The 144179-nt window shown below is 42.4% G+C and overlaps 6 protein-coding genes across 7 annotated transcripts in view; 4 read left to right on the forward strand and 2 right to left on the reverse strand.

Annotated features, from left to right (window-relative positions):
* Positions 1–17217: 17217 nt before the first annotated feature.
* Positions 17218–33130, reverse strand: LOC134611940 (coiled-coil domain-containing protein 137-like). The gene is made up of 6 exons (XM_063456288.1): positions 32986–33130; positions 32221–32351; positions 22174–22411; positions 21003–21085; positions 20044–20123; positions 17218–18762 (listed from the first exon to the last, which is right to left on the reverse strand). Exons 1-6 carry the CDS (start codon positions 33075–33077, stop codon positions 18583–18585), a joined length of 804 nt encoding a protein of 267 aa, XP_063312358.1. The 5' UTR covers positions 33078–33130; the 3' UTR covers positions 17218–18582.
* Positions 33131–33282: 152 nt separating this feature from the next.
* Positions 33283–34924, forward strand: LOC134610465 (oxidoreductase-like domain-containing protein 1). The gene is made up of 2 exons (XM_063453431.1): positions 33283–33389; positions 34532–34924. The coding sequence occupies exons 1-2, from the start codon at positions 33387–33389 to the stop codon at positions 34910–34912; spliced, it is 384 nt and encodes a 127-aa protein (XP_063309501.1). The 5' UTR covers positions 33283–33386; the 3' UTR covers positions 34913–34924.
* Positions 34925–40500: 5576 nt separating this feature from the next.
* On the forward strand, positions 40501–58168 carry LOC134611941 (retinal rod rhodopsin-sensitive cGMP 3',5'-cyclic phosphodiesterase subunit gamma). 2 transcript variants are annotated; one of them, XM_063456289.1, is made up of 4 exons: positions 40501–40609; positions 54351–54589; positions 55437–55477; positions 56707–58168. In XM_063456289.1, the coding sequence occupies exons 2-4, from the start codon at positions 54444–54446 to the stop codon at positions 56781–56783; spliced, it is 264 nt and encodes an 87-aa protein (XP_063312359.1). In that variant the 5' UTR covers positions 40501–40609; positions 54351–54443; the 3' UTR covers positions 56784–58168. The 2 variants fall into 2 exon arrangements, with proteins under 2 accessions (XP_063312359.1, XP_063312360.1); XM_063456290.1 differs by having other exon boundaries at positions 40507–40609; positions 54372–54589.
* Positions 58169–59226: 1058 nt separating this feature from the next.
* Positions 59227–63646, reverse strand: LOC134612325 (tetraspanin-10-like). Its single transcript, XM_063456664.1, has 3 exons — positions 63529–63646; positions 60137–60738; positions 59227–59539 (listed from the first exon to the last, which is right to left on the reverse strand). Exons 1-3 carry the CDS (start codon positions 63622–63624, stop codon positions 59227–59229), a joined length of 1011 nt encoding a protein of 336 aa, XP_063312734.1. The 5' UTR covers positions 63625–63646.
* A 12975-nt stretch (positions 63647–76621) lies between these two features.
* LOC134611942 (nuclear protein localization protein 4 homolog) lies at positions 76622–98575 on the forward strand. Its single transcript, XM_063456292.1, has 17 exons — positions 76622–76728; positions 78470–78550; positions 82395–82507; positions 84029–84208; positions 86760–86808; positions 86928–87022; positions 87729–87852; positions 88060–88239; positions 88595–88681; positions 90356–90427; positions 90511–90637; positions 91856–92016; positions 92933–93004; positions 93581–93676; positions 94058–94168; positions 97143–97251; positions 97782–98575. The coding sequence occupies exons 1-17, from the start codon at positions 76714–76716 to the stop codon at positions 97937–97939; spliced, it is 1830 nt and encodes a 609-aa protein (XP_063312362.1). The 5' UTR covers positions 76622–76713; the 3' UTR covers positions 97940–98575.
* Positions 98576–130115: 31540 nt separating this feature from the next.
* Positions 130116–144179, forward strand: part of LOC134612326 (Fanconi anemia core complex-associated protein 100-like) — a 14710-nt gene continuing 646 nt past the window's right edge. The window contains exons 1-9 of the mRNA XM_063456665.1: positions 130116–130175; positions 131687–131880; positions 133144–133262; positions 134035–134939; positions 135929–136082; positions 139312–140048; positions 142579–142703; positions 143306–143416; positions 143500–143586. Coding sequence (XP_063312735.1) covers positions 131728–131880; positions 133144–133262; positions 134035–134939; positions 135929–136082; positions 139312–140048; positions 142579–142703; positions 143306–143416; positions 143500–143586 — 2391 coding nt within the window. The 5' untranslated portion in view covers positions 130116–130175; positions 131687–131727. The remainder of the gene's footprint in view (positions 130176–131686; positions 131881–133143; positions 133263–134034; positions 134940–135928; positions 136083–139311; positions 140049–142578; positions 142704–143305; positions 143417–143499; positions 143587–144179) is intronic.

The following is a 144179-nucleotide window of genomic DNA, read 5'->3' on the forward strand; positions in this document are numbered from 1 at the left end:
ACACTACACCCCAAACATCACACTACACCCCTCACACACACACACACTACACCCCAAATATCACACTACACCCCTCACACACACACACACACACACACACACACTACACCCCAAACATCACACTACATCCCTCACACACACTGCACCCATCACATGCACACACTACACCACAAACATCACACTACACTAAGGTGACCACATTTTGAAAATGCCATTCAGGGACACTTAATAATCCTTACCTATTCACACTGGACACAGCAGTGTAGCATGGGTTTCAGCATCCATCCATACACTACACCCCAAACACCACACTACAGCTCAAACATCACACTACACCCCAAACATCACAGAGCACCCCTCACATGCACACACTACACCTCATACATCACAGTCCACTCCAAACACCACACAGCGCCCCTTACATGCACACACACTACACCCCAAACATGACACTTCACCCCACACACCACACTGCACCCATCACTTGCACACACTACACCCCAAAAACATCACATCACACACACTACACCCCAAACACCACAGAGCACCCCAAACACAAAAACACACACACTGCACCCCAAACACCACACAGCACCCCTCTCACACACACACAGCACCCCTCACACACAAACAGCACCACAACAGCACCCCAAACACACAATGCACTCCAAACACACACTGCACCCTTCACACACACACTGCACCCCTCAAACACACACCGTGCACCCTTCACACACACCGTGCACCCTTCACACACATAGTGCACCCCCGACACACACACTCCTCACACATACACTGCACCCTTCATATACACACTGCATCCTTCACACACACACAGTGCACACGCACTTCTCAGTGGGCCGCTGTAATTCAAAAATGCCCGGGTCGGATATTTTTCCCCGGTCCGGCCCTGGTGGGAGCTCTAGGTAAGCACTCCCTTACTCTTCCTTCGTCAGGCTCTGTACAATGGAAAATCCACCACTATTTATCTACTTTACATATTGCTTATGATTAGACCTCGTATCTCGCTCATTGTGCAAAGAAATAAATCCAAATTGTATTTTTCTGTTTTGTTTTAACAAGAAAACACCAGTAGTTCAGCCATTGTCATAGCAATAAATTATCCCCAACCAGCTATTAATCTCTACAGGAGGGTCTGCTATAAATCACACTGAGCTTTCATTCGCTAAACAGTGATTTGTGCTGAACTGGCATCGTTCTCAAATATTAGGGAAAAAAATGGAAATCTAAAACGTAATCACCGAAACGTGTAAGGTATTTTTGTTCAAACTTGGCGGTTGTAGTACAGATATCTTCCAGAGGTCCTGAATTGACCCCAAATCATTGCTTTCAACCTTAAAGCATTAGAGATTTGATTGTGGATAAGCTTCTCAAATTATTTAATATTTTTGGATAAACTTTTAAAATGATCTTAATGCTTTGAAAAGTATTTTAAGATTTTAAGATTTTGATGTATTTTGATACATTGATATATTTTTTGAATCTCTTTGATGCCCAGCACCTGCCATCTCGGCCGAGTTTCCGTGAGACGTGACAGGCGTTTCTCATCACCTCTGGCATACAATAACCAGCTCGCCTTAGTTTACACAACCTCATTCTGAAATTTTCCAAATCCAAACATCACCCTTCACTGGTAATCTGCATTCCACATGACAGCCTGTCCGAGTAGCTCGAGTGCATTGATTAACCCCTCACCCAGTGTGCACACACTCCTTGAGAAGGGTTGGAAAGTCCCAATAATCAAAACATGGCACTAGATTTAGGAGGGAGTTGGGGGGGTGTGAGAAAATGCACATTTTAGACTGAAATAAAATGGACTTGAAAAAAATATATATAGCTTCTTCCCAAACCCAAGTTGAATGACATTTTTTGCATTACGTGGAGAGAGAAAGTGAGGATGCAGTCATAAAGAGACAGACAGAGATACAATCAAAGTGTCAGACGGTGCGGTGGATATCGGGCTTTTTATAGAATGCTTTCACCATAAGTACAATGTTTAAAACTCGGCCTGCAAACACAGAATTCTATACACTGCCCATTCGTGAAGGCCATGGAGCCCCCTGAGTTGCACAGGGTAGATGTCACATAAAGCCTATTTGGTATTTGCAGGTTTCAGGGGTAGAACAGCAGAAGGGCACTTCTGGCTATATATTGGTTCCTCGTGATCTGCTAATTCTCTGCTCCCAGTTTTCCATGCTACCATCACCACTGTGGACACCACCAACAAGTTGTGTGCAGTCAGTAGGGCCACAGGTGATTGAGTTACTAATAATTCAGGACTTAACGTGGGGCAGACGTCTCATATATGCTACTGGAAAGTATTCCTTCGTAGCAGCGGTCCAGAATTCTGGGAATAACCAGTTCTGACCCACAATACGCACAATGTTTGATAACACAGTAATTTTATTTATTTAAGGTGTTGAGTGAAAAACTTACCAAAAGCTCCAATTTCAAAGACCACAAGTTAGATATTAGATATGTGCAAAAATGTATTTTGAGTGATTCGTCCGAATAAAATGCCCGGTAATCGTCGAACGATACAATTGCGAAATTTGATTTGTTCATCAATTAACCAAATCACACAAATCAAAATAATTTTTTTTTTTAAAGGATTTAAAGGATTTTAATTCGGACGAATCAGTTTATTTATGAACAAGCCACATTTTGGAATTGATTCGTTCGGCCATCACCATCACTTATTCACAAATCACTTAAATTACTTTTGTACGTCTATCGCTTTTCTCTTCACCAGGGGAACCCATCTTCAAACCCACAGCGCTACTTCGACAAAGTCCCAAAATTCTAAGAAATCAATTTCACGAGTTGCTAAGGGCCACCTTTGCTTGACTCGTTAGCTAGTTTTTGGATATGACAATGTCACTGCCCCTGTTAATTACAGAGTGGAAACTTGTCACTCAGCAATGGGATACACTAAGTCTGACTGAATGCATTGCTTTGTTGCACACTCGTCATAGTAACAAGACACTAAATATTTGTTCTTTTTCTAAACTCTGTTTACCATTGAACAGAGAATTGCACATTGTGTTTTTATGACATACTAAGATTTGTGTTTATCATTTTTAAAGGTGCAGTGACCCTGACGGACCATTTTCTCAAAGTAAAGTCTGATGTTTGGAAGATGTCGCTGTCATTCCTCAGATAAACATCTCAGAGGGCGTAACCCACAAAGTGTTGTAAACAATATATTTACACCTGGCGTCTGTACTGCTGCTCTCCTGGCTACTCACAGGTATCCGGGGGTTACATTTAAACACAATACCGGATCTGGACATATTCTTCAATTCATCAAACACAGCGTGACTATGTTAGCCTAAATTTCGCAATTACGCAGAAAAAAAATTAAACTTCACAGTTTAGTGAATAAAACCCCCCCAGAGTTTAAATTGTCTGGAATTTCACACTTTATGACAAAATATCCGGAAACACAGCTGACATGAGAACACAGCTCGGCTTCTGTGTCTAAAATGTAAAATCCACTTTGATTTCTGACAATGTGCGTTTTTGTGAATTGCCCTGATTGTCTTTGGAGAAATCCTAACATTCTAATATAATAACAGCGTTCCTTTTGACAGACTTACACCAGGATCTACATATCACTTAAAGTGATAAAATGGATGTTAAAACATCTTCCTCTCGGGTATGAGTTAGAGCTGGCAGTGAATGGGTTAAAGCACCTGATAAAATACCCAGATTATTGGCTATTGGGTCGTAGGACAATTGGACATCCTGTGGCAGTTCATTAAGACCGACCATGCCAACAGCTGCTTTACCATCACACGGCTTGTCACCCCTAAAACGTGTCACCTTAAAACATCAGCAGGTCAGCAATGTTTCTGCAGATTCCGCAGGCATGGCTAGTGGCGGGCTTTGGGGGCTGAAGCCCCAGATGTGGGACACTTAAGCCCTGGATTTCTACAAGTTATGGATGGTTAAAAAAGAAGTCAGTGTTTTTTTTTTTCATTTTTGTTTTACTCAGAGCAGCAGCCTGATATAAAAAGTAAGACCACTAGTATAGTGCTCTGCAAGGCTACCTACGTAGAGGGGCTGGTGTCCCCCAGTTAACCGTTGAGAGGGGATCTTGGGAAACAGAACTTTACTGCACGCCCCTTGTTTCCAGCTGTGCTTTCTTTGAGATCCCGGAGAGCACAAGCAGTGCAATGTTCATGGGGATATATCGTGACACGTCCCCCCTCGCTCTGTTATTGTAGGCAGGGGTAGGCAACCTTCGGCACTTCAGATGTTGTGGTCTACGTCTCCCATAATGCTCTTACCGCCATAATGCTGGTAAAGCGCCAGGGGAGATGCAGTCCACGATATCTGGAGTGCCGAAGGTTGCCCACCCCAGGTGTATTATCGAGTTTTGCTTTTGGCTCACGCCCCAGATGTTTCTGGAACATAGCAACGCTCCGGACAGCTTCATTTATTAACTGGAAATGATGAATAAACCAGGCAAACAGTGTAATTTATCACTTTCCAAATCCCGCATTGTGCACTTTACATGAGGCCTTTAGAGTTTAACAATACATTTAGAATTTAAGTTAATATTGCAAATTTTAGACTAAAATAGCCAAACTGTGATTGTAGCCGAGTTAGAGATTGATTTTTTTCAGATCAGTGAAGAAGTTTGAATTTGCCTTTGACGAGTTTAGTTCAGTTCCTTCTCAGGAGATAAAACAAGAATGCATGTTGTCATTCAGGTTACCTGGAGCTTTGTACGAAAAATATGTTTAAAAAAACAGCTTAAGAATGAGAGAGATTTATTTTGTATTTTAAGATAAACATCAATGTCCTACCCCGAAACTACAACTGAAACTGTAACCACTGAAAATACTCCCCGACTTTTTCCCCTCTACATTCCCACGTGAAACTGAAAAAAAAACGTACATATCACGAGAAATTATAGGAACCCCAGAAATATACTTAGCTTGATTACAATGGATAGAGAATTCAATCATTAGCAGCACTAATGAACCCAGCAGGAACCCAGCAGTGCTTGGCAGTGAACCCTGCAGGGGATTTGTAGCACTGTGCCAGGAACAAGGCAGGGCATTGGCGGTAATAAACCAGGAACCCAGCAGTGCTCGGCAGTGAACGCTGCAGGGGATTGGTAGCACTGCGCCACGAACAAGGCAGGGCATTGGCGGTAATAAACCAGGAACCCAGCAGTGCTCGGCAGTGAACGCTGCAGGGGATTGGTAGCACTGCGCCAGGAACAAGGCAGGGCATTGGCGGTAATAAACCAGGAACCCAACAGTGCTCGGAAGTGAATACTGCAGGGGATTGGTAGCACTGCGCCAGGAACAAGGCAGGGCATTGTCAGTAATAAACCATGAACCCAGCAGTGCTCGGCAGTGAACCCTGCAGGGGATTTGTAGCACTGCGCCAGGAACAAGGCAGGGCATTGGCGGTAATAAACCAGGAACTCAGCAGTGCTCGGCAGTAACCCTGCAGGGGATTGGTAGCACTACACCAGGAACAAGGCTGGGCATTGGGGGTAGTAAACCAGGAACCCAGCAGTGCTCGGCAGTGAACCCTGCAGGGGATTGGCAGCACTGCGTCAGGAACAAGGCAGGGCATTGGCGGTAATAAACCAGGAACCCAGCAGTGCTCGGCAGTGAACCCTGCAGGGGATTTGTAGCACTGCGCCAGGAACAAGGCAGGGCATTGGCGGTAATAAACCAGGAACCCAGCAGTGCTCGGCAGTGAACCCTGCAGGGGATTGGTAGCACTGCGCCACGAACAAGGCAGGGCATTGGCGGTAATAAACCAGGAACCCAGCAGGGCTCGTCAGTGAACCCTGCAGGGGATTTGGAGCACTGCGCCAGGAACAAGGCAGGGCATTGGCGGTAATAAACCAGGAACTCGGCAGTGCTCGGCAGTAACCCTGCAGGGGATTGGTAGCACTGCACCAGGAACAAGGCTGGGCATTGGGGGTAATAAACCAGGAACCCAGCAGTGCTCGGCAGTGAACCCTGCAGGGGATTGGCAGCACTGCGTCAGGAACAAGGCAGGGCATTGGCGGTAATAAACCAGGAACCCAGCAGTGCTCGGCAGTGAACCCTGCAGGGGATTTGTAGCACTGCGCCAGGAACAAGGCAGGGCATTGGCGGTAATAAACCAGGAACCCAGCAGTGCTCGGCAGTGAACCCTGCAGGGGATTGGTAGCACTGCGCCACGAACAAGGCAGGGCATTGGCGGTAATAAACCAGGAACCCAGCAGTGCTCGGCAGTGAACGCTGCAGGGGATTGGGAGCACTGCGCCACGAACAAGGCAGGGCATTGGCGGTAATAAACCAGGAACCCAGCAGTGCTCGGCAGTGAACGCTGCAGGGGATTGGGAGCACTGCGCCACGAACAAGGCAGGGCATTGGCGGTAATAAACCAGGAACCCAGCAGTGCTCGGCAGTGAACGCTGCAGGGGATTTGTAGCACTGCGCCAGGAACAAGGCAGGGCATTCGCGGTAATAAACCAGGAACCCAGCAGTGCTCGGCAGTGAACCCTGCAGGGGTTTGTAGCACTGTGCCAGGAACAAGGCAGGGCATTGGCGGTAATAAACCAGGAACCCAGCAGTGCTCGGCAGTGAACGCTGCAGGGGGTTTGTAGCACTGCGCCAGAAACAAGGCAGGGCATTGGCGGTAATAAACCAGGAACCCAGCAGTGCTCGGCAGTGAACCCTGCAGGGGATTGGTAGCACTGCGCCAGGAACAAGGCAGGGCATTCGCGGTAATAAACCAGGAACCCAGAAGTGCTCGGCAGTGAACCCTGCAGGAGATTGGTAGCACTGCACCAGGAACAAGGCAGGGCATTCGCGGTAATAAACCAGGAACCCAGCAGTGCTTGGCAGTGAACCCTGCAGGAGATTGGTAGCACTGCGCCAGGAACAAGGCACGGCATTGGCGGTAATAAACCAGGAACCCAGCATTGCTTGTAAGTGAACCCTGCAGGGGATTTGTAGCACTGCGCCAGGAACAAGGCAGGGCATTGGCGGTAATAAACCAGGAACCCAGCAGTGCTCGGCAGTGAACCCTGCAGGGGATTGGTAGCACTGCGCCAGGAACAAGGCAGGGCATTGGCGGTAATAAACCAGAAACCCAGCATTGCTTGTAAGTGAACCCTGCAGGGGATTTGTAGCACTGCGCCAGGAACAAGGCAGGGCATTGGCGGTAATAAACCAGGAACCCAGCAGTGCTCGGCAGTGAACCCTGCAGGAGATTGGTAGCACTGCGCCAGGAACAAGGCAGGGCATTGGCGGTAATAAACCAGGAACCCAGCATTGCTTGTAAGTGAACCCTGCAGGGGATTTGTAGCACTGCGCCAGGAACAAGGCAGGGCATTGGCTGTAATAAACCAGGAACCCAGCATTGCTTGGAAGTGAATCCTGCAGGGGATTTGTAGCACTGCGCCAGGAACAAGGCAGGGCATTGGCGGTAATAAACCAGGAACCCAGCATTGCTTGGAAGTGAACCCTGCAGGGGATTTGTAGCACTGCACCAGGAACAAGGCAGGGCATTGACGGTAATAAACCAGGAACCCAGCAGTGCTTGGCAGTGAACCCTGCAGGGGATTGGTAGCACTGCATCAGGAACAAGGCAGGGCATTGGCGGTAATAAACCAGGAACCCAGCAGTGCTCGGCAGTGAACGCTGCAGGGGATTGGTAGCACTGCGCCAGGAACAAGGCAGGGCATTGGCGGTAATAAACCAGGAACCCAGCAGTGCTCGGCAGTGAACGCTGCAGGGGATTGGTAGCACTGCGCCAGGAACAAGGCAGGGCATTGGCGGTAATAAACCAGGAACCCAACAGTGCTCGGAAGTGAATACTGCAGGGGATTGGTAGCACTGCGCCAGGAACAAGGCAGGGCATTGTCAGTAATAAACCATGAACCCAGCAGTGCTCGGCAGTGAACCCTGCAGGGGATTTGTAGCACTGCGCCAGGAACAAGGCAGGGCATTGGCAGTAATAAACCAGGAACTCAGCAGTGCTCGGCAGTAACCCTGCAGGGGATTGGTAGCACTACACCAGGAACAAGGCTGGGCATTGGGGGTAGTAAACCAGGAACCCAGCAGTGCTCGGCAGTGAACCCTGCAGGGGATTGGCAGCACTGCGTCAGGAACAAGGCAGGGCATTGGCGGTAATAAACCAGGAACCCAGCAGTGCTCGGCAGTGAACCCTGCAGGGGATTTGTAGCACTGCGCCAGGAACAAGGCAGGGCATTGGCGGTAATAAACCAGGAACCCAGCAGTGCTCGGCAGTGAACCCTGCAGGGGATTGGTAGCACTGCGCCACGAACAAGGCAGGGCATTGGCGGTAATAAACCAGGAACCCAGCAGTGCTCGTCAGTGAACCCTGCAGGGGATTTGGAGCACTGCGCCAGGAACAAGGCAGGTCATTGGCGGTAATAAACCAGGAACTCGGCAGTGCTCGGCAGTAACCCTGCAGGGGATTGGTAGCACTGCACCAGGAACAAGGCTGGGCATTGGGGGTAATAAACCAGGAACCCAGCAGTGCTCGGCAGTGAACCCTGCAGGGGATTGGCAGCACTGCGTCAGGAACAAGGCAGGGCATTGGCGGTAATAAACCAGGAACCCAGCAGTGCTCGGCAGTGAACCCTGCAGGGGATTTGTAGCACTGCGCCAGGAACAAGGCAGGGCATTGGCGGTAATAAACCAGGAACCCAGCAGTGCTCGGCAGTGAACCCTGCAGGGGATTGGTAGCACTGCGCCACGAACAAGGCAGGGCATTGGCGGTAATAAACCAGGAACCCAGCAGTGCTCGGCAGTGAACGCTGCAGGGGATTGGGAGCACTGCGCCACGAACAAGGCAGGGCATTGGCGGTAATAAACCAGGAACCCAGCAGTGCTCGGCAGTGAACGCTGCAGGGGATTGGGAGCACTGCGCCACGAACAAGGCAGGGCATTGGCGGTAATAAACCAGGAACCCAGCAGTGCTCGGCAGTGAACGCTGCAGGGGATTTGTAGCACTGCGCCAGGAACAAGGCAGGGCATTCGCGGTAATAAACCAGGAACCCAGCAGTGCTCGGCAGTGAACCCTGCAGGGGTTTGTAGCACTGTGCCAGGAACAAGGCAGGGCATTGGCGGTAATAAACCAGGAACCCAGCAGTGCTCGGCAGTGAACGCTGCAGGGGGTTTGTAGCACTGCGCCAGAAACAAGGCAGGGCATTGGCGGTAATAAACCAGGAACCCAGCAGTGCTCGGCAGTGAACCCTGCAGGGGATTGGTAGCACTGCGCCAGGAACAAGGCAGGGCATTCGCGGTAATAAACCAGGAACCCAGAAGTGCTCGGCAGTGAACCCTGCAGGAGATTGGTAGCACTGCACCAGGAACAAGGCAGGGCATTCGCGGTAATAAACCAGGAACCCAGCAGTGCTTGGCAGTGAACCCTGCAGGAGATTGGTAGCACTGCGCCAGGAACAAGGCAGGGCATTGGCGGTAATAAACCAGAAACCCAGCATTGCTTGTAAGTGAACCCTGCAGGGGATTTGTAGCACTGCGCCAGGAACAAGGCAGGGCATTGGCGGTAATAAACCAGGAACCCAGCAGTGCTCGGCAGTGAACCCTGCAGGGGATTGGTAGCACTGCGCCAGGAACAAGGCAGGGCATTGGCGGTAATAAACCAGGAACCCAGCATTGCTTGTAAGTGAACCCTGCAGGGGATTTGTAGCACTGCGCCAGGAACAAGGCAGGGCATTGGCGGTAATAAACCAGGAACCCAGCAGTGCTCGGCAGTGAACCCTGCAGGAGATTGGTAGCACTGCGCCAGGAACAAGGCAGGGCATTGGCGGTAATAAACCAGGAACCCAGCATTGCTTGTAAGTGAACCCTGCAGGGGATTTGTAGCACTGCGCCAGGAACAAGGCAGGGCATTGGCTGTAATAAACCAGGAACTCAGCATTGCTTGGAAGTGAATCCTGCAGGGGATTTGTAGCACTGCGCCAGGAACAAGGCAGGGCATTGGCGGTAATAAACCAGGAACCCAGCATTGCTTGGAAGTGAACCCTGCAGGGGATTTGTAGCACTGCACCAGGAACAAGGCAGGGCATTGATGGTAATAAACCAGGAACCCAGCAGTGCTTGGCAGTGAACCCTGCAGGGGATTGGTAGCACTGCATCAGGAACAAGGCAGGGCATTGGCGGTAAAAAACCAGGAACCCAGCAGTGCTCGGCAGTGAACGCTGCAGGGGATTGGTAGCACTGCGCCAGGAACAAGGCAGGGCATTGGCGGTAATAAACCAGGAACCCAGCATTGCTTGTAAGTGAACCCTGCAGGGGATTTGTAGCACTGCGCCAGGAACAAGGCAGGGCATTGGCGGTAATAAACCAGGAACCCAGCAGTGCTCGGCAGTGAACCCTGCAGGGGATTTGTAGCACTGCGCCAGGAACAAGGCAGGGCATTCGCGGTAATAAACCAGGAACCCAGCAGTGCTTGGCAGTGAACCCTGCAGGGGATTGGTAGCACTGCGCCAGGAACAAGGCAGGGCATTGGGGGTAATAAACCAGGAACCCAGCAGTGCTCGGCAGTGAACGCTGCAGGGGATTGGGAGCACTGCGCCACGAACAAGGCAGGGCATTGGCGGTAATAAACCAGGAACCCAGCAGTGCTCGGCAGTGAACCCTGCAGGGGATTGGTAGCACTGCGCCAGGAACAAGGCAGGGCATTGGCGGTAATAAACCAGGAACCCAGCAGTGCTTGGCAGTGAACCCTGCAGGAGATTGGTAGCACTGCGCCAGGAACAAGGCAGGGCATTGGCGGTAATAAACCAGGAACCCAGCAGTGCTCGGCAGTGAACCCTGCAGGGGATTTGGAGCACTGTGCCAGGAACAAGGCAGGGCATTGGCGGTAATAAACCAGGAACCCAGCAGTGCTCGGCAGTGAACCCTGCAGGGGATTGGTAGCACTGCGCCAGGAACAAGACAAGGCATTGGCGGTAATAAACCAGGAACCCAGCAGTGCTTGGCAGTGAACCCTGCAGGGGATTGGCAGCACTGCATCAGGAACAAGGCAGGGCATTGGCGGTAATAAACCAGGAACCCAGCAGTAAACACAAAAAGGGGCTCAGTCATCCTGAGAATCCCACGCTGCGTTCACATCATCAGACGCCTCAGGATAGCCAATTGGTGACGGCATGAGATTAAAATAAAGATGTACCAACCCTCAGCCAATCTGCATTTAATTTCGGTGCATGCGCATTCGTTAAAAATCAGGAAGATCATGTATGATGAATCACATTAACGTCGCAATAATTACATCGCAATGGCTGACAAAAATAATGATACAGAATGGACAATCGATAGAAGAAGGAGCTAGGCGTGTGTGACGGGCCATGACAAGTGGAATTTGTTATCACATAAAGCAGCCTTTCTCAGACCTGGCCGCCAGGGATTGTGCGTAACTAGGAGAGCGTGTGCTCTGCTGACGCACTGCCTTGTCTCTGTGTAATAATGGAATCAGATTAGAAATCGAGCAGCGCTACGCCACGCCTCGGAAACAGGGCATTTTATTGCATGCTTTACAGAGGATACAACATTGTAAAAATGATAAAACACAGAAAATATAAGAGTTGAATCACTCTTCTAAGGCACGAACTTTGAGATCTGTTTTCACAGAAAATTCCAGTTATCTGTAAGCGGGTTTATTACCGGTATTTTCGTTTACCATATCACATGTATTCCACTTTTCTATTTACCTCCTAAAACAAAATATTCTCATTTAAAGAAAAATGCCCAATTTATAAAGAGGTTACTGCCCTCTGCTGGACTGTTCATGTCACAACAGACAGAAAAGAATACAAAATAAAATATGTGTAAAAGATATATATGTATCTATTTATATTTATTTATTTATTTATGGACCTCCACGATCTCTTACGCCCTTGCCATTTTTTTTTTTAAAGACTCCTTTTTATGCTTTATTCTTCTCTGATGAAGTAATACATTTTGACTACTTTTATTCAAATCAAGTGCTTCTAATGGAGGCGTTCCACCCATCTATTACTTTTTATAAATTAAGAAACACTGAATGCACGCCGGCCACTAGAGGCGGGTTTTCAGACAAATGTAGCCTTTGCCATTATTCAGAAAAAGACTAGTTTTACATTGTCCAAGAAATGTGACGGCGTCTGTGCACCAGAAACACCCCATTAAAATGCCATAGGTTTGGTGCTGAGTGCTCCTTTAACCCCTTAAGGACCAAACTTCTGGAATAAAAGGGAATCATGACATGTCACACATCTCATGTGTCCTTAAGGGGTTAAAGAGAATGGTCTCTTGAAAATAAATCTTGTTTAATGTTTTCGTGTAACGCTCGCTGACCGCTTCCACATTACTATGTTCTCATGCTCCTGACGCTACTACACAAACGACCTCAGAGGCCCAACCACTTGGGAGAATTTATTCATATTTACAAAGCATGCAGACAATGTAACTATTTGCCCAAATGTTAAATTGGGCGCTAGTTTTGTGTTCAGATAAAAAAACTCAGTATTGAGAGGTTATATGATCCAACAGCCGCGTTTTACTGGTGTGGTGTGCAGAAGGCCCCTCCTTGACCATCATTCGGATCATTAAGCACCATTGATGGTCATTTTCTAATGTGATTGTAAAGTAGGTAATACTATGTCATGCAGGTAATACTATGTCATAAAGCAGACGTAATTTCAAACAGTATCCAGAAACATGAGCGTCAATGTATATTTCTTTTGAATAACGAGACATAAGAACGAGTGTGCGGCCATAAATCAAAAGGCACTGTATGACTCTTTGGAGTCAGCATGGTCAGCACCCCGAACGCTCCTTGATCAATCCATGCACACGTTACATCTTCTGTGTAACAGACAATAGAAAAACCTTGTACACTATATTAATAAGATATATTAGTTATTGTTAGATATTTGTATTTCTTTCATAGATGTTAAAAAAATATTTCCCGTGATAATATTTCTGGATATAAATTTAGACAATTCCATTTATTTATTCGGGTTGGATGCTTGATGACCAAAGTAAATGGAGATTTGGAGGTTAAAGTTACAGCATATTAACCAAAACCACTACAGCATAATTTAGTGGTTCTGGTGTCTGCAGACCTTTTAACCTCTTAAGGACACAGTTTCAGAAGCTTGGCTTACCCTTAAGGACACAAGCAATGTTTGCCTGTTTGCGTTCAACTGCAATTTGCATCTCTCTCATTTATTGCACCAACACACATTATATACAGTTTTTTAGACAACAAAAGGGGCGTTAATTTGATGTGACAAAAAATAAAATAAAAGCAAAATAATAGGGGGGAGGGGTGCATTTTTTTTTCACAGTTTTGGCAATAATAATGTGTGCATAATATGTCCAGCTTAGAAAAAGTAATTCAAAATCAATTCATTTATGTGTCTTGGTTTACAGAGTACATCATATGTGTAGGATTTAAGTTTATTTTGAAAGCTAAAGGTCACAAAATACCAGGACTAAAATAAAATTTCAATGTGAAACAATTTTAGAATTTGGTATGTTTGTCTTGTAGGTTTAGCAGCCATCACAGAAAACAAAATTGTCACATAAAAGTATATATTTATATAAAGTAGACATCCCAGGCTATTTACCTAAGGTTAGTTTGATACTTTTTAACGTAGCCATTTCCTCAGCAATCTCTGCTAAATGTTGTAGTAAAATTGTTTTTTTAATTTTTGTATAGGCACATATAACAAGGTTTTTGTAATGTGTACTTCGTAAAGCTCGTGTGTACTATTCCTGTACAAAATCGCATAGAGGACACGCTGATGTCCATAGGAAAGCATTGAGTGATGCTTTCCTATGGACAGTTTGAATACACGCGCAGCTCTTGCCGCACATGCACATTCTGAGCTAACGTCGGCAGGGGGAGGAGATGTCACGCGCTGGAGAAAGGTAAGTGGCTTAAGGGGTTTTAACCCCTTCATCCCAGCGGGAGGGGGACCTAATAACACTATAGTGCCAGGAAAATGAGTTTGTTTTTCTGACACTATAGTGCTCCTTTAAAGAAGACATCCCAGGGCATTTCAAAAGGCATATTTTGAAGCTTAGCGTGGGATCATTTTTCCGCTAGCTTGTACCAAGTGTAGTGGTAAGTGTTTTTTCTGCCTTTTTGACACACAAAGTGAGTTTGCACAGTATATTTTGCAAACCTTATGTGTCCTACGACTGCATTATACTACATATGTTGTCCGAGTACAGCAATACCCCCGTATGTACCCCACAAAGGCATACCATTTCTTAAAGAAGACATGCAAGTGTATTTCAAAAGGCATATTTTGAACCTCAAAGTGGAAGAAGAAAAAGGTAATAGCACAAAAAAAACAGTAATATCTTTTACCTTTTTTGTTAAATGTTCACATATTCCCTATTCCCAGAAATGATATTTAACTGTGGACCCTGTATACAGTGAATAGAAAATACAACATAGTGTATACTGTTGTAACAAACATACAGTGTTAGGAGGAAAAAAAAGGGCACGCTCACAATTTCCAGAGCAAATAAGTTAGGCTAAGGACTATAGAGGCATTTCATCCACTATTGGGATAAACAGAATCTGGTTGCTCCTCCTAGATGTTCTCCGATATCAAATCTTTATCAGGAACTCAGGAGCCAGATGAGGTTAGTGAACCCCTTAAGGACACATGATGGAAATATTCCGTCATGATTCCCTTTTATTCCAGACGTTAAAACAGGAATTTATTCAGGTACATAAAATAACAAAATAAAACATAATATAGTAGCTGGCACAACCTTCTTTGGTCTTCCTCAGGCGCATTATGTCTTACCTCTAGCCAGCACACCTATATGTCCCCCCTACAGGTATGGAAGTAACCCGCCACCACTAAAATGGTGGTACTTCCGGTTGCGGCATAATTCATAACCATGTCCTTATAATTGATGCTTTCGGGTTTTCAAATGGCGGTGTGTTAACTTGTCCAGAGTGGGGCACATTATGTTTGACGATATAATCGTCATTGCTTGTGCCCAATTCTCCATTTTGGATGAGGGCAGACAGTCCAACTATATATAGGATGGAAGATCAAAAAACGCGTGCGTGTTACAGATTAAACCCGTAAAGCAACATTTCTATTACATAGAACAAGATATAAAAATACTCCTATATTAAAATAATTTTTAAAGTAAAACATTAAAATACATCTAAAAATACATATAGAGAATTATATTTAAAATATACATAAATCACAAAAATGGATATTCAAAATAAATATTAAGTTGTCTTGGTGCTAAAGTACGCATTTCAAAAATCCACTTTGTTTCCTGCAGGCTTAATTTTTTTATCAACATTTCCTCCTCTCCAGTGCATCGTGATTTTTTTCAATAGCGAAGAATTCTAGTTTTTTGGGGTTAGAATTAGGTTTTCCTAAAAAATGTTTCGACACACTATGGTTGGCAAAGCCCTTCTTGATGTTTCTTATTCTTATATTTAGGGCTCTAGTGGTTTTGCCTTTACACTGAAGTCCACACTCACATAATAAATAAATCACTCCTTTTGCGTGACAAGTAATGGGAGATTTTATATTAAAAGATTTTCCAGTCACATTTGATAAAAAACACTTTACATTTTTATTACTCCAGTTAGTATTCTTGCATGCGTTGCAAATACCACAACGATAAAACCCTTTCTGTATTTCAGCCCAAGTTGTTAAAAAATTCTTTGGTTTGTTTTTTTCAATAAAACTTTTCGTTAAGATCTGCTTAAAATTTCTAGCTCCCCTGAAAATAAATTTATGTTTCGGTCCTATAGGTTTTAAAATATCATAATCTTGCATGAAAATATGCCAATTTTTGTTTACTCTACCTTTCAAAGAATTAACGTTACTCGCAAAGTTAAAAATGAGAGGAATTTCATTATTCTCTTTAGATATAAGTTGGAGTCTGTCTGATTTCAAGACTTGATTAATTTCTTGTTGTAATTCTCCTCAAAATAACCCTTTTGTTTAAATTGTTCTTTCAAAACGTTTGCTTGAGTAATAAAATCTGACTGGTCAGAACAATTTCTACGGATTCTTTAAAACTTGCCTTTGGGTATATTCTTCAGCCAAGGTTGATAATGACAGCTTTCAGTTTCGCTATAGCTGTTTACGTCTACTTGTTTAAAATATGTGCGTGTATTTACCAAGTTATTATAAATATATATTTCTAAATCCAAAAAGTTAATATTTGTTCTGCTAATATCTCTAGTCAATTTTATTCCCCATGTACTAGAATTTAAAAAGCCAAAACTATGTTCAAATTGTTGCATTGAACCCCCTCCAAATTAAAAAGATATCGTCTATATATATATCTTTTATAGAGGACCAAGTACGCGCCGTATACATGACCATTGTAAATAAAATGCTTTTCCCAATATGCCATGAATAGGTTTACATAACTTGGCGCGAACTTGGTCCCCATAGTAGTACCTCTGACTTGAAGATAAGTCTCCCTCAAACCAAAAATAATTGTTATTTAAAATCATCTTGATCCCCTCCAAGATCAAATCAACCTGTGGATCTAAACACTGCTTCACATCCCTTATGATCTATTATCATATATAAACTTGTAACATTACAGGTTATCAAAGAATACTCTCCCTCCCATTTAAAACCTTGTGATATATTTAGGAAGCTCATAGTCTCCAGTAAAAAAGATGGACACGTCTTTACTAATGGTTGGAGATGTAAGTCAATATATTGAGACGGCAGACAAAATGGAGTTTCTCGGACACTATGAAATCATTTTTTCACTAGCTTGTACCAGGTATATTTGGACGTTGATGGGGCAAATTTGAGAGACAGCCATTTAAATTGTTTTTTTGTTTGTTTTTTTAACTTTTAATTTTTATGCTGTGTTCATACCCCACTTTGGAGGTTTATTTATTTTTTTTTTTTTTAGTATGTTGATTATTCCAACTACCCCACAAAGGCATACCATTTCTTAAAGAAGACACTCAAGGGTATTTAAAAAGGCATATTTTGAACCTTAGCGTGAAATCATTTTTCCACTAGCTTGTACCAAGTGTAGTGGTAATAAGCATTTTCTACCTTTTTGACAAACAAAGTGAGTTTGCACAGTATATTTTGCAAACCTTATGTGTACTACGACTGTATACTACTTCATATGTTGCTTAACTATGTCGCCTGAGTACAGTAATACCTCCGTATGTACCTTTACCAGGTATATGACAACATTGAAAGTGCACATTTGAGACACAGCCATTTAAGTTCACATTTTTACGCTGGGTCAATGCCCCACTTTGTATTTTTTGTATTTTTTTTTTTAGCAGGTTGTGTTTTCCAATTACTTCACAAAGGCATTTCATTTCCTAAAGAAGACACCACAGGGTGTTTCAAAAAGCATATTTTAAACCTTTGCGTGGGATCATTTTATCGCTAGCCTGTACAAAAGTTCCCTTTTTTGAATTTTTTTTTTACTTTTTAAAACCCCTAACTAGCCTAACAGTAAATCCCCCACACTACAGGAACATTAACAATCTGGGGTCATTTTAGTATTGGACAGTAATTTTCCATCCTGCATCCTTAAGGGGAGGATTGCAATAACGGTAAAAAAAAAGCCAATGTCCTTAAAGAGTTAATGTAATGTTTCTGAGAAAAGGCAGTGTTTCCATTGGTGCCCAGTAGCTCCTTTAGTTGCAGTTACTCAGAGGGCCACTAGAGGTGCTTCCTAGTCCAGTTATGCACAATATGCAACACAGGCATTCAGCGTCTCCTCACTCAGCATTGAGGTGCAGAAAGTACCCCATAGAGATAGATTGATTCAATGCATGTCTATGAGGAGATGCGGATTGTCAGCGCGTTTTGCCACTCATGCGTGAAAGCATTGGATTGGCTGAGATCATCAAGATTAATGATCTCAGCCATGGAGGTGGAGCCATCTGTGAAAACATGGTGTGGGGTGGGAGAAAAATGTAGGAAAATCACCTTCTTACTGCACAGAGAGAGAGACGATCACCTAAACAGCCACTTAAGGACTATACTATTGTCTTCCTTTAACAGCTGTAAATCCAGGTCTGATTTTTAAAACTGCTGAAAGGTGATTGCACTGATTTTAATGCACAATTTATCGTTCGTATAACCTCACCATCCTCCCCCACAGTCTGAAAGCCTCCAGATTCACCTCCTGCATTTATGTCAAACTTTGTTACAGAACTTACTTTGAGTCCAGTAAACCTTACCTAGCCAGGAATAATATGAAAAGGTTTTAAATAGATTGTTCTTTTAATTCTAAATACCACTTTCTCTCCATTCCGTCAGTATCACTAAAGAAGAAAACAAATATTTTGTGTTGGCTGCATTTTTTTCTCTGAGATAAACGTGGCAAGGGGATCTACAGTCTCTTCCACGCGCTCATTCAGGGAGACACAAACCAAAGCACAAAGTCCCATCTCTGTGCAGGAAGTCAGTTAACGTCACGTTTTGAAATGTCCTTTTCGATTATTCCATAAAAACGAGAAACGCTGCTGGTATAATCAGTAGGTTCTTGTTGCAGTCGTACGGCAGATTTAAAGGCCCTTTGCTGGGTTTTTCTGCAGTTTTTTCTTTTTCATTTGTCTGTAAGCGTCTATGACCCTCTCACGTTCTTCCTGTATCATTCTTTTCCGCGCCATGGACACAGGTGGTGGCTTGACTGATGGACCCTCTTTGGCAAACAGTTTTTTCAGGAGCAGTGACTTTGTCCCAGGCTAACAGGCAAAAAGAAACCAAGAAATGATGCGTTAATTTAGGTCTACAATCAGAAAACGCATCCCATGTTTCCTCCCAGTATCGATGTGCATGGCGCCGTTCATAAAATGTGAATAAAGCAATGTATTAACAGATAGTGGACACGACTTTTCAATAAAGACAGTGAGTCCCTCCACTTTCTGAACCATTGCATTTTATCTTTATTTTTTATGTTATTTGTACTCATTTCTCACTTTTTGTTCACTGGCTGCGTGTTCTCAATTTGGATTATTTTGCTCTTTTTAAATATAGATTTTTTTTTCCCCGGTACTGTTGCAGTGAACACAGTGCTTCGAAACTCTCCCAAACCTCTAATACAGATCCCACTGTTGCATAAATCATAAAGCATTAAATTAAGAATACTTACTTACAATACTTAATAAGACACAACATCCAGCTACCTCTATAGTTCGAGGGTTAAAAATTAATAAATAAAGCAAGATACTCTGCAGAGGAACACAAAGCATGTGCCCAGGTTTGGTGGATTAAGCCCTTTAACCCCTTAAGGACCAAACTTCTGGAATAAAAGGGAATCATGACATGTCACATGTCCTGTGTCCTTAAGGGGTTAAAAAAAGAACTGTCACATCATCAATTTTAGCATCTCCTAACAATGAACAAAACGTTAGCAATTGGCTGTTCAATTCTTTAAATTATCTTTTATTTTCATGTTTTTCTAGGCAAAGTATGTAAATGAGTAAACTTTGCGTTGCTGTATACACGGTGCATGCGTTCACACACAGCACTGCCGGAGAAACAGTCAAGCTTGCATGCGAACAGCATTTTTCTGTGAGATACTTGTATGCTCCCGAGGAATCATGGGATGGCAAAGTATCTGCAATGTGGAGATTAAAGTGACCATTCTGTTTTAATAGTACAATAGTACAATTCAAGCACCATAACCCCTACAGCGAGACATGGCTGTGCGCAGGTTAGAAGTCAAGCTGTTCTAAAACAAGCTGAGTGTTCGTTTAAAGGATAATGTTAATCAAATTTTCACTTTTTAAAGTTTATTACATTATATGAAATGTAATGAGTTTTTTTTTTTTTTTTTATTTAGAAAAGGTCACGTGTGTATGTGGCTTAGCAGCCGAGTTAGTTTGAGCAGAAAAACTGAGAAGCGGAAATTTAAGCGCAGGAGCAGTAATGTGAAATATACTTTACGCTCTCCAAGCTCTCAATGAGTTAAAGTGTGTGCACCCAGAGCGTGCTCACCCGGCCAAACGCAATGGATTATTTACCTTGGAATTTGTAATGCTCTTTCTTGGTTTCGCAGTGAGTGTTGGGGGCTCCATGACCACTTCGCCAAACATTACTGGATCTATCAAAAATAGAAATAAATTAATACTAAACCCATTGCACTGCTGGCCATCTGACAGCACCGGGTAAGAAGCTTTGTCGGTAAAATGTAGCCAAAATAAAAGGTGTGAATGATGTGAATCTATAATTGTTATTAACACGTATTACCCATTATAGATTAAAAAAAAAGAAACCTAATAAGTGCATATTTACAATATGTCATGCATTGATACAACATACACAATATATATTATTTAAAATGAACTATATACACACAAACACACACGTATAAATAAGTTTGTATTATTTTTAAGAGAACGTTAGCTTCTCACAAAATTGTGTAAATAGATCGAATAGGAACTGGGAGAACGCATATTCAGTTACCATGGTAATTAGCTGATCCAATGGCCCTTCAAATTAATAAATGATCGGTATAGGCTGCAGTGGTTATTGAATCCCCTGGAACCGACCCGCAGTAAGTTGTTAAATACTTATTAAAAGGTCTAACATTAGCAGACACTCTGTCAGGACTGAGGTCATTAAAGCGGAAGAAGTATCTTTAGAATAAGATATATTAGAAGAGCTGGCTGAAGCATGGGATGGTATCATAACCATTAGAGTGCACTATAGTGATTATGGTGCTTACACTATCCCTTTAAACAGGCTCCAGGTCAGCGCGCAGATAATAGGCACAAACTGGCTAAATGTCTATAAAAATGTGTTATTGGGAGAATCTAGAGCCCAACTCCTTCTCCAGACAACGAGTCCTGATCCGCAAGGCAAGCAGCCACTACCCAAACCAGGCGGTATGGGTACATGGACGGAAAGCAACAGACGGAGGAGGATTTAAGGTAAGTACAGAGTTAGACAGTCCGGTACGATTATATAAAAATGTCCTCACCTTTAAACATGTCCATCTCTAATCGGTTTACTTCGTTTTCTTCTTTTTTCTTTGAAGCCTTGTTTTCTTTCCTCATGTGGAAGCTGTTTATACATAAATAAAAATATAGACAGAGAATTAACTGTGTGGGCACTTATTGTATGTAAAAATCATATTAAAAATGATCTCAGATGTGTATCAATGGAGCAAATCTAACAGACAACTGATTGATAACAGCAATAAAACAATATAACAACGGCTGAAGGTTGGGTTAGGTGCAATTTTATTTTTTATGCTATTTATTAATTTCTTGCCAACTCTGAATGTAAAGGAGCTCTCTCATTTAAGGTTTTCATAAAGATAGGACTTTTTTTGACGTTTGATTAAAAACTCCAATTCAATCAAAGTATATACATCCAAATTAAGTAGGGTGACGTTTCCACCACCATTTCCCAGCCGCGAGGCATCTCACGCCATGAGCAATATATGCCAATACCACATTATGCATGCGCACTTTCCCTAACCAAGTGGACATGTTACCTTGTAGGGTCTTTTAAAAATATACAGAGATCCGAAAAAAAGATAGTGACACTTTAAACAGATACAAAATGTCATGCATTGAGACAACATACATAATGTTTATATATATATTTGTATTACATATTGAGCTCATTTGCATACACCAACCCAGAATCCCTTGCAGAGCACTCTTAAAGGGAGATTTCTGTAGTAAAAGCAAGTCTTATGGCTTGCCTGGTGTGAGTGTGTTTAGCAATGTAATATATATTATTTAAAATAAACTGTATATACATATATAAAGAAGTTTGTATTATTTTTAACTAGAGGGGATACTATTGCCCTTTGCACCAAGGTTCAAGAATGTTATATGCACGTCTCGAGTTTGACCACAAGGTTTAAACTAGTAATAGTTACTTTATTATCCAACCAAGATTACTTGGAGAGAAAGGCTACTCATAAAGAATAGAATTAAAAAAATAATAATTTAAAAAAATTAATTAAAAAAAATAATTGTATTTTGTTTAGTAATAAGATTTTTACCAATATTTGGCAAGTAGAATCTCTTATTCCATAACCCCTTTCCCTCAATGCTCTAGAACCAGTTTAAATAGCTTGCTGCAGTAATGTTTGGATATTCTGTATCAATGTAAAAGGTACTCCTCAATGTACATACGCCTTTTTTTTCTGTGATTTCTCTTGTGGTTCACTCGGCGACTCTTGCTGAGCGGTTTCTTCTTTGGGCACCTCGAGCTCAGGTATCACATCAGGCTGGTTTTTGCTCAAGAATATGACGTGTTGGACCTCTCTCTCCATGCGATCCAGATATGCACCCACACATTCACGCTTCCTCCTCTTAAATTTGGGGATCGGGATTTTTGTCTGGATCTCGTCATTCAGCGGCAAGAGCCTTTCTGAAGACAGAAAATAAGAACAACACTTTATAAAACCCTGTGGGATCACCCTCTGACCAATTTCTTATAAACGGTTATTGGACTTTAAATATAACTAAAGATAGTCACTACAGTGTTACAAGTTAATGTTTGTGTTTGTGTTGGTGAAAACAGCAGCAGATGTAAAAATTAAAGACAATTTGAATAAAAAAAAAAAATTCAAGACAGGGCGGAGCCTAACCTTCCATGGAGTAAGACGTGTGCTCTCCTAGCTCTCTTACCCCGGGCATACAATCCGCATCCATCAGCCTCCACAAAGGTGCATCTCACCCCCAAAACTTAACGCAGACCTACAGCAACCCCATCACCACACATTCAGATGGGGGGAACGAAAAAAAGAAAAGAATCCACACCGTCAGTGGCCACGATGTTCCGCGCCAAAGAAGACAAGCAGCCATCTTGGGCCCAGAGCCAGGCAGACACAGGCTCGGACTCTGAAGAGAGTGACAGGGATTCTACAGACACATCACCACTTACTAAAGATGATCTCCGAAGAATGCTCAGAGAAACATCGGCCGACATCAAGGCCTACACAACGGCAGCACTCGAAAAACAAATATCAGGCCTCAAAGAAGACAGAGGCGCTGACCTCTCGCACAGGCACCACTGAACGCCTCATAAAAGAAACCCAAATACAAACAACCACCCACGGCAGAGAACTGGAGAATCTGTCGGACAGGGTACGTTTTCTGGAGGATGGCCTAGAGGACTTAAATAATAGATCCCGCAGGCAAAACATACGCATACGGGGCCTACCGGAAACCGTCTTACCGGACGCCATACTGCCAACCATTACAGCAGTATTCCACTCCCTCCTGCCTGACACCCCAGAACACGACATATACATAGAAAGAGCACACCGAGCGCTGAGGCCGCCGACATTCAACCCCAATATCCCCAGGGATATCATCGTGAAACTCCTTCACTTCCCAATTAAAGAAAAGCCAGAAACCGCCCGCCTCTATATCAAGGGCAACAGCTTCATTTCTATCAAGATCTGGCGCCTACGACACTGAGGAAACGCCGAGAACTAAAACCCCTCACCACCGCGCTAATTGAATCCGGGTGGCGCTATATGTGGGGGCACCCTTTCAAGCTGACAGCTAAAAAGGGAGACCAAACCTTCACCCTCCATCAAGTCACCGACATGCAGGATTTTGCAGCGCATCTGGGAATCCCCTTGCGGTATCCACCGGCCGACTCCAACCGTGCCACTCCAGGTGACAACAGCCGTAAAGAAGGACCCCGCTCCAACACAAGCCGCATGCAGACCAAGAGGAAAACACCATCGGTCCCCCAGGAGCAAACCCAGACAGACACTTGAACGGTACCATGAACAGCTGCCAGAACCACATCGGCGGACCCACAAAGAGCGGAAAGTTCCACTCCGTGAACGTGGTCCAAGGACACTGTTCCTCCGGTAGTATGCACTACGAACTGTTACACCCTAGTTAAGATTAACGTTTCTGTTTGATATGCAAGTTTATTACAATGTTATATTTATTTGCCATGCCATGACACCCCAGAGCACTATAACTGCCCCTCATTAGGCCTAGACCTCGCAGGCCTCAGTCCCAAGCCTATAATAATGTCGCACGAGTGCGAGGGACAACATACATACCCCACACACCCCGGACCCCAACCGGGTCGGGGAGCTACATAATTGCCTCCCAAACACACAAAACGACCACACCGGGGCACGACAGGCCACAAGGCAAAGTAGAAGGCTTTCTTGGCCTCCCCAAGACCCATCACCCTAGCTCAATATCTGCCCAACCCACTTAAGTGTATCTAGAGACGCGACACACCAGCGCGCAGTCTCTCTCCCCTCACCACATCACCAGCGAGATGCTGCCCTTTTTATGCCCCACTTGTGGATGTCCCCACTCCTCATCCTCCGACCCTACTCGGCAGGGGGGGGGTGGGGGGAGAGATGGGGAGAGGGAAGGGTTGGGAAACGCCACAAAGACCCAGAGGTCTCACAGTGCCTCGTTCTCAGACCAGGCCGGACCGAATGAGCTAAAGAGCACCCAGGGGGGAAGGCAAGGTTCGATACCCGGAACCCACACTGAAAGGCAGACACGCAGGGGGCATATTTAATATGTACAACTTCGAAACTGGGCCAAAAGTAAGGCAGAACAACAACTAAGGCCTTACCGGTGACACCCTTACAGAAGGAAAGGGCGTAGCACCCACAGATTTAACCGGGGGGGAAAGCAAGAAAAAACTAGCGGTAACATTTTAGTAACAAACCCCAGGGGAGGAACACTATTTCACAAAAAGAGGTTTGATTAATGCAGAATGTGTCCCACCCCAAGGTACTACTTATATGCTTATTTCTATTTTTTACCAGAACCGCACACCTTACCCCTCTTCTTTGTATTATATCGTTAGGGGTGTTTTGAACCGTCATTTACTTTGAAGTGCAGTTGTGTGACAAACTATAGCGCCTCACTGATATCCAACCTATACTTAGTCACCAATGTTACATAGCGCCTCTCTGCATGTGTATATGTATTTATCAGAATGTATCCCATTGCCTGACAGAAGAGGCTCCCTAACCTCACTAGAAACACCCCCGCACGACGACATCACGACAACGACCCCCCCTATGCCCCACAACCATACGACTTACCTTAGAGCAATATAAGGCGAAGAGGGAAGGGCGACAACCACCACCCCCCAGGGCTATGTGAGCCAATCACAACCTGACACTCTAAAATTAACTCCCTCGAGAGACCCTGAGCACACGAGACCGCCCCATCAAGCTTACAAGCCTCACAGAGAGCAGACACCCCCTGAGGTATACATGCAGCTCCTGCAGCCCAAAAGGTACCATAACCTATTAAAAGGCCCACCAGACCCCAGACACAACTCCCCTGACACTACACCTTACCCAATCAAGTACACGACCAGAGACAAACAACTAACACCGACTGCAGTGCCTTCGCACGCGCCTTTGTCTTTCAGCAAAAACTATCCTCGATACCTGGAACATGACGGACAGACAGAACGCCTAACCTGGACAGACACAAGCGACTGCCCACCAACGAGAAACCATACACCAACCTTGAACCCACCGATTTCAATACGCGAACAAGTTAGCAGAAAAACACACTTACCACAGGCACAACAATGACACATGACCGACACCGACACCTGCATCACCCACCAAAGAAATCACGACAAGCACATACGACCTAGGAACCACTCACACACATAACCAAGACAAGAACCACGCAGACCATGGCGATTAACAACGCCCTCATGACCTCACATCACGAAACTGGCTCTCATACATCACCACCCTCCAACACAATAACATGAAAACAGACCCTCTAACACACTCTCACTCGCACGACGCGAGTCAAACCAACCAGCACAACTGAAACTCTTACTCAAACCACCCTACCCGAGATGCACCCTCGGAACTAGAACAGAAAACCCGGGGACAGAGAGGGAGAGGCGAAGCACCGACCCACCTCCACCCTCAAAACCCCAACCAAACGTATAACTCCTAGCTCACCTGACCACAAAGCATAAACAAGAACACCAAAACCTCACATTGCTTACAAACTATAAACATCCAAATAAGCAAACCCAGCCGCCCAAAAGACTAAATAAGCACTTTTTACTTTTTATTTTATTATTTTTTCACTTTTTATGGGACTTATTTCACTGTATTTTTAGGTCATTTTTGGCGCAGCCTTTTTCCTCCTTTTACCTGTACATCCAAATAAGCAAACCCAGCCGCCCAAAAGACGCCTGGCAACCAACCAGTAAGACCAGGACCCAACCCACTCCCCTATACCAAGATCCACCTGGGACATCCCACAAACCCCCCCTGCACCGCCACCCGTCACCCGACCCATTACCCCGAATCCCCACCCCTCCCCGCTAACCAACAACCCCGCTCTCCCCCCCTAACACGCACTACATAAACGAAACACCACACACAAGACACAACACAGCCACACCCAGCATGCCGGCCACTCTGACCTGCCTATCGATAAATTGTAAAGGACTAAACAATCCGACCAAACGACACCAACTAATGAGATGGGCAAACAGATCTAAGGCGGACGTACTCCTCCTTCAAGAGACACACTACACTGAAGCTAAGCAATTCCCTCTCCTGAGCCGACACTACAGAATCAACCATTTCGCCAGCTCCTCTCACGGCAAGCACAACGGAGTAGCCATCATTATCCGAAAATCGTGCCCACTCGTCATCCAGCGCACAATAGCAGACCCACAAGGCCGATACCTCACAGTCACGGGCAAAATAGGCACACACTCATACGCCTTCACTTCCTTGTATGCCCCAAACACACCCTCCAGCACTTTCTGGCACACGCTACAAGCACACCTAGCTCTGTTTCCCTCCCACCACTCCATACTTGGCGGAGATTTCAATGCATCCCCTTCACCCTCAGTCGACAGACTCCGGACTCGCACGCACACTCAACATGGACCGCCGACGGCCAAAACAGACAAACTGCTCTCCTCATTCATCTCGCGCACCCACCTCCTAGACGCATGGAGATCTCAACACCCAACATCTTTAGATTACACCTTCTTCTCGCACCCACACCACTCATACTCCCGCATCGACCTTTTTCTCATCTCCCCAGCACTGGCACCAATGGTTCACTCCACATCCATAGGCCCCATCACGTGGTCCGACCACGCAGAAATAACACTCACAATTAACCTACCTTGCACAGTCCGACCATGGTCTTGGAGACTGAACCCCCACTTGCTTCATAACCCACAAATCAGACAAGAAGTAGACAGGGCCCTCACAGAATACTTCCAACTGAACAAATCCGCGGACACCTCAGAAGGGACCCTATGGGCTGCCCACAAGGCAGTGATCAGGGGAGTCCTAATAAACCAAGCAACAATACATAAAAAACAAAAGGTAGCACACCTAGAAAAAACACTCACAACTCTCCGAACCCTTGAAGCAAAGCACAAAGCAGACCCAACACAAGAGCTAACCGAACAGATTAAAAAATGCCAAACTGACATAACATATATGGCAAAAGACTCAACAAAAGCCTTACTATGGACAAAGCAACTCTTTTATGACAAAGCCAACAAAGCCGATACATTACTCGCACGAAAACTCAAACAAAGAACCGAAAACAAACAGATACACAAAATACGCACCCCTGATGGAGCAACCACAGAAGCCCCAGAAGAAATTGCTAGCGTCTTCCTAAAATACTATGAGGCTTTGTACGATCACACACCAGGAGCACGCCATAACCCAACACCTATTAAAACACTAACAGAAACATATCTCAACCAAGTAGCGTTACCCTCCCTCAATGGAGAAGCAGCACAAACACTGGCCAACCCCATAACAACAATAGAACTCGCAGGGGCGATAAAAGCCCTGAAACCCAACAAAAGCCCAGGCCCGGACGGGTTCACAGGGCTCTATTACAAAACATACGCCCCCACCCTGATCCCACACCTTTGCAACCTATACAACACCATCTTACAAGGCGACCCACTACCAAAAGACATGCTACAAGCCAACGTATGCCTCCTTCCAAAACCCAACAAATCACACTTAGAACCAGGACACTACCGACCGATCTCCCTCCTCAACGTAGACTTAAAACTGTTCACCAAAATCCTTGCCGACCGCCTAAACCCCCTCATACCCAAATTGATACACCCAGACCAAGTAGGCTTTATACCGACGCGACAGGCCAGCGACAACACAAGACGGACATACGACCTCATATGGACGGCACAAACCAGACACACACCGACCCTTTTCCTATCTCTAGACGCAGAAAAGGCCTTTGACAGACTATTATGGCCCTTCTTATTCGCCACTCTAACCAAATTTGGATTCCCCCCAACATTCATTACCGCCCTACAGGTACTATACGCCACCCCACAAGCCCACCTCCTATTACCCCTAACAAATCCCCCCTCCTTCACGATACACAATGGCACACGCCAGGGATGCCCGCTGTCCCCTCTCCTCTTTGCGCTCTCCTTGGAGCCGCTCCTGCAAACACTCAGAACAAACGAAAACATACAAGGCCTAAAAATCCGCGGAGAAGAATACAAAACTGCAGCATATGCAGATGATCTACTCATCACAATAACAGAACCAATAACTTCCCTCCCACCACTCCTTCAAGCCCTGGAAACCTACGCCAACATATCCGGATATAAACTGAACATCGACAAGACTGAAGTCCTAGCCATACACATAGACGCCCCCACAAAAACGGCTATACACCAAATCTACCCCTTTGACCTCGCACCCACACATATCAAGTACTTAGGTATAGCCATCCCAGCAGACCTCTCTCGCAGCTATGACCTAAACTACACACCCACGATCCAAAAAATCAAACAAGATGTAGAGAAATGGCAAAACATGCCAATATCATGGCTGGGAAGACTGACATCGGTTAAGATGAATGTCTTACCCAGGCTCTTATACTTATTCCAAACTCTACCAATCCCAATTAAAAACACTGACATCAAGCAACTACAATCTACAATCGACAAATTCATATGGGCCAACAGACGCACCAGGATCAAAAGACAAACCCTATACGTTCCCAACAAAGCAGGGGGTTTAGGCCTCCCACACCTCACCCACTACTACCAGGCAGCTCAGCTAACACAAGCACAAAACTGGCACGCCCCTTGCGGAACCAAAAGATGGGTAGACCTAGAGCACGATATCTTTGGCAGGGACTTCCCATCATTATACATATGGCTCCCCAGAACAGCAAGACCTCCCCTACCCCGAACATCCCCCGCAATCATCAACACTATCAACATCTGGGACAAAGTAACCCAAAAAAGTGGCTTGACAACACAACCCTCACCCCTGACACCAATTCTCCGCAACACACACTTCCCACCCGGCATGACACCAAAAGACTTCGCCCGATTCGAAGAAAACGACCTCACACGACTACACCACTTCTATAGAAACCAACAACCAATACCATTCGCGGACCTCCCACAAACTACACCATACCGCACCTTCGACATGTTCCGCCACCTACAGCTTAGGAGCTTCCTCGAAACTCCGACAATAAAACAGGCCGGCACAAAAACTCTTACGCCCTTCGAAAAACAATGCATACAAACCCCTACACACAAAGGACAGATCTCAAAGCTATACACCCATTTAATTCAAAACGTTAAACACGGAGCACTTACATATGTGTCGGCTTGGGAGAGGGACATAGGTCCAGCCGAGGATCCAACAGACTGGACCGACATATGGGAAGCCACGGCATCCATATCCATATGTGTGAACCACAAGGAACAAGCATACAAGACACTACTGAGATGGTACGTCACCCCACTAAAACTCAAACAGATGGGCAGGTCGGACAATGACCTATGCTGGAAAGGCTGTGGACACAGAGGCACTTACATACACATGTGGTGGGAATGCACACACACAACACAACTATGGAACCAAATAGAAACCATGGTATCACAGATCCTCCACACTAACATACCACACGACCCATGGATATGGCTACTATCCAAACCCATGGCCAATACACCAAGATCCCAAAACAAATTGATTGCCAAAATTGCACTAGCAACCAGGAGAGCCATCGCTGAGAAATGGGGAAGCCCAGACACACCCACGCTAGACACAGTAAAAAGGAAAATTAAGGACACAATCAAAATGGACGAATTGTCCGCACTGGTTCACGACACGACCACACATTTCAATAAAATTTGGGACCCATGGTTCTATGAATACCCACCAACAGCCTAGACCACCAGTGAGCACCCACACGGGATCACATCCCAAGTACGCGTCAACCACACATATCCCACACCCATAACCCCCTCAGCCCCCCTCCCCCCGAGTCAGTAGACCGCTAGAACACCCCTACACAAACCACACTCTCCTACCAACCAAGCTACGATACACGCCGGCACCAATGGCGAACAAAAACAAAGAACACACATGACCAAACAATAGCAATACGCAGCAAACACACACTCACACTAACGATTAACAAAGCAATACAGCACCCACAACGCACACCACACCGCACCACAAATGACGCCAAAACGACCCACAAACCACACCCATACCGATGACATATAACGGACAATAACTCGCTTAGAACGGAAGAGCACAAGAAACAGAGACAGACACTACAAGCTGACAATTCAGGATATCTCCCACCCCGACCCCTCTCATCCCAGAGGAGCCCGAAACCCAGCGGGACGACTTGACCACTGAAGTACGCAAACACAAAGGGTACAACAGAAAGATCACGAAAGCACAATGTGCAAAAAAGGTACCCCACAACTGCACACCTATGATAGGACAGGGCATCCTACCCCCAACCCTTTAATCTTCTGTACCCTACCCAAACCACTAGACCAGGATGTATCACGCAAGAATAGAATAATGATATGTATCACAACGCTGAGATCCATAATCACAAGAATATTGCAACTGTCGAAATATTCGAAATACTGAAATAACTTTATGTGCAAGCAATATATGTTCCTTTTTCATGTTTACCAAATGTTTACCCCCCGCTTATTTTCTGTACCCCTTACCCCTAAACAAAACAAAAAATCTTTCAAAATAAAGAATTTATAAAAAAAAAAAAAAAAAAAAATTCAAGGGTAAATATCACAAATTTAACGGGGTTTTCTTCCTCCTGAGCTAATCTACCCCTGGTTTACCGTTGCCATGTTAATTTGGACAGAATTGTGGAAGTCAGATTCCTGATTATCTGGGTGGCAGAAGAGGAAATAGACTTTTGGTGTCAGAGAAGCATTAAAACAATTTGACAAAAACTGAACAGATAGGGGCCTATAGGAGCTCACTTATCTAGTCGTCTCATCCAGTGAGTAATGTAAAAGTTGATATAATTAAAGAGGAAATAAAACACTTTATTCATAGGAAGAAGACAGGAAGGATCGTTAGCACACAGGGGGCTCAAAATAATTTGACTATTTACTGTGCGATAGTGCCAAGGTACTCTGTTAGCATAACATTTACAGCAGGCTGCAGTGCTTGTGGTGTTTAGAGTACCTTTTAACACTCTGACACACAGTGACTTCATAGACTGCCCCATTGTAATGAAAGACAACTTTATAGAGTTACGTTTTGGCTCATTCAATGGAGAGAAATTATTAAGAAGCTTTTAATTCTCTACACTTGGACCAGAGTTTATAACATGTTGAATGTATAAGTCCCTCTTTAATATATTCTTATGTTAGAGGTTTCATAAACAAATTAAAAAAAACTCACCTTTTAAGAAGTTAAGGCATTATTCTAAGAACCAAAAAAATTTAAGCTTAATTAAGTAGTTTTGTTGTATAGATATTGTCCCTCCAGTCTTATTGCTCAATTCTCTAAAATTTAGAAGTTAAATCGCTTTATTTATGCCACACTTTCCCTGGCTTTGACTCACACAGCCTCCACAAAAGGTTTCATTGTTACTGCACTTTACAGATTACTTTAGATGTACTTATCACCTTCTCGGTTAGTTAATTAAACTTTAACCACACACGGGAGGCTGCTGCAGGCTCTAGCAGACAATTAACAGAGCATTAATGTTATTGGGCTACAATTCTGATCAAATGTGGCTAATAATCTTAAATGTGCAGATCCCGTGTCGATGCTCAACAATGACCGATTTAGTGAATAAACTCCATTGTGTAGTTTGTGGGAAATTAAATCACCCCTCTATGTAGTCTGCTAAATTAGCAATGCAGAAAAATCCTACCTTTTCTTTTCTTTTTCTTTGGTTTTTTTTTGCCCATTAACAATTTGCTCTTCATAATTTCACGCAGCTTGAAAGGGATTTCCTGGAGATCAAGGTCTCTGGGTGCTGAATTTGTCTTTTTCTTCATATTGCTAAATGTAACAGTGATATAGAGAGTGTTAGTGTCAAATCACACCAGAGGTCATCAGAAAGAAGTAAGGAATTGGGCAATTTTTGTACATGGAATACAAGACGAACATTTTAAGGAGCAACGTTTAATTTTATTTCAGAATTTTGATGCCAAGATGAGGTGCTAATTAAAAAAATAAAAACTACAAATTGTAAGACACTATATTTTTTTGTTTCCCAGGATTTATCCAGATTTTAGAGGGCAGGGAAGACTTACATTAAACACTGAATGTTGAAGAATCAAGGCCAATTTAATATTTTTGGATAAGCTTTTTAAATGTTTTAATACATTTGGATAAAACTTTTAAAGGAACACCCCCATGCACCATAACAACTTCATCAAAATGAAGTTGTTATGATGCCAGGAGGCCCCTGGCACTGGCTCACCTTAAGGGGTTAAACCGTTCATGTGTCTAAGCCCCAAAGTCCTTGCTCCAGCATTGAATCTCCCATGCCCTTCTGGGTTTTTTTTTGTGCTGGAGACTCACTGACAGGACATGATTTGTGGACTCAGGTCTGGAGACCCCCCCCCCCCCCCTGCATTCTATATAACGCCTGTCACAGGGCAGCACTCTGCCTGTAATACCCGGTACCGACCTGTGCGGCTGGCCCGGTCCCGGTAGCGACCTCTGGGGCCGGCCCGGCCGTTCCGGTTTATCCGCCGTTCTGTTGACTCGGTGTTTCCCCATGGCCCAGATTCAGCAGCAAGGCCCCACGTGCCGCACGTCACACCTTACTTCCGGCCGCACAATATGACGTTTCCCCCAGCGGCGCCGCTCATTCGCTAGGCAAGCTGTGACCACGCCCACCTACGCCTTGTTATTGGTCAGTGCGACCGCCTGCCGTCGCCATCTTGGATGTGGGCAAAAGGCAAAACACAGCCATGGACTCCCTTACCTCCTTCATTTCCGCCATGGAGGACAAGCAGAGGGCTCAGAGGCAACAGGGGCAGCTTCACTGAGGGAGACTCTCTGACCCTGGGAGGACTCAGCGTTGCCATGGTAACTGGATAACTATACATTGATTGTCAGTTGATCCCAATTCACTGCTGGGTGGGCTTTATATGGTGTCAGACCTGCCCAGTCCTGGTCATACCTGCCAAGTGTCCTGGTGTAGGAGAGACAGTCCCTATATAGAGCCCCACATCCTTCTCACTGTAATGGCTCTCATTTCTCAGGTTGGGTTCCATGAGCAGCTAGCAGTGATCTCCTATCCTGCTCCAGGCTGGGTGGATGTTGGCGTGTCAGCGAGTTGCCATCATAGTCTCAGGCAAAAGCCGGACACAGGCACAAAGGATAAAGCAGATAAGGCATAGTCTATTGGATCATGTGGACAAAAATAACATACCGAATAAAGAGGCCATTCAGCCAAAATGTTGTATGTTGTTTTTGCACGTATGACTTAAATTATTTCTTAATTACTTTACATCTTGAAGCCTATGTACTGCATCTCCTAATTATTTTCTTTGCCGATTGCGTGCTCCAGTATTTTAACTTATTCTGCTACTATTTTGTGTCCCGTGTGTAGCCTTAGGCAGGCAGAGCAAAACACTATGCCGATTATTTGGTGAAATCATAACTTACTGATTTTATGTTGTTGAATAAGTCAGGATAATGTAAAAATGTATTAAAAGAACACACCAACCATAACCACTACCGCGTGCTGTAGTGTCTCTGGTGCCAGAAGTGCCTTGGCGCCTAACCATTGTAAGGAGGCAGACCATTTTAGGACAGTTTGACCTCTTGCCAGGTATCCGCCAGGGGGCTTTTTTTTCCAGGCGGTGCAGGGCTTAGCTCATTGGCTGAGAGCAATCATCTCGCTCTCTCAGTCAGTGCGCTAACTCTGCATTGTAGGGCTTAGCTTAGGAGAGCTGACGGACGTTTCTAAGCAGAAGCATCCGCTCTGACTGAGCTGCCGCTCCCTCAGGACCAAAAGTCTAAAATGGTTTGATTTCTAACAATGCGGTGTGCCAAGGCACACCCTGGAAACATTACTAATAGTGAGCTGTAGTGGTTATGGTGCTTGGAGTTTTTGTTTAATTGTGATAAAACTAAATTGATGATTTATTAGATCTCCTGCAAGCACAAGAGTAAATGGCAAGACATGCGCCATCTACATTCACACCTCTGGTTTTCTGTTGTAGCTGCTCTGTTCCGTTGGAAAGGGACTTCGTTCTACTCTCTGTCCGCAGTCTCTCTTCTACATTATAGGAAGGAGAATTTCTCTGAGCAAATCATTGGGAGACTCTAAAACAGAAATAAATGGAGACAAGACAGATAATTCTTCTATCCATGAGAGTGACTCAGGATCCCAGGAACCCACCGTGCCACCCCCACCCACGCATTGCTGTATGAGTGGGTGCCATAACTGTGTATGGATTTCCTACGCAGAGGAGCTCCTGGAACTATACAAAGATGGAGGAGAGCGGGTCCTTCGTGCCCTTGAGGAGAAAATTCAGGATGAGAATCTTAAAATGTTCATAAAAATGGAAATCAAGTTTCGAATTAAAAGGGACGGGCATTGAAATCACATTAGCCTCTATTAATATTAATTTTTCGGACTACGGGGAGCGACTTTTATTCTTATATTATTATTATTATATCAAGTGCCAGTTTCCAAGCAATTATGTTTATGTTACGGCTATAATAATCTCAAAAAAATATCTAAATTTTATTATGTACAAAAAAGTACCAGAATGTAAACATATAAGAAAAAATGAATATAAACAAAGTAACAGAAGTATAGGTACCCTTGATAAAGGCAGCCAGTTTGTGCCGAAACGTTGGGGGATTTGGTGACTCGTGTTTCTGTCTGAGGTTTGTAAGGATTTTTGTGGTAATTTATTACTATTGTTTTATTGTATCTGCCTTTACTTCTGTTACTTTGTTTATATTCATTTTTTCTAATATGTTTACATTCTGGTACTTTTTTTGTACATAATAAAATTTTAATATTTTTTTGAGATTGTTATGGTGTGCATTCTATATTCTATATACATTTGAATATTTAAAGCACTTGAGGGAGTGCTTATATGGTTTGCACCTGGCTGTTCTTATGCTGTTTTGTCTCTCCCTGTGCTGTTGATTTGAGAATGTGTTACGGCTATAAAACAAGCTGTAGCAAGTTTAGCTAGAATTACCTCTTTCTGTCAGCAGCCAATCAGAGTCTGTGATTTAACGAGCAGCTCCCAGAATCCCTCACTGCATGGAATGATTCCTTAAAGGACAACTGTTATCAAATCTGCACTGTTACATTTTACACAATGTACTGATTTTATTTATTAATAATCTATATTGAGTTTTTGAGTGAATTCCTGTTTTTCCTCTGGCTGCAGAGCCATTTTGGGGTTCCGATTCTGCTGTGTTACGACTTACTGTTTGTTAATGTAACTTGCTGCATGTTGACTCAGAACAATGAGATCTTCCTCTTCACCTTGCGTGCAGGCAGTCCTGGCTGTGATTCTGTGTTTTATAACAGACCTTTAAATTTTTTATCAGAGTTGTTTGTTTCCAGTCTGCTCCCTTCTATCCCAGAGAGATTGAAACAATCTGCGCATGCAGTACCCACTCCGACAGCTTTGATGTAAACTGAGCACAAGTGCTATGGGCTCTGAGGCTGCTCCTGTCTCTTTTATCCATTTATTCCTTGTACTCGCTGTTTGAGCTGCACACGGAGGGAGTGGCACTATGAGCAGCAAGAAAATAAATTATTATTACTTATAAAGCGCCAACAAATTCCGCAGCGCAGTACAATGGGTGGACTAACAAACAAATGATCAGAAGTGACAGAGAAACACAGCACTTAGATTGTAAGCTTGTTTGGACAGGTCCCTCTTCAGCTACTGTTCCTGTGTGTCACTGTTCGAATGAAGTGTTTGTCTTGTTTACCTGTTGTGCAACTCTACAGAATATGTTGGCACTATATACATAATAGTAATTGTAAAAGTGCTTTGGTTGGACACATATATACATACCGTACATACCTTTTAAGGACTTACCTCATACGCGGTCACAGGTAGACGGTGAACAGTGGCTGTATAAATACATTTTTCTAGAAGACAGCAATGCTCCCGCACAAACACATATTAACATTCACAAAATGGAAGGGACACTCCTGGCACATCACAATGTTTAGACTTACTGGGGGTCTGCCAGGCACCGCTCCCTATCTCCACTACAGCTCAGGGTGAATCAGAAGCTCTGTTGCCCGGCGGTGATTACCTCAGTGTGCAAACCCTGCACTGCAAGTCTTAGCTCAGGAGAGCTAACGGAAGTTAGTTGGCGGCAGCGTCTGGCGGACCCGGGGAATATCATTCTAAACCTGACTCCTAACAATGGGGGCTATCCGTGCGTTTCTGGTTATAGTAAAATGATGCTGTATTCCCCTTGTAACCCTTGTACTTGTTCCTTATTGCATATATATTTATATACACACACACATACATGTGTATTAAAATGCTCCGGCAATCCTTAATTTGTCATCATTTGTTTGGTTTACCTGAAAATATGTCTCTGTTTTATAATAAAATAATATTCTTAAGGATTCTAAAGGACTGCCACCTAGTGGTAGAGAAAAAATACAGCAATTAACAGGCAATTCATAACCCACAATATGTGTAATATTCTCGGAAAAGGTATCATTTACATTGAAAAGCCTGTAGGGACATGCTATAGACACCAGAACCACTACATTAAGCTGTATACTTTACATTAAGCTGCATGCAGTACATTAAGCTGTATACCGTACATTAAGCTGTATATTGTACATTACGCTGTATACTATACAATAAGCTGTATACCGTACATTAAGCTGTATATTATACATTATGCTGTATACCATACATTAAGCTGTATACTATACAATAAGCTGTATACCATACATTAAGCTGTATATTATACATTACGCTGTATACTGTACATTAAGCTGAATACTGTACATTAAGCTGTATATTATATTATACATTAAGCTGTATACCATACAATAAGCTGTATACTGTACATTAAGCTGAATACTGTACATTAAGCTGTATATTATACATTACGCTGTATACTGTACATAAAGCTGAATACTGTACATTAAGCTGTATACCTTACATTAAAGGGACTCTCCAGGGAGGAGATTTTACTCACCTCGTTCCAGCGCCGGGAGCCTCGTGAAGCCGCGCCCCCTATTTCGTCAAAATGACGAAATAGGCGGGCGTGAACAGGGAGCAATCAGACGCTTCCATTTGGAAGCGTCATTGCTCCCTTGTGCGCATGCGCGGCTTCGCCGCACATGCGCACATACTTCAGAGGGCGGCATTCATGCCGCCCTCTGAAGTGCTGAGCGTACTACCGTGCATGCGCGCGGTGTGCGCGGCCGCGAGCTGAGCTGAGTGACAGCGGGGCTCCTCCGCTGACAGGCTGGCGAGAGAAGGCGCGCACACAGTGCCTTCTCTCTCCTGAACACGTCAGACGTATTTTAATACGTGCGTGATAGGAAGTCCCTCTACTGTACATTAAGCTGAATACTGTACATTAAGCTGTATACCGTACATTAAAGGGACTCTCCAGGGAGGAGATTTTACTCACCTCGTTCCAGCGCCGGGAGCCTCGTGAAGCCGCGCCCCCTATTTCGTCAAAATGACGAAATAGGCGGGCGTGAGCAGGGAGCAATCAGACGCTTCCATTTGGAAGCGTCATTGCAACCTTGTGCGCATGCGCGGCTTCGCCGCACATGCGCACATACTTCAGAGGGCGGCATTCATGCCGCCCTCTGAAGTGCTGAGCGCACTACCGCGCGGTGTGTGCGGCCGCGAGCTGAGCTGAGTGACAGCGGGGCTCCTCCGCTGACAGGCTGGCGAGAGAAGGCGCGCACACAGTGCCTTCTCTCTCCTGAACACGCCAGACGTATTTTAATACGTCTGACGTGTACAGGGCCTTTTTAGGGCCCTGCGTGATAGGAAGTCCCTCTAGTGGGCGTCTGAGTGACGGCCACTGGAGGTATTCCTATCAATCAATGTAAACACTGTATTTTCTCTGAAAATACAGTGTTTACATTAGATTGCCTGCAGGGAGCTATAGATAATACCTGAACAACTACATTAAGCTGTAGTTGTTCAGGTGACTATAGTGTCCCTTTAAGCTGTATACCATACATTAAGCTGTATATTATACATTATGCTGTATACTATACATTAAGCTGAATACTGTACATTAAGCTGTATATTATATTATACATTAAGCTGTATATTATACATTATGCTGTATACTGTACATTAAGCTTAATACCGTACATTAAGCTGTGTATTATATTATACATTAAGCTGAATACTGTACATTAAGCTGTAAACTGTACATTGCACTGTATACCGTACATTAAGCTGCATATATATGATTTCATTATAAGTACACATATACACACACACACACACACACACACACACTTATAATATATATATATATAAATTGGGGGGGGAAAAACAACATTTATAAAAAACAAATCAAAACGCTAGCTTTGGCCAGCGTTTGTGACTAAGTGGCGGCTACATAAGACTGGACATACCCCGTTTGGAATACCCTGGGTTGTCAACATTTAAAAATTGTATGCCATGATGGGGTTATTTCACATTCCTGGGCTACCAAATGGTCTCAAAAATCTACACAGAGCCAGCAAACCAATCTGGCAAACTGAGTTGGGCAAACCCTATATTTAACCATGTAACTTTCAAAAACACCATAAAACCTGTACATGGGGGGTATTGTTATACTCGGTAGACTTCGCTAAACACAAATATGAGTGTTTAAAACAGTATAACCTATCACGACGATGAAATCACCAGTAAAAGTGCAGTTTTTGTTTTTAAAAAAAAATGCAAAAAACTAAATAAAACACTAACTTTGGACAGCGTTTGTGGCTACGTGGCTACTACAAAAAACTGGACATACCCCATTTTGAATACCGTGGGTTGTCTACTTTTACAAATAGTATGCCATGATGGGGTTAATTTTCATTCCTGGGCTGCTATACGGTCTCAAAGTCAACATTGGCCCAGCAAACCAATCTGGCAAATTTCAATCTGCAAACATGTAAAAGGGGAAATCCCTACATTTGACCCCTGTAAGTTTGTACCTGTACATTGGGGGCACTGTTGTACTTTGGAGATGTTGCTGAACACATATCGGGGTGTTCTTTGGCAGGAACCCTTAAAGTTCTCCGTACATGTATTCTTAAATTGCTATGTGGGTCAAAAAATCACCAATTATTATTTTATTTGGCATAGATTGGTGGTAAAATGGTTGATTGAAAAGAGTCAAAATACCCCAAGTTTAATACCTTAAGTTGTCTTCTTTCGAAATATGTATACATGTGAAGGGTTATTCAGGGATTCCTGACAGATATTAGTGTACTTGTAATTATTGCCCTATAACTTTCCAAAAAAAACATGTTAACATTGGGTATTTCTAAACTCAGGACAACATTTTCAAACTATTTAGCATTAGTGTGTTTTGGCGGTTGTATTGCACTTTGTTTTGTTTCTGTTTTCTATTTCATTTTTTGAGGGATGGGTACTTGTGATGTTGCAGACAGGTGGCCTTATTCATTAGTTAATTAGTTATGTAAGTGTGTACAAATCAATGGATTCGCTCACTGCAAAGTTAGACATCATTAGAGCTACGGCCAAAACATTCTATTCATTTGTGACTATCCAGAAACTCTGGCCCAATAAAATGCAGCCTTTTAATTGCATCTTGTACAGAGTTGCATGATGATTCTTCATTACTGGAATTGTTCAGTTTCAATCTAAAAAGCGACTTGTCTGGAAATCAAAATCCGCGTGGTCAAATTCGGGCTAAGACAGCCAGTAAGCTATTCTGACAAATATGTTTCACTTTTTAATTCAGCCTTAAGTGAATCGGCACCCAATATGACAAACAAGTTATTGTTTGATTTTTTTTCAGGCTTTTTATTTCCAAGCACTAACCGTTCACAAAATGTTTTGTTGCATTATGGAGTTAAGGATCTCCTGCTACACCGGCTGCGCAGTATCTCTGTCCCCAGATGGGCTATCAGATTACCGTTTCAGATAGATGATGCTAATCCTATTAAGCTTGAGTCCAATAAATCCTCAGCCTCACAGTTCGAGAGTGTCATTATTGTCCCAGAGGAGAGCGTGCATGAAGAGGACGACAGCAGCTCGGCAGACGTTATTGGGGCTGGACATGTAAAATCCCTGGATAAGGTAAGTGATACCAAGGAGACGGGAAATCAATGTATGGATCCCAAGATATACTTGGGGTATACACTCCAGATTTTGTAGACTGCATCTCCCATGATGCTTTGCCAGTATTATGGGAATTGTAGTTCAGAACATCTGGAGTGCAGAAGGTTGCCAACCCCGATACTGGCCCAAACACTGGCATAGATTAATTGCATGTCCTAGGCCCAAACACTGGCATAGATTAATTGCATGTCCTAGGCCCAAACACTGGCATAGATTAATTGCATGTCCTAGGCCCAAACACTGGCATAGATTAATTGCATGTCCTAGGCCCAAACACTGGCATAGATTAATTGCATGTCCTAGGCCCAAACACTGGCATAGATTAATTGCATGTCCTAGGCCCAAACACTGGCATAGATTAATTGCATGTCCTAGGCCCAAACACTGGCATAGATTATCTACATACCAACACAATCAATAATAGTAACTCATGATCTCTTCTCGCAGAGAGATGGGGGGTTTACAATTGTGTACATAGATTCATACTGCGATTAATTGTGTGCTGATTGGTTTAGGGCAGAATCGGTTTGGCCTCAACTTACAAAGTAGTTTAACAAAAGTCAAACCGGGTTATTCACCAGGTAAAATACTGTGTAATAGATGGACCCGGGGAATTCAAATATTGGGACAAAAAACCTGAGCTGGAAAAAAAGAATTAAAAAATCTGTCGCAGTTATTTTTCCATTTTTGTTCTAATTTTGGTTAATTTCCTCGTCAATTCTCTGCGATTCTGGCTGAGTGAATAAAACTTTCAATGTTTGCTAAAGGAGAAACATATCATGTGACGGCCAAGCCGTGGTGACCCTGTAGTGACATCATTTACTTGTGTACACGGGACGTCTTGCGCACAGGTTCTCCTACAGGACAGAAAGATCTAGATATTCCCAAAACAATGCATTTAGGGATTGGTGTCACCAATAAGCCTCTTTAGATGGCAATCCCTTGCTTGCTTCAGCAAAACCTTTTCTTTAATCCCATCAGAAGCCATCCAGCCACAAGCACAATCAGAGTGATATCCATCTGAGGCTTAGAACAGACATAATACAAGGGAGACATAAAGCGGTAATGTACTAAGAGAAATCTACATAACGCATCACAGCAATTTATTAAACATCTCTCTCCTTACTGACCTTGGAAGGAAGGCTTGATTGGTTGATACTGCCGGGAAATGAACATGCAGTATCAACAGGTATTAGCATTTGCTAAGGGAACAGGGATACAGCACCCAGATCACTTCAACGAGAAGACGTGGTCTGGGTGCCAATACTGACCCTTAAAGTTAACTCCACTGAGCTAATCTACCAGGAAGTAGCAGGACATGTTGTCTGATTGACAGCCAAGGGGGTGTGACAATGTTACTTTATTAGTGAGTCCATTTCTATTGAACTCTGCATTTTTTTTATTTCACACATAAAGCATTTCAGCAAGCTAAAGTGTTTTTGGGGTCTGGAGTGACTGTTTAATGATGGAGAGGGTTAACTGCTCAGGTTGTGATACCATGCGCGTTTTTGGTTTTATATTTATTTATTAAACTTTTCATCTGCCTACGTTTCGCAGATCCATTTGCAGTTCTTCGTAATACACTGTTTAATCAATGAGTCACTAAGTATTATTAAAACCCAACATGGAGCACATGGAGATTTGCAAATGCAAGATAAAAAGCCCTGGGTCATAAAAATAACAAGCACAAGAGCCAATTATTTAAAGTGACAGAGAGAACAGAGTATTTAGTGTATAGGACTAATTAATAGTAAACCGCAAAACCTATACAGGATACAGCCCATGAGCCTAGTCAGTGTATTATTACAGTTCAGTGTAGTGGTTATGGTGCTATGTGGTGTTGTCCCCTGGTTTTCTGTATAACTAGTTTGGAGAGGTTTCCCAACCTCCTCTGCAGTTACAGCTAAAGCAAAAAATGATGTGTAGGCCAAGAGCACCGGGGATGAGCTAGATGGATGCAGGTTAGCCCAGGACTCTCAGCCTACATGGCCTCCGAGGTGAGTGGGAGATATTCGATTTTATCCAGAAAAGTGGGAATTTAGAGATGGATTCCGGATACGCAGGAGTTTAGGGATAGAGTCTATGGCGGTGGGGTTATGGATAGAGTCCGGAAAAGTAGGAGTTTAGAGAAAGAGCCAGGGAATTTGGGAGTTTAGGGACAGAGTCCTTAAAGGTAAGGTAAGGGAACGTGATGGAGATTTTTAAGGAGGTAGAATGGGATAAATTTTTCATTTGGAAACGGTGCAGGAATGGGGTATCGTTATGGTATGGTGAAGAAATTACTTAAGGGAGTGGATGAAGTAGTGCTACTACAAAGTGGAGGGATGATTGGTGAGAAAAGAAGGCAGGAATGGACAGCAATACAGGAAGCTGTTAGAATGGGATCTGGGAAGAGAGAATAAAAGAATGAATGAAAGAAAGTGTAATGAGAGGTGACATGTCATGGGTTTTGGACCTCGATGATCTAACAGGATGGGATATGGACCTCAGTGATCTGAGTGAATGGGATATGGACCTTGGTGATCTGAGAAGATGGGATATGGACCTTAGTGATCTGAGAGGATGGGATTTTTACCTTGATGATCGGAGAGGATGGGATTTGGACCATAGTGATGTGAGAGGATGGAATATGGACCTCGGTGATCTGAGAGAATGGGATATGGACCTCAGTGATCTGAGAGGATGAGATTTGGACCTCAGTGATCTGAGAGGATGAGATTTGGACCTCAGTAATCTGAGTGGATGGGGGTTGGACCTCAGTGATCTGAGAGGATGGGATATGGACCTCAATGATCTGAAAGGATGAGATTTGGACCTCGGTGATCTGAGAGAATGGGATTTGGACCTGAATGAGGTGAGTTGGTAGGGAGTGATGTGAAGTTATGGGAAAGATGATGATGTGAGAAGATGTGGACATGGAACTGAGCTAAGATGGAGGTGTCTCTCTCTATGCTGACTGCCAGGTGTAATGGGTGGAGCTTATAGCAATGATTGACAGGGAGCTAAGATGGAGGCGGCTCTTTCTATACTGACTGCCAGGTGTAATGGGCGGAGCTTATAACAATGACTGACAGGGAGCTAAGATGGAGGTGGCTCTCTCTATACTGACTGCCAGGTGTAAAGGGCGGAGCTTATAACATTGACAGGGAGCTAAGATGGAGGCGGCTCTCTCTATACTGACTGCCAGGTGTAAAGGGCGGAGCTTATAACAATGATTGACATGGAGCTAATATGGAGGCGGTTCTCTATACTGACTGCCAGGTGTAAAGGGAGGAGCTTATAACAATGATTGACAGGGAGCTAAGATGGAGGTGGCTCTCTCGATACTGACTGCCAGGTGTAAAGGGCGGAGCTTATAACAGTGACTGACAGGGAGCTAAGATGGAGGTGGCTCTCTATACTGACTGCCAGTTGTAATGGGCGGAGCTTATAACAATGATTGACAGGGAGCTAAGATGGAGGTGGCTCTCTTTACTGACTGCCAGGTGTAATGGGCGGAGCTTATAACAATGACTGACAGGGAGCTAAGATGGAGGTGGCTCTCTCTATACTGACTGCCAGGTGTAAAAGGCGGAGCTTATAACAATGACTGACAGGGAGCTAAGATGGAGGTGGCTCTCTCTATACTGACTGCCAGGTGTAATGGGCGGAGCTTATAACAATGACTGTCAGGGAGCTAAGATGGAGGTGGCTCTCTCTATACTGACTGCCAGGTGTAAAGGGCGGAGCTTATAACAATGATTGACAGGGAGCTAAGATGGAGGTGGCTCTCTCTATACTGACTGCCAGGTGTAAAGGGCGGAGCTTATAACAATGACTGACAGGGAGCTAAGATGGAGGTAGCTCTTCTATACTGACTACCAGGTGTAAAGGGCGGAGCTTATAACAATGATTGACAGGGAGCTAAGATGGAGGTGGCTCTCTCTATACTGACTGCCAGGTGTAAAGGGCGGAGCTTATAACAATGATTGACAGGGAGCTAAGATGGAGGTGGCTCTCTCTATACTGACTGCCAGGTGTAAAGGGCGGAGCTTATAACAATGATTGACAGGGAGCTAAGATGGAGGTGGCTCTCTCTATACTGACTGCCAGGTGTAAAGGGCAGAGCTTATAACAATGATTGACAGGGAGCTAAGATGGAGGTGGCTCTCTCTATACTGACTGCCAGGTGTAAAGGGCAGAGCTTAAAACAATGATTGATGGAGGCGCCCAGTTACAGGATAAAAATGTGTGAATTTCTACATTTAACTTTACTTTTCACGCCTCAACAATAGCTATTTGTTAAATATTGGGATAGATCAATATAATACTAAAAGCCGCGTGAAGGGACAGCTCCCTTTGTATGGGTTAGCGAATTACTAGTTAAAAACCCAAGTGTTCAGCAGAGGAAGTAGATGCAGCGATCTCTGCTTTGAAGAGTAACAAGGCACCGGGACCGGACGGCTTCGATGGCTCCTATTATAAAACTTTTAGGGAAGAACTGGTACCGTATATGGAAGCTTGGTTTAACGAATTGTTAGAGGGAGGTACCCCTGATAGGGACATGTCGCTGGCTGATATTGTTTTATTGCCGAAACCGGGACGGGATCTGTCGTTCCCAGAAAACTTCCGCCCGATCTCTCTTATAAACCACGATTCCAAAATACTAGCGAAAATTCTGTCCGCCAGGATAAACCCAATGCTACCTCGATTGGTTCATCCGGACCAAGTGGGGTTTATACCAAATAGACAACTTTATGAGAATACTAGACGTAATGTAGACCTCATTTGGAGACAAACCATACGGAAAATACCGACGATGCTACTTTTAGGGAAGAACTGGTACCGTATATGGAAGCTTGGTTTAACGAATTGTTAGAGGGAGGTACCCCTGATAGGGACATGTCGCTGGCTGATATTGTTTTATTGCCGAAAAGGCGTTCGACAGGATAAAATGGCCTTATTTATTTGCAATACTAGAGCATTTTGGCTTCCCAGCTCAGTTTACGACGGCGGTACGGGCCATGTACACTAACGTCAGGGCGCGAATTCGCATCTCGGGTGCAAGGATTTAACCATTCAATCTGAGTAACGGTACTAGACAGGGCTGCCCGCTGTCTCCCTTGCTGTTCGCCTTATCATTAGAACCACTCCTTCAGGCAATAAGGAGTAGACGTCGGTGGGCACAGATATGTGGTATCGGCGTTCGCAGACGACGTATTGTTGACTCTGACTGAGCCAAGGGAATCTATAGTGGCGCTGACAGCTTTATTGCAGGACTTTGGTGACTTGACTGGATACAAGGTTAACATGGACAAGTCCAGCGTATTGCCTTTAGGTATGCCGGAGCGGGACGTCACTTACATTGGGGCGACATATAACCTACGCATAGCAAATGATCACATAAAATATCTAGGCATACAATTGACGGCGGATCCTACTCAATTATTTCAACAGAATTATACCCCGCTGATAAGGACATTGATGACGGATATGGAGCAATGGACGGATAAGGCAATCTCTTGGATAGGGAGGATTCACTCTGTGAAAATGAATGTGCTCCCTAGAATCTTGTTTTTATTTCAGGCACTCCCGATTAGAGTAACCAGATCTGACTTGGGTCTACTTCAACAAACAATAGGCAAATTTATATGGCAGAACAAGAAACATAGGGTCTCTCGCAATATTCTCTACCGAGCTAGGGACAGGGGAGGCCTCGGCCTTCCACACCTTCATTTTTATTATGAGGCAGCCCAACTAGCCCAGGTGGCATTGTGGCACTCTCCACCGGAGGAAAGGAGATGGGTGGACCTGGAAGCGTCCCTTACGGGGATGGATATGCCTCAGTTCCTTATGTGGACCCCTAGGGAGCACAGGCCAAACATCGAAGTGTCCTGCCCAGCGATTCTCAATTCATTGAGGATATGGGATATAGCCGCCCCTAAGTACGGCCTGGCGTCTTCCCCCTCCCCGATGACCCCCCTGTTGAGGAACAAGGCATTCCTCCCAGGAATGATGGCCCGAGATTTTAGAGGTATAGAACGGGCTGGGATACAGAGATTGCACCAACTGTATGAGGGGGGGGGGGCGTTTGTTGCGTTCGAGGATTTATGAAACAAGACACCTTTGCGTCCCTTTGACTTTTTTAGATACCTCCAGATTAGAGCTTATGCCCAAGACACTCGGGTTAAACAAGTCGCAAAAACACGGATGACGTTTTACGAAAGAATGTGTGCGAAGGAACAATTCCCGAACAGACTGATTTCGCTTCTTTACTCGCAGTTGTGCAATAACACTTTAGAATGGGGGGGGACTTACATATATAGACCAGTGTGAGGTAGACTTGGGAGAGAAGCTGGAGGGGATAGAGTGCAGGAGATATGTGAGGCAACCGCGCAGTCCTCTATGTGTGTCTCGCTGCAAGAACAATCATATAAGACGCTATTTCGCTGGTATATTACACCGGTAAAGTTGAGCCGTACAGGGAGTGCAGAATTATTAGGCAAGTTGTATTTTTGACATTCAAAAACATAACAAAAACAAATCAGTGACCAATATAGCCACCTTTCTTTGCAAGGACACTCAAAAGCCTGCCATCCATGGATTCTGTCAGTGTTTTGATCTGTTCACCATCAACATTGCGTGCAGCAGCAACCACAGCCTCCCAGACACTGTTCAGAGAGGTGTACTGTTTTCCCTCCTTGTAAATCTCACATTTGATGATGGACCACAGGTTCTCAATGGGGTTCAGATCAGGTGAACAAGGAGGCCATGTCATTAGATTTTCTTCTTTTATACCCTTTCTTGCCAGCCACGCTGTGGAGTACTTGGATGCGTGTGATGGAGCATTGTCCTGCATGAAAATAATGTTTTTCTTGAAGGATGCAGACTTCTTCCTGTACCACTGCTTGAAGAAGGTGTCTTCCAGAAACTGGCAGTAGGACTGGGAGTTGAGCTTGACTCCATCCTCAACCCGAAAAGGCCCCACAAGCTCATCTTTGATGATACCAGCCCAAACCAGTACTCCACCTCCACCTTGCTGGCGTCTGAGTCGGACTGGAGCTCTCTGCCCTTTACCAATCCATCCATCTGGCCCATCAAGACTCACTCTCATTTCATCAGTCCATAAAACCTTAGAAAAATCAGTCTTGAGATATTTCATGGCCCAGTCTTGACGTTTCAGCTTGTGTGTCTTGTTCAGTGGTGGTCGTCTTTCAGCCTTTCTTACCTTGGCCATGTCTCTGAGTATTGCACACCTTGTGCTTTTGGGCACTCCAGTGATGTTGCAGCTCTGAAATATGGCCAAACTGGTGGCAAGTGGCATCTTGGCAGCTGCACGCTTGACTTTTCTCAGTTCATGGGCAGTTAGTTTGCGCCTTGGTTTCTCCACACGCTTCTTGCGACCCTGTTGACTATTTTGAATGAAACGCTTGATTGTTCGATGATCACGCTTCAGAAGCTTTGCAATTTTAAGAGTGCTGCATCCCTCTGCAAGATATCTCACTATTTTTTACTTTTCTGAGCCTGTCAAGTCCTTCTTTTGACCCATTTTGCCAAAGGAAAGGAAGTTGCCTAATAATTATGCACACCTGATATAGGGTGTTGATGTCATTAGACCACACCCCTTCTCATTACAGAGATGCACATCACCTAATATGCTTAATTGGTAGTAGGCTTTCGAGCCTATACAGCTTGGAGTAAGACAACATGCATAAAGAGGATGATGTGGTCAAAATACTAATTTGCCTAATAATTCTGCACTCCCTGTATGAATCAAACCACTACAGACCTATGCTGGCGGGGGTGCGGTCTCAAGGGCACTTATGCTCACATGTGGTGGGAATGCCCAATAGCACAAGTCTTCTGGCGGCGAATTGCGCAACTATTGCGAGATATATTCGAGAGAGAGGTTAAGCTAGACCCTTGGGAGTTCTTGCTATCTAGATCTATGGATAACTGGACAAAAGTGGAACAGATTTTATTACATAAGGTGACCCTAGCTGCTAGGAGAGCTTTAGCACAGGTGTGGCTGCGGAGCGAGGCTCCGGAACTTGCTGTGGTAATCCAGAAGATCAAGGATACTTGTCTCATGGATGACCTCACATCCCGGGTTAGAGGCACGACGACAAAATTCGAAAAAGTTTGGGGCCCGTGGATAGCCAGCGCAGCGAGTGCTTGATGCACACACAAAAGAGCCCCCCCAGGATAGGATTTAATCAATAGGATATGGGATGCTATGAATCCCCCCGCACCCCCCCCCCCACCCCTTCCCTACTTCACTCACTTACTGAACCCCTACTCACCCTTTCCTCTCTTCTTTAACTATCTTTCTTTCTATCGTAAGAAAAGCGCGCAACTGTAGCAACAAAGCCATACTATATGTCACTAAATTGCATTTCGAAGGGATATGGACCTATGCTCCCACGAATGAATGAATACTGATTTATAAGCGTTTAAGATACAGATTTATTAATTCCACACATTAATACACGAAAATGATAAGGCGTGTCCTATCGCCCAAAGTATTGCCTGTATGGTATTCTGTTGCTTCTTTATGTTATATTTGATTTTCTTTCTCTGTCATAAGTTAAAATACCAGGGTGAACGGGAATCAGCTCTGTACTGTTTGTTATACACGTTGCAGGACGCATTGATACAGTGATAGTTCATCAGCTGTGGCAATCTAATGCTTTTAAGGGTTTGCTGTTGAAGTATGATACACAATGTAACGACACCTTACAATGTATTGATGTGCTCTGTTTTTTTTGATGTCCTGTTCTACCTTGGCATAAATAAAGAATTTAAAAAAAATAAAAAATAAAACCCAAGTGACTCTAAATTTATAGCCTGCTCATTGTAAAGAGAAAACCAATTTCTTGGCTATTTTAACCATTCGCAGGGGACACACTCCTGATTTGCAGAAACGGCTGGGAGTGTTGAGGGTAGTGGTGATTTAGCAATAACATTAACTGCATGACCTATTCATAGCTAGTTCTAGAATTGGAATATATAATTTATTCCAAACAGTATTTTATTTACAGCAGCAAATTAACAGAACCACCCCATGCAGAAGCAGAAGGTAATTATTATTATGAATCAGGATGCTTAGGTAAACATTGACTTGTGTTACAATCTCCCCCTAGTATACACAGATTGGTTTTTGGAGCGAGGTACTTTCTCCTGTTAAGGAGAGAAATTGGGTCGTTTCCAGTGGTTTCACTCTCAGGCCAGTCACATGCTACCCGTTGCCTCTCGCGTCCTTGGACTAAGCGGATCAGGTCTGAGCCCAGTTAATGCCCGGGTCAGCAGGAATTAGCACCTCTCAGAAAAACAATTCACATGGAAATAAAACATGGAGCGAAGCAGAGTGATAGAAATCGTGTCATCACGTTGTTTATATTCCATTTTTAATGTGTGAAGATATGCAAATGTAACATCTGATATTAATTTGTAATATCTGCAATATTGTATCATTACGGGGATTATTCACTTACCAGCTAGTCACTGTGCAGAGGACACGACGTTGTAACGTATACGATAATAGTAATGGGGTTCGTCTAAATTGCAGATTACAAGTTCATTAACGTTTCTCTTATGGCTTTTTGTGGCTGTCTGTTATTCTACAAAATCTAAAATTTCCAGAAACTGTGAATTAACTTCAAACTGAGTTCGAAATACCTTGAATTTCCGTTACTGCACACTTGACAGGGTTATTCATGGAAAGCGAGAATGGATAGGAATTCACAGTGAATTTCACATTTAAAGGGACACTATAGTCACCAGAACAACTACAGATTATTGAATTTGTTCTGGTGAGTAGAATCATTACCGTCAGGCTTTTTGCTGTAAACACTGTCTTTTCAGAGAAAATGCAGTGTTTACATTACAGCCAGGCCCGGACTGGCCATCGGGCAAACCGGGCAAATGCCCGGTGGGCCGCGATGGCCATGGGCCGAGGCCGGCAGGAAAGATCAAGAGATCTCTCCTGCCGGCCCATGCAGGGCAGCACCGGCCCCAAGATGGAGTCCTGTCTCCCATCATGGGCCGGAGGGGAGAACGCCGAGCAGCTTCCTCCTCTTCCTCTCGCGAGCTCCGAGATTATCAGAGCGTTGCCATGGTAACCCGTGGCAACGCTCTGAAAAAACAGCGCTCGCGAGAGGGAGAGAAACATGGTCTGTACCCTGCGGGGTACAGACTGAATTACCTGCCGCTGGACCACCTGGGATCGGTGCGTTGCGAGGCCCCAAACCCCCTCACTGGACCACCAGGTATGTGAATGCTTCCTCTCTCCCCTGCCAAGTTAAAAGGGAGGGAGTAAATGGTATTATTTTTTTTTTTTAATAAATTAATAATGTGAAGAAGTTGAGTGTTGGGCCAAGCCAATTGAAGGTCTCCCCAATGATGTACAAATTTTGGTGAACAAAATCGTATATGGCCATATCATCCACTATATACACCCCCCTCACATACACATACACACACTACACACACACACACACACACACTGCACCCCCTGCACTAACACACAAACTGCACTAACACACTACACACACTGCACAAACACACTGCACCCCCTGCACTAACACACAAACACACTACACAAACTGCACTTACACACTGCACTAACACACTACACACACTGCACAAACACACTGCACCCCCTGCACTAACAAACACACTGCACCCCCTGCACTAACACACAAACACACTACACAAACTGCACTAACACACTGCACTAACACACTACACACACTGCACAAACACACTGCACCCCCTGCACTAACAAACACACTGCACCCCCTGCACTAACACACAAACACTACACAAACTGCACTAACACACTGCACTAACACACTACACACACTGCACAAACACACTGCACCCCCTGCACTAACAAACACACTGCAGCCACCTGCACTAACACACAAACACACTACACAAACTGCACTAACACACTGCACTAACACACTACACACACTGCACAAACACACTGCACCCCCTGCACTAACAAACACACTGCACCCCCTGCACAAACACACTGCAGCCCCTTGCACTAACACACAAACACATTACACAAACTGCACTAACACACTGAACTAACACACTACACACACTGCACAAACACACTGCACCCCCTGCACTAACAAACACACTGCACCCCCTACACTAACACACAAACATACTGCTCCCCTACACGAACACACTACACACACCGCACCCCCTGCACTAACACACAAACATACTGCCCCCTGCACTAACACACAAACATACTGCACCCCCTGCACTAGCACACACACTACACACACTGTACCCCCTGCACTCACACAAACATACTGCTCAACTGCACTAACACACAGCACCCCCTGCACTTACACACAGACACACTAAACACACTCTATCCCCCTATATACACACTACAGCCCCTGCATTAACACACGGCACACACTCTATAGCCCTATATCCACACTACACCTCCTGCACTAACACACAAACACACTACACAAACTGCACTAACACACTGCACTAACACACTACACACACTGCACAAACACACTGCACCCCCTGTACTAACAAACACACTGCACCCCCTGCACAAACACACTGCAGCCCCTTGCACTAACACACAAACACATTACACAAACTGCACTAACACACTGAACTAACACACTACACACACTGCACAAACACACTGCACCCCCTGCACTAACAAACACACTGCACCCCCTACACTAACACACAAACATACTGCTCCCCTACACGAACACACTACACACACCGCACCCCCTGCACTAACACACAAACATACTGCCCCCTGCACTAACACACAAACATACTGCACCCCCTGCACTAGCACACACACTACACACACTGTACCCCCTGCACTCACACAAACATACTGCTCAACTGCACTAACACACAGCACCCCCTGCACTTACACACAGACACACTAAACACACTCTATCCCCCTATATACACACTACAGCCCCTGCATTAACACACGGCACACACTCTATAGCCCTATATCCACACTACACCTCCTGCACTTACACACAAACACACTTCACACACTCTCTATACCCCTTATATACACACTATACCCCCGGCACTCACATACACATTCTATACCCCCTAAACATACATTACACTCCCTGCACTTTTATGCGTTATGACCCTTTAAACACACATTACACCTCCTGCATGCAAACACAGTAATTTATATCCCCTATAAATACATATTCCGCACCCCCTGTACACACTACACCACCTATGCATACATCACTGCACCTACACACATGTGCTGTACAGCTCCTATATGCATACACACACTAGAGCCCCTAGATACACTCACAAACACACAGTACAGCTCTTTACATGCACACACTACATCCACTAGGCCAGCACACTCCACAGGCCCTATATAAATACACATACTTTACAACCCAGAAACACAGACTGCAGTCCCTAGCCACATGCAGTACGCCACAAACAGACCCATTTACACACAATACAACACAAAAAGTCTGTTCTACACACATGCAACCTCCAAACATATACAACACCACAGGGAACATCCCCACACATGCACAACACTTTAACAGCCCTGTTCCTGTTTTGATCTCTGGTATCCCACTATTGAGGACACCAGAGACAAATCGCAAGCAAACACAGCGCATGCTTGCGCCCCAAAAGAAACAACATGGCATTAACTTCCATCTCAAAACACTGGATGCTCTGGAGAAGCGTGACATTAACATACTCATTTGGTGGTGGTGACATGACATGCCCCCTTTCTGACCCCGCCCCTAATAGTGGGCTGCTCTGCCTTTAATTGCCCGGGCTGAATTTTTGTCCCAGTCCGGCCCTGATTACAGCCTAGTGATAACTTCACTGGCCACTCCTTAGATGGCTGTTAGAGATCCTTCCTGGGTCATGGCTGCCTAAAATGCATCCAAACATTCAGTATCTCCTCCCTCTGCATGCATTCATTGATTAGATTCATCTCTATGAGGAGATGCTGATTGGCCAGGGCTGTGTTTGAATCATGCTGGCTCTGCCCATGATCTGCCTCCTTGTCAGTCTCAGCCAATCCTATGGAGAATAATTGTGATTGGATCAGGCTACCACTTCTAATGATGTCAGCAAACTGCTTTTTTTTCTGAGACAAACAGCATGCAGAGTTACAGCTTCAGGCTTGAATACAGTAAGATTTTGCTATATTTATGGAGGCATGAGGGGCCCAGGGGGGCTAGATGGTGGTTTTAACACTATAGAGTCAGGAATACATGTTTGTGTTCCTGACTCTGTAGTGGTCCTTTAAGGCTAAACTAGAACTAGAAACCTTTTTCCAACTCAGATCTGCTTCCAGTTTGCATACTTTGACCTTAAATTGTAAATCTACTTTGAATACCTGGTAATTACTGTACTATTACTGTAAAATAGCCACTTAGGAAGTGTGTTTTTTTTTTTTTATGTACCATAATTCTATGCTTAGGGAGTAAAACCAGCTGTGTTTCTGCCTTAGACAAAAGATAAATGTGAATTGAAATAGCTCACTTAGAACAAAATATCAGAGAGAATATTTCTCCTACTACCCCCAATACAATGTTTATATTCTTGTTGTTATACAAATATGTAAAACTTTAATAAAAATTATTTGAAAAGAATATTTCTCCTCACCTGAATGCCTGCCGACAATCGGTTCTCTCCTTTATTTTGACAGGTGTCTTTTTAACTTCCCCAGTTGGGTGGCTCCATCAGGCTCCACACCCAGTGACTGCCAGACACCGAGGATTAAACAGAGGTCACCTACACCATGAACCTCGAACCCGCCAAAGCGGATATCAAATCAGCCACCCGAGTAACAGGGGGCCCTGCCACCCCCAGGAAAGGACCCCCAAAATTCAAACAACGGCAAACTAGGCAGTTCAAAAGCAAACCTCCAAAGAAAGGTGTACAAGGGTAAGTAATGAGCTATGCTTGTTGTATGCCAATGGTTCTCAGACCAGCCAGAAGGAACCACCAGTACTCTGATTACCCATTTCTATCCTTTACACTTTGCCCATTACTTCTGGCAGGGAGAACAGAGCTACAATCGTTGGCCTTATGGCACACATATTAGGCTGTAATCAGTGCCTAATCAGAGCTCAAATCAGTGTCAGAGGGTGCCAGGATATCATACATTAATCACTGCTCATAGAGTGTTAAGGAGTCACAGTGACCCCATACACAGCACACACAGGTTAGATGTGGAATATCGGTCCATATTAACACGGTGCATACATACAGAAAGGTGAAATGGCAATAGAGTAGTCAGAATCAAGTCAGGGTTACAGAATACATTATTTCGATATGTTTAGATGAGTCGAACTACGTTATTTAATCCTAAAATTTGACAATCTTGAAATTTGAAAATGATGGTTGGAGCCGCACTCAATCCCAGCAGCCACACGGTGCTCCGCAGCAGGACCAGCAATCCCACAACGACAAGGCAACCAAGAAATTCCCCAGGCACGCAAAGTGTTAAAGCCACAGGCAGTTTTAAAGAAACAAAAAAAGAACAGCAACGTTTTGACCTCCTAAGAGGTCTTTTTCAAGCTAACAGCTTGAAAAATACCTCTCTTAGCTTGAAAAAGACCTTTTAGGAGGTCGAAACGTTGCTGGTCTTTTTTTGTTTCATTAAAACTGCCTGCGGCTTTAACACTTTGAGTGCCTGGGGAATTTCTTGGTTGCAATATCTTGAAATTCCTGAATTGGAACGTTAGTGAAAAATTTCATCAGTATCTAACACGTCTCTCTTCATCCTCAGGTTTGGAGATGATATACCCGGCATGGAGGGTCTAGGAACAGGTAATTCCAGCCTCCCGTTTGTCAGCTCACCAATAACTTACTGTTTACAGAGGAGGATGGATGGGGTGGGGGGAAATCAGTGTATTGTACTCTAGATATACATTAAAGGATCGTACCCACCATATTCCACGGTAATGGATGATGGCAGGAGTACCCTGGGCACAGGTCCCCGGTAATGCTGGTTTGCCCCGTTACTTGGGACCTGCCGGTTTCAGAAGCACCCTGCCACTGTTGTGACATGCATCCAGCTTCTACAGAAGCCACAGTCGTCATCGTTGATTGACTGAGAGCGTCAGCTGACCACTCTCAGCCAATGACTCACATTCTGTGTAAAGAACATTGCACAGATTTGACATTAGTCAACCCGAAACTCCATTTCCAGGCTGGCTTACGGCAGATAGGTTAAACGCAGAATGTGCTGTATTTCATCACAAAACGCTGCACATACAGACTCCAGGCACCATAACCACTTCAAATCATTGAAGGCACTGTGATTTGAAGTGGTGATGGTGCCTGTAATACTTTGTCAGAACATCAGCAGAATCATTTAAGAGATTATGGTTTACTCCATATAAACATCATAAGTACACAAAGAGCCGCTGAAATCTAAAAATCATGCTGGCACGAGAGAGAAAGACTTACAAAAGATGGATTTGCAACCCTCACGCCATGGATAAATGGCGTGTACTTTTTTATAATAAGTCATTTAATGCAGAGCTGCACCTCCACACAGTGAGAGCATGCATGGTGCCTCGGTCAGACGTTTTGTAAGACCTACAGTGCCAGACTGGATTTTGGAAACAATAGAGAGGATCCTATAAGGGTCATTCTATTATCATAGCATTGTAAGAACTTCACTACCCAACACTCCTTCACCCATAGAGCACCGCTAATCGTCTTATTGAACAAAGTATTATGTCTCCGGTGAGAGAACTATGATGTGCGCACCCGATGATCATCAGGTGTAAAAACAATGATACATTTTCTATAAATCAATCGATCACTCAAAGGCTCTGTCAAAGTATTGTTTGCTTCTACAGAGTAGAAAGGGGACAATCACTTTAATAACTGGCTATTGTAATGTTATTGAGCCCTATAGTCACATGAATGATATACCATGTTATGAATGATATACAGGGTTACAGTGATTAGCAGAGTGAGGTGTCAGACCGGCAATATTAGAATATCAAATGACTGCATTGTAACAGCTGTGATTTTTCTCTCTGCAGACATCACCGTTATCTGCCCCTGGGAAGCCTTCAACCACTTGGAGCTGCACGAGCTGGCCCAGTATGGCATTATCTAGAGAATCCCCGGTTCTGTCCTTACCCACGCCTGTTTCTTGGTTCTATAAATACAAGGAGATGTAGTGTGTGTAAGGCTCCGCGCAAGTCAAAAGCAACCAACTCTGTTGTTCTTCTTCTGAAGTCCATGGGGGTCCCCTGCTCTGGTCCAGACAGATCAACTACACACATCTCAGCTGTCTCACCAACATACACACTCCTGTGACGCAGGCCTGCGGGCCCCTCTAGCTAATAGATGATTAAAGGAACCCTTAAGTGTCAATAACACAAACTTGTATTCCTGACACTATAGTGTTACATTAACTATGTAGGTTCCGGCCCCGCATAGAAAAGGTCCATTTACTCACCCTTTCTCTCACAGTGTACCGGTCTCGCTGCGACTGGCTCCGCCTTCATGGCTGAGATCATAATCCAGTAGTGGTTCTGCTGACCATAGTGTCCCACTGTCCCTTTATTGTTTAAATCCCTTGCTCTGGTCCAGACAGATTGAATGCACTCCATCCCTAGGGGCACCCGCTCAACTTTTGGAGTCATGCGACCATACTGTTTACTATACTTACAATCTTTTTACTCACTTTTAGTGACCTGCTCGTTACACTTTCCGCAATTGTCTAGGGAAGTTCTAAAACCATCATCTTCCTATACATCGTCTCCCCAACTGTCCTTCTCTCCTCCTACGAGGGTCATTAGAAGTGTCAACAAATGATTCAACCTGGGATTAGCTTAAAATGTGCGTTTCGTTAGAGTTAGTGAATAAACAAGTAGCTGGGCAATGAGGTTTTAAACAATCTATACTTTATATCCCCTATTCACTACTTGCCCATTGCTGTATAAGTTCTCTGCTCCCCGTTCCCACCCAAATTTTAATCCTTGTACATATTCCCATGTGTCCGTGCGCCTCCTCCCCCTCCCAGATTATAAATCACCTGTAATCTGCATCTAATCCTTGCTGCACGACTGTTTTATAAGATATAATATCACGTGTTGGTTAAATCCTGCAGATAAGAAACACTGCTGATAAATAAAAACACTGTGGTACAAACCGTCTACAATCCTTTCCGTTTTACATTTGCTCCGTATGATGTGAATTGAGCAAGGCTGGGTATTAAGAAAGTGATATTTCACGGGAAGGGCAGTACAAATAGTGTTACATTGTATAACGCAGGCTTCCCCAAACTCCGGCCCTTCAGATGTTGCCGAGCTACAACTCCCATCATTCTCAGCCTTTCATTCATAGAATCATGGGAGTTGTAGTTCAGCAACATCTGGAGGGCCGGCGTTTGGGGAAGCCTGGTATAACGGAATAGAAACGGCTGTATGTTCTTGGCCCAGTCACGTCAGCTGCAGGGGATAGGATGATGTACCGAAGGATAAGTCTCAGGCCCTGCTTATTGGGCCTCAGTGTCCACAGTGGGGGAATCATAAAAAAAAAAAAAAAAAAACTTAAGTCATAGATTATCTTAAAAAATAAAACAGTAAAATAAAACAGTAAAAGAGAGAGACACACACACACACACACAAAAAAAATAATAAAAGAAATTTAAAAAGTGATAATTTAAAAAGGGTTTCACCCTATGAAATATCTGAAACCACAGACATGAGCTGCGTCATTCTTATAGACGTGCGTCCAGCGTATTGCGCGGAGTAAGTACATTCACAGACAGACACCGTGTATTCCTGACATGCCGTATCGGTGTGACGCACTTAAAAGGAGACGCAATTTAAACATGCTAGTTTTAAAATGAACATAAAAGATGTTCAATAATAATAATACCGTAATAATAATAATAGGAATTACAGTCCAGAGCATTGTGAATATAGGAAGTATAATTATATATTTTATTTTTTATTATTAATTTTGCCTATTAGTCGTGGGTAAGCTACCTTTATACATTCCTCAGATCTACATTAAAAGGGCACATATACCCAATGCAGTTAATACTTCGATACCCAATATAACCACATCTGATACAATTCCATAGCGGTTATATCACAGGTTAAATGTTCTGCAAAAACATAGGACAGGTTTTCACTCTGATTTTCTGCATGAAATATTTATTATCCGATTTCTATCCAAAGATTTTGTTGTTATCACCCCCCCTCCACCTGAAACACAACTACAAGAAACTGACCCTAGACGTATATTTACAGATATCAAATTTGTATTTATACAGCGTCAAGGAATCCTATTGCTACCTATATAGTCTTTTAGGTGAGATTTTATGCTTTTCATAATGGGGTATTCGCTCTATTTCACTTTAATTGCAGATTATACAATATACTCACTTAAAGGATATTCTGGGGTAAGAAAATGGTTTCAGGAAGTTTTAGAACAGTAATACTGCCACGTCTTGTAAAACGTTTCCCTCTTAATTTTGTGAAACTACTGGGTTCCCATCTCCCGTTTATTTCTGGTCAGTGAGAGTCCACTCGTGGTATTTTGGTCTACCAAGCCATTGTGTTCCTTCCAAACTTTATTTCTCTCAGAATTCTCTGGGCACAGGAAACATTTATAAGCTCGATGGCCGTCACCAATAAGAATCCTGAAGCAATGTCCCAAAACCTGCGGCTCAGCCAGAGAGAAAGTTGGGGTACACAGCCTCCCAGATAGACGGTGCTCCCAGCCAAGGTCTCTCCCATCTCCTGTACCTTGAATCCACATTGGGAGTTGGGAACGGTGCCATTTTCTAGAGGGTCAATGCAGCAGGAATATGGAACTCCGCAGGAAAGAACGCCAGCGGAACTGCAGTTAAAATATCTGTAGGGTGAATCGTAAGAGAGGTTAATGAGCAGAGCGAGCCACAAACATTGGGAATTAATTAATTATCTCTTAGAAACATGTCCAGATCCAACAACACCGTATTAATCTATATATTTAATCTTTAGGATTGATATTACCAGTTAAAAACCTGTGCAGGAGGGTTTCATGTAATATATGCAGAGCAGCCTTCAGTCAGGGGAAGGTCTCATTAAAACACTCACGGTGTAGAAAAACTGTGTGAATGTTACTGGGGGTGTAGTGTAAATAGGGGTTTCATTGTGTGTCATCAGGGAGTCAACAAGGAATTATTTTCCTATTTTGGGGGACCAATTGGAAATGCCTAAGGGGGAATGGGCCCTCCATTACAGATGGCTCCATCATAGTGCCCCATTGCAGTGGACGGTCCTTGGTTATTTCCTCCAATAACATGCTCTGCAGATGGCACATTATGTTGGAATTGGGCAAGCAAGTTTAAAAAAAAAAAAAAAATACTTAATACATTGTATATTTTTCATACGAGAGTGATGGTACCGGAGAATTGTGCTGTCTACAGTGCCATAAAACAGAACATAAATGGAAAGGATTGGTACTCACAAGTTGACCCCCCAGTCTTGGTAAGATTGAACCCCACAGCACTCCATGCCAAGCTGGATCTCATCCATAATAAACCTCAGGTCAGAATCGTCCTGGTACCTAGTCAAAGCCACCATCATGGATTCCTTCACAGAATCCTGGATCTGCTCTCTGAAGGAGAGGAAAGCGATGGCCAAAACGCTCTGGATGACTACAAGAACGCACATTCCGGCAGAGAATAGTTTCAGGAGGCAAATGTTTTCTCTTAGGAATCCCACACACCCCGACACAGACAGGACACAAATCACCAGACCCACCAGTATAAAGAAAAGCATGGGGTCTGTGCCCAGAGAGCCAATTTTCTCGCTAATCAACGACTGCTTGTCTATGAGTCCCCAAAAACCAATTCCTAAAATGGAGAATCCCACTACCGAGAACACAAAATTGGTGATGAACATGAGATACTTAATAAACACTAATAACGTAGGAAGATGGGTCATGGGTCGGGGCCAGTTCTTGGTTGACATGGACTTCGTAACCACAAGTCCTGGATAGCTGTAAGCACTATGTCGCTCCTCCTCTGAATCCTCTCCATCAGGAACCTTTTGGGAATCAGCATTATCCTGAGGAAGATATACAAAAAACTAAATAAAATTATATGATTTTCTCGTCTAAAAAGTACACTTCAACCTTCCCAGCTAACTTTACCAACATGAGTCACTAATCTCCAAAAAGTTAATTGATTGTTGTAATTATTGAAACAATGAGTTTTATCGATCAAAATGCCAAAATTTTAGTGAACTAAAAGTGAAATTGCATAATTCCTCTGAAAAAAAAAAAAAAAAACCAGACAGATTTTGAAAGATTTCTTGGATATTTTACTTAATTCTTTCACGTATTTCACTTTCGAATATTTTGTCATTTGGGTTATATCTAATAACAGCTTGCTAAAGCTGCAAATCTGTTGTCTGCAGCCTTTGCAAGCCCTCCCCATCTAGCCCCGCCCAGACTTTCTGAGGCTGTCCAATCACAGACTTCACAATGCAGCTCAATGAGGAAAGTCTTTGCAAGACAGGTGCTTTAGGTGTTTGGAGTCTCCTTTAACACAGTAGGTGTCGGTATATCCTGCAGCTTTGTACAAGCACTGTGTAGCTGATGGATTGTGGGTAAATTTGATTGAAAGCAGAAACAGAACTTTGCGTTAAGCTCAGCCCATTGTCATGTTGGGGAAAAGTAGTCCCTACGTTTATTTCTGTATTTAAAGAAAACTAGAGCACTCAGGGAAATAAATAAAAAGGAATGAAGACACAGGAAGCTACGCATGAAATAAACTTTATTTTTGGTTAAAGAGCCATGAGGATAGTTTAGGGGTGACATAGCGTTTCACGGACACCTGCCATACCTTGAAACGCATAGGCGGCAGTTTATGAACATTTAATCAGCTACTTACAGCATTTCTTTTACAAAGCCCTCGGTTATCAAGTGATTTTCATTTGCACCATAACCACTACAGTTCATCGTCTTACTTTTGCTGAAAAAAAGCCTGCGGATGTGTGCCCTCGGTTTACATCTACATTTTTAGAGCAATCTAAAAAAAAAAAACACGGTGGTGCTACCAGCACCTATACCCCATCCATGTCTGCAGCTCAGTTAATTAGGAAATATCAAAGCCAAAAGGTAGTTATAGATCTTAAAGGGACACTATAGTCACCTGAACAACTTTAGCTTAATGAAGCAGTTTTGGAGTATAGAACATGCCCCTGCAGCCTCACTGCTCAATCCTCTGCCATTTAGGAGTTAAATCCCTTTGTTTATGAACCCTAGTCACACCTCCCTGCATGTGACTTGCACAGCCTTCCATAAACACTTCCTGTAAAGAGAGCCCTATTTAGGCTTTCTTTATTGCAAGTTCTGTTTAATTAAGATTTTCTTATCCCCTGCTATGTTAATAGCTTGCTAGACCCTGCAAGAGCCTCCTGTATGTGATTAAAGTTCAATTTAGAGATTGAGATACAATTATTTAAGGTAAATTACATCTGTTTGAAAGTGAAACCAGTTTTTTTTTTCATGCATGTCAATCATAGCCAGGGGAGGTGTGGCTAGGGCTGCATAAACAGAAACAAAGTGATTTAACTCCTAAATGACAGTGAAATTGCAGGGAAATGATCTATACACTAAAACTGCTTTATTTAGCTAAATTAATTTAGTTGACTATAGTGTTCCTTTAAGCGCAGGGGGTGGTTTAGCGGTCGTTAGGTAGATAATGTTTATGTAAGATGTCCCCCAGGATTCCTCATTTTACAGAATCCCATTGAGAAGGGGGCTCTCGACTCGGCATTTTGTAGACTTCTGCACAAATCTATTTCAGGTGCACCGAACGAATAAAGTTTCTATTAATCTACTCCCAAACGAATCGATCTGTCCAGCATGAACCTGTGTAATCTTATAGGATTCCACAAGTAAATCCCGGACGGATCAATTGGTTTGGATATAAACAGGAGTTTGAGTCGTACGCAGCTAAAAACGGATGGTATACAAGTCTAGCATTTAGCTTGGCTGACATAACTTGTGTGACTGAAAACAGTTATTAAAGCATTCATGCCAGACCATTGCCATTAGTGTACTAAAGCAGAGAGCATGGCATGATTTTAAATTATATCCAAAAGCAACCCCTTAGGCGTTAACAGAGCAGGAATTGGAAATGTCTGATGCAAAACGGAGATCTAAAAATATAGCGGTCTGTTGGAAAAAAATATAATTTAATTTTCAAAAGCAACACAATATAAATAACGATCAGATATGATAAACGCGACACTTCGCATGGGATCGCCTTTCAACGTGCTGAAATACGATAAGGAAAATCCGTTAATATTAAAGTAACAGTTTCACTTATTGAAGGGCGGCACAGAATCAGTGCTACCCTACACGCTATAATAATATCTCCAATTAAAGGGACAATATGCAATCATATCAAGTCATTCAGTTATTTAGAATTTTAAACTAGGGCTGTGATCACAATTTAAATACCTAGACCCTCTTGTAGGAGATAAATAAAATGCGCAATATTATAGTCACCTAGTTACGGCAATCAGAGCCGCCATGTTGTCCTGGACACATATCTTCTCTTTATACTGACCCTGAATATCGATGATCTGCATTTTGCAGAATTCATATGCTGCAGGACAAAGAAAACTTTGTCAAGAAGGGATCCCAGTAGAACTAACCTGATTAGTTAATTGATTTCCCTCCTGCAGCATTTGAATGTTGCACACTCAAGGGCCGCACTTTTCATGCTATGCCCATCCACACAAAGAAGTGATATAGGAAATCCTGGTGGATCTGGCAATATTGAAATGAATACACTCGATGCTCTGCCCTTTCTGGGAAGAGAAGTTAATTACAGAAACTGTCACCTTGGGTATTAACCTGGAGCTTTCATTAAGTTCCTCTGGGTTTTTCTTGGTTAAACGCAGCCAAGTCTGGAATTGCCAAAAGCGTCTTCCACCCATCGTACGGAGCTGTGAGAGAGACTGGTATGATTTTCCAAGGGAACCAACGTTTACCTTTATCTGAAGCAGATCATCAGACCAGTCAGCCTCTTATCATGTGAGGGGCTGGTGTGTCTCTGCTGCAGTTCCACTCATTGAGAGTCCTTCTTCGTTAACCCCTTCAATCTGAGGTCAGCCAGACATTCTATGAAATTCTAAACTGTGCACAAAGTATCAAATTTACACCAAACCCCATTTTAGAAATACAACATTTATACACATTGTGTCATGCACAGAGAGTTAAATGGGGATGAATGCCACCCAACATTTCACATGGACAGAGAGAGACACTTTAATTTTAGGGGTGTGAGTGGGGGTGCGAACAGGGGTGGGGCTGTTCAGAGAAATTTGATGTGACTTACCAATAACTATATTATTAACATGTAATTCAGAAGAAGAACAATGACACACTGATTTCTAAACTCATTTATTGTAGTTTAAAGACACATTACTGGGAGTATTATTGCTGTGGAGCTCTGTTATACACTCAGACACATTACTGAGAGTATTATTACTGTGGAGCTCTGTTATACACTATGACACATTACTGAGAGCATTATTACTGTGGGGCTCTGTTATACACTCAGACACATTACTGAGAGTATTATTGCTGTGGAGCTCTGTTATACACTCAGACACATTACTGGGAGTAATATTGCTGTGGGGCTCTGTTATACACTCAGACACATTACTGGGAGTATTATTGCTGTGGAGCTCTGTTACACACTCAGACACATTACAGGGAGTATTATTGCTGTGGAACTCTGTTATACACTCAGACACATTACAGGGAGTATTATTGCTGTGGAGCTCTGTTATACACTCAGACACATTACTGGGAGTATTATTGCTGTGGGGCTCTGTTATACACTCAGACACATTACTGGGAGTATTATTGCTGTGGAGCTCTGTTATACACTCAGACACATTACTGGGAGTATTATTGCTGTGGAGCTCTGTTATACACTCAGACACATTACTGGGAGTGTTATTACTGTGGAGCTCTGTTATACACTCAGACACATTACTGGTAGTATTATTGCTGTGGAGCTCTGTTATACACCCAGACACATTACTGGGAGCATTATTGCTGTGGAGCTCTGTTATACACTCAGACACATTACTGGGAGTATTATTGCCGTGGAGCTCTGTGATACACTCAGACACATTACTGGGAGTTTTATTGCCGTGGAGCTCTGTGATACACTCAGACACATTACTGGGAGTATTATTGCTGTGGAGCTCTGTTATACACTCAGACACATTACAGGGAGTATTATTACTGTGGAGCTCTGTTATACACTCAGACACATTACTGGGAGTATTATTGCCGTGGAGCTCTGTGATACACTCAGACACATTACTGGGAGTATTATTGCTGTGGAGCTCTGTTATACACTCAGACACATTACTGGGAGTATTATTGCTGTGGAGCTCTGTTATACGCTCAGACACATTACTGGGAGTATTATTGCTGTGGAGCTCTGTTATACACTCAGACACATTACTGGGAGTATTATTACTGTGGAGCTCTGTTATACACTCAGACACATTACTGGGAGTATTATTGCCGTGGAGCTCTGTGATACACTCAGACACATTACTGGGAGTATTATTGCTGTGGAGCTCTGTTATACACTCAGACACATTACTGGGAGTATTATTGCTGTGGAGCTCTGTTATACGCTCAGACACATTACTGGGAGTATTATTGCTGTGGAGCTCTGTTATACACTCAGACACATTACTGGGAGTATTATTACTGTGGAGCTCTGTTATACACTCAGACACATTACTGGGAGTATTATTGCTGTGGAGCTCTGTTATACACTCAGACACATTACAGGGAGTATTATTACTGTGGAGCTCTGTTATACACTCAGACACATTACTGGGAGTATTATTGCCGTGGAGCTCTGTGATACACTCAGACACATTACTGGGAGTATTATTGCTGTGGAGCTCTGTTATACACTCAGACACATTACTGGGAGTATTATTGCTGTGGAGCTCTGTTATACGCTCAGACACATTACTGGGAGTATTATTGCTGTGGAGCTCTGTTATACACTCAGACACATTACTGGGAGTATTATTACTGTGGAGCTCTGTTATACACTCAGACACATTACTGGGAGTATTATTGCCGTGGAGCTCTGTTATACACTCAGACACATTACTGGGAGTATTATTGCTGTGGAGCTCTGTGATACACTCAGACACATTACTAGGAGTATTATTGCTGTGGAGCTCTGTTATACACTCAGACACATTACTGGGAGTATTATTACTGTGGAGCTCTGTTATACACTCAGACACATTACTGGGAGTATTATTGCCGTGGAGCTCTGTGATACACTCAGACACATTACTGGGAGTATTATTGCCGTGGAGCTCTGTGATACACTCAGACACATTACTGGGAGTATTATTGCCGTGGAGCTCTGTGATACACTCAGACACATTACTGGGAGTTTTATTGCCGTGGAACTCTGTGATACACGCAGACACACCAACAATATGGAGCTCCTAGAAAAGAGGGACATTAGGAAAGAAAAGAGGAACAGAGGCATTAAGGCCCAAAATAGGGACTGCCCCTCCTAAATAGGGACACTTGGGAGGTGTGTCCATAATCATGATAACGTGTCTTTCAGCATTGTAGGAAATCTCTGTATGCTGATCTGGTTTATTCAATTCAACTCCAAACTGTAGCAAGTGAAATCTCACGGCAAAACTTGGACAAATATAACCCAGGTGTCCCTGCCGCTGAGTTGGAGTCATTCTGGTTCAATTTGGCGTAATTCAGAGTTAGTGAATAATGAATCCAAAGTGAATTACAAATTCTACGCCTCAAAAACTGAACTGGAAAAATGAGCCACGTCAGCTGATTTCAGTATGGAAATATTAACTGGTTTATTTCCAAAGGTGAACGGATTTTTGTCTTCCTTCTGTGGCCACTCACGAGTTTGAAAGTTTGTAAAATACAACTGTACTGAAAGCTATATCCCCTGCATACGCTAACAGTTAAGTATTGGCCATCTAAAATATTAGTGTCCGTTTATAGAGAATCATTTGTCCTCGGTACATTGTACTAGCCCGTTAGCTTTAAAAATGTGATTTCATCCCACAGCTGTGTGGCCATACCTGCCAACTGTGGCAAGTATGAATTCAGGACAGGAGAGGGGCGGCTAGAGCCAGGCGTGCGTGCCGCTATGTCATTGAGACACTTTGCAATGCTGGGGACAGCACTGAATGGTGAATGTGCGCATGGATAAGAGAAAGCGGCACTGAGGATAATGAGAGCTGCCCATACGAAGAGAACTACTGAAGACATGGGTACAAATGGACTGGAAAAGCCATAGCCAGCTGTGCTTTAGGGGTACTCTCTCCAGACGCAATGGCAGGATAGAAGCCCAACATTGGGACTGTCTTACCAGAATCAGGACATTTGGTACATATGCGGGCATCATTTGGTCCCATCCAAGCCTAACATTTCAAACCCTACGCCACTAGCCAGGATTTAAAAGTTACTTACTCACTGGGGTGAATTTCTACTCACTACTGCTAAATCTTCACTTTCCAAAGGCGAGCGGTGAGTGTAAACTCTGCGCCCTGGCCCTATTCATTCTAAACCATCTTGGAGGTAAATATATTGTTTATTTGTTCTCTGGAGACCTGCCACTTCTCAGATTTTCATAAAGATAGACGCTATACGAAAAACGATACCAGTTTATTGTGTTTCAGCAAAAAGATGAAAATAAGTCGATAAGGCGGTGACGGCTTTAGTCTAGGTAGGCTTCCAAACATAGCGCAACGCGGCAACGCCAAAATATTGATTCATTCCCAGCTGCCATGTTTACACACTCACAATAGTGAAAGGGACAATCAACGGCACAAATAAAAATGTAAAGTTACAGTATATATTAGTAGATATACCCCGTCAAATATAAAACACGCAATAAATGGAAATACCGGGGATCTTCTTACATAGATTATCTTTGTACCAGCGTATAAGAATGCCATTACCTGCTGTCAATTTCCCTTTAAACGGGTAATCTATGTCTCTTTCTAAAACTAAAAATGCCTTTTGTTGTAAGAGATGTGTGGTACGATAAAGGTGAGCATATTGCTCCTTCAATAACTCTAGTAACGTTCAATCACTGTACCTAGACCTGATTTTACTCGAAAGTCCCCCATCTTGTGCCCCTCCCTCCCAGCCAGCAATGTATCTTTTTTTTCAATAATTTTCTTGCACCAAAAAAAAACCTGATCTGCATGATGTGTTGGTTTCTGGGATTTGTAGTTCAGCTGATGACATCCTACAGTAGAAAACCAACAATTAAACTACATCTCCCAGAAACCTCTTGCTGGGCTATAGAACTGTTATCGAAACGTAATGATTGGCTGAGTCACTTCCTGCTTCCATTCACACTGCAAAACGTGTAATTCTTGGGAATTTGCAATAAACACCCGTTTGTCAAATGTGAGAATTTAAAAAAATGATTATGATTCATTGAATGCACACGTTTTATTTTATTATTTTAAATAAGGGATTGTCTCTGTATGTGAAAGGAGTACAGGAGTCAATGTATCACCAGATAAATGTGGATCCGGTTAGTGTTTCCGGGAACATTTTATTAATCTTACAATGAACCTGAAAAATATGTTCTAAAAATGATTAATGCAAAATGAGTTCATTATTCATTTTTCAGCTCAGAACATTTATTGTGCAATTTAGAGAAATAAATAAATAACACATTTTGTTAATGTTAACGTTTACAATATTTTAGTAAATAATTAAATATTACCAAAGAAATGCAGAAAGTGCACTTAGCTACTTACCTATTGCCCATGCTCTCAATTTTAGGGTGTATGGCCACGGTAAGGGCTATTTCGGACATTTTAAATGTGTTTATGAAACATTGATAATCATTTATGTAACTAAAAATATAAGTTGGAAAAAGTATCTAATTTATGTAGACTGACATTTATCTCAGTTTAATGCATGCCCCCCAACTTTCCGTATTCGGTAGGACAATCATGATTTCGGACTGTTGTTCCACCGTCCCAATTTCATTCCCTCGTGTCCAGCCGCTGACGACGCCAGGGAACTGAGACCAGGGCGCTGCATGTTCAGCGGCGCACTCTGCATGGTCTGACCCCTTTTCCGGGTGGAACTGCACATTTTGGGGTTACCAGTGATGCAAATGGCACACCCTTTTGAAGGAATATGAAATAGTTAACTTTTCTTGTTCATATGTATTTTATGCTTTTATAAGGTTTATAATCATTATTGCTGACTGAAAGGATATGAAACAGTTAAACTCTTTTCTGTATGCTTCAAAATAATGTACAACATAATTCTGCTAACTGTGGCAAAGACTTAACCCCTTAATGACACATGACAGAACTATTCCGTCATGATTCCCTTTTATTCCAGAAGTTGTGTCCTTAAGGGGTTAAACAATAGGGTCTTCCTTCTATAGGATGTGTGACTTTGCTAATTATGCTGACTGTGGCAGACTTATACAATTTAAGGTCTTCCTTCTATAGGATGTGCGACATTGCTAAATCTCAGGATGTCTTGCCCATTCCAATCTCAGGATATTCTTCCCCAGACTTTATTCAAATGCTTATCTTTCTATTGTCAGACTAATATGTACTATAAGGAAGCAATAAATCTTACAGTCTGTACTGTATGGCATATCTCACGGCTCATGTAACAAAATTGTATAAATTCTAGCTTCAAAGTAATACAGATTGGGAAATCTTGTCAAAGCATCTTGTTGGTGTCCGTGTCTTATTGCTGACAATGATTCTCCATCAACGTTGATTATGGTGACCGAGGGATCGAGAACCGAGGGGAGTTGAGTCCATTACAGCATTAACCCTTTCACCTTTTAGGTCTGCGAACCTCCTGCCCAATTTCATACCTCCTAATGTTGGGATGTATAATGCCATTGATTCATTAATGTGAATTTTATGGTTGGGAAGCTCTGTTTTACGCCTACAGTGTTATTCAGTAAAATGTAAATTGTTGGTAATTCAAAGAGAACTTCAACTTTAGGGCAAAATAAATGATGTGGAAGCCTATCGAGAGTCTTGTTAGGTCACACAATTTAATTATCCTCCTGGTCACCCGGGATCACAGGTTAAAACGTGCATTCGCTGCACTTGTAATGAAGTTTTGGACATTTAAGCCAATATGTAAGCGCTTCAACTGTGCTAAATGTGTGCCCAGCCGCGATGGCACGACCTCTTCAGGATTGGCACGTGGCTAGTGTTTATCTGACCTGCAGATTTTATTTTACAATTTGTCAGTTTTAGCCAAAAAAAAGTTCAATTTATTCTGACTTCACTGTGAATTTCTGGCAATTCAAACTTCGGTGAATAATCCTGTCATTAATAATTAATATGGAGCCTTTAGGGACTGAGAGAATTGGGGCTCACATAGGGACTGTCTCTGTTAAATCAGGTCACTTGGGAGTGATGAGTATTAAAATAATGCAGAGCTGGTTGTCAGTGTGAGCAGAGACCTGGGAATGTGCATTATCACGCAGGGCTGATACCAAGCAGACATACTATACTGTATACTATATTATACACAGTCTGTGTGTGAATGTGATCCTATTATACTGTATACTATATTATACACAGTCTGTGTGTGAATGTGATCCTATTATACTGTATACTATATTATACACGGCCTGTGTGTGAATGTAATCCTATTATACTGTATAGTATATTATACACGGCCTGTGTGTGACAGCCTGTGTGTGAATGTAATCCTATTATACTGTATACTATATTATACACGGCCTGTGTGTGAATGTAATCCTATTATACTGTATACTATATTATACACGGCCTGTGTGTGAATGTAATCCTATTATACTGTATAGTATATTATACACGGCCTGTGTGTGACAGCCTGTGTGTGAATGTAATCCTATTATACTGTATACTATATTATACACTGCCTGTGTGTGAATGTAATCCTATTATACTGTATACTATATTATACACGGACTGTGTGTGAATGTAATTATACACTGCCTGTGTGTGAATGTAATCCTATTATACTGTATACTATATTATACACAGCCTGTCGGCCTGTGTGTGAATGTAATCCTATTATACTGTATACTATATTATACACAGCCTGTGTATGAATGTAATCCTATTATACTGTATACTATATTATACACGGCCTGTGTGTGAATGTAATCCTATTATACTGTATACTATATTATACACAGCCTGTGTGTGAATGTAATCCTATTATACTGTATACTATATTATACACGGACTGTGTGTGAATGTAATCCTATTATACTGTATACTATATTATACACGGCCTGTGTGTGAATGTAATCCTATTATACTGTATACTATATTATACACGGCCTGTGTGTGAATGTAATCCTATTATACTGTATACTATATTATACACAGCCTGTGTGTGAATGTAATCCTATTATACTGTATACTATATTATACACGGACTGTGTGTGAATGTAATCCTATTATACTGTATACTATATTATACACAGCCTGTGTGTGAATGTAATCCTATTATACTGTATACTATATTATACACAGCCTGTCGGCCTGTGTGTGAATGTAATCCTATTATACTGTATACTATATTATACACAGCCTGTGTGTGAATGTAATCCTATTATACTGTATACTATATTATACACAGCCTGTGTGTGAATGTAATCCTATTATACTGTATACTATATTATACACGGCCTGTGTGTGAATGTAATCCTATTATACTGTATACTATATTATACACGGCCTGTGTGTGTGAATGTACTCCTATTATACTGTATACTATATTATACACAGTCTGTGTGTGAATGTAATCCTATTATACTGTATACTATATTATACACAGTCTGTGTGTGAATGTAATCCTATTATACTGTATACTATATTATACACGGACTGTGTTTGAATGCAATCCTATTATACTGTATACTATATTATACACAGCCTGTGTGTGAATGTAATCCTATTATACTGTATACTATATTATACACGGCCTGTGTGTGAATGTAATCCTATTATACTGTATACTATATTATACACAGCCTGTGTGTGAATGTAATCCTATTATACTGTATACTATATTATACACAGTCTGTGTGTGAATGTAATCCTATTATACTGTATACTATATTATACACAGTCTGTGTGTGAATGTAATCCTATTATACTGTATACTATATTATACACGGACTGTGTTTGAATGCAATCCTATTATACTGTATACTATATTATACACAGCCTGTGTGTGAATGTAATCCTATTATACTGTATACTATATTATACACGGACTGTGTGTGAATGTAATCCTATTATACTGGAGTGGGCGGAGTAACTGTTATTATTTATTTATATAGCACATTTAATTGCAACGTTGTTGCCAAAGTGCTTCACAGTTACATTAACCCCTTAAGACCGGAGGGTGTACAATTACGCCTTTTTTTAAGCGGCTCTAAACGCCGCCGGGCGTAATTGTCCCCCTGCTGGCTAGAAATAAAATTAAAATACATTAAATAAGTGTAAAAAAAAAATATATATATATACCGTACTTAGATCATATATATATATATATATATATATATTATATATATGATCTAAGTATATATATACACATATACATACACACACATACACTGTCTAGGTGTATTTTACTATTAATATATATAATTATATATATATATATATATATATTAATATCAAATTACACGTAGACTGATACTGATTAAAAATTTATATATAATATAAAAAAATTCTGTAAATACGTAAAAAAATAAAATAAAAAAAATAATTAAAAATAAATAATTAAAAAATATATAGATGTGTTATTTCGTTCTAACTGTATTGTGATATTAATATATATATATTTATATCAAAATACACGTAGAACGAAATAATATATATATCTAAATACATAAATATATACACGTGTATATATACCTATATATAAATAAAAATATTAAAATAAAATGATATATATATATACACGTATATATACACATATGTATATATATATATTCATATATTAATTTTACACATATATTTATGTAATATTTTTACATAATTAGGTATCCTAATTCATTACAATTAGCGGGACCTGCCTGACAGCCCATGCCGAAAGTATAGGGAATTTAATTTGCTAGCACTATATTTAACGCTATAACTTTCCAAGACACCATAAAACCTGTACATGGGGAATACTGTTCTACTCGGGAGACTTCACTGAACACAAATATTAGTGTTTCAAAACAGTAAAATGTATTACAACGATGATATCGCCAGTAAAAGTGAAGTTTTTTGTATTTTTCACGCACAAACAGCACTTACACGGACGATATTATTGCTGCAATACTTTTTACTGTTTTGAAACACAAATATTTGTGTTAAGCGAAGTCTCCCGAGTACAACAGTACCCCTCATGTACGGGTTTTATGGTGTTTTCAAAAGTTACAGCGTCAAATATAAGGCTTGTGTTTCATTTTTTTCACATAAAAATTCGCCACATTGCTTACGTTGCCTTTGTGACCCTATGGTAGCCCAAGAATGAAAATTACCCCTATGATGGCATACCATTTGCAATAGTAGACAACGCAAGGTATTGCAAATGGGGTATGTCCAGTCTTTTTTAGTAGCCACTTAGTCAGTTAGTTTTAATTAAATTAAAAAAATTAAAAATAATAATAAAATTTTTTTACAAAAAATTATATATATATGCAATTTTATTCTAACTGTATTTTGATATTAAAATATATATATTTATATCAAAATACACTTAGAATGAAATTGTATATATATCTATGTATATATAAATAAATAAATATAATACGAAATATACATATGTCCATATACAAAATTAAATAATTAATCTATAAATATACACGTAGACTTCAAATATATAAATATGCATATATATTTAAATTCTACGTGCATATTTATGTAATATTTTTACATAATTAAGTAATTTTATTAATTGCAATTTGAGGGACCTGCCTGCCAACCCAGGCCGAAATTCCAGAGAATTTAATTTGCTAGCACTGTATTTTACCCTGTAACTTTCTATGACACCCTGAAACCTGTACATGGGGGGTACCGTTTTACTCGGGAGACTTCACTGAACACAAATATTAGTGATTCAAAACAGCTAAACCTATCACAGCGATGATATTGTCAGTGAAAGTGACTTTGTTTCGCATTTTTCACACACAAACAGCACTTTTACTGATGATATAATTGTTGTGATATGTTTTCTTGTTTTGAAACACTAATATTTGTGTTCAAGAAAGTCTCCCGAGTATAACAGTACCCCCCATGTACAGATTTTATAGCGTTTTTGAAAGTTACAGGGTCAAATATATGGGTCAAATATTTTTACATTGAAAATGGCCAGGATGGTTATGTTGCCTTTGAGAGCGTATGGTAGCCCAGGTATGAGAATTACCCCCATGATGGCATACCATTTGCAAAAGAAGACAACAAAAGGTATTGCAAATGGGGTATGTCCAGTCTTTTTTAGTAGCCACTTAGTCACAAACACTGGCCAAAATTAGCGTTCAATTTAGTTTTTTTGTTTTTTCACACAGAAAACAAATATGAACGCTAACTTTGGCCAGTGTTTTCGACTAGGTGGCTACTAAAAAAGACTGGACATACCCTATATTGAATACCCTGGTTTGTCTACTTTAAAAAAAAATATGTACATGTGGGGTGTTGTTCAGAGATTTATGACCGATAATAGTGTTACAATGTCACTATTGATAAATTTGAAAGAATATATGTTTTGAAATCGCAATATCCTACTTGTACCTATAACCCTATAACTTGCAAAAAAAGCAAAAAAGCATGTAAACACTGGGTATTTTAAAACTCAGGACAATATTTTTAATCTATTTAGCAGTTTTTTTTATTCGCTTTTGTAGATGAGTAAAAGATTTTTCAAGTAAAAGTCAAAAAAACATGTATTTTTTTAAATTTTTCATCATATTTGTTTGTTTTTTAAAATTAAATTACATGAGATTATATAAATAATGGTATGTAAAGAAAGCCTTTTTTGTCCTGAAAAAAAACTATATATAATTTGTATATGAAAAGTTAATAGAGAGCGGAAAATTACAGCTAAACACAAACACCACAAAAGTGTAAAAAGAGTCCTGGTCGCAAATGTACAACATCGCAAAAACAGGCCGGTCCTTAAGGGGTTAAATAAAAAAAAAAAACGTGTGAGTGTGTGTGTTAGTGTGAGTGTTAGTGTGTGTTAGTGTGAGTGTTAGAGTGTGTGTCTGCTAGTGACAGTGAGTGAGTGTGTCTGTTGAGTGTGTGTCTGCTAGTGAGTGTCAGTGAGTGTGTTACTGTGTGTGTGTTAGTGAGTCTGTTTGATGTCTGTTAGTGAGTGTGTGTTTGTCAGTGAGAGTGTATGTTTTGTAAGTGAGTGTGTATGTATGTCTGTCGCTGAGTGTGTCTCTGTCAGTAAATGTGTGTGTCTGTTAGATAGTGTGTATGCGTCTGTTCGTGAGAGTGTGTGTCTTCAGCACTTACCTTTCTCCAGCACCGGACTCCCTTGGCGCAGGGGACCCCTCCGCCTCTCAGCTCCGAATGCGCGTGCGCGGCAAGAGCCGCGCACGCATTCAAACCGCCCATAGGAAAGCATTACTCAATGCTTTTCTATGGACGTTCAGTGTCTTAGAATTGCGGAAGCTCCTCTAGTGGCTGTCAGTGAGACAGCCACTAGAGGCTGGATTAACCCTCGGTGAAACATAGCAGTTTCTCTGAAACTGCTATGTTTTCAGCTGCAGGGTTAAAACTAGAGGGACCTGACACCCAGACCACTTCATTGAGCTGATGTGATCTGGGTGTCTGTAGTGGTCCTTTAAGTGTGTGTGCATCTGCATGCACTGGCGTACATACCGCGGTAGCAGGGGTCGCAGCCCTGCAACCCCTGCGACCAGGTGCCCGCCGCCATGTGTTGTGGCCCCGGCCCGCCAAAGTAAGCACGGGGTGGGCACGGATCAATTTTCGCACCGGGGCCCCATGGGTCATGTGTACGCCACTGTTTTGGCGGTTGCCAAATTCAAACGGTCGTATTTTTAAAACTATACATCCTACAGCGAAGAGCTTTATATTGTGAGAATCACAAGACCCAGACCTACATTTTGATGTATAGTATGTCTCTGAGATATTAACAATGAAGGCACAGTCGCAGTTTAGAAATTGCCCTTCAAATGTGAGCTTTGCAGGGTGGAGTTTCAATGAATGTCAATGGACGGCGTGAGTTGCAAACAAATGGTCATATTGTGAAAACTATCAGGACTATGGCTTAGCCGTGGACATTTTTAGTGGCAGCAGGGATAGCTGAACGTTTTGATATAAGATTTATGTAGGTGGGCCTGAAAATGAGGGAGTGGTGGCAGTTTAGAAATCATGTCCTGATTTTTCAGCTTTTGCCAACTCCCACTCTAGCTTTCCCATTCATTCCTATGGGACAAATTTCGCCACAAGAACGACGATATTCCGAGAACCATTCGGCGAAACGTTCCACAAAGTAATAGCAACGCGATCGGGAACAATCTGCACGTTTTGGTATATTTTTGTCTATGTAGTGTAAAAACTGTGGGAGGAGTTAGGGTGGCAAATTTGGCTATAATAATAATAATTAATAATATATATGTGAGATAACATTAAGTGGTATTACATTATACACAGTCTGTGTGTGAATGTAATGATATGATAATATTATACACTGTGTATTATATTTTATATTTAATTTATTTACTGAGAGAATATTCTCTCTGTGTCTTTGTTTCCAGTCGGAACACATTGATCGCTGCACTCGCTCTCCAGGCGGAACTCTCGGTCCCGGAACCTTGACGCAGCACCTCCAGCGGGGGAAGGAGTTCTGGGAGCACTAGTCCACCCGAACCGGCAGTCAGGAGACGTCACTGGCCGGGAATCCCCTGAGAGACCGGCGGGTACCGAGCTCGAGCGGCCCGGGGAGCGAGGGACATGGCGGAGACTATTGTGAGTACCCGGGGGGGAGTGTGCACTCAGGGGAGTGAGAGAGAGCCCCAGCACTCAGGGGAGTGAGTGAGAGAGAGCCCCAGCACTCAGGGGAGTGAGTGAGAGAGAGCCCCAGCACTCAGGGGAGTGAGTGAGAGAGAGCCCCAGCACTCAGGGGAGTGAGTGAGAGAGAGCCCCAGCACTCAGGGGAGTGAGTGAGAGAGAGCCCCAGCACTCAGGGGAGTGAGTGAGAGAGAGCCCCAGCACTCAGGGGAGTGAGTGAGAGAGAGCCCCAGCACTCAGGGGAGTGAGTGAGAGAGAGCCCCAGCACTCAGGGGAGTGAGTGAGAGCCCCAGCACTCAGGGGAGTGAGTGAGAGCCCCAGCACTCAGGGGAGTGAGTGAGAGCCCCAGCACTCAGGGGAGTGAGTGAGAGCCCCAGCACTCAGGGGAGTGAGTGAGAGCCCCAGCACTCAGGGGAGTGAGTGAGAGCCCCAGCACTCAGGGGAGTGAGAGAGAACTCGGTGGAGTGAGAGAGCGCCAGTGTCACTCAAGCTACTGTCTGTGTATAATGCTCACTGTCACTCTCTGCACAACACTCAGTGTCTCTGCACAACACTCAGTGTCTAAACTTCTTTAGGAAAGCATATCAATTAAACTGTGAACAGTTTTCCCTCCCCGCACTCTGATTCCTCTCCTGAAACGGTCATCAAATTAGAACACTAAGCCCTCAATAAACACTATCCTAGCAACCTACTTTCCTACCCTACCCTGACCTTTTATGTCACTTTACCCCACTCCCTCTAGCATGTAAACTCATTGAGCAGGGCCCTCAATCCCTCTGTACCTGTGTGTCCAACTCGTCTGGTTACAAATAGTTGTCTGTTAGTCCCCTCATCGTACAGCGCTACAGAACTTGTTGGTGCTTTATTAATAATAATAATACAACACTCACCGTCGCTTTCACTCTCTCTCTGTGTAGCACGCACTGTCATTCTCTCTAATATTTGCACATTATATTCTGTGTTTGTACATACAGTGATAGATCCTAGCTGTATATTTTTATATCACTGTGTTTTAAGTAGGTTTATCAGGCTTGTAAACAAGTTACCGCTCATAAAAAGAAACTTCCGGTCCACACAATATTTAAATGCAAAATTGTCCGGTTTATTCTCTGGAATGTCAACTGTCTGGAGTCTAAAGTGATTTCAGGTGTGAAGATTTGCCTTAAAAGGTGAAATTTACTTGGAATTATCTGCATTTCACCCTGCAGTGAGTGAAACTGTGTGCTTGTTCTCGATCTTGCTGTCGTGCTATGTTTTTGTTCTTGTGTCAGTGAAGTGGGCTGCTGGATGTGTCTGTGTGCTCCGCACCCTGTGTGATATATTGTCTAAATCAGAAATTATGCACAGCTGACAATTCTATTGGTAAATTTAGGCCAGCTTAGCCAAGCTGTAAAAATGGTGGAGTTGGAGAATTTGGCATTTTTGCCTATAATTTGTTTTTCCCACAATCCCTGGTTTTGTATGTTTGGAATATTGTGGACATAGCATTTCCTGGACATCTAATCTCATCAGTATCTGCAGTTCATTTATGCTCCAGAGCGGACATCATCCAACTGTTGTCCGTGTCTCTAAACGTCATTATTATTTTCCAAACTGTGGTTACTGTACATTCCTGGTGAATGTGGTATATGCCATAATAAATCATTTACAAGTATTTTTTCACTCTGAATAAACGATTTTTTAAATTTTTTTTCTGTAGACAATTCGTGTTCAGTCTCCAGAAGGAGTAAAGCGCATTGATGCAAGCAAACGTGAATCAGCAGCAACTTTTCTTAAAAAGGTAGGTTCCTTCCTGACAGCGATTTCCATGTTTGTACAGTGGCAATGACAAACACGTCTGGCATATGTACCAGTCACTGGATATGTTTTGGCAAACCTTACACTGGTATAGTTAGAGCTATTTATTCCTGTCGATTATTTGGCCTATCCCTCCTGGCATTAAAAGTTATAAATAATTGCATTGGACTGAACATCCACAAATTGGTTCTGATATTAGATGTTCATTGTTTCTGTCCTTTAAGTTTCTACTGTTTCCTCACAAAAAAAAGCAAAGATGACTTATAAGAAAACTATAAAGTCAGGAAAACAATCCCCCCCCCCTCCCTGCCCTAAAGGGACACTGTAGGCACTCAGACCACTTCAGCTAATTGGAGTGGTCTGGGTGCTGTGTCACTTTTGCACTTAGTCCTGCAATGTAAAACATCTACCAGACAGCCACTAGAGGGCTTCCTGAATTGAAACGGACGTTTTGGTCCAGTATCTGACGCTGGACGGCCTCACGCTCTGCATGAGGACCTCCAGCGTCAGATTTTTCCCCATAGGAAAGCATTAATTAAATTTCCTATGGAGAAATCCTAATGTGAGCGTGGCCATTGCCGTGCATGCACATTAGGTCTCCCCAGGCGAAGCCTGATCCAGCGCCAAAGGACATCGGTGCTGGATTCAGGTAAGTGACAGGGGTCTTAACCACTTCAGCGCCGCGGGAGGGGTGTGCGAGGGAGATTGGCACTGTAGGGAACTATAGTGCCATTAAAACAGCTTTGTTTTCCTGGCACTAGAGATTCCCTTTAAATATAGTAAAATCTTACCTTTATTCCAGACTGCTGGTGCTGGCTCTGTCCCTGATCTGCCTCCATGGCTAACATCATCAGAAGTGATTCTCTCAACCAATTACAATGCTTTCCTATAGGAAAGCATTAGATTGGCTGAGATTCTCTATTCTGATGATCTCAGCCAAGGAAGCGGGTCGGAGGGCAGAGCCAAACAATGCCGTGCCCAATCAGCATCTTCATTGAATTAATGCATCTCTATGAGGAAAGTTCAGTGTCTCAATGCAGAGGGTGGTGACACTGAATGTCAGACACACTGTGCAGCACTGCCTCAGGAAACACCTCTAGCAGCCATCTGAGGAGTTGCTAGTGGCAGTATCTCTAGGCTGTAATGTAAACACTGCATTTTCTGAAACCAACAGTGAAACCAACAGTGTTTACTGCAAAAAACCTGCAGGGACTGACTATACTCACTAGAACAAATACATTAAGCAGTAATTAAGTGTCATTTTTCCTCTACTACTGTAGTTGTTCTGGTGACTATAGTTTCCCTTTAACTTTCTCTCCATTCCACACTTTCATTGACGATAATGTCTCTCTTCCTCTCTGGATAAAATTGGTGCATGTGCCAATTGGATGCAGTGACCGATCACCTTATAGCATGCTTCTCATAGTGGACCATTAAACTAAGCTCTCCCTTCCACACGAGCAACTGCTCAAGCAGTGTGAATCAAGAAGATGCCCTGGCTGTCAACTTGACTGCCTGGGGGCACGCTTTCTTAATTAATAAAAGGGCCAATTGCTCTTGAAATACACTTTTGTGAATTGAGACAAGGGAGACCTCCTGCTTGCCCCTAAAGCTTTGTGGTCTGGAGTGTCTTTTTAATGGCTCCCCTCTCTAGTTTTTCCTCTTGTTCTCGGGTAACCTCTCCTCGTATTGGCTTTCCTCACCCACAATGGTATAGATTGGTATAGTGAGGGTGAGTCCGGGTCTGCTAGTCTTTGAGAAACGGTCATTGATACAGTGTTACACAATTAATATTCAGGATCAACAAGATAAGATTTTGAGTTAGTATGTTGCTTTACAGCCATTGGAGAGTGGGGCTGGTCACCTGACGACTTATAGGGAAGGAGAAACTGGAAAAACCATTGCAAGGAAAAAGGACCCACCAAGGGAACAGTGTTTTATGCCCTGGCAGATGTCTCAATGAATGATGGCGCCTGATGATGCATTGCTGATGCTTAATAGGCAGCTAAACTTCCAGGGAAGAGAAGGAAATGGTTAATTATAGCGCAGCCATGAAATGTTTCTCTACAAGATTCATGGCATTGTGCCCAGCTGCGCATGTGTGCATGACAATCTTCTTATTGAGATGAATACATTTATAAAATATTCCAATATTTCTGCCATAGAGGATTATTTTTCCAAGCCAACGTTTGTGAGTAGTTTAGTAACTGAATGAGTGATGGCTTTCCATGTGATATTAAAAAAAAATAATTGTAAAGATCACTGTCCATTTGTGGTGCAGTCACTCTAGGCTGTAAATCCATTCTGTACAGAGAACATTTTGTTTATCATAAACATTTATTAGAAACCTGCAGTACATATATATATATATATATATATATATATATATATATATATATATATATATATATATATATATATAATTACCCAAAATTAAAGGAACACTATAGTCACCTAAATTACTTTAGCTAAATAAAGCAGTTTTAGTGTATAGATCATTCCCCTGCAATTGCACTGCTCAATTCACTGCCATTTAGGAGTTAAATCACTTTGTTTCTGTTTATGCAGCCCTAGCCACACCTCCCCTGGCTATGATTGACAGAGCCTGCATGGAAAAAAAAAACTGGTTTCACTTTCAAACAGATGTAATTTACCTTAAATAATTGTATCTCAATCTCTAAATTGAACTTTAATCACATACAGGAGGCTCTTGCAGGGTCTAGCAAGCTATTAACATAGCAGGTGATAAGAAAATCTTAATTAAACAGAACTTGCAATAGAGAAAGCCTAAATAGGGCTCTCTTTACAGGAAGTGTTTATGGAAGACTGTGCAAGTCACATGCAGGGAGGTGTGACTAGGGTTCATAAACAAAGGGATTTAACTCCTAAATGGCAGAGGATTGAGCAGTGCGGCTGCAGGGACATGTTCTATACACCAAAACTGCTTCATTAAGCTAAAGTTGTTCCGGTGACTATAGTGTCCCTTTAAGACAAAACAACAGTTTTGTCTGTAGAGTGCTGTTCTGGGATGCCCTAAAATACATTTATGCATATTTTATAGAATTTAAAATGCTCAAATTAGTCGCTCATACTTTTTAAACCTATTGTGGCATAGTGCAGTATATACAGGCTGATTAAAGCATTGGGGAAAAGGTATTTTGTCAGTGTCGGTGTTGGGTAGGTGTGGGAGTACAACACTGACGTGGACTCCTGGCAGACAGAAGCTGAAGAGGAAATGGTGGTGACTGGGTCACTCCACTGCGATCACTGAGCGCTCCTGTTTAGCAAGGAATTGGAGAATCGGTGACATCTCTTTGTTTCTCCATTAAGTGGACACTAGTAGGGTCAAACGTAAATGGGGTTTATCATAATAATTTAATTTGTAATTCTGGGTTGCTGTCATTATGTAGCCCCACTTATATGGAAAGCAAGCTCTGTCTACTGTTTGAGTATGGATCGCCATGAAAGAACATCCAGTGCTCCAGTAGAGATCAATTCTGTAGCAGACACCAGAACTCCAAGGATAGCATTTGCACTTTGACTATTGATTGGGAACGAGAATGTCTCGCAGGCCTGGATGTAAATTGATATAAGCCCTGCCCTGTGAGGGGTCCAGTTACAGTCTTCTGTTTGTCAACTTAAGAATTCTATGACTTGTAATCCACTGAATCCTTAATAAAGCTGTTGGGTAACTCCCCTCCCCCTGTTCCACACTTCATTCAATAATGATTCTAAATAAACTGATTTGTCTCCTGGAGCTTATTACCCATCGCTGCCCCAACATTAAAGAGATTTTTGTTTTTTGTCTCCTCGTTGTATTCCTCCAGGTAGCAAAAGAGTTTGGCTTTAGAAATAATGGTTTCTCTGTGTATGTAAATAGAAACCGTACAGGAGAAATATCTGCTTCACAAAACAAATCGCTGAACCTTCTCAAAATCAAGTAAGTTGGTTATTCCCACTGCTGTTGTGTGAATGGTGATGTTATTGAAATGGTGTCTGCTTATTTAGTTTATGGTACTAGTTACAAGTATAGTTTGCCTCCAGTGTATATAGAGTTAGTTTAGCACTGAATGTGTCCGAGTGGCAAGGGATTTATCTCTCATCTCACAGGCTCCTGAAGGGTTAAAATCAACTCTGGAACATCTTTACTTGTTTTCCCCTTCGACATCATCTGGAACTTTATATTATTAACTGGAAGGAAGAGGAATGTTTTGGATTTCCAGATAATCTATTTGGGGCCAAAATGTTTGCTTGCAGAGCCAGCTCTAATGAAACCCAGAGTCAAAGAGGACATTGACAGAAATAGCACTCTGACACGTCTGTGCCTGTCTATAAAGTGATTTCTTTTTTACAATAGATGTGTCAAAGTAAATGTGACTGTGGCTTAAGACGTCTGACGCCAAAACATAGTAAAATCTTTTATGGGTAACAAAAAGCTTTATATTTTGTTTCCACGTGAACAAAACACATTCAGACTGCTTAGTATATACATAATCATTCTCTGATACAATCATAACGCACTGAGGAATTTACTGAATACCATTGTAAATAATGCCAATATGTTTTATACATCTGTTTTTCAGTGCCATTGAAGTGAAGTGCGGTATATTTAGAGAGAGTGAACATATCAGGGGTTAATTCACTTTACAAAAATTGTGAAGGATTGACCAGCAATTTGCACGTTTAAGTCCAAAATATCCCAAAAGATTCTCCACTGTGTCAATTTTCCAACAATGGAGGATAAAGGGACACTCCGGGCACCATAACACTTTTATCGCAATGACGATGTTGTAGTGTGAGGAGGTCCCGGGTCCTTTCTTATCTCAATGGGTTAAGCTGTTAATGGTTTAACCCCAAAGTCTGCAAGGTGCGCCCAATCAACTCCTCCACTTCTTCTGAATGTACGAGGCTTCCATCTTCAGGTCTTTTTTAGCTCCACAATATACCACATAGGAACCGCACTCAATCCACATAAGCTAAGGGTGCTAAACAAGACCACGGGCCAGCACAATCCCCACAAACGGAAATCTTGATAATCGAGAAGAGGTCCAAACACTCCAATAGCTTGAGGCACATTTATTGGAACAAAGGGAACCCACAAGCTTGACAAAGGCCCACTTGTGGGTCGAAACATTGCAGTGTACATTTTGTTAAAATAAATGTGCCTGGACCCCTTCACTGTTATCTTTAGCTCCAGACTGAGGTAGCCATCAGGATACGTGTCACTTTCTGGATCTTTCATAGATCTTCACACTCAAAAAGATTGGTATTGGGGAAATAACAAGATGCGGCAGATGAAAGTCACATTCTGCTAAATACACTTTGATTAGACACCTTATGTGACGTTATGAACTCTTATGAAGCCAGTCACATGCAGTTGCGATAGAGAATGCAGATTATGCTGGTTCCTTGTGGCTCATTCCCAAGTCTTTTCCTAATTTCTATTTTCCTTTTATTACAGACATGGGGACATGCTATTTCTGTTTCCAAGGAATGCTGCTGGACCCTCCACGGAGGTTATGGATACATCAGCCTTGACCCAGAGTCGACCAATGAGTGCTCCCCAGGTGGTGGAGGATGAAATTGACCAATATCTGAACAAGCAGGATGGAAAGATCTATAGAAATAAAGACCCCCAGCTGTATGTAGGAATGCTTACCAAGCAATTCAGCTTTGGTCCCTGCCACAGAAGCTCCTTAAATTTGCATAACAGAAACATCAGCTGTGCAGACACACCTGTAGAATATTTATTTATTTTTATGTCTATGCTCTATCAGGTTTTCATGTAACATGAAACTAAAATGAATCAAACTCGTGTTTAAGTGGTTTGACAGGATGTTTCAGAGTGGAGCTAATTAAGAGGCACTCCTCCACACAGGCGGTCGGTGTGTGCACTTGTGCCATGTTTCTTGCCGTAGTTTGATAGGATGTTTCAGAGTGGAGCTAATTAAGAGGCACTCCTCCACACAGGCGGTCGGTGTGTGCACTTGTGCCATGTTTCTTGCCGTAGTTTGATAGGGTGTTTCAGAGTGGAGCTAATTAAGAGGCACTCCTCCACACGTGAGGTCGGTGTGTGCACTTGTGCCATGTTTCTTGCCGTAGTTTGATAGGGTGTTTCAGAGTGGAGCTAATTAAGAGGCACTCCTCCACACAGGAGCTCGGTGTGTGCACTTGTGCCATGTTTCTTGCCATAGTTGCCCCTGTGCCGTATTCTGTTTTTCTCACATAATGTGTTTTACATTCTGCTTCTTTTGAATGCTAAATTCAGGGTTAGTGATAAGATAATTCTCTCCCTATCCGAAGAGAGAGGATCATTTAAGTAAATTTAAGTTTTAAATGGAAGCCTGCCCTATGGGTCTCTAAACAAGCATTCTGAAAGGTTGTATATGGGTTAATAAACAGGTCAGTCTGATAAGGACTCTTCTGGAGTTAGGAGTGCATTTCTTGGACCATGGGCCACCATCGTCCCATGATGCTCTATGGTGTTTGAGAGCTTGATTCTTGGGCATTCTTTTCCTGGTCTTGTGTGCTTAATTGTTCCCCTAGTGCACCCCAAGCACAACTTCATGGCTAATTTGTATAATAAATCAAGTGTACCATGGGAAATTGTAAACTACATCTAGAATTCTAAGTGTTGTTGCTACAGCGCTACGGAATGTGATGGCACTATATAAATAATAATACATTAACCAGCAGGTATTCCATAGCACCGACACACTGTTACAGCTTAATGAAGCTGATAATGCATACAGAGCCATACATAGATTTTAGGTTTTATGAGCCAATGAAGACTAGTTGGTGCTTTCCATGTTCCTGACCAACATTAACATTTAGAAGATTTTTACAAAAGATTTAAACAAAAATCTATTTACAGAAGAATTGTATATGTGTATGGCTGTGCCTAGGCATTTAGAAAAATATATCCCCGGCCTATACTGCCAGATTATCCAGTGAATACAACAACCAACTGAATTTAAAAAACAGATAAAGTGAGGTGTATGTCTACATTTCATTATATGTCGGCTGCATTAAACGGTATTTCTTTCAAAAAATATATATATAGATTTTTCTGTACCCTAAAACTGCAATTCCGTATTGTTTGAGTATTTTAAGGGATGTGCTGGTATTTCTGTGAATACTGCTTGCAGTGCACATGGCCCACATCCAGTAAATAAAGTTGCCTTGCTAACACAGGCTATTTTACAAGGCATTGCAGGGCTCTCTATACCTTGTCCTATAGGGTCAGGATTCATTAACACAATGCTCTGTGCAGGCTTCTATTAATTAATAAGGGGGTTTAAAGAACAGTCAGCTCAGATTTGTTTTTAACCCCTTAAGGACCAAACTTGTAGAATAAAAGGGAATCATGACATGTCACACATGTCATGTGTCCTTAAGGGGTTAATATAATAATTATTTCTTCAAGTTGTGACAGGAAATATTTGGTTTTAAATGAAGAAAATGTAGAAATGTAAAAAATGAAAAACTTCTTCTCTACCTTTGGTATAAGATAGGATCCATCAGACATATACATACACCCATTCACCGTGGGTCAGTCAGTGTTTGAAAACCAACAGTAAGTCTCTATGGTATTCACTGTTTCTTTGTATGGAGTGAAGCCGGGAAGACCATAGAGACTAACTGAAAGTTATCCTGTCATATACTAATGGTAGGGGATGAGTCTTCCTCTTTTTTACTTAACTTGCTGAAAGGATTATTGTATTCATTATTATATTAAACAATCATTTTCAGGTGACTTTTGTCCTTTTAAAAGACCTGAGCTATGAACTTGTTTTTTGTTTTTTTTTCTTGGCTTGATAAGTACCAGCACTCGAAAAAAGCAGGAGATAAACAGTTTATTGTAACATTGCTTTTGTAAACCTTTTATGTTGTATTTCTTTTTTTACTTTTTGGCTTGTAGTATGTCTTAACATTTGTTATTCATTATTTGTTTGTGATTATATCATTATTGCAAATTGCTAACAATGTAAAGTTTATTTCTAAAACGGGGTGTGATCTATATTCATTTATGTTTTCCACGAATAAAGTGCAATGTCCAAATATTTAGAAAGCATTTATCACATTTAAATTTTTTTCGTGTTGTGACATGCATTCATGATAGCAAATTAATCAGCATAAACCCAAACCTGCTAATTTTTTATGTTTGTTTTTTTTAAATTGTCTCCATCCAGATGTCGCCATGGACCTCAGGGTAAATGTGTACACTGCGTACCCCTAGAGGTAAGGCCCTTTTATCATTTTATAGCGACTTGTAGTCTCCATCAGTTCTTTTGTATTTTTTTTTTCAAGGGGGAGGGGGGCTAGATTGATGTTTACATTTTGTGTTTGATCGCTCACAGCCCTTCGATGAGGATTATCTAAATCATTTAGAGCCCCCAGTCAAACACATGTCCTTCCACGCCTACATCAGGAAGCTGACCGGAGGTGCGGACAAGTAAGTGATGACCATTCCCGAAATTGTAGCATTCTGTACAAAGTGGGATTTGTATTGTAATAAGTATGAAACGCTATTAATTGGAAAATCTGTAAATGTGAATCAGTCACTGGAAACCAGTGGAATGTTAAAGTTGTCTGTGTCTACATAGCATCGTTATTTCTGTTGGCTTCATTCATCAGGCACATAAATTGCATGTAGTTTTGTCTTCATTCTGAAACATGGCCTTTCCTTCTTGCCTAGTACATCTGAAAGCCAGTTCGATATATTACTCATTCACTTTAATGACAATGTGGATCATATATATATGTTTTACAGCAGCAGCTGTATTGGCCTCTGTGCCTATGGTTCAAATGGTACCAGCACCCCGGCTTCACTAAAATGGAAAGGTTTTCTATAATTGTTCAAGCACTACTATTCCCCACCACCTTTTTATTCTGTATCTGGCAATATCTGAATTGAGTGAAAAGTTAAAAGTTTGCTCACTTTTTTTTCCTTCTATTTCATGTGTGCAAAATCCAGGAAATGTTATTCTTACCATTAAGGTGCAAAGGCAGAAAATGTCAGCAGGTAGTTAGATCATGTTGTTAGAGATTAAAGCATTCATAACCCAAACCTGCTTCTTGTTCTAGATTGATGTCCCAATTACCTGGGTTAACACAGATTAAGTAACGCGGCTTTAATATCTCAATCTGTCTGTTTTCAGGGGGAAATTTGTGGCCTTGGAAAATATCAGCTGTAAAATCAAATCTGGCTGCGAGGGGCACTCCCCATGGCCCGAAGGGATATGTACCAAATGTCAGCCGAGTGCCATCACGCTTAACAGACAGGTACGGTTCATTGTATGACATTTTTTGTTTAGATTACCAGTGAGCTATTTCTGTGGAACTTTATGCAGTGGCTGTGAACAATATTGGGAAGCAGGGATACAGTAGGATGTCCTGTATGTTCTTTTCGACACTAGTAACTATGAGTTGACAATTTAATTAACATTTACTTTTAATGTTATTTTAACTCTTCTCATTATTTCACCTTAGAAATACAGACACGTGGATAATATTATGTTTGAGAACCATACAATCGCAGATCGTTTTCTGGACTTTTGGCGCAAAACTGGCAACCAGCGCATTGGCTACCTTTATGGTCGTTACACCGAACACAAAGATATTCCACTGGGTCTTCGGGCAGAGGTAGCTGCTATCTATGAACCTCCACAGGTTAGTCCTAAATGGCCACCCACCAAGTACACAAGTCACTGACCAGGCTTGATGTGAGCTGGTGTTTGGAATCCTTGTGCAGTATCGCTGACATTGGAACAAAACATTGCATTCTCTGGACCCATGTCTACCATTTATGCTTGCCCATATGGTGTTGATGCCAATGGAAAGGCTCTAAATATTGTTTCTCTACAATCACAACCCAGCAAACCGTGGAAAAGAAATCTAATGTTCATTATTCAGAAATTATTTTATCAGGGAAAATACACTGGGATTTCCAATCTTACAATAATGTGCCCAGAAATGTCACAGTTCCAGTGTGCATCTCACTGTATATTGTTATTTTGTTTTGTAGATTGGAGCTGAGAACAGCGTGGAGCTGCTTGATGATCCAAAGGCTAAAGTGGTGGACGAGATAGCAGCCAAACTTGGACTTGGAAAGGCAAGAACCAATCCCGATTTCTATATATTAAATATAGTGTATCCTAATGCAAAAGGTCCCATGGATTCCCAATATCCTGATGCAATAGGTCCCATGGATTCCCAATATCCTAATGCAATAGGTCCCATGGATTCCCAATATCCTGATGCAATAGGTCCCATGGATTCCCAATATCCTGATGCAATAGGTACCATGGATTCCCAATATCCTAATGCAATAGGTCCCATGGATTCCCAATATCCTAATGCAATAGGTCCCATGGATTCCCAATATCCTGATGCAATAGGTCCCATGGATTCCCAATATCCTAATGCAATAGGTCCCATGGATTCCCAATATCCTAATGCAATAGGTCTCATGGATTCCCAATATCCTGATGCAATAGGTCCCATGGATTCCCAATATCCTGATGCAATAGGTCCCATGGATTCCCAATATCCTGATGCAATAGGTCCCATGGATTCCCAATATCCTAATGCAATAGGTCCCATGGATTCCCAATATCCTAATGCAATAGGTCCCATGGATTCCCAATATCCTGATGCAATAGGTCCCATGGATTCCCAATATCCTGATGCAATAGGTCCCATGGATTCCCAATATCCTAATGCAATAGGTCCCATGGATTCCCAATATCCTAATGCAATAGGTCCCATGGATTCCCAATATCCTGATGCAATAGGTCCCATGGATTCCCAATATCCTAATGCAATAGGTCCCATGGATTCCCAATATCCTAATGCAATAGGTCCCATGGATTCCCAATATCCTAATGCAATAGGTCCCATGGATTCCCAATATCCTAATGCAATAGGTCCCATGGATTCCCAATATCCTAATGCAATAGGTCCCATGGATTCCCAATATCCTAATGCAATAGGTCCCATGGATTCCCAATATCCTAATGCAATAGGTCCCATGGATTCCCAATATCCTAATGCAATAGGTCCCGTGGATTCCCAATATCCTGATGCAATAGGTCCCATGGATTCCCAATATCCTAATGCAATAGGTCACATGGATTCCCAATATCCTGATGCAATAGGTCCCATGGATTCCCAATATCCTAATGCAATAGGTCCCGTGGATTCCCAATATCCTGATGCAATAGGTCTCATGGATTCCCAATATCCTGATGCAATAGGTCCCATGGATTCCCAATATCCTGATGCAATAGGTCCCATGGATTCCCAATATCCTGATGCAATAGGTCCCATGGATTCCCAATATCCTAATGCAATAGGTCCCATGGATTCCCAATATCCTAATGCAATAGGTCCCATGGATTCCCAATATCCTTAATGCAATAGGTCCCATGGATTCCCAATATCCTGATGCAATAGGTCCCATGGATTCCCAATATCCTGATGCAATAGGTCCCATGGATTCCCAATATCCTAATGCAATAGGTCCCATGGATTCCCAATATCCTTAATGCAATAGGTCCCATGAATGTGTGCGCTGGATGGTCTGCCATCTAAGAATATCACAAAGCTACTTTACATTCTTTATTACGGTCATACCTCAGCACAGAAATAGCTTTGATACAGATTTGTATAATATTTGGATATAAAGTCTGTATTCTCCCCTAGATGGTAATTGTGTTGTAATATCTTTCTTGAAATGTAGTTTTGTTGTAAACCGGTTCAAACTGTTTGTTCATTTTCTGTTAAGGTTGGCTGGATTTTTACAGATCTTGTTTCAGAAGACACAAGGAAAGGTACTGTCCGGTACAGTAGAAATAAAGTAAGTTGTGTCCGTTTCCTGCAGACGCTCAGCTGAAAGTCTTAATCTGCCAGTCACAAACAAAACTTTCTGCCCCTTTCCAGGATTCGTATTTCCTGAGTGCTGAGGAGTGCATCACGGCAGGATACTTCCAAAACAAACACCCAAACCTGTGCCGTTTGTCGCCAGATGGACATTTTGGCTCCAAATTTGTCACTGTTGTGGCCACAGGTAGATGCAATACTGACTCCCTTTGCAGTGCTCATAGGTTGGAAGGAAGCAACGCGGAATCCTGAACTTGGCTTCAGAAAACATTCTGCAACACTTCACTTGTGTCATGAAATCTTGGGGCTCATTCGCTAAATTGGCAGATGTGGTGATTAACAATCCGGCTTCAGAGATTGGAGGTTTGATCTCGCCCAAGTTGGTTATCAGCTCACCAATTTTACCTGTTTAATGAATACACCCCACTTGTTTTTTTATTCTAGCAGTATATACTGTGTTGCACTCCCCTGTAGTGTATAGTCCTCTCTAAGCATCTCTTTGTATCTCCACGACCGATTAATGTTTGGCTTTCTTTATTCTCATTTGCAAAATACTGAAACCTGAATTATGACTCCAAACAATTTCCATTAAAAATTAACATGATTGGCATCAGCGCCAGACCTGCAACTGTCGCATTTTCCCACAAGGGAAGGTCTTGACCTCAATGAGCTCCTGAGTTTGTGGCATTGAGGTGTTGGCGTATCAACTAGCTCAGGGCTGGAGGGACACCACTCCCTGAAGATATCAAGATGCTCAACCCAGCGGATATTCTCTTACTGCTTTAAATCTGCCAACTATGGGAGTAGGTTAAATGTCTGAGCCCTCGCATATGGCGACCTACAACCTCAACATTAGGGTTTTGCTGTCTCCGTAGCCATCACCCTGGTTTGTTATTTATTGTTTAATTTTTTTATGGTTTTATTTTGTTTTCTTATGGCTTGTTTTGCTCCATCACTTTTATTTGAATGGAAGTAAATCCTGTTGTCATACCTGCTTTTAGGGCCATACCATTATCTCCCAAACTTGGTACTATGCACCTTATTCCTTCCTTAAATCCCTGAGCTTATTCAAGGTGTAGTAACTACAACTGTTTATATTCTTTAGTTACACTCCACGTGTCGAGCTAGCTATATATGTTTTACAAGCTTAGCCTCAGTTTCCAGTTTAGAAAATGCAAGCCTAGCCTGATTTAAAAATAAATAATTGAGGTTCTGCTACACGATTGTAATTGTTATGAAACGTGTATACTTCTTGACTTTTGAATCTTTCGATGCATGTAATGATCTTCTATAGACCTTAATAATAAAAGCAGATTGACAAAAATCTGAAAAATAAGGTAATAAATTATCACGAGGACCGATGTAATTATTTCTAAGACCTTTGTTCCTTTGCTGCTTGTTTCAGGGGGACCAGATAACCAGGTGCACTTCGAGGGATACCAGGTTTCTAATCAGTGCATGGCTCTGGTTCGGGATGAGTGCTTGCTTCCCTGCAGGGATGCTTCAGAGCTGGGCTATGCCAAAGAATCCAGCAGTGAACAGTATGTGCCTGATGTCTTCTATAAGGTCAGTCTTCTTTGATAAAGGCCAGTCTTGGTAACACACAAATTACTGGGCGTCTCTTGGGCGGCAGCAATAGCTATAGACGTCTTTAACCCATATACATAGAACAAGAGCAAAAAAGTTACCTGCACACTATCCCAAATCCCTAAACACGTTTAAATAACAGGATTTTAGTTTCACTCCAATGGCCATTAAAGTGTAAGCTCACTTGCCACGTCAAGGTAAACCTCTTGTGTTAGTCCTACACAATTCACCTGGCTGATTTCAGGTAAAAGGCAAAACCTCTAATGAAACAGAAACTATGTTTTTACTTTAGATATCTCCGTTAATGTGACTTTAGATCATACATTCATATGTCCTCATAATAATAATAATAATAATAATAATATGATGAGTATCCCAACTCAAGAATATCTTCAGAGATGATCAAAAAGTTATCCAAGACCCAGGCTGCTCTCATTAATATTTGTATTCCTTTAATTATTTACGTATATTTGTATACATTTTACTACTTAGACAAAAATCATGTGACTTGCAAGATGAGCAGTAATTCATCTAGAATAGCATTCATTCCCTGTTCATCTACTCAGGAAACCTCACTCTCCATTCTTTGCATGCTATGTTACCTGCAGCAGGCTCAGGGATATGACATCATGTGAACCCAGTGCTTCCCAAAACAGTCCTCAAGGCACCCTTACCAGTCCAGGATTTAGGGATTACCCAGTTGTGTATAAAGTTTTGTATTTTTAAATACACCGTAGACACAATTGGGTAATCCCTAAATCCTGGACTAGTAATAGTGTCTTGAGGACTGGTTTGCCAGGTGCCTGATTAGCATATTTTATGTGTGGCAATAAATAAATATAATTTGTAATAGTAATCTATTGCTAGCTCATTGCTTCTTCTTTCACTACTGCAGGACGTAGACAAATTTGGCAATGAAATCACCCAACTGGCACGACCACTTCCCGTAGAGTATTTGATCATTGACGTGAGTATATCTGTGGCCGTATTACTTTGGATCTACAGATTATATATAGTGTCTGTGTGTGTGTGTATACAGGATTCCAGTCTATATATTATATTCTACTATATAAAATGTATATATGATTTCAGTCTCCATTAGCCACTCGCAAAGTTAAGCCGTGTGTTATTTTGTTTTGTATTCCTTCCTTGCTTTACATTTTGTCTCTGGCCAAACAATAAACCTTAATACTCGTTGAAATAAAATAGTGTGTTGGCCTGTTACATTTTACTCGTTTTGTAATGAAGTGTGACAATTTTTTTTTTAATTTTATTAAAGAGGCTGATTATAGGCATTTATTGTGTGTGAACGCTGATTAACAAAAGTGGCCACACTATTTAGGACATTGCAGACAGCATTTAAGCCCTGAAATGTGCCTAGGGCCCTTTTGCCTAATTTCGGCATCCTGCCTTAATCATAGTACAATCTCTTTTGATTGACTCACCTGTGCTAATGCAGGAATATTAACTGTTTAGGGGAACGTCAAAAGGGTGTATTTAGCCTGCTATGTGATTGTTACAAACTTTCCTTCCCACCTTCTAGATCACGACCACATTCCCCAAGGATCCTGTCTACACGTTCTGCACCTCCTCCAATCTGTTTGCCATTGAAAACAGAGATGCCCTGGGTGAAACTCAGGTGAGAATGATGTCAAATGTAGTTTTATATGCACCTTGCTTGTAACTGCATGAGATGACCTGTAGGGGGGTGTAGGTTCTCATGTAAGATGTGTTTTAAGATCTCTATATAAGCTTTCCTACTGGCTATTGTAGAACTGAAACTGCCATCATGCTTTGCCAGCCATGCTTGAGGAATAACTTTAGACTACCAGTATTCTGGCATCTGTGGCCTTACTTAGTCTAGTGGGGCTCTGTGTGCTGTTAAGGGGAATGGACATTGGACACGTGGTTTTATTGGTGGCACGAATGGTCATTCAATCTGTAGTGAAGTGAACTCCATTAAAAAGCTGCAGAACAGAGATTTGCAATAACCCCTGGATTCATGTTTTCTCTCCCTAAGGACTTCCACAGTTTGGCCAACTACCTTTCCCAGAATTTAACCTCCAATTTTCTTGAGATCATCTCTGACTTTCATTTGCTTCTTTTCCTGGTAACCAACGAGGTTATGCCTCTGCAGGTAAGCATCTGGCTTTAAAGGCTTTTTGTGCTGTCAGCATCTGATTCAAAAAAGATCTGTATTTACATCAGTGCTAAGCAGTGCTTTTCAGGTGAGAGCGGCTCCTGGCTGAGCAGGAAGTTCCCGTAAGACAAGAAACCAGAAGAATTAGATGCTTTAGTGAAGAAAAAAATAAACTGATGGACAGAGGCAATTGTGCTTTCATGTAAAGTGCACCCACACTTATTATATATCTTTATTATTATACTTATTATATATCATTTTGTTCAGGAGTTATAGGGCTTTCATTTCAAATTAAATATTTATATGTGAAACATAATTTAATATGAATAAAATCTAAAATTGTGAAGGAATTTAAGAATGTTATTTTCCAAGTTCTGCACACTTATATTTGTGTTCAGTGATGTATCATGAGTACAACAGTAAACCAACCCCATGTACAGGTTTTATGGGATTGTGGAAAGTTACAGGGTATAGTCCTTGCCCATTTCAAAGGGGTCGTGCCTTTAATTACCACAATCTATTAAGAAGGGGCCTTGCTTTTAAGTACAGATATGTTAATAAAGGGGCTGTGCCTTTAATTACAGCAGTCTAGATGGAATGGGGCTGTACCTTTTAAATCCCATGATCTAGTAACAAAGTTGCTGGGTCTTTAATTATAGAGATCTATTGTAAAAGGGGTTGTACCTTTTATCACCGCTATCTAGAAGGAAAAGGGGTTGTGCCTTTAATTATAGCGATCTGTTAATAAAGGGGCTGTGTCTTAAATTACAGGAATCTAGTGGTGCAATTTAAACCTTTTGTAAGAATAATTTGGTTCTATTTTAACTCCTTAAAGGGACACTATAGATACCAAAATATTAATGCATTTGTTTTTGGCCATATGAATACACTGTGTCTTTGCATGCTCAAATCTTTATACTTTTTTTGCACAAAAATAAATATTTTACTACAAACAGGTAGTGATATCCTGTCAAATATGCCTCCCTGGGTGTCCTCTGCTTCTAATGCAGGTTGTTTTGCAGTTCAGATCACTCAGTGCTGTCATTGGCTGAGCTGTGTACGTACATTGATAAGGAAGTATTTTTCTGGAGTCAGGGGGCGTGGCTATAGATGCAAAAACTATAAAGATTTAAGAATACAAACAATACAACACATTAATGAGGTTAAAACATATCAAATGCATTAAAGTAGTATTTGTGCCTCAATTTCCCTTTAATGACCACAAGGCTCTTTTGAGATGCGACGTGTGTGATCAAGGCCTTTTTTGGCACTTTTACCATGCATTCATTTTACCACAATTTCTCCACTTCTGTTCCATTTTTTCCTGTATTAGTTGAACTTTAATCCAACACTGGGGGCTAGTAACAGAGCAGGATATACAGACTGTACAATAAAGGAAGTTTAAACATTAGGTCACTTCACAGGAAGTGTTTAGGAAGGCTGTGCATTTTACATGCAGGGAGGTGCGACTGGGGCTGCATAAACAAAGAGATTCAACTCCTAAATGGCAGAGAATTGAGCAGTGAAACTACAGAGGCATAATCTGTACACCAAAACTGCTTCATTAAGCTAAAGCTTTGTTGGTGCTTATAGTCCTTTTGAGGGGTTAAAATACGTTTCTTTTTCTGTTCCTACTTTTTTTTTTTTTTAGCTTGGCTTTGAGTTAAAATAAACAAAACAAATTTTACGAAAATGTTAATATTGTGCTGGAGCTCCCTTCATTGCAGTGTTTTACTGCAATTCTCCAGTAACTTTACACACAAACACACACAATTGTTTTTATATTGTTCCCTAGAAATCCCCATATTTGAGTATTGTTCCGTCTACTGGAACAATGATCAGAGGCTGCAGTCTGTCACAAGCCAAATTCCCTGCACTGTTTGCCAGTGCTGGCTTGGAAGGTATTGATGCTGGCAAACCACACAATCCTTCTTTTATGAGCTGCCCATTGGCTGGATCCTGTTGCACAGTGAGAGGGAGTGTGGAACTGGGCTGAGATTGTCTGCCTGGTAATAAGGATAAATAAGATGTGTTTCTCATTCACCGGTGCAGTCAGCAGAGATGTTTATAATAGAGTACCGGTGCAGGCACAGTGTTTTGGATAGCAGTGATGGTAACGGGTTCAGTGAACGCAGAATAGAGATTATTACGGTATTTTTTGGAGTGTACAATTTGGCTTCTCAGTTACCAGGCTTACTGCCAATATATTTAACCCCTTAAGGACACATGACATGTGTGACATGTCATGATTCCCTTTTATTCCAGAAGTTTACTCCTTAAGGGATTAAAGGGAATCTCCAGTGCCAGGAAAACAATCCGTTTTCCTGGCACTGCAGGTCCCCTCTCCCTCCCACCCCCCAAACCCCGGTTGCTGAAGGGGTGAAAACCCCTTCAGTAACTTACCTGAGGCAGCGACGATTTCCCACGTCGCTGCTTCTTCCTCCGCTCCGCTCCTCCCTCTGATTGCGTTGGCCAGTGGGCGAGACTGATCCCACCCACCGGCCGGGGAGACCTAATGCGCATTAGCGCTCCGCATAGGAAAGCATTTCAATGCATTTCAATGCTTTCCTATGGGGAAATTAGCGACGCTGGAGGTCCTCACACAGCGTGAGGACGTCCAGCGACGCTCTAGCACAGTATAGTTTCCTATAGAGCAGGAAGTGCCCTCTAGTGGCTGTCTAGTAGACAGCCACTAGAGGTGGAGTTAATCCTGATAGGTAAATATTGCAGTTTTTAGAAAACTGCAATAATTACACTTGCAGGGTTAAGGGTAGTGGGAGTTGGCACCCAGACCACTCCAATGGGCAGAAGTGGTCGGCTTGCCTGGAGTGTCCCTTTAATAAGCCAAACTGTAAGAATTCTTCTCTTATAGTTTCAACATAGGGGTCACACACTCGCCTTGTAGTGGATCACACTGTGGATTGCGTTTAGGTGATTCTGTGGGACTGATTCTTACTCTGTTCACCTGCAGGATAGTATCAGTTTACTCCTGGATGCCGTGAGGACCAGGAATGAAGAGCTTGCCGAAACCTGGAAGAAATCAGAGCAGTGGGCAACCATCGAACAGCTGTGCAGTGAGTTCCCTTTTAAAGCACTGTATGATTCGCACCATAATACCATCTATTGGGAGGGATGTCCAGCTTAACTTGTTTGTTCTGTAATGCTTGTCAAACATCTCTGGCTGGTCAGACGTTGTGGGGAGAGCTTTTCTGAGGGTGGAGGGTGGATCCAGAATAAGGGAGTGTCGCAACATGTGTCCACAAGCTGGATTTGGGCTTTTATTAATTACACTGTGGTAGGTGTGAATAAGGGGGTTCCTTTCTACTTCATATTGAATCCATGGTTGAAAACCCCTGGGCATCAGTGAAACCCACATGTAGGTAATGATGCATTATGGGAATCAGTCAAAGCCTACAATGATCACACTGCCACCTGATACTTTCTGCCGCTAGCTGTGCTGAAAGGGCATAATAACCAATCCTGGTCTTCCTTTACAACAAGTTCGGCCAAGAATGGACTCTTTGTATTATGTCTGTGTAAGGCAAAATTTTAAACATGTAATCCACCTGCTGATTTTTTTGTTTGTTTTTTTTTTGTTTCTCAGGCACCGTTGGTGTTCAGCCTTCTGAACTTCAGGAATTTGGAGCGATTGGAGGAACCACACATGTTCCTGCAACTGCCATGTGGTCCTGTTTGCACTGCACCTTTATGAATCAGGCGGGTACAGACCAGTGCGAGATGTGCCGGCTTCCCCGGGCCTAAGAGCAGTCCTTTTGATTGGGGGGCATGCAAAAAACATCGCCCTCAAGGAGCTGCCCCTTGCAGCCAGCTTTCAGCCAGTCCCCAACCCTGTTATGTTGCTTTTAGGGCTCTGTGAGGGAGAAGCCCCATGTGCCGGTCCTGCAGGTATTCACTTCTCCATGAGTTGCCCAAAGCAGTGACTGCATCAAAGGTTACTCATCCACAGACAAAGGCAAGCGCCATAATTTTTGGGTGCGAGTTGTCATTTTGGCATCCTTGTATTAACCCACAACATTAAAGTACGGTATGCAGTTTGCAGAAACCCCCAAAAATATATAATACATATATCTAGATTTGAAACGTTTAACCATAATTTTTTGAATTTTATTTAATATCCATGCAGAACCACAATCCCGGAGACCATAACTCTACATGTTGCAAGCAGGAGATATATGCCATCCTGGCACTAGAAGGGTTATGGTGTTAGCGCTAGTTACCATTGGCATCAAGTGTTTCACTTACCCTTTTGTTGCCAATCACTGTTTGTGTTACAGTCATTTCTGGTGCTCAAAAGGTTAATGGGGGATCTCATTCCCAAGACACAATATATGTTTGTTTTAAAATTCTAGGGATTAAACTTTGCCCATTCCACAAATAGATCTTTCTCTAATCCTTTAATGTGTTTTAACATAAATTGCTACCCCCTAAATATACAGCCATAAAGCGTCCCAGTGGTGGAGGGAAAAAGGTGGTTGACATGAAACTCTTGAACATTCAAACACGCAAAAAAAACAAAAAACGCTCAGTGGCGATTATCGTTATTGTGTCCAGCAAGTATTATTTGGAATTTGCCAACTGTAACCTAAAATAACACTATATATTTAAATCCAAAACATAAAACCTTAGTTTTGAATGGATTAAATGTGCGTGAAACTTTATTAAAAAGAAGGGGGAAACATTAAATTAACCGGTGAAATGGGGTCAAATCCCACCACAGTTTTAGATAACTGTTCAGTATATCTGAAGTTTATTACAAGGTGTTAAACTCTGACTTATCTGATTTATTTTATTATGCCAACTCGGTGCTTTCCGGATGGCTGTTGTGGAAGCATTCGCCTGTGAAACCAACATGTTTTTATTTAAGACTGAACACGCACAGCTGTGCAGTTTCAGATGCATTTTCTATGGATTTTATTGGTATTATGAAAGTACTAGAGGTTTGAGCGTTTTAAAACATTATCGGTTAGCATTGCTCACTTTTTCCTGGCATACTAAAATTCTCATAAAATCGAATAGATTGGTTCACAGACTTTATAAAAGTGTGTAGCATGAACTCTCTGATACTGCATAGTTCCACCTACCCCACCCAGATATTGGAATAAAAGATTGGAGTGAAATAAGCAATTACCAAATCTTAATTTCTGTGTTCATTATCCAGACTAAAATCTTAGGTTGGGAGCAGTGATGGCTTATTATGCCTAACTGAGCATGCTGGGAGATGTATTTAGAAGCATCTGAATCACCAAGGTTGGCATTCACTCGTTTACTATCTGAATTGTCAATGGTGCTCCTCCTGTTGATGGATTACAGCCTCTGGCTGAGGTTAATGTGAGTCATATTCAATAGTTACATGGTTTGTTGAGCCCCGGTTTTAACAACAGAGGGTGAGAAGAATATCTTGTTAAATAAACCATTTATGAAGTTGGATGATGACAAAGCTTTATCGAGTGCCTTATCCCTGCAATCCCATAGAAGCTCGATCCTTGTTTTAGTAAAATTATTTTAGTTTTTGGGTTGTGGGGGCCAAGGGACTTCTAATAGTGTTGTATTTTTTTGTTTTGTTGCTAAGATGAAGATTTTAGTAACCAATTGTCCCTCCGCCCCCCATGTGTTAGAGATACATTCAGTGTGCAGTTTCCACAATAAATTGTCCCTATAATACAGAACAGATACAATATGCCCTTGGTTAAAAGGTAAGAGATCTATGGCTCCAGCTGTACACTTGGTTCCCTCACAAGAGAAACCCAAGTTGTGTCAGCTGAGGTTTGCCACAGGCCACGTGTGCTAAATTTGGAAGTATGCATTCAAAAAGTTACTATCTGATCATTTCATATAATCACGCACCGAGGCAGGGCAATATTCACCAGGAGCGAATAAGTCCTGTTCATGAAGCAGTTTTGGTGTATAGATCATGCCTCTGCAGTATCAATTATTTGCCATTTATCTAGGAGTTAAATCACTTTTGTTTCTGTCTATGCAGCCCTAGCCACACACCCCGTGGCTGTGACTGACACAGCCTGCATTAAATTAAGGTTTCATTTCCATCCGATGTAAACTGACTTTAGAAATCTTTAGCAGTATAAACAAAGTGATTTAACTCCTAAATAGCAGAGAATTGAGCAGTGAGACTGCAGGGGGCACGATCTATACACCAAAACTGCTTCATTTAGCTAAAGTTATTTTGGTGCCTATAATATCCCAAACTGTGTGAAAAGATAGAACCTAATGCTATAAGAGGAAAAGGAACAACATTAAAAACTATTAACTGCACACTATCCCAAATTCCTAGGCAAGTTTAACACAGTTTTTTTATGTTTAACACTTTGATGCTAAAAACCTCTGTTATTTAAATGTGCATAAGGGATTGGGCATTGTTTGCAGGTGACTTTCTTTTGTCTATGTATTTGGGCTGATGATGGATTGCTGCTGGCCCATAGTAGTGAGAGTCTGAGTGCAGGGCTTAATGTTGTGTGTTAACATAAAAGTAAGTAGAATGTAAACAGAAAATGAAGAGCAGGTTAAAAACAAAGAAAACTAAGAGATGGTGGACGGAAACTGTTGTTGAAGATGTAATAGGCCCTAGGAGGGTGTGGTGGGTTTAGCAATTCTCTTGTGACTATCTGTTGTGATTTTAATTTTTTTTCCATTAACCCAGAATAGAAGTACGATATCCTACCCAGAATACAATGTTAAAGAAATTTTGTAGGAAATTAATTGTCCTGGTGACAAGTCTTGGTGTGGTGATGTGTAATCTCTATAATTTATAATCTGTCGTAGTGTACAGAATTATTAGTGACATAGCAGGGTGTATACACTTAATGCAAAATACAAAACTGAGGCAGAAAAATTGTACTATTAAAAAATATTCTACATCTTGCAGGTTAGTAAATAGACCAGAGTTATTAAAGGGCTTCTCTGACCATTTTTTTCTCACATTTTTTTGCCCTCTATTGGGCACACACCCACATAAACAAAAAGTTTAAAACTTACCTGTAATCCAGCACCAAAACGTACCTGTTATTACCTGAATCTCCCGTCGCTGATTTCCACGTCCCGTCTGACATCTTGCCTGCACTTGCGCGGTCCAAACACACGGACCGTTTCGCTGGCTCAGTGCGCAGGGGGAAAGAGAAGATACAAGGAACCACATAGAGGGAAGAAGGGGAAAGGAAGTGCAGTGCCTGCAAGGGATAAGATTGATAGGTCTGCACGCGTGCAGTGCACACTAATAGATGTAAAATATGCTCAGAATTGACAATTGGCAGTCTGGAGCAGCGTTCCTAACCCCCGGCACACAAGTGCACATATCTCTGAATGGTTCAAACAGAAACGCTGCACATCCAGAATCCTACCACCATGACTACTTCAAATCACTGAAGTAGTCATGGTGGTTGAGTTAACCCTTTATCGTTGGGTTCGTATTGGCCCCCAACATTTCTGCTAGCAGAGCGAACACCAAAATGATGCTGATGTTTAGATATATTCTTTTATATATCTCTATATGTTGTGGGGGATGTCACAGGAAGTCACAAAATCTCTATAAACCTGACTTTGTCCAATCAGATGCTTCTCATAGAGGACACACTATGCATCCACAGCAGTCTCGCCTATCCCTCGATTCCTGTGATTCTCTATAATAAGCATTGAATCCAGTGCTTTTTATTGGAAAAACATTGGGCGTACACAGTGTCTCGGATTGGCACACTTTGCTTGTTGATGTTGGAAGTCAGATTCCATAACTGAATGTATATTGGTCTGGCGCCCCTATTGGCAGTCTGAATGGCAGGTGAAAGGTGTGGAAACTGCAAAATGCAAGCAGTGCGTTTTCTCTGTAACGGCACAGTTTACAACAGCGAGGCTGCAGGGACAGCATCTATGCATCCATTGACATCATCAAACACCAGGTGATTTGGGTGATTGGATTGTCCCTTTAAAGACCTTTTGCTAATATCGAATGTCCTGCTTACTTTGTGTTTGCAACTCTACACTAATAGCATTTCACAGGCTGTGATTGCTTGGTGATCCTCGCCATTTGGTCAGTCAAAAACTGGAGAGATCATACCTTAACATTTTTTATTTTTTTACACCAAAATCAAACTGTAAGCTTTAGTGGTTATGGTGTTTACACTGTTGCTTTTAAATGTGTGCTGTCCCATTTCCTTTGTTAGAATCTGGGGATATTTGTTGACAGACCCCAAGTTATGTACCTGATGTTGGCTTGGCAACTTTTTATTCCAATATAAATGTAGCTAATTGATGCATTGATTTGTAATTTCGAGGTAAGGATATATCTACAAACTCATTTTGTAGACCTTTTTCAGTATCAGACATCTCTATTGCATTGAAAATGTTTATTATGTGCTTGTTCTAAGCCGTGAAGACCCACTGAAAGTAGCTTGGTCTCCCGATTTTCAGTGTTAATCCAGCAATTGAGAACCCCAGGGCTAAATTTAAGTATCAATTTAGCACCCAAAGAAATTAACCAAAGTCAAGAGTGCCTTATTGTCTTTGAACAATACTACATATCCCCTGGCTTCTAATAACTAACATTCCTCACCCATCCTTTCAAGGATCCCCAATGATGTTTTACCCACCAATCTCAGCCAGACAGAGGGCAGAAATGTTCAGGCCTTGTGTTAATACTCCCTCACTTCCCGTCCTACAATGACGACTTGTTTTTATTATTTGGATTGTAGAATATTTTTCTTTTTTTGTAGTTATTGCCCAGTGTGTGTCAGAAAAGGTACATAATGTTCCGTTCTCTGGGATTTCTGACATTAAAGAAACATGGCGGTTATCTTCCTGCAGTGTTAATTTATTCATCCTGCAAGGGATTGGCGTATAGCTGCAAGATTTTCGTTAATTTAATAATATTTTCATGGTGTTTTCTAGGAGTGTGGGGCAGAGAGTGATCAGAGTAGTGTTCATTATGTTCTGACTACTAAAGTGAAATAAAAGCTCTTTAAAAATGGAACATGTTTATTTTTTTTAATTTGTTTTTGAGCCCACTCACTTTCCTTTTCTTGGGTCACATACCTCTGCCACGGGTCAGGGTATTGGTGATCTTTCCCTCACAGTCAAAGGACATCAGCAACATCTCCCAACTTTTCAGAACCACCAGATGTGTTTATAAAAACGTGTAACAGTTTGAAAAGTCAGCCCCATGGGAGGCAGAGATTTCTGTAATATATTTTGGCAATATTTAAAAGCCCCCATACAGGGTAACACAAAGTATCCTCCACTCAAGCCTAAAGAGTAACAAAATTAAACCGGGGTCTGTTTGGGGGGAATAAAGCAATATGTTTGTTATTCCTTACCCTGGACGAGATACCACTAGTTCCTAAGGGTGGAGTCCCTATGCATTGTATGGCTCAGTTGACCTTCCTATCCTAGCCCTTTAGATTTTCAATATGTGTCGTAGTTTTCAAGGTACTTAATTTAACTCTTATTTAGTTACCTTCTGGGTTGTGTAATGACATAAGTAACACTACAACATTAAAGGTGAACACTACTAACCTGCATTTAATAGCCTGTGTCGTTTAGAGATGGCTGGGAACTAGACTTGACCTGTTGGCTTTGCCCATTTAACACCATGTACTTGCACCCTGAATCAGTAAGACCTCATTCACTGATAAAAAGTCAGTCTAATAGTTCTTATCCCATGATGACCAAGACCGTATGGAATTTCTGGTAGGAGCCTACAAGCCTTGTGACATAACCTGGTAACTTGCAAATCAGTGAGATTGGGCCGGATTGGAGAAGGGTCTGCAGACATCCAATAACATGCAGTTAGGCCCACCCGATGGCAATGTGTCCACATTTATTACTGTGACCAGGCCCCTTTAATAATGGCAGTGCGGGAAGGAAGTAAGAGCCAGTTCCTTCCTTCCAGATGAACACTGAGCCGCACGGGAGAGACTGAGGAGAATGCACGGAGGAAAGGATCCGGATTGGGAGGACCTGCACCTAATCCCACCAGCCTCAACCAGCACACTGCACCCCAAGGATGCCATCCTGCTGTACCCAAAAGGTAGGAAACAGGAGGGTGCCTAAAATGTGTCTATTTTGCCCTGTATGTGTATTTGTGTGTCTGTGCGTCTAATAGAAGTCAGCTTGGCACTCCACCAACATCTACAGGTGATACTCAAAAAATTAGAATATCGTGCAAAAATTTTTCAGTAATGCAACGTAAAAGGTGAAACTAATATATGAGATAGATGCATTACATGCAAAGCAAGATAGTTCAAGCCGTGATTTGTCATAAGTGCGATGATTATGGCTTACAGCTCATGAAAACCCACAATCTCACTAAATTAGAATATGGTGAAAAGGTGCAATATTCTAGGCTCACAGTGTCCCACTCTAATCAGCTAAGTAAGCCATAACACCTGCAAAGGGTTTCTGAGCCTTTAAATGGTTTCTCAGTCTGGTTCAGTAGTAATCACAATCAGGGGGAAGACTGCTGACCTGACAGTTGTGCAGAAAACTAGCATTGACACCCTCCATAAGGACGGAAAGCCTCAAAAGGTAATTGTGAAGGAAGTTGGATGTTCCCTAAAGTGATGTATCAAAGCACATTAATAGAATGTTATGTGGAAGGGAAAAATGTGGAAGAAAAAGGTGCACAAGCAGCAGGGATGACCGCAGCCTGGAGAGGATTGTCAGGAAAAGGCCATTCAAATATGTTGGGGACTTTCACAAGGAGTGGACTGAGGCTGGAGTCAGTGCATCAAGAGCCACCACACACAGACGGATCCTGGACATGGGCTTCGGATGTCGTATTCCTCTTCTCAAGCCGCTCCTGAACAACAAACAACGTCAGAAGCGTCTTACCTGGGCTAAAGAAAAACAGTCCTGGTCTGTTGCTCAGTGGTCCAAAGTCCTCTTTTCTAATGAGAGCAACTTTTGCATCTCATTTGGAAACCAAGGACCCAGAGTCTGGAGGAAGAATGGAGAGGCACACACTGCAAGATGCTTGAAGTCCAGTGTGAAGTTTCCACAGTCTGTGTTGATTTGGGGAGCCATGTCATCTGCTGGTGTTGGTCCACTGTGCTTCATTAAGTCCAGGATTAACGCAGCCGTCTACCAGGAGATTTTGGAGCACTTCATGCTTCCTTCCGCAGACGAGCTTTCCAGCAGGACTTGGCACCTGCCCACACTGCCAAAATCACCAAAGGCTGGTTCAATTACCGTGGGATTACTGTGCTTGATTGGCCAGCAAACTCACCTGACCTGAACCCCATAGAGAATCTATGGGGCATTGCCAAGAGAAAGATGAGACATGAGACCGAACAATGCAGAGCTGAAGGCCGCTATTGAAGCATCCTGGTCTTCCATAACACCTCAGCAGTGCCACAGGCTGATAGCTTCCATGCCACGCCGCATTGAGGCAGTAATTACTGCAAAAGGGGCACAAACCAAGTACTGAGTCCGTATGCATGCTTATACTTTCCAGAGGTCCAATATTGTTCTATGTACACTCCTTGTTTTATTGATTGCATGTAATATTCTGAATTATTGAGATTGTGGATTTGGGGTTTTCATGAGCTGTAAGCCATAATCATCGCACTTATGACAAATCACGGCTTGAAATATCTTGCTTTGCATGTAATGCGTCTATCTCATATTAGTTTCCTCTTTTACGCTGCATGACTGAAATAAATGAACTTTTGCACGATATTCTAATTTTTAGAGTATCACCTGTAGACTTGCCTGCGTGCAGATATCCCACGTTGAAATATGTAGCACAAAAAGTAAAATAAGATGCACTCGCAGGTCTTAGATTTAAAGGTGGCTAGTGTATTTATTTTTTAAAAATCAATCAAATAATGTGTAAAAAACTATTGACGTTTCGACTCTTTAAGGGTATATTTCAAGATCACAGTTTAGGTGTAAGTGTAACTTTATGTGAGAAATAAACTATAAAAATTACCAATAGTGGGAGAAGACAGCTCGAAGACTGATTGCACCCGGAACTGGATGAATCCCAAGTGACGTAATCACGTGACTAAATGTGGTTGCTAGGAGATTACACAACAAATCTTTGTGTGAATAAATCGTGAAAGGTAAGTGGAAAAGAGCATAGGAGTGGTGCAATCCGAGATATCTCACGTGGAGGAAATCTCATTGTACACAGGCAAAAAAAAAAAAAAAGTGGGCAAATGGGGACAGACCGGTGCGGAGACACCCAGAAGTGGCAAGCATGCATGGTGAATAATGGAGACCAAGGTGTAGAGGAAAAAAAAATGATTGTACTCAAAAGGAATTTAAACTATAGACTGAGGGTCAGTGTGCAAGATTCTATAGATACAGTGTTACCTAAAAGTGACCGAAGTTCACTATGCAATTTATTGATATTGCTACTATAACATAATCCAGATCACGGAGCCAGGAACTGGATTCACAAAGATATAACATCATTAAGCGAAGCTATGATGAAGTGTGACAACAGTATGGAGGAAAGTGTGAGATCGTATGCAGCAACCAAGGCACGCCAGTGTACAAAACCTATTAAACAGACTATTCTGTAGAACAAGGATATATACTATCTACAAGAGACTCAACTATAAACATAATATAGAACCCCCATGGGTTACCCAAGATTTATATTAAAATCTGCCTACACGAGATCATAATCAATCACATAAATAAAGAAACTATTTTAAATAAACATACAGCCAAGTGCCCGCTAACTGGTTAGCTACTCTAGTAGCCTAAACTGTGTGTCAAAAATAAATAAAGGGTCTATGGATCAATCACAGGAACATTGCATATATAATGTTTTCATTGAGGCCTGTAGGGGCCACTGTTCCCAGATGTTGAATCCAAAAGGCTTCACGCGGGAGTAATAGTTTGGATTGGTCCCCTCCACAGGGCAGAACAGGGACATGGCCAATCGCTATAAGCCGTAGCGTGGGAAGACTGTGTTGTGCTGCCAGGAAATAATGCTTGGCCACTATTTTTTTTTTATGTGTATGAGTCTTGAAATTCGGTCATTCAGGGTTAAGTCTGTCTTTCCTACGAAGGAAAGTCCACGCGGGCATGTAATAATGTATACTACATGGTCTGTAGTACACGTAATATAGTGTTATAGGTATTCTTATGCCGGTGTGTGGATGTGCGAATGTTGTTCCACTCGTCCTGTGGCTGCAAGTCACGCAGGCAGCGCATTCAAATCACCCGTTCTTCTTGATTGATGATGACTTCATATAGCAATGTCGACGGTTACTCCATACCAACAGGTCTCTTAAATTGCGGTTTCTTCTGTAAATTATCGGATTGTATTGGAATTTAGTAGGTAGAGTATTGTCCACTTTGAGAATATCCCAGTGTTTATGTGTTGCCTTTCTGATGGCCATTGTACCTGTATGAAATGTAAGTGGTAAGAATAATCTGTTGCATGATATTCTGTCAGCTGTCACTCCTTGGGAAACGCGTTCCAAGGCTTTCTCATTAGCTCTGGACAAGACCAGTGGCTGCTACACTGTTCTATCTGAGAGCTCTCAGGAAATGGGAAATCGGCAATGGCTCTTTACAATGTTTTGGATGGAAACTGGAAGCCTGGAGCAATGTGTTTCTGTCTGTCTCCTTCCAGGATAGGGTGTTCCCCAAGGTGTGATTCTTTTTATATACAGTAACATCTAGAAAGTCTATTGTAGTCTGGTCCCATGTTGCAGTTTCACTAGTAACAAAGAAGCGTTAATCTGGTCTACCATTGAGTTCAAATGAACACTGGTGTCCTTCCAGATGAGGAAGATGTCATCCACAAATCTAGCATATTTTACAATGTTATTCTTGAAAGTGGATAGGATATATTTTTGTTTGAACCACAACATGTATCCGTTGGCATAAGCGGGCGCCATGGCTGCCCCTATGGTTGTTCCACTTCCAGCAATTTGGAGAAAGAAGTTATCTTTAAACTTAAATGGTTGCAGTTTAATGCAATCTTAAGGAATTCCAAGATAACACTGAATGTCTGTGTGTCTATGTATCTGCTTGTGTGTGTCAGTGTATCTGTATGTTTGTCAGTGTGTGTAGATGTTTGTATCTGTGTGCCTATGTATATATGTGCATACATCTCTGTATCTCACTAACACTAGACACAAATACATCCCTGCATTCAAACCCCAACACTACATACACACACAGCTCTCTATAAAAACACCAACATTATACATAAAGACACCCCTTTGTTTGAAAACCAGCACTACACTGGGATTTGTACGACCGATGGGGATCTAACTTTTGCCCATCCTTGAGATACGGGGGCTCCAAAAAATTCTTGCACCTGGGCTCTCTCTACATTAGTTTTGGCCACTGGGCCTGTGGTATGGCAAGTGGAAGCATATACACGGGGGCAGCTCCTCCACTGACTCCTCGAACCAGCCTCCACTGACTCCTCGAACCAGCCTCCACTGACTCCTCGAACCAGCCTCCACTGACTCCTCGAACCAGCCTCCACTGATGTAATTCACAAATAGCTGCGTTTCTTGTCCCACGCCTTCTGAAGCTGTGATGGGAATCCTTCTTACCGTAGATGTTGGCAAAAATATTTTCCTTGTGGGTCTGCCAGCAAGCATCATGGGAAATGTCAGTGGCAAAATATCCCCTGTGCCAACCACTACTAAAACCTCCTCCAAAATAACTTTATTGGGAAGGAATCATCATGAATCATGGCATTTGTTCATACTGTTTACTCCCACAGGCTCTTTTACTGAACAGCACTGCGTATGTTTATTAAAGGGACACTCCGAGTGTTGTAACAACCTGTAAGAGTAACCAATCCATGTCTCCCTCCATTCAGCCACAAACAACCATTTCTCAAAAATTAGCATCCATATATCTGTTGAGACCTCGTCACGGATTTCTGAAATGCCTGCTCAGCAGCAGCCATCAACATGGCTCTATTAACTGAAAACCGTAAATAGAGCTTTATAATGCACTTAACCCCTTAAGGACACATGACATGTGTGACATGTCATGATTCCCTTTTATTCCATAAGTTTGGTCCTTAAGGGGTTAAAGGGACACTGCAGGCACTATAACCATTTCATCTCATTGGCTATGGTGCCTGGAGTCCTCTGGCGCTGTCCCTACATTCAGTATTAAACCATTTTCGACCACTTTAACACTGCTTGAGGGTTCATAACTCCACCTCCACTAGAGGTGTGGCTAAGGCAGAGATTACACACTTCCTTCTAGCCATACAGAGTCATACCAGCAATGGGCACGGTGATAGGTTGAAAGCAGTCAGCTGACACTCAGCCAATCACAGCCGCCCACGGCTTCTCAGGCTAATACTTCCTCATTACAACAAGCAGCACAGAGGTGATGGAGCTGCTGGGGACTCTAGTTTAGCATTAGAACATTAAAAATACTTTAAAACTGAAGGGAAGGACAGTGCCTGGGGACTCGAGACACTATAACCACTTCAATGAAACGAATGTCCCGTTAAAGGAACAGTAACCTTAGGAAAAGAAACATGTTATCCTAACGTTATAGTGTAATACTAGCTAGATAGATTAATATCCACCCCCCTCCGAAATAGGCAAATAAATAGATTTACTCACCTTTATTCATCTGACACTCCGGTCCTGCCGCAGCTCCTCCACTGGTTGAGATCATTGTTACTTGTGATTTCAGGCACCCCGATGTTCCCTATGAGGAAGCACTGGTAGTTAGTGTACATGTGCGGCAATCCCTATCTCCTCAGATGCAATCCTTCAATGCATCTCTATGGGGAGTGAATCAGTGTCCTTATGCTGAATATAAAGATTTTGAACATATTGCAGTACCACACCAGGAAGTCCCTCTAGTAGATGTTTGAGAGAGACATCACACATGTACCTGCAGGGCACTTGAGATGCAGCAAGCCATGCTATTCTTCTGGGGGGCGGGGGGTCAGAAACTCTTTCTATTTCATCCTCAAAAGTAAACACCATGCTGTATTAAATAGGAAGGATGCTAATACAATTTTGGGGCTTTAATCGGTAAAATGCAAACTGTAGGCGGTCTTCGACTTTTCTAAAAGCTAAATCATATATATATATATTGTTTTTGTTTTTGCAGGGGGGTTTTATTGTCATGGATCTAAACAGCAATGTGATCTCTCCCAGTTATAGCCCCCCCCCCCCCTCAATCTATGTTTAACCTTTCAAGATCTCCAATGTATCGTACGGTACTAATGCCTGACTCATACAACAGTCATCAAGTTTATTCCTATCTTGATATAATATGCGGTACATTAAAGGAGTTCAACGCTGTTTTATAGACTCAAAGTTATCCTGAATGTAAGACAAGGCTTGTAAAAATATTATGTATATATAAACATGGTAAGTGTGTCTCGGCGCGTCTAACATACGATTACTTTTTCCCACACTGCTCGCCGCGGCTGTGGAATATCACTCCTCATGGGAGCAGCTCGTAAAATCAGATATTCTGAATATGTAGCATGCTAAACGCTGATAACCAACTGCTGATAATAAAAAAATCTTAAAATGATCAGCAGTAGAATACATTTATAGGTCTACGTGAAATCCTGGGCCCAGAGTCGGCGTTCGCAATGTATACAAAGAGCAGCATTCACTCTTTCTGGCCTCTGGTTCTAACTTGGGGAAACCTCACCATGTGGGGCGCATTGTTTCAGTTCCGTAAGTGGTTGTGCAGCTCCCTGCTCGTGGATGTGTTAACGGATGCGATCACGCTTACATTTGAGCATACATTTTTATGTTTCTCTTCTCTCGTGTCATAAAAGAATGGTTTCCAGACTCCGTCAGTAAAATCCTGAGGGATTTCATAAAAAATCCCTTCCGGCCCCTCGCAGCTGAGCTTAAATACGCCTTTCATCTTGGAAAAAAAAAATGACCCGGGAATGATTTAGAGAGGTAGAATTCAGGAGCTTTGCTGTGATCGGAACATAAACACCTCTCTAAGCGCCCACTCGAGCCACTTTAACCAGGCCTGCTTTATGTACCAATGGCTCATTATTGGCAGCAATCCCATGGGCAAGATGTAAACAGGTCTCTCCGAATCCATACCGTTACCCATCCCATAGCTGCAGTAGACCTCTTCTGTGCATTGTGCAATAAGACGAATAATTGTTATTTACATTTTTAAGAAGGCATTCCATGTAGGCATATGATTTCAGACTTTAAATATCTTTTAACAGATGTGTTTTCCAAACTAGAAGATCCACACATTCACGTTATATAACTTTCTCTTTCCAGCCCATGATCCATCCTTTTTTTTTAGCTGTATTTTCTCCTAATGTGAGGTGCATTCTGTCCCTGTACCCCGCACAGGATGAGAGAGCCTGTTTTATGAGAATTCAAATTGTTAAACAAAGTGAGTACAGCCTAGACATCCGCCCAGAATATCCACCTGATGAAGTGATTGCATTGCTATGCGCATGTCACTGCGTTTATGATGCGTGTTACTTTGTATTTTTGGAATATCCTATTTGCATTGCTGCCATTTTGCGTGCATGATGGCTGTTTTGTTAGCGGTTGTGTGACCCTCGTGTTAGGCGATCTGCTATATTTCTGGTCCTGGACCTTTTTATTCAAATGAAAGACTTAGCACAAACAAGTTTTAACTAACGCTAGGGCAGTCTGATGGAACACGTTAACCAACAATAAGTGCACTGTGTCTCTAAGGCTATAATATGTGCCTGAAAAAAAATGAAAGTGCAGTATAATATATACAATGAATCAAAAAACAAAACAGTGCGTCGCCAAGTGTAACACACACATATATAGACAATATTCACACAAAGTGCCAATAAAACAAATCTTGATAATGTGCAATGTAAATTGCTGCCTTAATATGTGCAAAAAACAACCAAGTACTCACATTGCAATTTTTAACCCAATTTCCTAACTGTATTTGCGTCAGACTGTTGTGTACAAGGGGTCTAGGCTGTCCTACAGGTGTGTGCGCTAACCTCACTTTTCTGAAGAATTTAACGAGTCTCCTATAGCAATCAGGAAAGCCAGAAACATGCATTTCTTTTTGTCCTTTCCATTTGACACAAACGGTGAGATGTATTTGCACTGACACTACACACACACACGACATTGTGTACAGACTGACCCAAGTATGGGATCGGCCGCAGCGTAAAAACATCACAGGTTTAGATTATAACTTTTGAATCTGTTTCACGAAAACTAAATATAAAATATCAGACTGTCACTATGGCAACCTCCAGAAACACGGATCAGAAATCTTGTGACAGAGCTGTTTGCTCTCATTTGCATATTTTGCATGGGATTCTGGGAGAGGAAGCATTCTTTCAGTAAAGCGGTGTATGCAATGTTTAAAGGTGAGCTCAGAAAAATGTAATGTAGAAATCCACACCTCTGTATTTACTGTCATTCTGGAGCGAAGTGCCTCCACCACGGATTCCTGACAATCATGGGGTTTAGGCTCCGCCCTTTGCACCTGTCAATCAGCATAGAGAGAAGAGTTAAAATGAAAAAGTGTTCCGCACTGTGTGTGCCCTGACTGTGCCAAGACTGAACTGGATTGCGATGTCATCTCCTAAATCCCATCCCAAGAGAAAAACGTTAAACAAGTTATAGGTGATTTCACGGAAAGTGACTCACAATCTGTGTATGTTACAAACCAGACACAAATGACCCGATGTAAGAATCTCAAGCAAAATAGTCAGGAAGTAGGAAATTGGCTAATATTTTTCAATAGTACTGAAAGCTCTCCTTATATTATACCGCATGTCGATCCAACCACTTATGGTTTTATACAGAGCATTAACAGAGCAAGTCCTGGTTTTAAACACTAGGAATCTGACCGCTCAGAGGCATAGATAGGAAATTGCAGGAATTTATTAAGGAGGACCGATATGGGGTCAGTGCTGATAGGCAAGGCACCGTCACAGAATCACGTTTTCTTTTTTCCAAAATGTGGAATTGACTTCAGATGTTTAAGGGGTGCACTACTCTGATTCGAAGTGTAGGACCCCCCACTAACACACTGAGGAGTGTAACCACTTGGGTCTGTTACAGACACGCTAGCAATGTGTGAGCCATCCCGGTGAGATCAGACAAGGGGCTGGATCCATGGAAGGAAGGGTGGAGAGGATAAAATGCGGAGTGTGGAAGCCAGCTGTCTGAAATACAGAGATCGTCCAACTTGTGCGCAGACGGCCACAGAGGATTATTTAGGAGGAGGCGAGCAGCATTAGGTATGGGGTACTACAGGTGTCCTGCGGCTCCTGATATATAATGTCATCATGTGTGACTTGCCCTCACCCTCCTCGAGGGGCAATGTAAGGCGCACACTGTGTGTGACTAACGTGTGAAGTAGCCTTTCCAGTGAATAAATATGTGGGGGTTAATTGTGTGTATTTAGGATGTTAGGCTTTGCAGTCACAAACTATACAATGAGATATATATGAGGGTGCCCTGATGTCTCTGTGTTGGGGGTAGGTGAGATGAAGGTGTCCTGATGTCTCTGTGTTGGGGGTAGGTGAGATGAGGGTGTCCTGATGTCTCTGTGTTGGGGGTAGGTGAGATGAGGGTGTCCTGATGTCTCTGTGTTAGGGGTAGGTGAGATGAGGGTGTTCTGATGTCTCTGTGTTGGGAGTAGGTGAGATGAGGGTGTCCTGATGTCTCTGTGTTGGGGTAGGTGAGATGAGGGTGTCCTGATGTCTCTGTATTGGGGGTAGGTGAGATGAGGGTGTCCTGATGTCTCTGTGTTGGGGGTAGGTGAGATGAGGGTGTCCTGGTGTCTCTGTGTTAGGGGTAGGTGAGATGAGGGTGTCCTGATGTCTCTGTGTTGGGGGTAGGTGATATGAGGGTGTCCTGATGTCTCTGTGTTAGGGGTAGGTGAGATGAGGGTGTCCTGGTGTCTCTGTGTTAGGGGTAGGTGAGATGAGGGTGTCCTGATGTCTCTGTGTTGGGGGTAGGTGAGATGAGGGTGTCCTGGTGTCTCTGTATTAGGGGTAGGTGAGATGAGGGTGTCCTGATGTCTCTGTGTTGGGGGTAGGTGAGATGAGGGTGTCCTGATGTCTCTGTTTTAGGGGTAGGTGAGATGAGGGTGTCCTGATGTCTCTGTGTTGGGGGTAGGTGAGATGAGGGTGTCCTGATGTCTCTGTATTGGGGTAGGTGAGATGAGGGTGTCCTGATGTCTCTGTGTTGGGGTAGGTGAGATGAGGGTGTCCTGATGTCTCTGTGTTGGGGGTAGGTGAGATGAGGCTGTCCTGATGTCTCTGTGTTGGGGGTAGGTGAGATGAGAGTGTCCTGATGTCTCTGTGTTGGGGGTAGGTGAGATGAGGGTGTCCTGATGTCTCTGTAGTGGGGGTAGGTGAGATGAAGGTGTCCTGATGTCTCTGTGTTGGGGGTAGGTGAGATGAGGGTGTCCTGATGTCTCTGTGTTGGGGGTAGGTGAGATGAGGGTGTCCTGATGTCTCTGTGTTAGGGGTAGGTGAGATGAGGGTGTCCTGATGTCTCTGTGTTGGGGGTAGGTGAGATGAAGGTGTCCTGGTGTCTCTGTGTTAGGGGTAGGTGAGATGAGGGTGTCCTGATGTCTCTGTGTTGGGGGTAGGTGAGATGAGGGTGTCCTGATGTCTCTGTGTTAGGGGTAGGTGAGATGAGGGTGTCCTGATGTCTCTGTGTTGGGGGTAGGTGAGATGAGGGTGTCCTGCTGTCTCTGTGTTGGGGTAGGTGGGATGAGGGTGTCCTGATGTCTCTGTGTTGGGGGTAGGTGAGATGAGGGTGTCCTGATGTCTCTGTGTTGGAGGTAGGTGAGATGAGGGTGTCCTGATGTCTCTGTGTTGGGGGTAGGTGAGATGAGAGTGTCCTGATGTCTCTGTGTTGGGGGTAGGTGAGATGAGGGTGTCCTGATGTCTCTGTGTTGGGGGTAGGTGAGATGAAGGTGTCCTGATGTCTCTGTGTTGGGGGTAGGTGAGATGAGGGTGTCCTGATGTCTCTGTGTTGGGGGTAGGTGAGATGAGGGTGTCCTGATGTCTCTGTGTTGGGGGTAGGTGAGATGAGGGTGTCTTGATGTCTCTCTGTTGGGGGTAGGCGAGATGAGGGTGTCCTGATGTCTCTGTGTTAGGGGTTGGTGAGATGAGGGTGTTCTGATGTCTCTGTATTGGGGCTAGGTGAGATGAGGGTGTCCTGATGTCTCTGTGTTGGGGGTAGGTGAGATGAAGGTGTCCTGGTGTCTCTGTGTTAGGGGTAGGTGAGATGAGGGTGTCCTGATGTCTCTGTGTTGGGGGTAGGTGATATGAGGGTGTCCTGATGTCTCTGTGTTGGGGGTAGGTGAGATGAGGGTGTCCTGATGTCTCTGTGTTAGGGGTAGGTGAGATGAGGGTGTCCTGATGTCTCTGTGTTGGGGGTAGGTGAGATGAGGGTGTCCTGATGTCTCTGTGTTGGGGGTAGGTGAGATGAGAGTGTCCTGATGTCTCTGTGTTGGGGGTAGGTATAAGGGTGGTGTCTCTGTATAAGGAGGGGGTGAGGGAAGGGTGGTGTCTCTGTATAAGGAGGGTGTTTCTCTGTATAAGGGTGGTGTCTCTGTATAAGGAGATGGTGTCTTTGTATAAGGAGGTGGTGTCTCTGTATAAGGAGAGGGTGTCTCTGTATGAGGTGATGTCTCTGTATAAGGAGGTGGTGTCTCTGTATAAGGAGAGGGTGTCTCTGTATAAGGGTGGTGTCTGTATAAGGAGGTGGTGTCTCTGTATAAGGAGAGGGTGTCTCTGTATAAGGGTGGTGTCTCTGTATAAGGAGAGGGTGTCTCTGTATGCGGTGATGTCTCTGTATAAGGAGGGGGTGTCTCTGTATAAGGGTGGTGTCTCTGTATAAGGAGGTGGTGTCTCTGTATAAGGGTGGTGTCTCTGTATAAGGAGAGGGTGTCTCTGTATAAGGGTGGTGTCTCTGTATAAGGAGAGGGTGTCTCTGTATAAGGGTGGTGTCTCTGTATAAGGAGGTGGTGTCTCTGTATAAGGAGGGGGTGTCTGTTTAGTGAGAAGTGTTGTTACAATAATGCTTCCAACGTTCCACTAACACATGTGACTCACACTGAAGACAGATTTTGTTTTTTGATTCACTCTCACTTTTCCTGCTGATTCACGGTGAACACGTGACTTGCTGGCCCAGATGGGAATGGCTCTGAGACTGGCCCCTGTAATACTCATTAACCCCGCACTGACCACCCCAGTCCATCACACTCCTATCATGCCCACACTAGAAGGAACTGTCCGAAGGTGTTTAGAATTTACCCGTTTCATCCTGGCCATCAAATTCTGAAAAGGGTCTAACATGAAAAGAACACTAAGGCGTTAGGAATACAAACCTGTGCCCCCCACAATACAGCCCCCCATGTTTCCACCTTCCTTTATCTCTCGCTGGGGCTCCTTCCAACGCTGCTTGCCTGCTGACGTCATGAAGACGTGGTTACCCCAACCCAATTCTCCGAGAGGTGTGGACCGTGCGCGATACACAGACTCAATCCATCCTGAATCAAAACTCACCAGGGAATTACTAAAGCAAAAATACTAAGCTGACAAAAATTACCTGCATCGGAATTCTTTCTTCCCCAATTTGTCTATTTTGGCTCAAAATGTCAGATTCCCCGGTCCAGGGGTAGGCAACCTTTGGCACTCCAGATGTTTTAGACAATATCACCCATAATGCTCTTACAACCGTCATGCCAGCAAAGCATCATGGGAGATGTAGTCCACAACATCTGGAGTCCCGTAGGGTGCCATCCCCTGCTGAGTGGTCAATTCTTGAAACATGTAGTGCACATACCTATTAAACATGTTAAAATAACGGCTTTGGCAAAAGGTAACATTTTTCTTTCGAATTTCGCAGGTACCAGTATGATGGAACGACTGTTATGTCTGCTGCTGGTTTTTGCGCTGGGCTTTGCCGCCAAGCAGAAACGAGAGCCAATGGAATGGGACTACCGGTCTGAAGGTAATATGCGTCGGAGAAAGACGCTAAACTGGCCACAACTGCAAAACGTTATCTTACTAGAAAAATATTATAGAAAATAATGCAACATAATAATATAGCTTACTCGCTAAACAGAGAATTGTACTAATTGAAATCCAATTTGCATATTTTAGGCAAAAATAAAAAGTTGTGACTAACGCCAGGTTGGCGAATTTTTCCAGATCGCCTATTTTAGCCTTGATTTTGCCGCTCAGATATCAATTTGCTACAACACAGAGATCAGTGAATATAGCTATTTTGAACACTGCAGATTGAAAGCAAATCTAAAACGTGTGTCAAGGAGACGGGGATACTAGAACTGACGGGGATACTAGAACTGAATACGGACTGAAAGAGTCCAACTAAAAAATAAATCACAATATTTTTAAAAAAAAAAGTGCTTTTTACTGTAAAAGATAAAATGCCCCAACCAGATCCAGGACAGTCAGCTTCTACCTACCTACCAGCTCAAGGAGACTTGTGAATTCATTTAGATCAAATTTCCAACGGAATTCGGCAGATTTGGCGATTCTGAATTGTCCGAATTGTCGAATCACTGCATCTTGGAAACTAAACAAAAACAAATGGTCTTGTATCAGATCAGTTTGGATTTATTCGTTTTGAGAAGGATGGCAAATCTGGGCCTTTTCTGCTAAACAACCGAAAAGCACAAAAAATATTGTGACTTTTCTTAATTTTGATCTTTCAGAGTAATAACACGTGGCACCATAGATAGCTCCATTATTGGGTAGCCTTAAATATGGCAATTCCACATAAGGATAGCAAATTATCGAGTTATCTACTAAACAGCTGAAAGATTGAAATTAAGAAAAAAAAATTAAAGAGTGCTCCGTACATGCCATCTTCCCTTTCCTTCTAAAACCGAGCATGGGGGTACGAGCATCCGTTATTTGACTAAAATATTTGTATATTGTCGAGATACCTTGTTGTTAAAGGACTTCTTATGATCTGCCAATCAATGTAAATATTGAATATCTTTGCAGAAGGGCTGAATAAATATTGTCCTGGCTTAATGTAGGCACCAATACCACTTCAGCTCATTGAAGTGGTCCGGGTGCAGTGTCCCGATTGCCCTTAGCCCTGCAATGTAAAACTTAGAGAAACTGCATTGCTTACATTGCAGCACTAAGACAGCCTCCACTGGTTATCTACCAGACAGCCACTAGAGGCGTTTCCAGGATTTTACTGGACTTTTTGTTGCCTTGCGAGGGCTTTAGCTCCCCCTTTGGATGACGTTGGAGGAGACAGAGTGCCAACTCAGTGCCGAGGGACACCGGCGCTGGAATCAGGGGTTTTAATCCTTTATTGGCCGGGGTGGCGGCGCAAGGGAGGGAAAGTCAGAGAGAACTATAGTGTTAGGAATACAGGTTTGTATTCCTAACACTCTAGCATCCCTTTAATGCCAGAAAAAATGGCGTTTATTAATTTTTATCTCTCATCAGTGTAGCAGATAAATCCCCAACTGGTCATGTGTATGTTTTGTGGCTGCCACCCTCATTAGTTCCCTATAGGAAATAATGTGTGTCTAAATTTAGAAAATAAATAACATTTTCTGAATATTTTCCAAATTTGGGACGAAACTAAATTATAACATTAACTAAACAGAGCAGTTTTCCTCCCCATGGTCATCTCGAATTTCAAGCATCCAACTTAAAACAAAATTTAAAAAGTACATGTATATTAGTAAATATGAATGTTTGATTGTTTAGGAAGACCTCCTCTCACTGTATCTTCCCTTCTAAGCAAACATCAAAACAAAATAGCAGATATCTCTATATGTGACGTGTTAAGTGGTTATGGAATAAATGAACTCAATGAACCAGCTGGCATCTTGACGTGTCTTCTTTTTTGACTCCTGCAGCTGAGAAGGTTAACATGCGCGGCTGTGCCAATCTCACCAACGTCCTGGACAACTGGAAATTTGCCATCCTGACCCAGTTCAGAAACTTACTTTTGTATGACCATCACACAGTGCTTCCAGATTATGGAAGGTAGGTCTCTGTATGCCTGAAAAATCCAGACTTGAAGGCCTTAAATTCGGTGGCTTTGGACCACAATGCTGATGTATTGGCTTGAAAGAGCACAGAGGATGGATGACAGGGTAAAAAAACAGAATTTGAGGAACAAGAAGCAAAAAAGAAACCAAAATAAGGGGGAGCAAGAGAGCAACTTAGAAGTTTGAGGATAGAGAGAGCGTTAATTCCAATAAAACGTAGAGGAGGGAGCATGGCGGCCATGAGAATAACTTTTTTTGGGGACCCAATAATTCTAGTGGTGCCCATTTATTGTAGGACCTGGTAGGCTCATATTGTGTGATAATATCTAACTGGCAAGACATGATTGTAAGCCTCCTCCTAAATCCAAGTCAAACATGTCAAGCCATGCCTCGGAGATGTCTATTTGCCACCGTTGTGTGCCCTATGCTGCCTTTCACTCGTCTTGTGTTCTTCTTTCAGGATAAAGTCTCTTTCTGAAGCCTTGGATGATTTATACAAGGAGTTTAATGCCCTTAAAGAGCGCCTGGGAGAACTCAGCACTAAGTTTGAAAGCGTAGAAGCTTTTGTGGACCAGATGAACACTGGAAGACAGGCTCCACCAGGACCTTCCTCTCCGGTGGAAAAGCCATACCTGGTCCCAACACTCCAGCTGAATTCAGGAGTGTTAACAGGCCAGGAAAGGAGGAAGGTTAAGAAGACCAGGGTTGCAGTTAACCCATCATAAAGAGAAAATAATATAGTGATAGACTGGGTGGTTAATATACCAACACCAGTCAATAGGTGGAGCGCTCAAAGTGAGGTAACTTACCCCCCTCTTTGGCTCTTTAAATAACCTGGAGGTGGGGATAAAAATGAAAAGCAATATCGTGTGATACGTTTAAATAAATAGTGGGATGAAAATAAAAATATAGACCCACTCACATGGTTCTGAGCCTTAGCAGGATAGGCTCAGATCACTTGGACAGGCGTGTTTGGGATGACACGGAGCCTTACATTGGAGGAGGATCCCGTTGTGCCTTTAAGAGATAAAATGCCAACTTTGGTGCAGTATGCAGATGTATATCAATATGGAAGGCAAGATATATGAAACTGCTCACCTGGTTCAGAGCCTAGACCCTGGCTCTGAGTTTATTGGTGTTTGTGTCTATAAGGGAACACAGAACCCTATGGATATATAGCAGGAACACAGGATATTTTATCAACAGGAGGAGGTTGAATAAAAGAAAATGTATTAATGTATAAATAAAATCAATTAAGTAAAAAATCAATAAATAAAAACAGTGTTACAAAATGAATCCTCAGTCCTGTGGGGTATCCGAGACGCGTTTCGCCGGTCGGCTTTGTCAACGGTTGACAAAATTTGGCATTTTATCTCTTAAAGGCACAAAAAATCGTCCTCCAATGTAAGGTTCCGTGTCATCCCAAACACGCCTGTCCAAGTGATCTGAGCCTATCCTGCTAAGGCTCAGAACCATGTGAGTGGGTCTATATTTTTTATTTTCATCCCACTATTTATTTAAACGTATCACACGATATTGCTTTTCATTTTTATCCCCACCTCCAGGTTATTTAAAGAGCCAAAGAGGGGGGTAAGTTACCTCAGTTTGAGCGCTCCACCTATTGACTGGTGTTGGTAAATTAACCACCCAGTCTATCACTATATTCTATATACCTGTGCTAAGTTGTGAAAGAATTGCACATTGGTGGTAGCAGCACAGACCTTTTTCCCACTATAATCTATTTTAAACGCCTGAACACACAATATTTCTCTTTTTGTCATAAAGAGAAAAGATACTTTTCATTTTATCGATTGTATCCCAACGCTCAACATATCAAACATGTCCTCATGACCTATCCCAACCTCATTACCAAAGCTCCTCTTGTGGACTCACTACAGAACTCAGATGTTTAGGATATATTATTAATTAGCACTTTTTTTTTTTTTTTTTTTTTTTAATTCTTTATTTTTGCTGTGCAGAAAAAATAACATGAGCGTGCTAATAATGCCACAACAGCATAATCAGACAGTTTGAGCACACAGATTTGTTAACATTCAAGCAGCATTTAGAGGAAATGCACAGTTTTTTTATAGTTATAAAACATGCTAGGTACAAGCTGGCTAAATACGTTTGTCATTATTAGTTACTTATCGCTATGTAACAGTAACTTAGGGTTAAGAGTCATAGTGAATGTCATCGCTTTAGTAGTTAAACCGTGGTTGATTAGCTAGGTGATAAACTAAATATATCAACGAACAAAGTAGGCAGTAGAGGCGTATTAAACATAGTATTCGGTAACATGCAAGTATGGGAGACATATTAGAACAAGATTATGGCAATCGTAAATAAGCATTAAGTATAGACTGATTAGATATCTCTGTGGTAGGCAAGTTAACCAGTATAGGCTATGCTAAACAATGGGTAAACATGTTAAGGTTGGTAGGGTTTTCCCCGTGGTCTGGGGTCTCAGGTGGCATGCCGTCTTTTAAGCTGAGTTGTCCCAGTTGTGTGGCATGATTGGTGCAAAGTCCTTTCAACCTATGCCTTCCTTCAGGAGGCGGCGGACGACCTGTTGTGGGTCTTTCAGAGTGCTCTCCACAGTGGGCCGCGGAGGGGCTTTCCACCCGCTACGCGCGCTGGCTTCTGGCTTCCTTGCTTCCCGGTTATAGTCGCGGTCGGTATTGTGGGCCGGTGAGGATGTAGTGGCGCCCTGTTTGAGGAGGGTAATTGGGGCCGCCGAGGTGTGGGCAGGTGGGATGTGTTGGTGGGGCCTTCCCTGTAGCGTTGGGGCGCAAGAGCTGGTGCCCAGGATACCTGTTGCTGTTTCTCCCCGTGCCGGTCTCCGGCAGAGAGGCTCACTGGAGGTACGAAGGGGATATCCGCTCAAACGGCGCCTAAGTGCCGGACGGATCCAGGACGCCACCGCTTTGGTTGCCATCAGATAGGATCGCCTTTGGGTATGAAGCAATGTCCAGAGTTTGGAGCAGATCCGCTCATAAAACTCCTGTGTTCGCCTAGGAGGTTTGATTAATGTGCGGCTTGTGGTTCGCCGTGTTCGTGGCGCCATTTTGTTTGGGCCTATACTGTCCCATGTTACCTTGGGTGCTGGTGTTGCAGGCTTACTGTGCGGGTTCGTCGCTTGTGTCCTGGGCAACCAGGCTTGGGTCGGGATAACCCCCACCGATCCGGGGGGGGGGGAGCATCATACCACCGGTGCTGCTATCGAGAGGGTGGGGAGAGCGGCCGCCTCTCCCCTGTTCCCGCGCTTGTAGGCCGCGTTCATGCAGCCGTGGACTACTTGCACCGATCTCCACAATACGGGTATCCCCGTGTTCAGTGGGGCACACTGAGCTCAGGCAGGGTGGTCTTGTGTGGGTGAGAGCTGATTTTGCTTATTTTTATGCCGTTTTCCGAATGTAACTGCAGGAGCTCTGCAGTAATGCGTGTGATCAGGATGCTGGTCAGGCTCCGCCCCCCAATTAGCACTTTTTGACCTGGCGATAAAATGCAGTGCTCACTTGGCAAAGGAAGGTTAAGAGCTGGTGTGAGTTATAATCAATGAGCCACCGTGGCCTTCTCCCAGATTCAAGTCCAAAGGAGAAGATCTCAAAGCTTCCTTCCTCACACGATGAGTGCACGTCTTTCCCACATTCACCGACTTAATATCTGTGTATAAATAGCATTCCAAAAACCAGTCTATGGTCTTTACTTGACATGTGCCTGTCCCATCGGTTGGCCATATTGTGTCATCTACAAAAACATTGTTCATTCTCCAGTAGAATATGAGAAGCCTTCATATACGATCGGAATTTTGTTTAATTCAGCGATTTTAAAAATGTGAATAATACACTTCAGCCTGCTCCTATAGGATTAGACTTTCCTCTCTTCCAGACCGTTCCAAATTCCAAATATTACCCACATGAACACAATGTCCTCTTCCTGATTATTTGTTCATTGAGATGAGATCTTTATACCCGATTGCATTACTGGGAGACAAAAGGGAGAGAATGGACATATCTCTGTATTTCTTACACAATGTCAATGGGTCCCAAGGCTGGGAAGCTGACACGTATTATTACAAATAAGACCCCGATTTTTAATACCTTCAGGGTTATTAACTGAAGTAAGAATTATCATGCATTCAAAGTGATCGTCAAATTTACAGGAACATTATAGTGTTTAAGTGGTCTGGGTGTAGTGTCCCTGTCAGTTTAGCTCTGCAAGCGGACATACTGCAGTTATTATTGATAAGCTGCAATAATTACACCTGTTAATTAACTCCACCTCTAGTGGCATTCTACCAGACAGCCACTGGAGGTACTTCTGGGTCGTTGGGCGACTTTTGGTCACCTAACTGACGCTGGACGTCCTCACGCTTTGCATGAGGACCTCCAGCGTCACCAAAAACCCCATAGGAAATCATTGATTTAATGTTTTCCTATGGGGTAGTCCTAATGCGATTGCGGCACTCCCCGCGCATGCTCGTTAGGTCGCCCCCCCCTGTTGGCTGACGTTGGGGGAGGTGGAGCAGAGACAACATTGGGGGGGAAGTGGTGCAAACGAAACCCATAGAATATGTAAAATGTTAGGCCAAACATAGCAGTCTTGGAGAATTTTTCAAATCGGCAATTCCGACCTAACATCAAATTCTCTGTGAATTCCTGACGAGAGTGAATAACACGGATAGGAAAGCGTTGTAGGACTTCCATACATTACAAAGTAATAATTATTATCATGGTACTATTCATTAAAAATATTGGTTAACAAAATATGAATCAAAGGTCTCTAACACGTCTCAGATTTACCCTCCGCTCGATTCTGGGTGAAAATCTGCACTAAAAGTAGGATTTGTTGGGAATTCTGTTTTCATTTAACATTTTAGGCCAAATTGTTCTAAAATGTGAAATTCCCTTTAAACGTCTGACAATTAACACTTTAGTGATAAAACCAATGTATTCTATTATCTGAAGGACTATTTGCAACCCATGACTGGAGCGTCCTCTTTATATTATATATCAGTTAAAGTATCAGCCATTTACTTACGGTTATAGAGATCTGTACATTGTATTACTCTATGTGAATGTGTAACGCCTCTTACCATATATTTACTGCATTTTCTTCACCCAATAAAAGCACGTTTTTTTGGCAGCTTTTCATTTAACATTTATAACGGTGTCACAGAGTGAAGAATAAAGGAAAACTATAGTGTCAGGCACACAAACATGTAACAGTGGCTGTTTAGGTGACTGGCTCCCCCCCATCTCAGTAAAAAGGTGATTTTATTCACCTTTTCTCACACACTGGTATCACCGCCGCTGCAGGCTGCACATTCACTGACAGTCACACACACTGACATATACACTCACTGACAGACACACACACACACTGACAGACACACACACTGACAGTTATACATATGCACTCACTGACAGACACACACACTGACAGATACAAATATACACTCACTGACAGACACACACACACTGACAGACACACACACTGACAGTTATACATATACACTCACTGACAGACACAAACACTGACAGTTATACATATACACTCACTGACAGACACACACACACTGACAGTTATACATATACACTCACTGACAGACACACACTGACAGTTATACATATACACTCACTGACAGACACACACACTGACAGATACACATATACACTCACTGACAGACACACACACACTGACAGACACACACACTGACAGTTATACATATACACTCACTGACAGACACACACACTGACAGTTATACATATACACTCACTGACAGACACACACACACTGACAGACACACACACTGACAGTTATACATATACACTCACTGACAGACACACACACTGACAGATACACATATACACTCACTGACAGACACACACACTGACAGTTATACATATACACTCACTGACAGACACACACACACTGACAGATACACATATACACTCACTGACAGACACACACTGACAGATACACATATACACTCACTGACAGACACACACTGACAGATACACATATACACCCACTGACAGACACACACTGACAGTTATACATATACACTCACTGACAGACACACACTGACAGACACACACACTGACAGTTATACATATACACTCACTGACAGATACACATACACTCACTGACAGACACACACACACACTGACAGACACACACACTGACAGTTATACATATACACTCACTGACAGACACACACACTGACAGATACACATATACACTCACTGACAGACACACACACACACTGACAGACACACACACTGACAGTTATACATATACACTCACTGACAGACACACACACTGACAGAAACACATATACACTCACTGACAGACAGACAGACACACATTCACTGACAGACACACACACTGACAGTTATACATATACACTCACTGACAGACACACTCACTGACAGATACACATACACTCACTGACAGACACACTCACTGACAGATACACATACACTCACTGACAGACACACACACACACTGACAGACACACACACTGACAGTTGTACATATACACTCACTGACAGACACACACACTGACAGATACACATATACACTCACTGACAGACACACACACACACTGACAGACACACACACTGTCAGTTATACATATACACTCACTGACAGACACACACACTGACAGAAACACATATACACTCACTGACAGACACACACACACACACACACTGACAGACACACACACTGACAGTTATACATATACACTCACTGACAGACACACACACTGACAGATACACATACACTCACTGACAGACACACACACACACTGACAGACACACCCACTGACAGTTATACATATACACTCACTGACAGACACACACACTGACAGAAACACATATACACTCACTGACAGACACACACACACACACTGACAGACACACACACACTGACAGTTACACATATACACTCACTGACAGACACACTCACTGAGAGACACACATATACACTCACTGACAGACACACACACACTGACAGACATACCCACTGACAGTTATACATATACACTCACTGACAGACACACACACTGACAGAAACACATATACACTCACTGACAGACACACACACACACACTGACAGACACACACACTGACAGTTATACATATACACTCACTGGCAGACACACACACTGACAGATACACATATACACTCACTGACAGACACACACACACACACTGACAGACACACACACTGACAGTTATACATATACACTCACTGACAGACACACACACTGACAGAAACACATATACACTCACTGACAGACACACACACACACACTGACAGACACACACACTGACAGTTATACATATACACTCACTGACAGACACACACACTGACAGATACACATATACACTCACTGACAGACACACACACACTGACAGACACACACACTGACAGTTATACATATACACTCACTGACAGACACACACACTGACAGAAACACATATACACTCACTGACAGACAGACAGACACACACTCACTGACAGACACACACTGACAGTTATACATATACACTCACTGACAGACACACTCACTGACAGATACACATACACTCACTGACAGACACACACACACACTGACAGACACACACACTGACAGTTATACATATACACTCACTGACAGACACACACATTGACAGATACACATATACACTCACTGACAGACACACACACACACTGACAGACACACACACTGACAGTTATACATATACACTCACTGACAGACACACACACTGACAGAAACACATATACACTCACTGACAGACACACACACACACACACTGACAGACACACACTGACAGTTATACATATACACTCACTGACAGACACACACACACACTGACAGATACACATACACTCACTGACAGACACACACACACACACACTGACAGACACACCCACTGACAGTTATACATATACACTCACTGACAGACACACACACTGACAGAAACACATATACACTCACTGACAGACACACTCACTGACAGACACACATATACACTCACTGACAGACACACACACACACTGACAGACACACCCACTGACAGTTATACATATACACTCACTGACAGACACACACACACACTGACAGACACACACACTGACAGTTATACATATACACTCACTGGCAGACACACACACTGACAGATACACATATACACTCACTGACAGACACACACACACTGACAGACACACACACTTACAGTTATACATATACACTCACTGACAGACACACACACTGACAGAAACACATATACACTCACTGACAGACACACACACACACACACACTGACAGACACACACTGACAGTTATACATATACACTCACTGACAGACACACACACTGGCAGATACACATATACACTCACTGACAGACACACACACACACTGACAGACACACACACTTACAGTTATACATATACACTCACTGGCAGACACACACACTGACAGATACACATATACACTCACTGACAGACACACACACACTGACAGACACACACACTTACAGTTATACATATACACTCACTGACAGACACACACACTGACAGAAACACATATACACTCACTGACAGACACACACACACACACACACTGACAGACACACACTGACAGTTATACATATACACTCACTGACAGACACACACACTGGCAGATACACATATACACTCACTGACAGACACACACACACACTGACAGACACACACACTTACAGTTATACATATACACTCACTGACAGACACACACACTGACAGTTATACATATACACTCACTGACAGACACACACACTGACAGAAACACATATACACTCACTGACAGACACACACACACTGACAGACACACACACTGACAGTTATACATATACACTCACTGACAGACACACTCACTGACAGACACACATATACACTCACTGACAGACACACACTGACAGATACACATATACACTCACTGACAGACACACACACTGACGGATACACACTCACTGACAGACACACACACACATTCACTGACAGACACAAATTCACTGACACACATACCCATTAACTGATAGACACACACACTGATATACAAATTCACTGACAGACACACTCACACTGGCATATACATTCATGGAGAGACACACACATACACACTCACTGACATACAAATCCACTGACAGACACACATACACTGACATATACACTCACTGACAGACACACACATTCACTGACAGACACAAATTCACTGACACACATACCCATTTACTGATAGACACACACACACTGATATACAAATTCACTGACAGACACACATGCACATTCACTGACAGACACACTCACACTGGCATATACATTCACAGACAGACACACAGACACATATACACACTCATTGATAGACACACACTGACAGACACACACACTGACAGTTATACATATACACTCACTGACAGATACACATACACTCACTGACAGACACACACACACACTGACAGACACACACACTGACAGTTATACATATACACTCACTGACAGACACACACTGACAGACACACACACTGACAGTTATACATATACACTCACTGACAGATACACATACACTCACTGACAGACACACACACACACTGATAGACACACACACTGACAGTTATACATATACACTCACTGACAGACACACACACTGACAGATACACATATACACTCACTGACAGACACACACACACTGACAGACACACACACTGACAGTTATACATATACACTCACTGACAGACACACACACTGACAGAAACACATATACACTCACTGGCATACACACACACACACACTGATATACAAATTCACTCACTGACACACATACACACTCACTGACATACACATTCACTAACAGACACATTCATATTCCCTGACTGACAAACATACACATTCACTGAATGATAGACACATACACTGACATAAACATTCACTGACAGACAAACATACACATTCACTGACATACACACACACACACACACACACTGATATACACATCCACTAACTGACACACATTCACTGCCAAATACATATTCACTGCCAGACACACATACACACACACTGACATACACATTAACTTACAGTCAAACATACACATTCACTGACAGACACACATACACATTAACTGCTTGAAACACTGCACATCCAGTTATTTTTAATTGTGGGCCAGAGTCTAGTTGCACCACCAGCGTGACTTAGGGAGCTCAGAACGGGCCGAGTAATGTCAATTCGGTGCATAATTTACATCTGTCGCCAACGCAGACAACGTGCTGGTAACAGATGCAAAAAATATTTACTTCTTACGGCTAGCTCGCTTGCGGACGCTCCCTCTATTGCTTAGATAGGGCTTTTATTGTAATTAAAACAGCCCTCCACATCCCTGGGGAAGCCTGCGATTGGCCCGTGGGAGGGCCAGGATGATATCAGGAATGGGAAGCCGGCGCTCCATGTCAGAGCATTGTAAATCTATGTATATATGGTTTTGTTTAAGGCTTGCAGTGACCCTCTGGGACCTGTGGTCTGACAAACAGCTGTGTTTCCAATCAGACTGCTTGGACCTATATTGTAATTTCACTTTAATTCCACAATATGGAGCTCTGTTATACTCAGACTCCAACAATAAGGAGCTCCTAGAACTGACAGACAGAGGGATTTGGAGCCAAGATAGGGACTGTCCCTCAGAGACAGGGACACTTGGCAGGTATGGCTCAGCCAGGCAGCCACTCGGTGGGCGGGGCTGTGTCTTGCAGTTTCCGCATTTTAGCAGAGAACTGTCAGCCAATCAGCGCTCAGTATGGAGAGTGCGCCGGGATTGGACAGAGCGGTCACGTGGGGAGTCGGAGCGCGACTTCCTGATAGCGTTCGAGGACCGAGAGCCAGATCTGCTGCTATGGTAACGGAAAGGGCGGGAAACACGGCAACAGGGGAACAGCGGGGGTTAATGGGGCAGGTGTGCCGGTAGGTGACCTCTCAGCCGCTATATAGAGCGTGTCAGGCGGGTACCTACCGGTCCTCACAATGTATGGATCAAATACACCGCGTGTTATAATAATGTATGGATCAAATACACCGCGTGTTATAATAATGTATGGATCAAATACACCGCGTGTTATAATAATGTATGGATCAAATACACCGCGTGTTATAATAATGTATGGATCAAATACACCGCGTGTTATAATAATGTATGGATCAAATATACAGCGTGTTATAATAATGTATGGATCAAATATACCGCCTGTGTTATAATAATGTATGGATCAAATATACAGCGTGTTATAATAATGTATGGATCAAATACACCGCGTGTTATAATAATGTATGGATCAAATACACCGTGTGTTCTAATAATGTATGGATCAAATATACCGCGTGTTCTAATAATGTATGGATCAAATATACCGCGCGTGTTATAATAATGTATGGATCAAATATACCGCGTGTTATAATAATGTATGGATCAAATATACCGCGCGTGTTATAATAATGTATGGATCAAATATACAGCGTGTTATAATAATGTATGGATCAAATATACAGCGTGTTATAATAATGTATGGATCAAATATACAGCGTGTTATAATAATGTATGGATCAAATATACAGCGTGTTATAATAATGTATGGATCAAATACACCGCGTGTTATAATAATGTATGGATCAAATACACCGCGTGTTATAATAATGTATGGATCAAATACACCGTGTGTTATAATAATGTATGGATCAAATATACCGCCTGTGTTATAATAATGTATGGATCAAATATACCGCCTGTGTTATAATAATGTATGGATCCAATATACCGCCTGTGTTATAATAATGTATGGATCCAATATACCGCCTGTGTTATAATAATGTATGGATCCAATATACCGCCTGTGTTATAATAATGTATGGATCCAATATACCGCCTGTGTTATAATAATGTATGGATCCAATATACCGCGCGTGTTATAATAATGTATGGATCAGATATTGTGTATTGTACGGTTATTATAATGTATGGATCAAATAGGGTTATTTACTGAACTGGAAATTGTTTAACAGGGGTTCTAATTAGTAAGAGTTCATTTTATATTATTTATTACAAAATAATACAGCATGCCATACACACATAGATGCCGCCAGGTCAGCCGTGAATAAACTTGTTTTGTCTGTCAGAACGTAGAAGAAAGCCAGCACTAATTTTATCTTCACACCTGCGTTTCTTTATTTAACTTTAAACTTGGCAATTATCTCATTTTCCAAATTGAATTCTGCACGGGATTTCACAATGTGCTATGTAATAGAAGGATTATATTCACTAAACGGTGACCTGATGTAACTGACAACCATCTGGCTGCAGAAATGGCTAATGTGGTAACACACTGATTTGCCGTGTCCATAAAACACGTATGTGCCATGTTAATGGATATTTCAAGCACTGCGTGGCTGGCTGTGATAGGATTTCTCTTCTTCTTTTGCAGACACTAATACAGCACTAGGGTTCGCCCTGACAGCAGGTACCATGTCTTCTGTCCGGTACCTGGCAGCGCTGCAGCGCCCAGCACATGGCCCAGCGTCAGACCAAGCCCAGGTTATATGTTGGGAACATGCAGTCTATGTGTCTAACGGCACCAGGTTTGTTTCTCTGTACGACATGAAGACGAGATGTGTAACGGTGAGACATCCGCAGTTCCTACTCTTCCTGTGCCAGGGACATTGATTTTTCATTGATTCAGGGCGATTTAATAAAAGTTTCCATTGGTAGAAATTAAAATATTTGGCAAAAATTGCCACATTGGGAACATTATTCAACTCCACTATGTTCAGCTCAGTCTTTGTTGCCTAGAAATGTGAATTTCTTTTTCAATTCCTGACACTTCACACTGAATTTCTGTGATTATTTTTAGTGCTGTGTTTGGATTATGTTTGCAGATGTTTCTTACAATATCTCTGTTTAGCTTTATGTTGGTTTTCTTACCATTCTAGAATAATGTTTTTGGATAGGCAATAATATTGTCAAATTCTCTTCGGCAAGACTCTAACAAACCATTTTAAAATTTTTTTAGTGAATATTCATTCCGTGTTTTTGTGGTGAACAAAAGGCAGAAGGCAGTTACAACATTTAGGCTAAAATTGACAAGTATAAAAATAAAAATAATCCCTCTCTATCACTTTTTTAACGCTACTGCTTTTTGGGCCTTATTGTAGCATTTTTCCATGTCCTTTCATCATATTTCACCAATTAGCAAATAAGCCGTTAGTTAGCTGATCAATTGCTTGACTGTCTTTCTCATACATTGGACCAGTCGGTGTGAAATATGTTAAAGGGACACTATAGTCACCTGAACAACTTTAGCTTAATGAAGCAGTTTTGGTGTATAGAACATGCCCCTGCAGCCTCAATCCTCTGCCATTTAGGAGTTAAATCCCTTTGTTTATGAACCCTAGTCACACCTCCCTGCATGTGACTTGCACAGCCTTCCATAAACACTTCCTGTAAAGAGAGCCCTATTTAGGCTTCCTTTATTGCAAGTTCTGTTTAATTGAGATTTTCTTATCCCCTGCTATGTTAATAGCTTGCTAGACCCTGCAAGAGCCTCCTGTATGTGATTAAAGTTCAATTTAGAGATTGAGATACAATTATTTAAGATAAATTACATCTGTTTGAAAGTGAAACCAGTTTTTTTTTTCTCATGCAGGCTCTGTCAATCATAGCCAGGGGAGGTGTGGCTAGGGCTGCATAAACAGAAACAAAGTGATTTAACTCCTAAATGACAGTGAATTGAGCAGTGAAATTGCAGGGGAATGATCTATACACTAAAACTGCTTTATTTAGCTAAAGTAATTTAGGGACTATAGTGTTCCTTTAAGCATGAGGTACACGTGTTTTTGTTGTTTAGCCGTCATGAGCACTTTTTGATTTATTATTCATTTACAGGCCGTGCATTTGTTCCCTGCAAAAGTTTGGCGCATTGAGCTGGTCTTATCTACAAGGCAGATTTATGTCCTCTGTGCCAAAAATGGAATATACTTTATTGATTTGGATGAAGAAGGAAGGTGAGAATCAGGATTATGCCGCTTGCCAATTAATGAAAGTTAATTGATCTCTTTGTTTCTGAGGTGTCCGGGACATTGTCCAAGTTTCAGATCCTCCTCTGCCACCATTCCCCACAATACGAATAGTCCTTATTCAAACTCTTAAAGCCGATCGCAGGCACAACCAAATGTGACATTTTAACAGCTAGTGATTGGCCATCGTGAAGCAGACACTGAATCTCCATTGAAACCAAATGGGTTTAGCCATGTGTTCATAACAACTCTTACATGTGTTATTCGAAATAAAACTCTGGCAGAGCGCTAGGAAGTATACATGAAATTTGATTAGTTCTGAGATAAACTGCACATCCTTATAATACATTGCTACACCTCTCGTGGAGAACTCATGGCAGTGAATATAAGATAATATATAATCAATATATTTCTCTAGCCACTATCTAAATAACATCGCATTAAATGTAGACAATTGATGTTTTGATACCTTGATTGCCATGGAGATGCCACCGTTGACGTTAGCAGTTCCATGATAGGTTCACACACAGTCCTCTCTCTCTGAGACCTTCATTGTGGGAGTGCATAGGTCCATATACACACAGCATTGTTAGCCATAGATTAAATGGCTTGTCTTTACCCAGGGGTAACACATTTGTAAATTAATATTCTACTATATGTGTAACATGGTTTTGTGATGTAGAAGAGTGAGGTTTTAAAACCCTGCTTTTGGTTTACTTGTCTTTGTTTTGTACAAATATATTTTCTTTTTTTCACTAAGGTGCTTGAAGGAACATGACCATCCCACAAGCGTAGGAAATGTGAAAATCCTCTCTGTAGGCATGGAATCCTGCTGCTTGTGTGATCCCTCCATTTGTGCATTCACCGTGGCTCATGGGATTGTAGTTACTGCTTCAAAACATCCAGAAAACTGGGGGATCAAACTATTTCACTGCAGTGACAAACCTGCTTCTATGACTCCATTCCGAGAGATGAAATTCTCAATTAAACCACCTCCTGGAGCTATTAAAGAGCTGAAAGACTCTGGTGTCCATCCGCTACTGCAGTGTGTTACTCTCTGGAAAGAGAATGAATCGAGTGATAATTGTAATCTTAAATTACAGCCTTCCATGTTCACAGCGGTGCTGGGACTTGATTGCGCTCTGCTTGAGTCTCCAGTGATTCTCTGTGGTTTCCCAGATGGACAGGTAGTTTGCTTTCCTTTAAATGCTGCTGGTCTGCCCAGATCTGGAAACTCTGGCACACCTATAGAATGCGTGAGAGTCCTCTATCACCTGGAGCAACCTGTTGTCTTCATTGGAGCCACAAGACTAGAATTGCAGAGCAGCGAGAGCGCTCACTCATCGATGAGCAATGGGACCTTGGCCTCGGATTGCTTATTATTCATTGGCTGTGGAGGCCTATTAGTGACCTTGACACAGCTGAGCAATACACAAGGGACAACCTGTGAGTTTAGAGAATACCGTTTGCAAGCCCCTGTCTCCTGTGCTCTCTGCTATGGCTCCAACGTATATTACAGTACGTGTTCCGACCTCCTCGCTGTCACTATTCCTCCATCAGCTAAAATGGACACTACGAGGACCCAACATAATCCCATAATGCCTTCTGTTAGCCATAGTGTAACCATGGTCGTGGCTATTGCTCTGACATCCTGTTCTCCAGATGGTACGTTAAACACACAGCTTGGTTCTGTCAAACCATTATATTACATGTTAAAATCAGCATAAAACAATATATTTACTGCATATTTCTACTCTAACATGCTCTGATACCTGTAACTAATGAAAAGGGCACTTCAGTAGCTAATCAGTCTTGAAATTACCAATTTGAGCTGATTAGCCCCCAGAATTCCCTGTTCTGAGAGAGGAAGTATCGGCAATGACAAGGGAGGGGGAGTGGGGACACTTAATTAACACTTAAAGGAACATTTCAATAGAATTTTAGTTTTTTCCAATAAAAACATGAGTGCAATTACTAATTATTTTTCATTGAAGTTATATCTAAGAATGGCTTCTAATAGCGGCAGATCTCTTGTCTGCAGCCTTTACAAGCCCTCCCCTTCTAACCCCGCCCAGACTTTCTGAGGCTGTCCAATCACAAACTTCCCAATACAGCTCATTGAGAAGCCTTTGCACGGCAGGTGATCTGAGCAATTGCTGCCTCTTGAATTTATCTCCACTGAGATAAACATCCAGGAAGTAGCAAGACCTGTTGTCTGATTGACAGCAGGAGGGGCGTAACAAGGTTCATTTATAAAAGTGCCAGTTTCTATTGAAATTTACACCTTTTTGTAAAATGAACGAAAAACAGGGCACACTCTTCACATATAGCACTTCAGCAAGCTACACTGCTTTAGGTGTTTGGAGTGTCCCTTTAAGTGACAGTTGCTGATTTAGCTATTGGCACTATAGTAAAAACCGATACACAAATCTAAAAGCAGCATTTCGTTTCCTGGCTGTATCCTACCTTACTTACAAATCCCTACATGTTTAATACATACAGTTTGCTGTCATCCTCCTTTTATATTCCTGACTATTGATTGAGTTAAAAAAGAGACCTCAAGAGGCTTTTTCAGTTTCATAGATTTTATTTTAACTTTTACACCATGCATAAAATAATTGTCCCGTACCACCTCCATTTGTGTTTCCTTGCAGGTGACGTGGAGCTTGTAGCGGTTTCTAACAGAGGGAAACTTTTGCTTTGTAAACTGAATCGAAAACAGAGTAAGGCACAGGTTGGGCTGTTGGGTTCCAGATCAGGGAAGCAGATCAAAACCCTCCTCTCAGGGATTGGCACTGTGTCAGACAGGTGAGAGAGTTTGTAATGATATGTTGTCTTCTGTTCCTGCACGCAGGGTTTGATTAACTAAGCACAGATCAGCGATGCAAATTTGCCTTCATAAACATATTACACTGTATAACTCTTTCTGTCAGTTTGTATTCCAATGTAATTACATGACCCACCATTGTGACATGTTAAAAGAGTTAAACTGGCTACCGCTGGAATCCAGACGCACCCTTCATCTTTCCAGCTTTGTGTTTAAGAGCTTTTCTGGGAAGCTCCCACTCTACCTGACAGTGGCGTAGACACGATCCATGAGGCCCCGGTCCGAAAACTGATCTGCGGGTGTGTCTCCCCCTCCCCCCTCCTCGGCGGTAAAACTGCACAGGCTGGGGCCGCAAACACATGGCGGCGGGCACCCAGTCGCTGGGCAGCCGTGTCCCCTGGAGTGACTGGCAGCGGCGAACACCCTGTATGTACGCCACTGTACGTACGTACGTATGTATGTATGTATGTACGTACGTACATATAGACACATATATTCAAACAAACACAGACATATTTCATTTATTTTATTTTTGGCCACACTGGACAAACCGAAAACATTGCTGTTTCTGATCATTTGGCAAATGATTTAGGTAAACTAGAAAAATGGTCAAAGTTGTGGCATCTCCATTACTGTGGATAAGTGCAAGATAATGCACCTTGGATGTAAAAACCCAAGGGCAGAGTACAGAATATTTGATAGAGTCCTAACCTCAACATCTGAGGAAAGGGATTTAGGGGTGATTATTTCTGATGACTTAATGGTAGGCAGACAATGTAATAGAGCAGCAGGAAATGCTAGCAGAATGCTTGGTTGTATAGGGAGAGATATTAGCGGTAGAAAGAGGGAATAGCTCATGCCATTGTACAGAACACTGGTGAGACCTCACTTGGAGTATTGTACGCAGTACTGGAGACCCTATCTTCAGAAGGATATTGATACCTTAGAGAGAGTTCAAAGAAGGGCTACTAAACTGGTTCATGGATTGCAGGATAAAACTTACCAGGAAAGGTTAAAGGATCTTAACATGTATAGCTTGGAGGAAAGACAAGACAGGGGGGATATGATAGAAACATTTAAATACATAAAGGGAATCAACACAGTAAAGGAGGAGACTATATTTAAAAGAAGAAAAACTACCACAACAAGAGGACATAGTCTTAAATTAGAGGGACAAAGGTTTAAATAATAATATCAGGAAGTATTACTTTACTGAGAGGGTAGTGGATGCCTGGAATAGCCTTCCAGCTGAAGTGGTAGAGGTTAACACAGTAAAGGAGTTTAAGCATGCGTGGGATAGGCATAAGGCTATCCTAACTATAAGATAATGCCAGGGACTAATGAAAGTATTTAGAAATATTGGGCGGACTAGATGGGCCGAATGGTTCTTATCTGCCGTCACATTCTATGTTTCTATGTTTTTACACTTTAGCCTAAAATCCCAAACTCCTATTTATGTGAATACAATGTTGACATGAGCTAGCGGCAGCACAGAATGCAGTGTACATCGAGCCTCAAATAGTTGGATTTCATGTTAACTTTGAGCTCCATAATGGTCTTGGAAAACTCTGAAAGCAAGACACATCCTGTCTAATCGTAATATTTACTTGTCTGTTCGTTTGGCTTCTTAAACTTCAACATTTTGTTAAAGTTCACAATGCTGCCTTGTTTTTTTTAAACTATGTTTAAACTTTTGCAAACATTGCTTTAGAATTGCGCAACGCAGGTTATAAATCTGAACTGTGATACAGTAAAGTTGGAGAATCTGGTTCTGGAATGCGGCCTTGCATTCCGAATTCTTTTACTATTTAAGACATCCCTTCCTTAGTGACGTTTGTGACCCTGCATTGCACGCAGTGTATTGTGCTGACAACTGATTGTGTAAAGCCATCTACATAAAGGGAAATGGTGTACCTAGCTAAACATCAACTTCTATTAATGCCACTGAATTTAAAATAGTAAACTTTAAATGGCTTGAGATGCACTGTACAAACACCAGTGTCGTCTCATGCACAGGAGAGAGATGGCTGCAACACAGATAATTTCCATGAAACACAGCCAGTCTCTGTTACTTACAAAAACAAAACCTTACTAGCACATAGCTAGTGATCTCGCTATACGCAGCTAGTGATCTCGCTATACGCAGCTAGTGATCTCGCTATACGCAGCTAGTGATCTCGCTATACGCAGCTAGTGATCTCGCTATACGCAGCTAGTGATCTCGCTATACGCAGCTAGTGATCTCGCTATACGCAGCTAGTGATCTCGCTATACGCAGCTAGTGATCTCGCTATACGCAGCTAGTGATCTCGCTATACGCAGCTAGTGATCTCGCTATACGCAGCTAGTGATCTCGCTATACGCAGCTAGTGATCTCGCTATACGCAGCTAGTGATCTCGCTATACGCAGCTAGTGATCTCGCTATACGCAGCTAGTGATCTCGCTATACGCAGCTAGTGATCCCGCTATAGGCAGCTAGTGATCCCGCTATAGGCAGCTAGTGATCCCGCTATAGGCAGCTAGTGATCCCGCTATAGGCAGCTAGTGATCCCGCTATAGGCAGCTAGTGATCCCGCTATAGGCAGCTAGTGATCCCGCTATAGGCAGCTAGTGATCCCGCTATAGGCAGCTAGTGATCCCGCTATAGGCAGCTAGTGATCTCAATATACGCAGCTAGTGATCCCGCTATAGGCAGCTAGTGATCCCGCTATAGGCAGCTAGTGATCCCGCTATACGCAGCTAGTGATCTCGCTATAGATCTGCCGGCGCAATCCCTAGATATGTAGTTCCTTCCTCTTGACCGATATTTTTTCCTTTTTTTTTTTTTTCCGTATCCAGTTTACGTTTTTACGGCTGCTTTGCTCTTTATCTTACATCGCAGATATACCAATGGTCTTTTTATTATTTTATTACTTGGTAGTGGAATTTTGTAAGTTTACTTTTTTTTTTCCAATCATTCTATAATGGAGGCAATTACTTGTCACACAAAGTAGACAACATAAGTGTCAAACATTTATAAGTGGTTCATATTCATACAGAAGTAAGTTTACTTTACTGTGACGTATTGTTACCCTTTTTCTTTTTAATAAAAGTTGTTCAATGAGAATTTAAAAGTCATCCTTGAAATGTCCACATAGGGTAGTTTGCATAGTAGTCATAGAGATCCCGTTACTTTATTAATCATGCAGGATTTTTATTTCAACCTTCAGGATTTCAAAACTGAGATCCATTCTTGATCAGAAGACAAGCTGTCTGATGGCCCTCAACCAGGTGTCTTCATTGATCCGATTAATTCTGACTGCGTCACCAGCGGATTGTCCCGTACACTGCCAGGTCAAGGTGTCCTGGACCAATGTTGTGGGGAGGAACTGTTTTGTTGCGGCCTGTAAATTAAAGAACAACACAGATTGCGTATTGGAGAAAGGATGGACACTGTGCATTTACTTGTGGACAGATTCATGTGACAATAGGACTTCATACTCTTTCCCTCTTCCAAAATTATTACCTGGAGAATACACGGAACTGTGTTTCCCTCTGTCCATACAGAGCAGTCGCGATTTTGAGTTCCCTATCAATATGGCATGCACATTATTTTACAGTTTTAAGGAAATATCCGCAGATAATGAACATTCTGTTAGCCCTACAGATTTGTTTACAATCCACAAACAAGGAATCTGTGTACCTCTACAGGATCTCTCCATCGATATTCTGCAGTGCCTTAGGTTAAACCCCCGAGCTGGCCATCCTTTCTCTCCTGTTACCTCACCCTGGGATGTAGTTGAAACATTTTTAAAGATGTCAAACAGAATTGAAAGGAACATGGGAGAATTGAGCCATATAACTGAGGATGTTGGTAATCCGAGAGTTAATTTTACAGTGTCATTAAAAGTCACAGTACGTGTGTCTGCCCATCTGTTCAGCCAAGTCCTACAGAACAAAAAATCAGGTAACCGTTTTATTATTTTTGTAACTTAATTTTATTCATAGTTTCACATACAAAGTAATAGACTCAGCAAGCCTTTAGATCTATGATATACATTTTGAAAATATCTGACCTCAGGAGATTTATCACTGTGGCGGACTGCCAGTATATCGCCGCCACGACCTCCTCTTCCCTTTGCGAAGTAGCTCTATCAAACAGTGAAAGTGAATATCGCTCGTATAGCTTTCCCCCCAGACATTAGTATAGACTGAATGCTGGGAGTAGATCTGTTTTTATTTTTAGGCAAGCACTCTCAGTTTATACACAGACCCCCAGCAGGGGGGCTCCATGCAGAAACACAGTAAACTCCTCCCTGTGCCTGAGAGATAATTGAGTCCAGAAACTGTAACTCCATTATCTCTCAGGTAAAGAAAAACATAACCAATCTTACAACCCCCCAAAATACATGGAAACCCCTCAAGAGTCACATCCCCGGATAGCACTGATCTGAACGCCCAGCATATCCAAAAAGCGCTCAGATCGGTTTGGTGGTATAGAATCGCCACCGGGGTAAAGTTTTGACCAGTTTGGGAGTTTCTGTCCAAAAACCACACAAGCTATCCAATTGCTTTCACGTAGTGAATGCTCCCCCCCGTTCAGTAGTTCATATCTCTCGAACGCCGTTCAAATTGGTGGTCGGGAACTGGGACGGGCAGCGGTTCCATCTTCACCAGTGTTCGCGGGAGTGCCTAGCCGAAATGAATTCCAGGCACTCAACAACCTGGTACCGCTGCCTGCGTTCGGGAGACAAAATGGCCGCCATCCATTCTGTCAACCACGTGCACATAGTTACGTGAAATGGCCACCTCCCATGGGGAGCATTTATTGTTTCCTTTGTGGTTTTGCACTTTATCATTGATACTCCACGTTCTAACGAGGTGCTGGAGTGGTCTTCGTCCGGGAACCGAATCAAGGGAGTTCGAACAACAATGCGAACAAGGAGAAAAGGGAATAGTACCAATCCAAGTGATGGGGCATTCCTTCACAATCACATTACTTGAGGATAAGAAACTGTTTAATACATTTAATTGAAGATTAATATTCTGCAATTAGATAATGAAGAAAAAAAAATTATTCCCCTCCCCCACACATCTGGCATATAAAGTGTTAAAAAAACAAACCTTTTTTTACTCACTCCCTTAGGCTGCTTAGCTCTCCTCCTGCAGCGATCTCACCGAGGAGGAAGGGCCTCTTCCGCTGATGGCTCAGTCCCATTCCCTTCCTAGAGGAGCAATGAGAACCTAATGGGCTTGCGCAACGAGTGCTGCGTGCTCATTTAAATTTTCACACAGACAAACATTGAAGCAATGCTTTCCTATGTGGCTTCCGCATCACGTGACTGAGTTTTACTCGGTCATTGCTGCGGAGGAGTCAATAGTGGCTATCATATTGAGAGCCCCTACAGGTGGACATGAACGTAGAAACCTTGGGCACACAGAATATCCAAAAGGCAGAGAATGTGTGCCTAATTTTTGTGTTTATTTGGATTCCTGGGAACACACCTCTTCCTTCTTTGGTGCACCATAGTACGAAATATTCTGTCACTGAGTGTGTGCAGCCCCAATTCGGTCTCCTATAGGTGGACTTAACCCTAAATATTGAAATTTCTCCAAAAAAAGGCAATGTTTAACTTTTGCAGGGTTAAAAGGACCGGAACATTGCACCCAGACCGCTTCATCAAAATGTAGCGTTGCTTTAAGTCTATGCTGATGGCAGGTGGGGACAACGACTTAACTTGAAGCGGGGAGGTAGTAGAGACTAAGGCATCCATCTGCAGCCACTACTTGCAAGGGACACACCAATTCCGGCTGTTGGCAGAGTGCAGTGCACGCTGACGACAGACGCAATGTTTGCCCTGGAGTTCTGGCCTGCTGAAGTCACGTGTGCTGGGGGCGTAACTAGCACCCGGAACACAATTGCATATATCTGTGTGTAACGTTTCAAGATAAATTGCTGCGCCTACAGACTGCTCCCACCATGGCCACTTTTAAACACAAACGTGGTCATGGGTATTGGAGTAACTTTTTACAGGGCAGCTCAAACAATGTAGCAACATGTGCTCATGGTATACTTTATGGAAAATCCCCTATTTGCACAAACTGTAGTTTAATACGTTTTATAACTGCAGCTATTTGCTACGCGTTTTAGTTGAAAACCCCTCAATTTGTTTTTGTTTTTTTACCATCTGATCTCCGTGCAGAAAGCTGCTACTGACTAGTTTGAGATTATTGATAGATTATTTCACATGTAGTTAAGAAGAAAGCAGACCGAACAACTATTTATTTTTATAACCCCCCTTTCCCTTTTTTATTTTTACATTTGGACCCTGGTTAATGGCTTCCCTAGGATATGGTTACTCTGTATTTTGCATTGGTTTTATTATCCTTTCAGTTATTAAGCCGGTTAGTGCTTGCATCCCTCATGTCATGTTTAAGCAGTCCTAGCTGTAGCCTTTCCTCGTTTGAAGTATGTTTCCTTCCATTTTTTCCTGTAGGAGAGTCTGTCTGCAGCTCTGTGCTGCGATGGCTTTTCCCAGACAAGCTAACAAGTACAGAGAATAAGGAGGAAGTTCATGCTGTCACCCCGAGTGGACGAGCGCTTTCTCTACGTGTTCGCGAAGTGAGTTATCACCAAATCAATGGGCTTTGGAACTTTACCTGGCTACATGCAGCTGGCCTAAATACCAGATACAGGGATGGGAAATTCACTGTCATCAAGCCTGTGAAATTGAATTCTGCTAGTCTGCAAATTCCCCCTTTCCTGTAAGGGAGTGAAAGGGTTGCACAGTAGGATGGCACATACCAAACAAATGGGTTGTCCCTTTGCAGATCTAATTGGGCTATACACAATACTTGCCACGGTGAGAGCAGTCATCATTCTGACTTTTGGCTTCCAAGGCAAATCCAGAGCTTCCAGTTATGATACATATTTATGGCATTTGCAAGCTATAACAACTGTGATAAGTTGGGCTGTAAAAGCTTTTCAAACCTCAGAGTTGCAAGTTCTAGTCCCAGCAGGGTCAACTCAGCATTTCATCCTGCTGAGTTCAATAAGAATAACCCAATGTAATGTGGTTTATATTATCCTGTGTTTACCAGTTGGGATAATTCATTTTAAGTCCAAAGCACACACTAAAGATATACTTTAACATTGATATCTTGCATTATAAACATAAATGACTCCTTTAACTATTAAATATTTTATGTTTGTGTTTTTTGCAGGTGTCCGTGGGAGAGTCTTCAACAGCTATTCCAGCCATTGAGGTTGAAATTGGGAGTCCTCATCTAGACGCTTTGGCCTGTATGCATATGGCCGTGATCAGCCGCTTCAGGGTATTTTAAAAGTCCTCAGCCTTGCAAATAGAACATAAGTGTTCAAGTATAGGGTTCTTCTAACCGTTAATCATTTCTTACAGACTCTGGTCCAAAGAAATAAAAGCAATGGATGTCACACCCCTGACTTAAAATTGAGAAATATTCAGCAGCAATTCCTCGTGAAAGAAGTAGGTGACTTGCCAATTCTGGTCTGTCTATATCTTAATTCTCGAGTATTCTTTAAATCCTCATTTACTGTGGTGTAGTATAGTGGTTGTTATTGTTGTATAGTTTTCCCTTGTGAGCTGTTTGGCTGTTTGTGTGTCATTTCCCAGATACGGATTGGGCTAATGAATGATGGTTTGTTTAGTTTGCCACTACACCCACACCAGTGCCCTTAGGTTTGTATCTCTAAGCATGCGATATTACACGCAGCAATATTGGGCTTCAGTTTGAAACCTTGCTATTCAACACTGCTACAACTGTAGTTTATAAAGTTGTATTATTACCTTATTCCTAAGGTAGTTAAAGGAAAGAAAAGCTATCTGCAGTTCCGTAGTTTGCTTCACCAATGTGCCCTTCACCATGATATCACTGCTTGTGCCTGTAATGGACAATTTCTAGTTACAAGATCTTGTTACATTGGCTGAAAAGAGACCTGATCCAAAAGAAGGCAAAAAGCCCAGTTTGAAGTACTTAATTTTGCAAGAAACTTAAGAAAACAATTCCCTCTTGACCCCAGAATGGCAGTCAGATTAATCCTTGGATCAAGCAGTTATTA

This window comes from Pelobates fuscus, chromosome 5 (genome assembly GCF_036172605.1).
Source record: "Pelobates fuscus isolate aPelFus1 chromosome 5, aPelFus1.pri, whole genome shotgun sequence".
Lineage (NCBI taxonomy): Eukaryota > Metazoa > Chordata > Amphibia > Anura > Pelobatidae > Pelobates > Pelobates fuscus.

Bases quoted from the DNA above. Each gene is read 5' to 3' on its own strand.
- LOC134611940 (XM_063456288.1), bottom strand. From the start codon at position 33,077: ATGGGGAAACACCGAGTCAACAGAACGGCGGATAAACCGGAACGGCCG. The intron at 22,412-32,220 runs GTAGGATTTTTC...TTCTGTCTTCAG, and splicing joins AAAGAAAAAGAAAAGAAAAG to AAAGGCTCTTGCCGCTGAAT. The intron at 18,763-20,043 runs GTAAATAATCCA...TTTGCCTGTTAG, and splicing joins AGAGCATTACAAATTCCAAG to CCTGGGACAAAGTCACTGCT.
- LOC134612325 (XM_063456664.1), bottom strand. From the start codon at position 63,624: ATGGGTGGAAGACGCTTTTGGCAATTCCAGACTTGGCTGCGTTTAACC. The intron at 60,739-63,528 runs GTGACAGTTTCT...TATCTTCCTCAG, and splicing joins GCTCCAGGTTAATACCCAAG to GATAATGCTGATTCCCAAAA. The intron at 59,540-60,136 runs GTGAGTACCAAT...TTCACCCTACAG, and splicing joins CAAGACTGGGGGGTCAACTT to ATATTTTAACTGCAGTTCCG.
- LOC134611941 (XM_063456289.1), top strand. From the start codon at position 54,444: ATGAACCTCGAACCCGCCAAAGCGGATATCAAATCAGCCACCCGAGTA. The intron at 54,590-55,436 runs GTAAGTAATGAG...CTTCATCCTCAG, and splicing joins CCAAAGAAAGGTGTACAAGG to GTTTGGAGATGATATACCCG. The intron at 55,478-56,706 runs GTAATTCCAGCC...TTCTCTCTGCAG, and splicing joins CATGGAGGGTCTAGGAACAG to ACATCACCGTTATCTGCCCC.
- LOC134611942 (XM_063456292.1), top strand. The intron at 84,209-86,759 runs GTATGTAGGAAT...GTCTCCATCCAG, and splicing joins AGAAATAAAGACCCCCAGCT to ATGTCGCCATGGACCTCAGG. The intron at 88,240-88,594 runs GTTAGTCCTAAA...TTTGTTTTGTAG, and splicing joins CTATCTATGAACCTCCACAG to ATTGGAGCTGAGAACAGCGT.